Below are 144,179 nucleotides of genomic sequence, written 5' to 3' on the forward strand. Positions count from 1 at the left end.
AAATCATTAAAAGCGTTAACAAAGGAACAGGATACGGAATGGAAAACAAAGAAACAAAACTTCTCTGTTACGGCGACGATGCAATATTGACATCCGAAAATGAAGATAGCTTGCAAAAACTGGTCCACAGATTTAACATAAGAGCAAAAGAATTTAATATGACAATATCATCTCAGAAAACTAGAACAGTAGTAATCAGCAAAGGACCAACCAGATGTAAAATAGAAATTAGTAGCATCAGTATTAAACAAGTAATGCAAATAAAATGCCTTGGAATTACACTGTCCAGCTATGAAGACCTGGACAAAGAAATAAGAGATCAAGTACAAAAAACAAATAGACTGACAGGATACTTTAATAACATTATATGGCGAAACAGACCTTATAACACTAAGATAAAGTCAAGAATGTATAAAACCAGTATAAGACGAATAATGACATATGCCTCAGGAACAAGACCCGACACAGCCACAACACAAAGGCTGCTGAAAACGGCAGAGATGAGAGTACTGAGAAGAATCACAGAAAATACGCTGAGAGATCGAAAGAGGAGTGATGACAATTAAAGAAAATGTAACGTACATTGTACAAGTGAATTGACACGAAATATAAAAAAAATCTGAAGTAGCCTAAGCAGAATAGGGTAGACTCGTGTAATCAAAATAGCAAGAGATATGTCACCAATCGGCAGAATAAATGTCGGACGACCGCATAAAAGATGTGGGGACAACCTTCCATAGAGGTATTATTCCGCCAATGAACAAGCAGAATTGCTTATAAACAGGAAGAAGAAGAAGAAGAAGAATACATTATCTGCTGGGAGTAGAAGAGCAGATATTGGTATATTTACACTCTGATTAAAACCGTTCTGGTCATATATTTTTTTTATTTTTGTTTATTTACAGTTTCAAGAGAAATTGAATTAGTCCTCTTACGTAATTTTGATATTTGTTTATCTATAGTTGCTGAGTTATTCCACGTACGTAATTTTTAAATAATTTAAGTTAAGTTATTAGTTTTAGATTTAACTTTTAGTTAGCGTAATATATAGCAAGAGATTTATTCTAATATGTTTCTCTTTGTAGGGTTTTTTTAATTTTATTTCATTGCATTCCATTTTATTCTTACGTTTTTCTTTATGGTTACATACTTCGCCATTGAGTTCCTTCACTTAATGAACTTGAAAAGACACCACTCGATACCTCCACTAGTTTTATTGTAACTGTTTTGTAAATTTTTAATGTTCACTACCTCTCTACCAATTTTAGTTTTAATTGTAAGTAGTACCCAGTGAGTTTTTTGTTTTTCAGTTTCTATTCTTTGATGTTCTACAGAGCTTATGCCTGAGCTCACGTGACGCTTACTACTAGCGATTAATTGTGTAGGCAAGAAGCCCTATTTGCTTTTGCGTAGCTACTTATTGTGTAGGTTATTCTAGTGTGTGTTATTTATTGTTATATTTGTTTATTTTATTTTAATATTAAATATTTCATATTTATTTACGCGCTTAATTTATTTTTCGTTTACTTATTATTAATATACAGTATAATGCAAAAGTATGGAATAAATTGATAATTTCAGAAACAGATGACTTTTAAAAAAATCGTAAAACACGTCAATTTGAATTTTTAAATGACCATTAATTTCTATATGTGGGACATTAATTCATGAATATAATGACGTAATCGACGATTTTTTTAAACACAAACTGAGGTCACGGGACACCTCATGTGAAATATCTTCTAATCGCCTTTGTAACGATATATGTATTACTTAAATATTTATTTCTACAGTGTTTACCAAAATTATTTACTTAATTAAGTAAAATGGTAAAGTAAACTAAATTACGTTACGAAAGAATTTACTGTTCATCTGTCTCATTGCATCATTGCTGAAGGTCATCAGTTTCAATATTTTTTATAATTTTATTGTATATTACTAAATATTTATTAATTGCATCAGTAAATCAACAGTTTTGGTTAATCTTGTAAAAATAAATATTTAAATAAATGCATCGTTGCAAAGGCGATTGAGAACCTTCAAGTGAGAAATCTCGTGACATCCATCGGTTTGTATTTTAAAAAATCGTCGATTTCAACATTACGCCAACAATGATAACATAATGTTCAACAAATATAAATATGATAATTGATGGCCATTTAAAAATTAATGTTATCGTCTTTTAAGATTTTTTTAAAATCGTCTATTTCTGAAATAATGAACTTATTCCATACTTTTACATCATGTTGTATAATATTTATAAGTGAGATGTCGTTTTATTTCCACAGTTTGGAGTTTGAAGTTCTCTAGCAGTAGTCTAGTGTAATCCGAAAACAGTTATACCAAAGTAGCGTCCGCGCTTGCGCGGCGAGTTGTTGCACCCTTTTATAGTATATATTTATCTAATGTTAATGTACCTGTACTAATAGCGGCCAAGCACCGAAATCTAGACATAGCAGTTAACAATCTGTAAACCGCGTTGGAGGAAATCGAGGAATGTAGTATCAGATGGAAAATGGCCATAAACTCAGAACGAAACCCAGGCTGTGCTATGTAAAAAGAAATTTCAGTAACCAGAAAAATAACTTAGTATATAGAACAATCCCATCGAGTGAAAGAGCCAGGCAAAATACCTAGTAGTCATCATGGATAAAGGACTTACATTCAAAAGGCACGTAGGGGCCACAGTGCAAAAAGCCAACATGGCTAGAGCATCCATTAGAGGACTTAGGTAGAAACTTAGGACAAAATCAGATTAATAAACGGTATTATTCTTTAGATACTTACATATGCATCTCTTGCATGAAGACACACCTGTAACAATACAAAAAAGAGGATTTAAGCAGTTTACAACAGCTGCCTAAACGAAGCTATCAACATCCCAAGATATGAAGTAGAACGCTTTATATTCAGGGAACTACAACATGTCAGGGTGATTGAAATAATGAAGGATAGAGTAAAGACAAAATTCGCAGAACTAAAAATCCACCCTACTCCCATACTGCAAGAGATCATGAGATAAGATGCTTTTCACCGTTGGAAACATAAAAGGCCTAAACAACAAATATCAGAATAAATAAAGGAATAAAGGAACCAAATAAAAGCTAAGTCAAACAAAATAAAAAGTAGTAAGATAAAATAAAATAAATACTAATTATTCGATAAACACTGCAAATCGCCGTAAGGGGTAAGGACCAAAAGAACAACAATAGGACCTTCACATAGACATCCTACAAAAAAAATGAACAAAAAATATAAAAAACGACCTAGGCCAACAAAAAAAAATTAAAAAACTAACAAAAACTCAACGAAACCCAACCAAAAAAATAAACAGAAAACGCGGGCAAGTAGGGCCCAAACACTTAGGGCACAAAACAAGTACCAAGGACGTAGTCCGAAGCGGAGAGTTGCAGCCCAAGTATGCAATTTTAGATTCACGGACAAGTCACTAGAGGATTACAGGAACAAAGCGCTTACGCTGTCCTGAATTTGAATCTGTTAGGGAACCATGTTGGAGACATGATATTATTCAAGACTCCCACATGAAGAGCATTTGGATAATAGTTTTGCCCTATCGCGCATTAGAGTGCTAAAGGGGGGAAAGGGATGGTCTGGAGCATTTGAGCGGGGTGAAGTAACTCCAGTTTTACTCGAGTTAATACACTTCGCTCCAATGAATTGTTACACTCGAACGTAATAATTCCTAGGGCGAAATATGTCTCACAGCCTGGGTTTAATTAAATTGCTTGCTTGCTTGTTAGCTGTACTAATGGCCACAATTGTCAAGGTACTTCATGTATATAAATATTAAAATAATAAATTATAAGATTTTGTATTTTATTTAAATAAGTAAATTTAAATTTTATTGTTTAAATTTTTAGTTCAGTAATTTATAATATTATAACATTATACCATATCTATTTATGGTTTGGTCATTGTAGCGATGATTGATACATTAGTACGAATGTACCGATGTTAAAATTTCAAAAATTTAAGAGGCTTAGTGAACAAACAAAATTAATTTCAACTTCGAGAATTGAATCTAAATTTAAATAATTAGTGAGTGAATTCATGAAACTAACGTTTTGGGTTGGAACTGTACCCGCAAGAGTTAACAATCTCCGCAACATCGGGACCGAAATGAAAATTTGAAGACGATTTGCATACACTGAAAATATATCATAAAATAACGAAAACATTGAGGTCCAGCGACAAAGCTTATCTTGTATTCAGAGAAGGGACGTCAAAACCATAAGAGAGTAACGAGCTGACAGAAAAAAATTCTCGCAGGTGGCAACATGCGAAGAAGAAGATGATGACAGGCCCCAGTCATCCACCCCAAGTGTCTCAGCTGCAATAGATTTATATAATAACTTCACAGCGAGCCTAAACGACCCCATGATAAATTTACCAACCTCCGATGACGACTCCTCTTATTCGCCCGAGTCCGAGGACGAAAAAAACAGCGAAGATGATATGGACGCAGCCATCCCCGACGAAGCTTTGAACGCTGAGTCGGACGCACCGCTGAACGCTCAGTCGGACGACCATCTGAACGTCGAGTCGGACGTACCATTGAACGCCGTAGCCCCGCCCCTAGACGACAATAACGTCGAGATGGAAGCACCATCTAAACAGCTGAAGAGACAGCGTGCCCCAGAAGTAGACGAAGACGAAGAAGAAAGAAAAAAAGCAAAAGAAATGGAAGCCATAGAAAGAGCAAAGGAACTAAGTAGGTCAGTCAATGCACTGACCGAACAGATGAAAGAGATGAAAAGAGAAATGCGTGCCAGGGAAGAGAAACTTCTTAGCCAGCTAAACGAGCTAAGAAAAGAAAATCAGGAGAAAGATCGGGAGGTCAAGAGACTCACCGACAAGATATTCGAGTTAATGGACGCATTAACTCAGCAACGCAACGAGGCAAAACTCGTTAAAGAAAAAGCAGAGGCAATCCAAGAACCACCTAAAGAAAAACCAGCCAAGTCGAATTCGGTGAAAAAAACGAATTCGAAAAAAGTAACTCAAAAAGAAGTTACAGTGATACCAATCACCACTAGTGACGACGCTATGGAACTGGAAGCTGAAGACGAATGGCACTCCACCTGCAACACCGAGTGGAAAACAGTCGAAACAAAAAAACCAAGACAAAGCGCTGCGGAAAAGCAAACCCAGCTGATCCAAAAGCGAAACGAAGAGGCAATGTCAAAAACAATAAAATCAAGGCAGGAGAACAGACAAACTCCTGAAAATAAAAAAGAATCAACGACAAAGGAGTCGCAACCTCCTACCAAAAAAGTTGATGCAAAGAAAAAGGAGGCGCAAACTCCTACCAAAAATGTTGGCAACATGGAGTCACAACCTCCAACCAAAAAAGTTGAAGGAAAAGCGACCCCAGAGATCACACCCGAAGTGGTCTCCACTCCAAAACAACAGAAACCACCGGCGATAATTTTAAAATCAGTCGGAGAACACCAAAAGATACTGCAGCAAGCAGCATCCATGAAGATTATCTCGGCAAACAAATTTGCCAGATCTGGAAGGTCTATAGTCATCCAGACTAAGACCAGGGAGGATTACCTGAAAATGGTAAGACTTCTAGAGTCTTACACACCAAAGATCGATTTTATCGCGTATCCTATTGATACCGATAAAATGAAGAGAGTCATCATTAGAGGACTATCGGCAAAAACCGATACGAATCTAATTTTAAATGAAATAATAAGCAAAGGAGTGGAGGCCACCAAGGTTGTAAATATGATCTCCAGAAAACCGGACAAGAAACCTCTTCCAATGTTTTTAGTCACAATAAAAGCAGAAGAGGACACCAAAATCAAAAACATATCTGACCTATGTTATATGAGGATCAGCATTGAAGACGAGATGAAGTCAAGACAGGAAACAATCCAATGTTTCAACTGCCAAGGCTTCTACCACAGTTCCAAATCTTGCCACTGTGGATCTAGATGTGTAAAGTGCGGAGGAAATCACCTTAGTAGCGAATGCGAAAAGGATAGAGAAACAGACCCAAAATGCGCTAACTGCGAGCAAGCGCATACAGCAAACTACCGCGGATGCCCAAGAGCTCCAAAGAAGAAAGCCGCCCCACAACAACAAAGGGCAAGGCCAATCAGCGCAAACAATACCAACAAAGGAGTCAGCTACGCTCAGGCTACCAAACAGCCTGAAAGCGTACCCACTGAAAACACTGCCACAAACGAAGCAGCAGCACTAATAGCAAAATTCAACGCCGATCTAAATGCTAAAATGGCACATGTCACCAGCATGCTAGATCAAGTTCAACAAGTAATGACAGCCATAGGAAACATAGGTCAGAAATGTTAGTACACCAAACGGAAGATCTTCGCATTGGGTCATGGAACTCCGGCGGATTATCCAAAAAAATCAACCTTCTGGACGAAATGATAAATAGATTAGAGCTCGATATCGTAGCCCTACAAGAAACCAAATTAGTGGAAAGGAAGAAAACAAAATTTCCCGGCTACGATATCTACAGGACGGATCACAGAGCACTATCAGGTGGAACAGCCATAATTGTGAAAAAAGAAATCGAACACGAACACATCCCAACACCAGATGGACTGGTCACAATGGAAGCCACACTCATAAGAATAAAAGCGAACAACGACTCATTAAAAATAGTGTCTGCATATGTCAGACCAAATGAACCGATCCTAGATGAAGACTTGAGCCTAATATTAAACTCAGAAGAGCCAACAATAATAATAGGAGACCTTAATGCGAGATCTCCCAATTGGCACGACAGGACGACCAATAATAACGGACGACGACTATGCAACCACTTGGAAAATAGACCAAATACGTACGTGATCGGACCAACTGAACCGACATGCTTTCACGGACAACTTCCCACTCATCTAGACATTGCAATCCTACACAACGTGGGTCAACAATATGAGATACACTCTCTTAACGAAGGCGATTCAACACATAACTTAATCGTACTGACCCTGGGCGCAATAGAAACAAACTATTTGCAGCCCCACAACAGGAAAAAGACTAGTTGGCCTAACTACAGAAGAATTGTGAGCGAGAACATCGGTAATATCCCCACAATCAACAACATAACAGAATTAGAGGACAGTGTAATAAAACTAGAGGAAACAATTAACAATGCTATCGATGCCAGCTCCAAAACCGAAACAATAACCAGACAAAAAGGAAGATTTAGGGATATAAGCACAGAACTTAAAAACCTAATCAAACAGAAAAACCGTAAAAGAAGAAGAGCCTACCGCACAAGAACGGTAGAAGACAAAAGGATTGCAAATGAGCTAGACAGGGAAGTGAAAAAACAACTTCAAAATCATCGAAATGAAAGCTGGGACTCCTATATCGAAGAGCTAAATCCAAACAAATCTGCGTTCTGGAAACTATCAAAAATTCTACGTAAAGACAAAAAACCCATACCCCCTCTACACGGAGTAAACGGGATTGTCTACACAGAAATAGAAAAAGCAGAAGTCCTAAAAGACGAAATAGAAAGGGCGTGTAGAAACAACGAACACCCCAACGAAGATATAGACTTCGAAGAAGAGGTAGAGAGGACAGCAAGAAGACTAAAAAGGACAAAAGGCAGAATAGGGATACTTCATACATCTCCCGAAGAAATAAAAGAACTTATAAAGCAGACCAATGCCAAAAAAGCCCCTGGTCCAGACAACATCACAAACAGGGCGCTGAAAAACCTACCAAAAAAAGCTATTGTCTATAATATTACCAACATCATAAACAATATGCTGAAGCTAAGATATTTTCCAGACAGATGGAAGGAAGCTCACATAATCATGATTGCAAAGCCAGGGAAAAATGGCACATTTCCTCAAAATTACAGACCAATCAGCCTACTGTCATCTATAAGCAAGATTGCGGAAAGAGTAATTCTAAAAAGATTGAATGAAGAATCTCAAGCATTACACACCATTCCAGAAGCTCAATTCGGTTTCAGAAGTGAACACTCCTGTGAACTACAGGCATTAAGACTCACAGAATTTATAACCAAAGGTTTCAACGAAAAGGCCTACACAGCAACCGCATTTCTGGACGTCAGTAAAGCATTTGACAGAGTCTGGCACGAAGGACTCATCTATAAAATGAACTCATTGGGATACAGCGAGGCGATGACATGTCTCCTTGCGTCATACCTTGCTAACAGAAGGTTCCGAATTCGTATAGGGGCAACCCTGTCTGAAGTCGGAACCCTGGAAGCGGGTGTGCCTCAGGGTGCTGTGTTATCACCATACCTGTACACCATCTATACAGCCGACACGCCAACAGAACCCGGATCTCTGTTAAGTCTTTACGCAGACGATACAGCAATAGCGGTTAGCTGGAGAAACCCGGATCATGCAGCTAATCATCTGCAAAGAGCACTAAATAGATTTCAACGATGGTGCATAAAATGGAAAATAGCCTTAAACCCAGACAAAACTCAGGCTGTAATGTTTAGTCATAGAAAAAGTGTACCAAACCGAGAAATCACGATAGACAACACCCCAGTTGAATGGACCAACCAGGCAAGATACCTAGGAGTGTTACTCGATAAGAAGCTAACATTCACAGAACATATCAACCAACAGGTATATAAAGCCAAAGCGCTGAAAAGTCAGCTCTCAACGCTCATAGGAAGAAGAAGCAAACTTAGATTTAAAACCAAAATCAGGGTTGCAAACAGCATCATCATGCCAGTCCTAAGGTACGCCTCGGCAGCTTGGGGACATACCTGCAAGTCAAACAGGATGAAGATTCAGAGATCTCAGAACCAAATCATTCGAGATGCACTAAAAATACCAAAATACGTACCTTTAAGGTACGTATTCAGAGACTCAGGACAAACCAGGATACTACGGACGCTTGACGAAAGAGCCTACGATATATTCAACGGACTTACAAACCACCCTAGTAGGATGCTAAGAGAGCTGACAAACTACAACGAAAACATCAGGACGGTACACAGAAGACCAAAACAGCAAATTGCAAGATATAGGGAGAACCCAAACGAATAATCAAAGGATGCAATGGTGCATAGTCGTCATAACCTCAAGATCAAGATAAATAGGAGACCAACCAAAAAAAACACTCTGGCGAGAGGGTACGCTTTTCTTTTAGGTTTTTAGGTTTTTTAGGTAGAATTAAGTCCAATATACACCGGGGTGAGTGAGAGCAGTATACACTTGGGAATGCTCACCCCAACACACGCACACAAATAGGATAAGGAAAAAAAGGAAAGAATTGGGACCCAGGCATATTATAGTTCCGAAGCTCCAAGGAAGTCCACAAAAAAAAAAAAAAAATAAAAACAAAAAAACAAAAAACAAAAAAAATATATAAAACGGTCTCACTATTTGAATCACTCGGATTCATCCAGTACTTAAACATTTGTCACTTTTTCGTAAATTCACTTCAATGACCAAATATGGAGGGCCCATCAGGCCCCACATATACCGTTACAACGGACTAGGCCCCTAAGGCGGATCAGATGAACACTGATATTCTCGCGAAATCCGAGCACTGAGGTCTTGTGCGGCATACAAGGGCTCAGTGGCCGGACCCCACTCGGATGCTCGGCCGGCGAGGAGAACAAAATTTATTTTGCCAAATCGGCGGCCGAGTGACCGAGCACACACTCTTTTCCGGACATAGAGTCGTCAGCCACGGCTGGGGGCTCTATGGTCGGAACACACGCTTTTTTCTTTTGTTTTAGGGACTCAAGTCCCGAAGTCATGATAGAGTAACTTCAATAGAGTCAGTAATGTAAATAGGGAGAAAAGCCTAGATGTGGCTACCCCTACAGTTAGGTGGCATAACCACAGTAATTAAAAACAGAGGGTGTTCCATTACCCAGGACACCTTAAGTAACTTTCAAATCACTAAGATCATAAGCCTCCTCACGTAAGTCACACGATGAGGAGGGGTGGAGGAAAAACCTGGGGGTCAGATAGGTACCACTTCGACTAGCGAGGTGAGACCGGTTTGATCTTCGGACATGTGGATCCCATTCTTAGATTGGTATACACATGTTCCTAGGGGCAGGGTTGATCACTGCGTATGTGTGTGTGTGTACCTGTACTAATAGCGGCCAAGCACCGAAATCTAGACATAGCAGTTAACAATCTGTAAACCGCGTTGGAGGAAATCGAGGAATGTAGTATCAGATGGAAAATGGCCATAAACTCAGAACGAAACCCAGGCTGTGCTATGTAAAAAGAAATTTCAGTAACCAGAAGAACAACTTAGTATATAGAACAATCCCATCGAGTGAAAGAGCCAGGCAAAATACCTAGTAGTCATCATGGATAAAGGACTTACATTCAAAAGGCACGTAGGGGCCACAGTGCAAAAAGCCAACATGGCTAGAGCATCCATTAGAGGACTTAGGTAGAAACTTAGGACAAAATCAGATTAATAAACGGTATTATTCTTTAGATACTTACATATGCATCTCTTGCATGAAGACACACCTGTAACAATACAAAAAAGAGGATTTAAGCAGTTTACAACAGCTGCCTAAACGAAGCTATCAACATCCCAAGATATGAAGTAGAACGCTTTATATTCAGGGAACTACAACATGTCAGGGTGATTGAAATAATGAAGGATAGAGTAAAGACAAAATTCGCAGAACTAAAAATCCACCCTACTCCCATACTGCAAGAGATCATGAGATAAGATGCTTTTCACCGTTGGAAACATAAAAGGCCTAAACAACAAATATCAGAATAAATAAAGGAATAAAGGAACCAAATAAAAGCTAAGTCAAACAAAATAAAAAGTAGTAAGATAAAATAAAATAAATACTAATTATTCGATAAACACTGCAAATCGCCGTAAGGGGTAAGGACCAAAAGAACAACAATAGGACCTTCACATAGACATCCTACAAAAAAAATGAACAAAAAATATAAAAAACGACCTAGGCCAACAAAAAAAAATTAAAAAACTAACAAAAACTCAACGAAACCCAACCAAAAAAATAAACAGAAAACGCGGGCAAGTAGGGCCCAAACACTTAGGGCACAAAACAAGTACCAAGGACGTAGTCCGAAGCGGAGAGTTGCAGCCCAAGTATGCAATTTTAGATTCACGGACAAGTCACTAGAGGATTACAGGAACAAAGCGCTTACGCTGTCCTGAATTTGAATCTGTTAGGGAACCATGTTGGAGACATGATATTATTCAAGACTCCCACATGAAGAGCATTTGGATAATAGTTTTGCCCTATCGCGCATTAGAGTGCTAAAGGGGGGAAAGAGATGGTCTGGAGCATTTGAGCGGGGTGAAGTAACTCCAGTTTTACTCGAGTTAATACACTTCGCTCCAATGAATTGTTACACTCGAACGTAATAATTCCTAGGGCGAAATATGTCTCACAGCCTGGGTTTAATTAAATTGCTTGCTTGCTTGTTAGCTGTACTAATGGCCACAATTGTCAAGGTACTTCATGTATATAAATATTAAAATAATAAATTATAAGATTTTGTATTTTATTTAAATAAGTAAATTTAAATTTTATTGTTTAAATTTTTAGTTCAGTAATTTATAATATTATAACATTATACCATATCTATTTATGGTTTGGTCATTGTAGCGATGATTGATACATTAGTACGAATGTACCGATGTTAAAATTTCAAAAATTTAAGAGGCTTAGTGAACAAACAAAATTAATTTCAACTTCGAGAATTGAATCTAAATTTAAATAATTAGTGAGTGAATTCATGAAACTAACGTTTTGGGTTGGAACTGTACCCGCAAGAGTTAACAATCTCCGCAACATCGGGACCGAAATGAAAATTTGAAGACGATTTGCATACACTGAAAATATATCATAAAATAACGAAAACATTGAGGTCCAGCGACAAAGCTTATCTTGTATTCAGAGAAGGGACGTCAAAACCATAAGAGAGTAACGAGCTGACAGAAAAAAATTCGTTTTTGTAGAAGTAAAGTCCAAATAAAAAATAATTAAGTTTCACAGATAAATTTAATAATTATGACTTTTTTTTTCGAAATTTTTTATTGATGTGTTGCAAAGTCTATCTTCTGTTTGGCGAATAACAACGGGCGCAATATTTTGAGCATTGTGAATTATAAATGTCCTTTCTCCTGGCTTTCTCGACAATAAAGTAACACGAAAATTGCGTTTACATAACTTACGCACAACTTTCGATTTCGTATTCAAGATCCCTTCATTTACTAAAGCATATCGAAGTTTCAATTTTCCGAATTCCCCGAAGAGTTTAACACAAAAATCGCATTACATAAGATATGTTTGGATATTTTTAAAGGAACAAGACGAATATAGCAAAGTTTCACGTCTTTCTTGGCTCAACGAACCAAAAGCATATTTAAATATCCCTAAGGACGTGTCATATTTTGCTTGGAATCAGTAAGAGCAGGATAATATGCTTTGGGAGCCCTTTATATCAATGATGTATTCGAATAAGTGAAAAAGTTTTCGAGATAGAAATTTTGTATTTTTGTACCATGCAAATCGTATTACTGGCTTATTCGAATGGTATTTATATATTGATAGGACGAAAGCATAAAGTATATCTGAATCTGACGACCAGTCAGGTGGAATAAACCGACCAGAGGATGAGAAGTTTATAATTTTCCTTCCATTTTCTGTGTACTGAAAATATAAAATTACAATCTGCCATTATAAAAGCTTCAAACTATCTCAAATGCTTTGTCTTATAGATTTAACGTATTGACTGTATTTGTTGATTTTATATTTTATGAGTTAATAATTTTATGGAGTTTTAGTTCAACCATATAAGAGTGTTAATGTTTGTAATAACTAAATTTTATTTTATGTAAAAACAAAACCGTGCAATTCAGTCACCTAGCTCTATCTTGTAGTAAAAGACTTAATCTCATTGGGATTTAGAGTATTTTAAGTTAATTGTGCTTTATAAATCTCTTGTGGGATCAAAAATCGACTAAGGTTAAATTACCTACTCATCCACAATCAAAACAATATTAAAGCCACTTTACCACATAGTAATGACTTTGGAATTCCCCGTGATGCGTTCATCGAGTACCAAGAACTATCCTTACAACATAGACGTACACTCCTCACTCTTACTCATGCCATATCTATGGCAGCAAATTAAAATTGTCCCCTATCTCGAAATTTATGTACATAGAAGGATCAAACTCCTCACAGCAAAACCTTATTACCAGGGGGTAGGGATGACGGTTTTTGACAAAACACCGGTTTTCGGTTATACCGGTTTTTTTGGCTAACGGTTTAACCTGACGGTTATAACCGGCCAAAAAAAACCGGTTTTTCCCAAAAACCGGTTTTCGGTTTTTTTAATCCAATAGTTACAAAGTTACATTTACAATGCACTTTAGTTTACGATACTTCATTCGACTCGATATCAATATGATCAAAATTAGTACTATCGAAAGAACATCAATATTAATATAAATAAAACACAATTTTTAATAAAACCATTTTATTCTATTAATTATTATATTTATTTATTATTTTATTATTAATATATATTTAGTGATTATTATTAAATATAGTATAGCGTAAGATTAATATATACATATTGCAATAATATACAATAAAAGAATATGAAGTAATATTTTAAGTAAAAAAGTATAGGTTAGAAGGTTACACATAGGTTATATTATATGAAATGGATTTAGCATTATGTTGGCCAGTATTTTTCATAAAGCCTATTGAGAAAAACTAGTTCATATATATGTTGGTCGGTAAAGCGGCTTCTCTCATCTGACATAATATCATTCAATGATGACACCAGTCTCTCTGATGCCACCGAACTTCCAACCAACGACATGTATTTTTTAGCTATAAAAGCCAAGCCTGGCATACAGGTTCTGTTCTGATTCCAGAATGAAAACGGATCACTTGGCAGCAAAGGCCGCTGCAGATATAGAGTCAGTTCATTTGAAAAAGAACTCTGAATCTGTGTGTCCTAAAAACTTGAACTGAAACCACTGTTCACCAACTCCAGATCGTGTGAACACCAAAGAGGGTTTGATTTTAAACTCACTTTGGCTTCTTCATTCTGAAAGGAGCAGGAAGGAGAAAGTTTTCCGATTTCGGTAAGGTACGTCCTAACTTCCGAGCCTAAATTGGATGTGACTGTCTCCGCTTTATACGGATTCAGATATAGTTTTTTGAACCTCGGGTCCGTGATTATAGCATGGCAAAGCAGGGGACTTCGTTAAAGCTTAGTGTCCCTCTATTGAAGGCTAGGTATAAGCTTTTGGCATAACTTTTGAGCTGTACTAAGGTTTGGCTTGAGGTTTTTTAAAAATCTTTCAATAATAGACACAAGGGGGATAACAAGGCTAGCAGTAATGTACTGGGAACTCGAGATCTCCTTTGTGGCCTCATCGAAAGGCGATAAAATGCTTACAATTTCAGTGATTAGTTTTATATCTGAACCAGAAATCATCCTTGGTGCTTTTTTAATCGAGGGATCTGCCAATATTGCAGCTATATATTGGGACATTAGTGTGAATCTTTTAAGCATATGGTAGACAGAATTCCATCTGGTTGTAGTCAGATGCAGAGAGCAGTAAACCAAAATTATTATACTACTGCTCAACAGAGAGCGCTAAAATAATTCAGGTTCTATTGTCAATGAATATAATGACAGTAGAATATAATATGCAATTATTGTATTTAATTAATGATCGAAATTTAATTTACCATTTAAAAATATAATACTCTAAAATACCCACCAATTTTCCTCTCCTCCCAAACCCAAAAAATTCCCCACCCCAACCATTTCAACTTATAAAAAATTTCCCAGAGTCTTTCAAATGGGATTTAAAAAAAAAAGAATATCACCATAAATATTTTACTTAAAAATAAATTGAATAATGCAATTTATCTTTTATTTTTACTACCATCAAAAAAAATATTATGTATTACTTTTAACACGTTTGTATATTTGTATAATAGGTACATTTTAACTCATTTAATACTTCCTGTATGAATGTATCGTTTTGAAAACGTAGGGAAATCCTTGGAGATTCATATTCGTAATCGGTAATTCGATATTTATAGTCAGAACATTATTTTTGGTAATCAGAAACAGCCATTCACCCACTTTCAATGTCAAGAGTCAAGTGTGAAAAATAGATGATGTACCAGATCACTTCTTATGTAAATATTATGATTACAAATGCTTTTTCAAGGAAATAATAAAACTTAATTGTTTCTTGCTGATGAGAGTTTGCACTTTCAGTTTGCTTCTGTATTTATTATATAAAATAAAATTTGAATTATGGTTTTGTTTGGAATAATTACTTGAAAATAATAATAATCACCGTAAAAACCTAATAACCGGTTTTTACTTTAAAAATAAAAAAAAACCATTTATAACCGGGATAAAAAAACAACCGATAAAACCGGTTATTGCAAAGTAAAAAAACCGGTTTTCGGTTAAAACCGGTAGGTTTTTCCCATCCCTACCACAGGGTGAGGATAGCACAGCTACCTAGATATTAGTTTCTTAATCGTTCTTTTAATAAATCTTGACCATCCTCTCCTCTGGATAGTAAAAGCACCCGAAACTTTATCTTTTCTTACTTAATTCAAAAAGTATAATACTTTCATTACTTTAATTAAAAGCACAATAAACAACTTCTTCGAAACACGTAAAAGTTTTATTACTTTCTTCACAGGCGCATCTAAATCTATTGATGGTGTACATTCAGCTATAATTTTCTCAACATTAATTCTTATGTTCAAACTTCCCTCAAAACAACCATCTTCACGGCAAAACTTTATGCCCCATACCAAGCTCTAAAATATTTAGGTACCTTTAACGTTCCACGAGCTCTTATTCTGTTAGCTCTATCGTAGCCATGCCACATCTATATCTCAAACACCACATAGAAAAGAAAAAAATCCCAACTTCTAATTACCCAGGACATAAATAAGCTAATAAAATTTGTGTTGTATAGACCATTACACATCGGCATTAAGGGTAATGAAGCAACAGATATCAGTTCGCGGAGTGCAGCAGTAAGTAAGGATGATAAAATGGTAAGTGAACTCACCATATGACATCAACAATGACAATCGTAGCTAAGTCAAAAGTTTTGTGCGTATAGAGACAAGAGATTCGGCAAATTTATTAAACTATGTATATATATATATATATATATATATATATATATATATATATATATATATATATATATATATATTGATACGATTGGGGTTTATAGAAAATAATTTATAAGTTATATACTACATAATATTAGATATTAAAAGTATTTGGCTATTTTAATAAGTTATATACTAGAAAATGTTATAAAAATATATTTATGTGAGGGCATTTTTAATAAATTAGCATATAATAATTGTAAAAAGTTGTATTTTAATGTTGTAAATATATTTAAGTGAGCCATGTGCATAGGCAACCAACTATACAGTAAGTGACAGACAGAAATTAATCATTTTTATGAATTTAAGTGGGGTTATAATAATAATGTTAGTTTAAAATGTTTAATTTATATAATTTAAAGATTTAAATGTTTATTCTGATCTGAAAAGCCTAAATGTAAACAAAATTATCAATAGAACATTAACGAATTCTCCAGAATGCAGAATTTAACCTTTGTTTATGTTGGAACATTCTGGAATAATGAATATGTCGGTGGATCGAACAGATACTTTTTTCGAGAACATCCATATAGAAGAAATAGAACTAAATCGAACATGATCTCTTACCAGATGGTTCTGGAACATCTAAAAAGATATAAATACCCGTGATTTGGATTCAAGATGACAGTTTTAGTAAGTCCGTCAGGCAGTTTAGTAAGAAATATGAAAGTTAGTTGGAGTCAGTGAATCAGTTACAAATAGTCCAATTGTTTAATATAGTGAGTTAAATGAAGATTAATATGAATAATAGTGAATGTTAATTTAAAGATAGTTTATTTTAAATTTACATTGGCTAGGTTTGATATATATTTGTGTTTCATAATAGTTATAATAAAGATAGTTTAAAAAAGTACTTACAAACTAATTCTTTGAGAACCGCGATAAAAACCCTATATATTATATTATTAAAAATACTCATTGCTCATCATTCAAACAAACAACACATCATAACAATTTGGCGCCCAACGTGGGGCTCTCTATTTAAAAGAATTAGTTTGGGAAGATAAGTGCTCTCATATAATTAAATTAATTTTCATAAAAAAAAAAAATTATAGATTTTATTTTTAATTATATTTGAACAAGTAAAGTCTCAAAATGTCTCAAGGAAAGAAAGGTACAAGAAGCAAAAAGAATGAAGAAGATGTGGAAGTAGAAACACAACCTATACAAGAGGAGAGTTTAGTTCAAGTTCCACAAGATACTGCAGAAATGAATCCAGAAAGAGAGGAAAATGTCAATATGGCAGCTTTGATGTCATTAATGATGCAGATGAACAAGACAATGGAAGAGAATTCAAAAGAAATCAAAGAAGACATAAAAAAATTGGAAGCGAATTCAAAAGAAGTCAAAGAAGACATGAAAAAAATAGAACAAAAAATGGAACACAATTCACAAGAAGTCAAAGAAGACATGAAAAAAATGGAACAGAAATTGGAAGAGAATTATAGAAAATTAGAAAAGAAAATAGAAGATAATAATAATAAAATTGTAAAACAAATGGATAAAAAACTTGAAGCTGCAGAGAAAAAAGTAGCAAATGAAATAAAAAGTATACGGAATGACTACAAGAAAAGGATAGACAATGAGAGGACAGAAGTAAAGAGGATTATTCAAGATAATAAGATAGATATAGAACAGAAAATAGAGTTGCAGAAATGTAACTTAGAAGTAAAAATTAACGAAGACAGGAGAAATGCAGAAGAAAAATTAGACGATATACAACAAAATATCCAAATAAATAGTAATCAAATAAGAAATGTGGAACAGAGAATAGATGATATTTCACAAATGAGAGACATAGGGAGACCTTACTTAAATTTAACAAATGAGACTGGGATTAAATTCACTGGTAATATAAAAAATTTGCATCCTAGAGTATACATAAATAGTTTAAAACATAAATTAAGATTCGTGAATAATATTAATGATATTAAAGATTATATTAGAATGACATTAAATGACAATGCAGCAATTTGGTTTGCTAGTATTGACAATGATTTAGATAATTTTCAAACATTTGAAAATAAATTTTTAAATTATTATTGGGGTGAATTAGAGCAAGCAAAGTTTAGAGAAATTCTATATTTTGGAAAGTATAATCACAATTTAAAATCAAATATGGTAGATTATGCATTGAAACTGATAACAGTTGCAAAATATTTAGAACCACCACTTAGAAAGGATGAAACAGTCTTAAATGTATCTAGACATTTTGATGCTGATGTTGTGCAAACAGTAACTGCACAAAATATTCGAACAATAGATAGTTTTATTAATTTTATTCAAAGAATACAAAGAGGCAATATGACAAGTAATAATAACAACAGAAAAAACAATAATAACTTTCAATATAATAAAAATGATAATCAACAATATAGACAATCATATAATAATTATAGATATGGTAATAATTTACAAAATTTTAAAAATATTAACAGTAATTATAATAGACAACATTTTAATAACAGTACTAATAATAATAGACAAGATTTTAATAATAGAAGAAATACAGAGCGACCTAACTATAACAGACAGGTAAATTGTGTTCGAAGGAATAGAAGCTGCGAAGACAGGGAACGAATTAGTACAAGGCAGGAAAATGTGAGTAGAAGTCATAGTAGGGAAGGACATAGGACATCAGATCCAAGTGGTCAGATACAATCTGACAATTCTGATACAATCTGACAATAATCAAAATTTTGTTCAGTAAACTTTCTGAATTACAAGTTAGGCCATTGCTATTATGAAAAACCTTCTGAATTTATTTCTTTAGAGGAAGATAAAATTATTGAATCTATTAATTTAATTTATATAAATGCTTTGGCCAAAAATAAAATGATTAATATTATGATAGATACTGGTTCAGAAAGTACTTTAGTCTCGGAGAATTTTATTGTTAATACATTAAAACTATCAGATATAATAAAGATTCCAAAAATTAAAATTGTTGGTGCAAATAATAGGAAGTTGGGTGAAATTGATAAACTAGCCAATTTTAAAATTAATATTCTTAATAAAGAAATTAATATGCAAGGATTTATTGTCAAGGATTTATGTGTTGATATATTAATGGGAAATGATGAATTGGAAAAGAAGAAAGTAAAGATAGATTTTGAAGAAAAAATGGTAACTTTGGAAGGGCAAATAATTAAATTTATGCAGAAAGATGAGGTGGAAGAAGGAATAAGAGTTGATAGGATATTATTAAAAGAAAATAATGATGTTTATGAAGAAGAAATGTATTTTGATGATAGGGAAATGTCCCAAAAGAATGTAAAGAATAATTGTAGTGAATATTTAAGGAATGGAAATTTTAAGCAGATGGATGCCTACGAGGTGGAGTGCGTAAAATTGGAAGCAAGGAATAATGAGTACATAATGAAGAATAATGTTATTTGTAAAGAAGAAGATATGATGAAAGTTTTAAATTGCCCTGAAGAATATAAATCAATAGTCGTTTCTATATTGCAGCAACACAAGGGACTTGTCAATAAAGAAAATAGAATTGCACAAAATTATATCCATAGTATAAAAGTTAAAGAAGAAAAAGATTTTAAAACAAAATCATACCCAATACCATATAAATACAAAGAAGAAGTAAACAAAACAATTAATAATATGTTAGAAGATGGAATACTAGGAAGAATTACAGGAATGTCATTTTTCACTAAAATCGATTTACAGCATAGTTTTTGGTTAATACCTCTAGAAAGAAAAAGTAGACAGTATACAGGATTTCAGATAGATGGAGTAGTATATCAATTCAAAGTAGTACCATTTGGACTTCAATTATCTTGCAGTGTTCTATGTAGATGTCTTCATGATATTTTGGATCAATATGAACATTTTGTAATTCACTACATTGGTGATATATTAATTTTTTCTAAAACGGCTGAAGATCATGAGAAACACCTAAAAATTATAATAAACAGATTAGATAAAGTTGGACTAAAAATAAATCAAGAAAAATGTACATTTTTTCAAAAAGAAGTAATATATTATAAACTTAACACTAATTATAAAAACACTAACAGCTTACTGATATATCCATTTTATTCAATAGACTTGATTTGTTAAATAGATGGTAGATTTCATTATTTTGAATCAATTTGACATCATACTTGTTGTCTTGTACATATGGAAATTATTTTGTACCCTAAAAATCATAATTTGGGATTAGATAATAAATAGATTCTATAAATAATTTGCTAAAAATGTCTTTCTAATATAATAAAGTGTAAAACTTACCAATTCATATGGATGAAAGCCTGTTGAATGGAAATAATTCCTAGATTTTGTTTATAAATAAACATAACACAATAATAGATGATTAGATTATATATGTTTATTTTCTCATATTAATGCCTCCATTGTTATATTTGACATGACAGTTTGACATAGACAGCGAACAGAGGTATACTTAATAGAACAAATTTTAAATAAGAAATTAAATTAGTGGACAAGAAAATTAATATTTAAAAAAATAATAAGTAAATTATTTATTTTAAATATTATTTTGGGGTATTGATACGATTGGGGTTTATAGAAAATAATTTATAAGTTATATACTACATAATATTAGATATTAAAAGTATTTGGCTATTTTAATAAGTTATATACTAGAAAATTTTATAAAAATATATTTATGTGAGGGCATTTTTAATAAATTAGCATATAATAATTGTAAAAAGTTGTATTTAAATGTTATAAATATATTTAAGTGAGCCATGTGCATAGGCAACCAACTATACAGTAAGTGACAGACAGAAATTAATCATTTTTATGAATTTAAGTGGGGTTATAATAATAATGTTAGTTTAAAATGTTTAATTTATATAATTTAATGATTTAAATGTTTATTCTGATCTGAAAAGCCTAAATGTAAACAAAATTATCAATAGAACATTAACGAATTCTCCAGAATGCAGAATTTGACCTTTGTTTATGTTGGAACATTCTGGAATAATAATTATGTCGGTGGATCGAACAGATACTTTTTTCGAGAACATCCATATAGAAGAAATAGAACTAAATCGAACATGATCTCTTACCAGATGGTTCTGGAACATCTAAAAAGATATAAATACCCGTGATTTGGATTCAAGATGACAGTTTTAGTAAGTCAGTCAGGCAGTTTAGTAAGAAATATGAAAGTTAGTTGGAGTCAGTGAATCAGTTACAAATAGTCCAATTGTTTAATATAGTGAGTTAAATGAAGATTAAAAATTATGCATATATTTTAATGCACATTTATAATTATACACAAATAATTATTGAAGATTAAAAAAGTATATTAGAAGAATATTGGATGGATATTGGAAGAAATTAAAATTATATTATGATTGGAGATTAGTATAAATCAACTTATAATAATTGGATATTGGTATATTGAAAAGAAGAATAAATATAAATGCTGTTTGCAGGTTTGCTTGGTGGTTTATAAATGCTGGTGAAGAAAAATATATCTTAAATTGGTAGAAGCTGATAATTGGAAAAAGTAATTTCACAAAAACAAGGATAACCAAAGTACGAAGACATTCAGTGGTGATTAGAATCTATATAGTGGAAAACAGTTCATTTAGGCATTCAGTGAAAGAAAGGTACAAAATTTTGTTAATATAATTTAGTTAATGTCATAACAATTTCAATTTTGAAGATAGTTTGTTTAAATTTTACATTGTCTATAGAATTTAATTAGTTTTATAAGAGTATCAATTTAAAGATAGTTTATTTTAAATTTACATTGGCTAGGTTTGATATATATGTGTGTTTCATAATAGTTATAATAAAGATAGTTTAAAAAAGTACTTACAAACTAATTCTTTGAGAACCGCGATAAAAACCCTATATATTATATTACTAAAAATACTCATTGCTCATCATTCAAACAAACAACACATCATAACAATATATATATATATATATATATATATATATATATATATATATATATATATATATATATATATATATATTTATTTCGATCTATCTAAAATGATATAAAAACTTGGTATTTAATACTGACACCTGCGCCACAAACAGAGTTTAGACCTCTTTCTTGATTGTGTTCCACAATCTGATGTACTAGTTGCTATAGATCATGGAGACATTATGCAAACAATACCTTTAAGGTATTTTTATTTAAAAATAATCATTAGCCTATCTTAATTCATTAATATCCCAAATTGAATTTTTATCAAAACGAAATCCAAACAGAATAAAATAAAGAAAGGTTGTTTTTAATAGCAATGTGCAAAATTTACATTTTTCTTCTTTTTAACTCTTTTTTATTGACGTATGATGTATCATACGCTAGGCGATGAATGACACAATATTTCATGAAACATTATTTATTTTAAAATTTTGCCAACGTGTGATAGTCGACAAAATATTGTTCAGGATGAAGTCTTACATTACATTTAACGCATCGATGTTTGGTACACTTGCCACATTTGCCGCACGTTGTTTTTTAATTTTGTCCACAAAATGACCCACATTATAAAAAAATTCATCAGCAACATGTTTTAAAGATTTTGTACGTACTCCACATGGCGATGGAATATCTGCAGCTGTCAGCAGGGCTTCCACAATTCACCTGTAAAAATCGAATAAAGAAATTGCCTCAATGTTGCAGTAAAGAAGAAACATGTTAACTATTGCCCCATTTACGGAAAATCTAAATATAGCCCAATACCAATTTTAAATCGAATCCGAATCCTATATAAACCTTTTAGCTTATAGAATAAGTCTACACCACCCTTTCTCTTTCTCTTTCTCTTTCTCTTTCTCTTTCTCTTTCTCAAGAATCGAACAAGCAAGGAAAACATTCATGAGCATGAAAACACTTTTTACAAGATCAGACCTTAGTCTACAGCTTAGAATCCGAATGATCAGATGTTACGTTTTTTCTGTCTTACTGTATGGCTGTAAAAGTTGGACAATGGACTCTGAAATAGAAAAAAAAAATAGATGCCTTTGAGATGTATATATAAAGACGAATGTTGAGGATTCCATGGGTACAAAGAGTTACTAATGTTGAGGTACTTCGTCGCATGTGTAATCAAAAAGAATTACTAAGAATAATCAAAGAGAGGAAAATGCAATACTTGGCTGAAAGACCTGAGGAGATGGTTCGACCGCTCATCTGCAGAGATCTTTCGCGCAGCAGTTTCCAAAACTACAATTGCCATTTGGATCGCCAACCTTCGAAAGGAGACGGCGGAATGAGAAGAGGACCCTTTCTCTTGTTAAACATTTGCAAAATGTTTGGTTAAGAGACCGTTGTAATTTTTCTTTCTTTTCTGGACCATCTGTTACAGTTTCCTATAGTAAATATTTCTGGAGTTTTTTCATGTCTTTTCTTATTGTACCAATACAGTGTATCTTTTGAGTGTATCTCAACCTTAGTGATTTTGAAGTACTTTTACTTGAGATATGGACTTTTACTTGGTACTTAGATGAGGAAGTTGTTTAAAAATATCATGCCACCAAAATCTCATTTTCAAAAAAAATTCAGATATGCTCTTTTTGCTTAGGAGGGCAGTATAAGATAGTCCATGAATTTTTTTTTAAATAATCTAAACATATCAATTTGCTTCAAATTTTATTGCTTCCATTCATTTAGTATATGGGGTTCATATTATTTTTGAAAATATCATTTATATAACAGCTGTAATATCCATGCTTTGAGAGTACCTCTGCCAATACTTTAAAAAGTGTAATTCAACTGGACTTTCTCGTCACTTCCGGCATCATCTCTTTTAGAATCATTTCTGTCATTTGGATAATGCAACGTGAGTTGATCTTCGTTACACTGGTCAATTTCCTGAGCCAAATTATCGTCATGTTTTCAACTTTTATATATTTTTAACCATTCCTCTGCACCTTTGGGATTATTAGGATCATATTTTTTCGTCGTTTTTTTTTTAAACAGAAATAATATTGATTTAACTCTTCTTCGATAATTTCTTTTAAATACATATTAAATAAGATAGGCGATAATATGCAGCTTTGTCTTCCATTTCTCTTTATTTCTATTTCATCTCCTCGTTTACTCTGGCTACTTGATTCTAGTAAAATTCGGTTATAATTCCTGTGTCATTATTAACAAAATTCTTTCATTGGAGTAAATGTAGGTATATACTAAAGGTTAGCGATAAAATAAAAAATGTTTTCTTTTATTAACTATTCATAAAGGAATCATAATGAAATAAATAGTGGAATCTAGAAGATAAGTCCAAAAGCGATATGTTTCGAGGAACAAGAAGACGATAACAACTGTTCTGTATAAATTGCTAATTTAATGACAGGTAGATAATTGGTCACAAATACAAAATTGTTTGCCTACACAGTCCATAATTATCCAGTTTTTCTTCTTTAGTTTCTATTCAATTCAAGAAAAAAAGTTTATAATTCTTATTCATTGAGTAGATATATTTACTTATTCCTTTTTTATAATTTTCAAAATAAAAATGCCTAGATGAAGGTCTTTCCTATGGGTTGTATGCGTTTTTTATGAGTTATTTCATATATTGTGATTTAGTTTTGATATCTTCAAAACTATCCGCAAAAATTATATTTACAGTTTTTTTTTACGATACAATCTGTAAAATTGTAATAAAGTTTATACGTTTAAAAATTTCCATCACGAAATAATACGACGATCTGTATAGAAATTGGCGAATCAAGCGAAGTGTACATTTGGTATGTTTTATAAAGAGAATATTGGATTTGGTATGTATGATGTATACAGACCAAAATTGCTTTTTCATTTCTCATATAACTGACAGAGGGCCGCGTTAGTGTCATAAAATCTGTAACCGATATAAGAATTTTTATTAAAGCCAAAATACATTTTTCCTTTCGGCTCTACCCTATATCTCCGGGCAGTGGGGGAAATTGGCGATATTTAGACAAAAGAATTGGACACGTTTATATTGTATTTGTATATATATGTATATATATATATATATATATATATATATATATATATATATATATATATATATATATATGTTTCACGTAAAACTTATTGAGGTCGCTGGTTAATATTTAATTTAAAATAACGAAAATTGCAATATGTGTTAATGGATATGTAAAATAAAAGATTGTAATTCAAATAACAATTGGTAGATTTAATAATCTATTGTCAATTCTATATAGATAGATAGATAGATCTTTATTTAAATAGAAAAACCTAATATACAAACAATATAAAGAAAATACACTATACATTTTTTATATATTGTTTAAGTAACAATTTGAAATTATTGAGACTAGTACCTTTTTTTACAGATGTAGTTAATTAATTACATTTAAGGAAACTTTTAAAAAAGCGCTAATTCTATTATATTATAAGTATCTATTGGGGTTCTCTACGAGATTTACTTACCTTTTATGAATGCGGCCGATATTTAGATGGATGGACAGCGGCGTCTGTGACTGGTGCACCGGTTATGGTAGGTTGGACGCGCAATTAACGATGTTACGAATCTTGGCTGGTTTAGATGCTCTCGCGACGACTATTTTTTATAGTTGGTATAGAGTGCCGATCATACGAAAGAAAATACGCATATACAAAATTCGACTAGGGTGGTTCCTTTGTTCTTAGGAGCCCCGTGCATAGCAATAAATTAAGCTTAAAATGTCATTCCACTAATGAATTCTTTAGGTCAGCTGTAAACAAGGTCAGGATAGCCTTGATGATTTCCAATCTCCGATAGGAGTGGCACAAGAAGAAGAAGAAGAAAATATAATTTTAAACTTTTTACACAAAGGACGGGTACGTTTCCTTAAGGAGTCTGAAGTGTTTTGGGTTAGTAAATAGTTTCCCAAAAACATGTTGTTTTTCAGACAAGTGAATTCTCAGAACTTGACAATAATGAATCAGCCAATTTGAGTGTGAAAATTTAAAAGATGTGGAACTAAAGCTTCGAAGGCATCAAAATTACCACCATGTTAGCGATTTTGACAGGATTAGAATCATTGCGTATAGAGATATGGGTTTGTCGTATCGCGAAATTGGCCATCGTGTTAATTGACACAACAAAGGTAGAGGGACCCGAAGAAGACCAACTGGTCAACCGAGGCGCACCACGAGCGTTAAGATTGGCGCTTTAGATACTGGCTCTGCGAGACCGTTTTGCTACTACGCGTCAAATTGCTGACCAATGGTTTGGAGTAGTAGGTAGACTTATTAGTCTGCGTACACTACACCGTCGTATTTAAGAATTTGGTGGAAGAATGGCGTCATGTAGCATTCAGCGATGAATCACGATTCATCGCTGAATGCAATATGACGGCAATATGACAGCTGCGCGTTATGTTGATGACATCTTACAAACCTTCTTCTTCAGGTTCCTTCTCCTATCGGAGGATGGAAATCATCATCGCTATTTTAATTTTATTGGCCGCGCTTCTGAATTATTCTAATGAGCTGCAACCGAACCACTCTCTCAAATTTCTTACAAACCACTACTGTCTTATCTCGACGGCCGTCGAGACGTCCTTTTTTAGCAAGACAACGCGCGTACCCATATTGCTCAAACTATGTACTTTCTAAAAGAAGCTGTCGTTACTGTTTTGCCGTGGCTGCCCCGTGCGATATGATGGGAAGGAGACTGTCCACTTTGCACCATCCTCCACAGACTCTGGTACAGTTAATACATGAAGTTCAAGTTGCTTGGAATAAGGTGTCATGCTTGGAATTATTTTGTCAATGCCTAGAAGTATACAGGAATGTATTCAGTTACGAGGTCGCCAAACGCATTATGATTTATTTTTTTTTATTACTTGTTAATAAAAATTCTTAACAACGTTATCGTTTCATTTTTGATGTAAATCTACCATGTTGCCAAAAAATTAAGTTCAAGAAATTATTCCTTCTAGGTATAACACTTCTAATGTCACTGGGTATATATATATATATATATATATATATATATATATATATATATATATATATATATATATATATATATATATATATATATATATATATATATATTAAATATGCATATGTAAGTTGTTCGAAAATTTGAAGGCTCGACTTTTATTAAAAAGAGTGTACATATATTAGTGTTTTAATCACTAGGCTTTTGACCGCAACCTCAATGAATCTTTGGAAGTTTTCACTTTCTACTGTTACATGAAATTTATGTCTCTCCCTCACTTGTTATAATACTAGCTGTTACTCCCTTTACATTTCTTACAGTTTTTCCTCATATTCACTGGGGACTCTTATCTTATTTATATGCTCGCCACAAAAGCTCTTGAGGAACTCTTTGATAAATGCTTCCTATTTTTTCCATCTTAATAATGAAAATTACATTTTTTATTGATCTACCTTGCATAAATCCAAATTTATTTTCGAATATTTTACTTTTTTCACGAGTTTAATTGATCTTTCCTATATTTTCAGGGTGTTTTAGGTAATTGTATTGTCATAGAGGTGTGCATTGTTAAACATCCTATTTGTTTTTATAAATAGGCACTTGCTTCTTTAATTGTCTGGCATTTTTGTTTTACTTTCATCATTCGATTAAACAAACCTTTTATTTAACTTGTTTTCATCGTTCCTCAAGCTATCTATAGAGACCATATATGGGGCAACTGCTTATGACATAAGTTACCTGATATTATCTCCAGAATTAGGTCTAGTTCCAAAGCCTACTTCTCCATATACTGCTTTATCTCCACTGTTGGATTGACCCATATTTGAATCAAAATATTGTAATTTCTTTTTTGTTAAAATATTTGAAGTATGTCTTTTGAAGTGAATACTTCTTATCGCTTGTTTGCATATGCCCGAAATCCTAAAATAATAAATCCTAAATAAATAAAATGAAACAATTAAATTATAAAAACAAATAAAATTAAATAATACAAAATTAATTTAAATTAAATTAAATAAAATTAAATAAAATTAAATATAATTAAATAAAATTAAATAAAATTTTATAAAATCAAATAAAATTAAATAAAATTAAAAAAATTAAAAAAAAAATTAAATAAAATTAAATAAATTGAAATAAAATAAAATTAAACTAAATAGAACTAAATAAAGTAGATACTATTTTATTTGAAATAAGCCACAATTTAAAGTTAAAATAAGTTTATTGACGTTTCAATTTCCAGTTCGGAAATCGTTTTTAAAAATATTAACAAATTCAATAATAAGCCGACTTAAAATTTCATTAACCTACATATAGTAATAACACGATAAAGAAAGTATTCACTTCTATCGGTACTGTACAGTACAAGTGTCGCGCACTTTCTTTTTTAATTGATAATAGAAAACTCTTTGTTTATTTTTGTCCAGATCATTAGTTCCTACTATGTCCTGTTGAATTTATCAGTCAATAATTATACCAACTTCATTCCTAATATTAGTTTTTTATTAGTTTTCGCTCTTTGTCCTTTCCACCTCCCATTTAAACGCACCTACAAACTCTATACTCTTATCTGTAAGATTTTAAAGATTCCAAGACTTAATTTCTAGATTCCTATCTTAATTTTTTTAGCTTATTAAGGTGTTTCCCTAAGATGGTCCTCCGCAAGGAATACGAGACGACGCTTTATTTTCTTCCGCAACTTTTTAACTCAAGTGAAGTTATTATTGCAATTTCACTTTTATATTGAATAAATTCTTATTATTCTTTATATAAAAACAACTAATCTGCTATGCAGATGACGCAATACTACTCTCCCAAAGTGAAGATGATTTATAACGTAGGCTGCACTAATTCAATATAACCGCCAGAAAATTTAACACGTTAATTTCCCCAAAAAAAGACAACATACGTGGTTATAACAGCAAGTTTACCAAGATGTAATTTGGAGCTGGAAGCTCGGATAATAGAACAAGTGATGGAGTTTAAATATCTAGGCAATACCCTACCTAATTACGGAAAACTCGAAACATAAGTAAAAGAACAAGTGTAAAGAATATGGAGAAACAAAAATATTGGGAAAGAAATGAAAGGCAAAATTTACAAAACAGTCATCAGACCTAATGTTGGTAAAAATCAAAGTCCCATAAGTCCAATTTTATGAAATTTTGAGATATCTGTGGTTTAGACTTGTTCCGTGTACTACTAACGAATTGTTATATATCAAATATTCATATGTCCTCTAATTTTATACTAAAATCTGTATTGAAAATGTCATTTTATTTCAAAATCAAGTAAGTCCAAGTGCAGTTTCTAATCAAACGTCCATATGTCCATCGCATCCAATCAGAATCAAGAAGTGCATTATCAGAGAGTGTGCGAGTCTGCGCATTTACCGTCGCTTTGACCGTTACACTATTTTCAGTGGTTGGTTTAGTGGCTAATCGTATCGTTTTTATTAAGTTTTTATTAAATTTTGAGGTGAAAATGGAAAACAAATTAGTTATAGTGGATCCACAACATGCAAAGAAGAGAAATAGGAATAAATCCAAAGAAAAACATTCTCTCAATATGAAAAAAATGTAATTAAAATCCTGTGTTTTAAAGCTAACCTCAAAAATAAACAGAGCCGTACTAGTTTAATATTATATTACTACAAATTAAATGAAACGTAAATTAAATATCTAATTTTGAGTTGAGTTTAGAAAAAAAATAAACTACTTAGTTTTTATTTTAAATCGAAATATCAAAATATAAGAAATTTTGGGGTACAAGTTTTTGAAATATTTTGAGAGTTGAAATTTTTGACGTTATATTTTTTAAATGTATTAATTTTTTTCAAATCCTAAGGAAACTTATAAGTATTTTTGAAAAATTTAAACGCAGAATGAAATATTACATGATTGCTGAGGGCCGAATGTCCCTGAAAACTTCTATAATGATTATTTTATTTTAATAGGTTACAGGAGTGACAATAAAAGAAAATTTAGTGTGATTTTTAATTAGAAATATTTCATTCAAAAAAAACTTTTTATTCAGTCTAAGGGACTTTCGGCCCTCGGTAATAACGTAATCTTTCATTCTGCCTTTAAATTTTTTAAAAATATTTATTAGTTTCCTTAGGATTCGAAAAAAAATGAATACCTACATTTAAAATACCTTGAAAATTTTGACAGGCGACATTTTGCGCCTTTCCTCTTAATAATTAATATCTCAACTTCATAATTTTATTATGTTTTAGATATTCTGCTCCGAGCCTACCGATGAAACCACGATGCGGACACAATTCAATTAAATTGCAATGTGCAAATTTAAATTCCAATGATGTGTTCTTTTTTCACAACAAATTGTATAATACTGTGTCAAAAATTGAACAAGATAATTTTATTCTCAAAAACATTTTGGTCACAGCTACAAAGAGGTGTCGACCAAGGAATAATACTAGAAACACGAGAGCATTCACTATTAATTATTTTATTTCGCGAAATGTAAATATTGTTAAAGTTCCTGTATGTAGTTCTGCATTTTTGGGTATTTTAAAGATAAAGAGCTCTCGTGTACAGGGTGTTGCAAGAAGACATTTTAATACGGGTTCGATGGCCAAAGAAAATCGTGGAGGAGATAGGAAAAAATTACTTTATTCATCAAGGTGAGAAGCTGTGGAAAACTTCATCATCGGTTTTAAACCACTAGAAATGCATTACTGTCGTTATACAATAAAAGTACAGACAATATCTATATTCTGATTTGAATATAAGAAAGTTATTAAAAATGTATAATGAACAAGCTCCAGCAGACCTGGTAGTGAAAGAAGGCACGTTTCGTAACGTTTTCAATAGTCGCTTCAATATTGGTTTTGGTAGTATACGACAGGATGTTTGCTCAACATGCAACTTGGCGAGACAATAAAAGCAGAACAATCAAAAACGAAAAAACAGGAGCTTATAACACAACACCGCATTCATAAATTAAGGGCTAAAGTATTTTATCGTTTGCTAGGAGAAGAAAATGACAATACAATAACAGTGTCATTCGATTGCCAAAAAGATCTTCCACTCCCAAAAATTCCCGATCAGGACACAGACTATTCTCGTCAATTATACCTTTATAATTTTACAGTTGTTATAGGCTCATATCATTCTCCACTAAATATTTAAACGGTAAGATCTTATATTTTGACAGAAAATGAGTCGGGTAAGGGTCAAATGAGATTTGTTCTAGCGTATATCACTGCCTAAGTACCATGAATTTAGAAGGTAAAACGGAGCTGTTTGCAGATGGTTGCGGAGGACAAAATAAAAATTCAATGATTATCTGCACGGTAATGAAATGGCTCAGTACTATAAAAAGTGGTATAACCAAGGTTCACTATATTTTTCCAGTAACTGGGCATTCATTCCTACCTTCGGACCGCATATTTGCCCTTACAGAAAAACAAATCAGAAAAATAGAAAAAATTGTAGATCCTTAACAATATATAGACATAATGCGACTATATATCGGTTAATCGTAGATATTTCTGTTTATGACTGGAAAGAGCAGTGCAAAGAGTTTATAAAATCAACACAAGCCTGGCATTTTCAAATTAAAAAATGTAAAAGAATTATAATAGCGTATAGCTACAATAGCGTATAACAGTAAGAGGCAAAATATCATATAGGAACGACGTGGGTAAGGAAAAAACACTTCTGAAGCCTGGAAAACGTTTAACTTAGATAAAACTGCAGCAGTTAACACATGAAAACACTGATAATGCCAGTAAAATAAAAGATGTCAAAACTTTGCTTACGAAACACTACGAGGACCAATGGCAAAATTTTGTAGAAATAAAATTCTATAAGAATATACTGTTTACTAATAACACCTCAGATCAATCTGGAAATGAAATTGGTTGTGAAAATAATGCACAAGATTTCATAGATATAGGAGATGCAGAAATCGAAGAAGTATTAGATTTTGTTTAAAATCTATATCATCTTTTTTATATTTTCTTTATTTTATTAAGTTGGTATATATATATTGGTGTTTATAATTTAAAAAATATATTTCTTTTTTCTTTATTATTTCATATTGTGTTTAATTTTTTTAACATTCTTCTCTATTAATAAAGATTATTTTTAACAAACATGACTTTTAATCCTTAATTCACTTCTGTTAACAATATAAAATATTTTAAATTAAATTCCAATAAGTCCAAGTAATATGTATTTCAAACATTAATAAGTCCATTCGCGGCAGAAACACGACCTGACACAGAGAGGACGAAAAGGATGTTAGAAACAGCAGAGATAAAAACACGACATAGATAAAAGTTGGAGAACATTAAGGACTGGGTAAGAAATTGAAGAGTAGAGTGGAAGTATGATATAAGCCAAATGATAATAAATAGGGTAAAGGACGGCAAGAGACGGTTCCCCAATAGGAAGACGATTAGTGAAAAGACCACGAAAATGTTGGAACGACAATTTACTGGACACACATTGAAAAGGAGAAAACAGAGTCATGTCTACATAAAAAGAATACAAAGAAGACAAACAAGCATTATTAAAAGAAGAAGGTAAAAATATGAACCCTGCTGTTTATAAAAAAAAGCTTGTTTATTTGGAAACGCCCAGTGACAGCTATATATAAAGCCCGAAACACAGGCAATAGTTACGTATAAACGCCGTAAAACTATTGACAGTGCTAGTTTTACCGTATGTCGCCAAGTAAATTTTCAAAAAGTTTTATGCATAAAGTGTTTTGTATCATATAGTTGCTCCATCCAGTGGTAAGTGGTAAGTAAGTACTGCTTGAATAGTTTAACATAGGCTTTGTCTTTATTGTTTTGCTAATAAAATATCTACCTATATAAACTGGTTTAAAAATTTATCACTTTTTTTTTCAAAATAAATTCATATCATATTTGGCATGAAAGGTAAAAGTCAGATTGGAGCAGCTGAACGAGGATCAATATTGACAATAATATGTTCGATGAGTACTGATGACAGATTTATATCGCCTATGCCTATATTTCTCCGTAAAAACATGTCCGGTAGTTTTATGAAGAATGGACCACTTGATTCAGTAGAGTAATGCCGCCTCTCCGACTGGATCCAAAGCAACTTTATTCATGACTGGTTTTTACACTTATTAAGCCATTTGCATGAGCCCCAGTGTTATTGTTACTGGATGGACACTATACCACAACACACAACATTTGGATTACGGATTACAGTAAAGCTGTTCGCCTTTTTATGAGTCAAAATGATCGAAGGCTAGGACCCTATAATATCGCAGAGCTATTCAATCAGTTATATGTTTAGTTTCAAACATGATCTATGGCAATAAATGGTTTTTCTGAGACCGGAATATTTCCTTGCAATTAAAGAATTTTCACAGATGTTAATTTCATTTTAGCTGGACTGCAAGAGGAGCCATTAACTGCCTCGGATTGAGACGAGATTCATATACCAGCTGATTTTACTTTACCTCCCGTTTTAATGTGTATAACACCAGAAGTGATATTGCTCCGGTTTCTAAACCAAAAAAAAGTGTCCAATAGAGGTCGCAAAGCTTCTTTCGCAAGTCTTATGACCAGTATACCTTACAAAAATAAATTAAAGAAATGTACGAAAAAACGAAAAGTTACAAAATTAAATTCTCATCTTGACCAAGGGCAAATTCCTACACCTTGCACTTCTAGTTTGTAAGTTGGATTAGCCAAAAAATCTCTTAACAAAAGCGGACAAAAGAGAAGATCAAAAGCAAAAGAAAAATCAGAACCGTCTGAAGAAGGAAGCGACGGCGTTGTTTCTAGTTTATTTAGTGGTTCAGACAATTGTTTCAACCCAATTCATAAGATGATGCAATTTGTATTTTCTGCCAAATAAAAATAATTCTCCGATGATACAAAAGGTGAACTATGGATTCACCGCATCATGTGCGAAATATGAGGTTATTGTAATTGCGCATACTGGTGAAAAGATAGTTTCTTTTGTGATTTTTGTCGATATTTACATGAATTATTAGTTGTAAAACCCTATACTTTTAATGTTTTTTGACCTTAGTTTAAATCTATATCTTTTTGATGATAGTATAGATCAACTTTCAGAGGGTACATATTACTATCACTTTTTCCAGCTAGCCAAAAATAAACTTTTTCAGATATTTGTCAGCCTATAATATACAGGATAGTAACGACTATCCTGTCAGCATATGTATTTATGCTACAATTTGAAGGAACGTATTTTATATTTGTCCAGTTTTCTTATTGACTTGGTTTCAAAGTTTAAATGGTATTAATTTGTCAAAAACGTTTTTGTTATCAACGAAATTGTCGTTGAAATGATTATTACAAGAATTAAAACTCCAAATTTAAAAATATACTTAAACCATTTCAGGTTTCCCCCATATTACCCCAACAATATTTCGAAAAAAAAAGTGATTTATTTACCTTCGGTCCATCCTAACGCTTAAAATGACTTGAAATCAATAGATATAAGAAGTTCATAAATTAGACAGAAAAGCTTCTAGTGAATAAAGTGAATAAATTCTATAAGTTATTGTTATTATCGAAGCGAACATGCTGCTTAGGTCCATTTATCCGTTAATAATGGTTTTGGGCCGACAGATGGTGTACGCGCGAGGGCGCAAACTTATGTAGTTTGAATAGACAGAAGCGGGTGCATGGATATTGTCTTACATCGGTTGTTCCACGATAGGTAATGGTAATGGGTAGTCAATAACGAAGAAGTTCTCTGAATTGAAAGTATTTCCGTTTTATTGCTTAATCTCAGCTTTTTATTTAAGCTACCTATGAAACTAGTTAACTTAAGAAACTTGAGATTATTCTACAGAAAGGAATTCTAATGCCTTTTAGATTATAGAGAGGGTATTAAACCGATTCTATCGGTGTATTTTTTATTAGATAAATGTTTTATACCAAACATAGTACTGATATATTTATAACAGTTAATTAAAATCAGAGATAGTGTTTGGCGGTCAGACTAGTTGGAAGAGTGTAGTGTCGCTCCGAAATTAAATTCCAATTTTGGGTGGTTTCGAGTGTAATCTGCATGGAAATTAGTGTAAAGTGTATTTAAAAAGGACCTTTATGTAAGTAAATAATCAGTTATCTGATTTTGAACTGTATTAAATTAATAGTTAGTTTTAATTGCCCTACGGATAAAAGTGAAACTTCTGAGTATTCGAAACGAGTTGAGCTTTTTGCGCTGGACAAGTGATTAAGAACGATAAACAATAATAATTATCAACAAAAACAATAGGTCTGTTATTTAGGTTTCGGTAAAACTATACAGAATTATCAAAGCTGAATTTATTTGTTGTTTTGATATTGATTGTATTTTTGTATTTACAAGCGGTAGAAGTCGAAACTTGTTAGGATCGAGAATAATTGCTAAGATTTAACTGTAGAGGTAGGCGCGGCGCTTGTCGAGATCCGTAACCGTTACTTATAATATTGATATTTATAAATACTTTAATTATTTGAATAAGAAGAAAGATGGCGGATGGTAAGGTTGATGAAGATGGTAAAAGAAAAAGCAAAGAGGCAATAGACAGATTTAGCACGAGCAGAAAAGTGAGCCGAACAAAAGACAGGTCGAAACCAACAACGAATGAAACCAACATCCAGAACGAAATGATGGAACTAATGTGACAAATAGCAAGCGATAATAAAAAGAAAAATAAGGTCGTGGAAGATATAAAAAATACAATGGGTAATATGATTGAGGAACTAAAAGAAATTAGGAAGGATAATAATGAATACAAATTGCAAATGAAAGAAATAATAAGAGGAAATAAAAATCTAAAGAAAGAAATGACAACGATGAAACAAAAATAGATAAAATAGAAGTAGCCTTGGAAGCATGTCAGAAAGAAAAAAAGAAAAAGAACCTAATAACAAGAGGCTTACCAATAGACACAATAGAAGCAGAGCAACAAGAGAACTTCATAGAAATAAAAACGGGAGTAAAATCAGAAATAAATACGGTACAAAAGATAAATGAAACAATGTGTGTTATCGAATGTAAAAAATTCGAAGATAAAATGAAAATACTGAAAGCCAAGGGTAAACTAATAAACTATAAGCAACATAGAGTATATATAGAATGTGACCTATCATTAAAAGAGATAGAGATACAAAGAAATCTTAGGAAGATAGCAGCAGCAGATGAAAAGACTAATGGGAAAAGGACAAAAATTGGATATGGTTTCATAGTTATTGACGGTATTAAGTGGAAATTGAATCAAAAAACAAGCCGGATAGAAAAAATAACATACAATACAGAACCAACTGGTTTAAAAAAGTAGCTGAAGAAAACACAATGACGGACCGAGAAACAAAACAGGCACAGAACAGGGCCATGAGCAGATCTAAAAATAATAACACAAACGGAAGTAAAAACAAATTGAAGTACAACTTAAACACAGAAAAGAACAAAACAATTTGGAAAATGGCATCATGGAATGTGAGAGGTATAAATGGGAAGGAAATAGAACTAAGGGAAGAAATTAGAGATAAGAACATTCAAATAATAGCTATAACAGAGACAAAGAAAAAAGGAAAAGGATCAATAATATTAGAAAACGGAATGTTACTAATATACAGTAGAGTGGAAGAAACGAAGAGAGCTCAGGCAGGAGTAGCGTGCATGATGAAGAAGGAGAGTATCAACAAAATAAAAAATTGGATATATTACAACGAACGTATTCTAAGAGTAGACATAGATATGGATACAGAGGAAACCAATACAAACCTAATCATATGCTATGGACCAGATGAAGACGCAACAAAAAACGAAAAGAATGAATTCCGGGACAAATTATAAGAAGTGATAAATGATTTTACAGAGAAAATTGTGATCACAGGAGACTTGAACAGTAGAGTGGGGAATTAAACAGAAAAATGGAACAATGTGATCGGACCTTATGGGGAGGAAAAACTAAACAAAAATGAAAAATTACTACTCGAATTCTGTCTAGACAATAACCTGGTGAATATGAATACACACTTCCAACATAAAAGGATGCACAAGGATTACAAGAGAAGTCAAATCAAGAGACGAACAATCAATTATAGACTATACTATAGTGCAAAAAACAGAGAAGAACTGGATAAGAGACGTAAGGGTAAAAATAAGTTATGAAATTGGTAGTGAGCACTATCTACTAGAAACCACATTCAAAAGCAAAAGCAAAAGAAAAATAAAAAGAAATGAAAACATAAACAGAAAACACAAAGAAATATTAAAAATTTATAAACTAAGGGAAGAAACAACGAGAATAAGATACTCAGAAGGACTAGAGAAAGAGATGGACAATGAACATGAAATAACAGAAACAATAGAAGAAGAATGGGAAAAATTTAAAAATGACATGATAAAAACAGCTAAATCAATATGTGGAACTACAAGAAATAACAACAGAGGGAAACGAACATCTTGGTGGAACGATGAAGTAAAAAGCGGAATAAAAGAAAAGAAGAAATTATGGAAAGAATACATCCAAGACAAAACACAACAAAAATATGAAAATTATAAGACAAAAAGAACAAAAGTTAAAGAGATAGTTAAAGAAAGAAAAAAAGAAAAGTTGGGAAAAATTCGGGGAAAAATGGAAGAAAACAGCACAGAAAACGTAAAATTATTTTATAGAACACTGAAAAACCTAAGAAGCAACAAAGAAACGAAACTGAAACAAATAATGAACAAGAAAGGAACAATAATAAACGACGATAAGACAATAATGGAAAGATGGAGGAAACATTTTCAGCTGATACTGAATGGAAATCAAGCGAATACAATGGAGAAGAAAAGCCACAATAAGAGAGTATCCATGAGAAACACAGAAAATCCAGAAACTATAGAAAAATAAGAACTGGAAGAAACAATAAGAAAGATAAAGATTGGAAACGCACCAGAAAGCAATGAAGTAGCACCAGAAATGATGAAATATATAGGAGTAAAAGCAAAAGAAAAATTGTTATACATATATATGTAACCTAATATGGAAGAGAAAAGTAATACCCACAGAGAATAGACAAATGCAGTAATTATACCTATATACAAGAAAGGAAACACAAGAGACTGTAGGAACTATAGAGGTATATTACTACTATGTGTAGCAGCAAAAGTATACAAAACCATAATAGAAAGGAAAATGAGAAAAGAAATAGAACATAAATTAGAGGATCTACAAAGTGGATTCAGGAAAGGACACAACACGCAAGACCATATATTCACCATGCAACAAGTAATAGAAAAAGCCCTAAAGAAAAATAAAGAAATATATCTGAGCTTTATAGACATGGAAAAAGCATTCGACTCAGTCAAAAGAAAAGATATATGGGAAAGCCTAAAGAAGAAACAAGTAAGTGAAGAACTGATAGAAGGAACAAAGAGTATATACATGAAAACAACAAATACAGTAAGAACGTTAAATATACAGTCAGAACCATTTGAAACAACCCAAGGAGTTAGACAAGGGATAAGTCTCAGCCCAGTACTATTCATAAATGTAATAGATGAGATAGTAAAAGAATGTAAGAAAACATTCAATAAATACTGCATCGGTTGGAACAGAATGCAAATGATAAATGCTGAGATGTGTATATTTGCAGACGATATAGTATTAATTGCGGAAACTGCAGAAAAACTGAAATACAACTTAGAGAAATGAAACCTAGAAGCAAGCAAATACAACTTAAACGTAAACGTAAAAGAGAAGACTCAGATAATGAAAATATCACGGAAACAAGGGACGAAAGATCAAATAGAAGTAATGATAGACCAACAAAAAATAATACAGACAAATTCATACAAACACTTAGGAACAGTAATCAATAACAAAGGAGACATCGAGGATGATCTTAACAACAGAATGGAAAACACAGGGAAACTATTCCAAGCACACAATAGAGGATTCCTTAATAACAAAGAAATACCAACAAAGACCAAGATGACAATATACAAAACAATATATAGACCTACAGTGACATATGGAGCAGGAAATTAGATATTAAACAAAAGACATAAGAGCAGAATTCAGGCAACAGAGATGAAATACCTCAGAAGAACGATAGGAGTAAAAAGAACTGATAGAATCAAAAATGAAGAAATAAGAGAAAGACTCAAAATCAAACCGATACTCGTGTCAATCAAAGAGAAAAAATTGGCATGGTTCGGACGTCTAACTCGGATGGACAATAATAGACAAGTAAAAAGAGTGTGTGACGCCAAACCAATAGGGAAGAACAGAAGAGGAATACCCATTAAAGAATGGAACAGTGACATCTCGCAGATACTGCAGAGTAAGGGTAAGACTTAACAGGAAGCAACATAGATGGCATCCAATAGGAAGGAATGGAGAAAGTTCGGTAATTTAATAAATTATATTTTAAACGGCCCAACACCAAAAGGTACAAATGGGTCTACTGATTAAGTAAAGTAATTGAAATCAATTTATTTTAAAATATTTAATATTAGTTTCGTTTTTATGCATTTTGTCAGGGACATACGGATAATAGGTGAGGTGTTCATATACAGTGTATCCAGTTAAGTAGGGATCATATGGGAAACTTTTTTAATATTAATTTAACGAAAAAGTAATATATATTTAGGGATTCTACAGTATTCACTGCCTTCCCTCGCTCAACCGTTTCCATCTCTCTTTGTTGCTTAATTCTTCATCGTTTAGGCCTCTCTTACTCGTTGCTAAATTTCGTTAAGAAATCACTAATTACAAATTTTCCTGAATATCAAATTAGGGATATTTGCCGAAAAATATATGATTTTTATAAAACAAAAAGTGTTGTGTTACTGCTAAACGATTAAATATTAAAATTATGGAAGAGTTAGATATCCACATGTCAGAAACTTTATTAAGGATAGTTCTTAACAAATGCAATTTAAATGGAGAAAAACACAAAATAATCGTAAAATTTTGGGTGGAAAAAATGGAAATAAGAACTTTAACAGTAAAATATTTAAGGCAGATAAAATATATTAGAAGGCAAAACAGACCAATCGTTTATTCAGATAAAACATACCACCTAAATCAGTAATAGTTTGTGATAATACTAGTTATTACAATGTACAGAAAAATCGAGCGCCTAATTCCAATTGTTTGAAGAATGAAATGATTAAATGGTTGACACAACACAATATACGGTGTGCCGAGAATACGGCCACACCGCTTTACGGTTACCACCGTATCACTCAGACCCAATCGAATTAATTTGGGCAACGGTTAAGAATAATGTCAGTCAAAGAAATGTCACGTTTAAACTTAAGGACATAAGAAAATTAGTAGAAGAAGAATTTAATAAAATCGGTATTGAAAAATGGAAAAAACTGTAAAAAAAAATTATTTATAAAGATAGAAGATGGATTTTTTGAAAGAGAAATACAGTAGCTGTGAGTCTTCTTCTCACGTAAACATATGAATATTATTAGTGTGGTATAATGTTATTACTTATAAATAATTTAGGTTGTTATACTTTTAAAGATGATTATAGGCTTTTAAGTTGTAATATAGTTAACTAAAATATATATAACTCTGTATTAGTTTATCTAAATAGTATTTGAAAATATGATTTCGGTATTTTTTTTTTTATAAAAATACCACACAACAGCTGAGTAACCTTTCTGTTTAGTTACAAAATATTCCTATTTTCAAATGAATGATTAAAATAAGTAGGGTTGAAGTTATTTTATTCTAGATTATTACCGACCCATTTATTTTTTGTCTCAAAATATACACGCCACTGTTTCACAATGTTCTAAGTAAACTATGTACCAAATTGTATCTATTGGTAGGCGTGCTCGATATATCATAAATGCGCGCCCTTATTTCTTCATATTTAGCGAGTACTGTAACTCTTTTATTATTAATTTTACGAAAAAAACTTTTTCTACATAAAAAGGTCTGCATAGTCTAAAACCTAACATGTTACCATTAGATACCAAATTTTATCAATATTATACAAGGTATGTCAAAAAATATGAATGTCTATTATTAAAATACGACAGTGATGGGCTATTCTTGCCAATATGTAAAACAACGCATTTTTCAATGTTAAGCGGAAGTAACCATTCTAAGGACCATTTGAATATTGCATCAAGATCGTGTTAAAGAACATGTTGGTTAATAGTTGGATTCACATTATAATTTCGTATCATCGGCGTAAATGAAAACCTTACTGGATACAATGAGCAGAAGATCACTAGTGTAGACACAAAAACGTAACGGTCCACGTACTGATCATTGTGGGACTCCAGCCTTGACTGGCTTATCTAGTGAGTGGTCTTTCCCGATACGAACCCTGAAGTATCTGTTGTGTTTGTTGGGCGCCATGTTGCCGAGAGAGGGCATTTGGGCCTGTAGGACCCATCGCCGGCTCTGGGGACTTCTTCCTGTCCTCGGAATTAGACCGGGTGTTGACCATCTTTGCTTGTTACTGATGAAATGGTTTAATACTGCTACTGGTATAAAATAACGGTTACCGTGACAAGTATCTGTTATAGGTAACAGTTCCAAGGAGCAGTTACGAAATAATAGATCAAAGATAAAAAACAGAACAGGTAAAATAGTCTAAGTATTCCTTGACTTACGAAAGGAATAACTAAGTAAACAAGAAAAAAATAAAATGGTATAAAAGTACAATACAAAGAAAATGTTTCTAAGTGATTCTTGACTTACAGAAGAAACAACTTAGAATGAAAAGTAAAATACACAAGATAAAAAAATAGAAAAGTGCAGAAATAGTCCAGAAGAATATTCCACAATATTCCAGAATATGCAGAAAAGTGTCTCTTGACTTACGGAAGAAACAACTTAAAGTGAAAACAAACAAGAGCATCAAATATGGAAAAATAGGAATACAAATATTTATAAGTGTTTCTTGACTTACGGAAGAAACGACTTACAAATACGAAAAATCAAATACAGAAAAGATGTGGAAATATTGCTAAGTGTTTCTTGACTTACGGAAGAAACAACTTAGCATAAATAGAAAATGAAAAAGACAAATGTATTAAGTATTTTCTTAACTTAAGGAAGAAAATATCTTAGATAAAATATCGAAAATAATAATGCAACAATGATTATGAAAATATTTCCAAGTGTTCTTTTGACTTACCGGAAAAGAACGGCTTGGACGCACAATTAAAATAACAAGTCAAATATTCAGAGAAATATTTCTAAGAGTTCTTTGACTTACCGGAAAGAACTACTTAGACAAAGTACAAATCAAAATATAAAATAGAAAAAGCAAGATAAATATTTCTAAGTGTTCTTAACTTACGGAAGAACAACTTAGACACAAAATATAAGAAAAATAAACAATCAAAATAATCAAATAAAATATCAAACAATCAGTACATGAACAAATATAGATTAATGTAATATTCTAACCTGAAAAGGTCTGAATATACAATAATGCTAAAATAAAAAAATGGTATATAGGAAATCAGAAAATAAAACAATAACTTAGTTGGAACAATAATAGCACCGACTAAGTCTACAGTAAAAGAGGCAAGCTCGACTGATCGATGAGAGAAAATCTACCTGCTTTTATGTAAAACAAATCCTTTGTTTTACGTAGCAAAAGTGGAGTTTCTCTGCATCGAGTCAATTAGAAATTTGTATTTGGCCAAACTTGGAATTCCCAAGTATTTTCACCGATATCCAAATTCCTTGATGCATCCGGCACGGCTGTCAGCTCCCGGCTGACATGCCTCCGGAGGACATGATAAAGACATGCTGTTGGTGAGGGTGACATTTTCTTGAAGAAGAAACTCAGACATAGCTTCCGAAATAATCAATTCCATGACCTTGCTGACAATAGGACCCAGGCTAATTGGACGATAATTATTGCAATCAAGTTTATTTCCTTTTTTAAATATTTGAGTAACCAAAGCCAATTTCCAGAACGAGAGAAGAGAACCTTGATTAAAAGAAGCATTCATTATTAGAGATATAGGGATGGCTACAAATTCTGCACATTCTTTGAGGAAAAAGGAAGTGAGTCCGTCTAATCCAGGTAATGAATTATTGCGTAGTTTCCATAAATGATGTTTAATTGCATCCTGTGTGAAAGATATATTGTCAAGAGTTTTAGACAAACCTGGGTACATTATTTGAGCAATGGTATCATTAGGTTCATCTGCAAAAACCTGAGAAAAGAATAAAAATAAACATTCCGAAGATTCGTTATTCGAGGAACATTAAGACCCATCAGCTTTTTGAAGAAATAGTATGGACACTTTAGAAGATAAAGATGTGCGAATGTACCGATAAACTGTTTTTATTATTACCACTTGCAATGATAGTTTCTTCAAATTCTGTTCTTAACTTTAGCAAAGAGTTATCATATTAAAATTTTTAATTAATAAAACTGATATTGAGTATCGGTTATTAAAAAAAATTGTATTTTTTTAATAAAAGGATGTAATTGCATATTAAAACATTGAAAACAACTTTTTATACAGCAAATATCGCTATTGCGAAATAAACAATAATACACTTTACTCTTGAGCGAAATTTATAATTTTTGACACACTTCGTAGGATATTGATAAAATTTGATATCTAATGGTTGCATCTAAAGTTTTAGACCATGTACAACTTTTTATAAAGAATAGATCGTAAAATTAATAATCATTTCCCACATGATTCAGACACCCTGAATATAGGCATATATTTAGTTAGAATAGCGACCAATTAGATAAAAAAATCAGAAATTTGAAATCCAAGCAAAATTTATAATTATATTATTTCTCTATAGTTTATTCATTAAAATATCACATTTTAATTTAATATTCCATATACTTGTTACATTGTTTAGACATCTATCTCAATGATGAATATAATCTTCTTTTTTATTACTAAATAAAACAGACATTTTTAAACAAAATTTTATTTTGGTAATATAATTGTCAGAAATGAAAATTGTAAGTTGGCATTCCAGACAAAACTCAGGCTGTAATGTTTAGTCACAGAAGAAGTGTACCAAACCGTGAAATCACGATACGCGACACTCCAGTAGAATGGACCAACCAAGCAAGATACCTAGGAGTGCTACTCGACAAGAAACTAACATCCACGGAACATATCAACCAACAGGTATATAAAGTCAAAGCGCTGAAAAGTCAGCTCTCAACGCTCATAGGAAGAAGAAGCAAACTAAGATTCAAAACTAAAATCAGGGTTGCAAACAGCATCATCATGCCAGTCTTAACGCCTCAGCAGCATGGGGACATACCTCTAAGTCGAACAGGATGAAGATTCAGAGATCTCAAAACCAAATCATACGAGATGCCTTAAAAATACCAAAATACGTACCTCTAAGATACGTATTCGGAGACTCAGGATAAACCAGGATCTTATGGACGCTAGACGAAAGAGCATATGATATATTTAACGGATTAACAAATCACCCTAGCAGAATGCTAAGAGAGCTACAACGAAAACATCAGGACGGTACACAGAAGACCAAAACAGCAAATAGCAAGATATAGGGAGAACCCAAACGAACAATAAAGGATGTAATGGTGCATAGTCGTCAAAACCTCAAGATGAAGAAAGATACGAAACCGACCAAAAAAATCATCTCTGGCGAGAGGGTACGCTTTTTCTTTTAGGTTTTTAGGTTTTTAGGTAGATATAAGTCCAATATACACCGGGTGAGTGAGAGCAGTATACACTTGGGAATGCTCACCCCAACACACGCACACAAATAGGATTAAGGAAAAAAAAAAAGGAAAGAATTGTTGCCCAGGCATATTATAGTTCCGAAGCTCCAAGGAAGTTCACAAAAAACAAAAAAAAAAAAACAAAACAACACACAACACAAAAAAAACGGTCTTACTATCTAAATCACTTTGGATTCATCCAATACTTAAATCTTTTTTACTCTACATTTATTGTATTTCACTTTCATCATAGACCAAATGTGGAGGGCCCATCTGGCTCTACATATATACCGCTTCAACGGACTAGGCCCTTAAGGCAGATCAGGTGAATACTGATATTTTCGCGAAATCCGAGCACTGAGGTCTTGTGCGGCATACAGGGGCTCAGTGGCCGGACCCTACTCGGGTGCTCGGCCGGCGAGGAGAACAAAATTTATTTTGCCAAATCGGCGGCCGAGTGACCGAGCACACACTCTTTTCCGGACATAGAGTCGTCAGCCGAGGCTGGGGGCTCTATGGACGGAACACACGCTCTTTTTGTTTTGTGTTAGGGACTCAAGTCCCAAAGTCATGATAGAGTAACTTCAATAGAGTCAGTAATGTAAACAGGGAGAAAAGCCTAGATGTGGCTACCCCTACAGTTAGGTGGCATAACCACAGTCATTAAAAACAGAGGGCGTTCCATTACCCAGGACATCTTAAGTAACTTTTAGATCATAAGCCTCCTCACGTAAGTCACACGATGAGGAGGGGTGGAGGATAAACCTGGGGGTCAGATAGGTACCACTTCGACTAGCGAGGTGTGACCGGTTTGATCTTCGGACATGTGGATCCCATTCTTAGATTGGTATACACATGTTCCTATGGGCAGGGTTGATCACTGCGTGTGTGTGTGTGTAAGTTGGCATTCATGACATTGAGGCTTATTTGTAATTGGTCGCTATTCTAACTTATTTATAAATTTAATTATTTTTGTTAAAAAAGTTTTCACAATTACTAAATTTAGAGAAACATTCATTAGATACTTTTTAAGATAGTCTTTAAGATATTTAGCAGTTTAGATTTACTAACAAAACTAATTTTATATCATGAGTTAAAATTTATTTTTCTAGTTGCACTTTGTAAGATTTTTTGTATTTTTTTTAGAAGCTCTTAATAAGGATTGTAAACACAATTGAAAGCTTGACCTAAAGAATAGTTTACCAATAGCCCTTTTATTGACTCCAACCCATAAAAAAACATATATATATGTATATATATATATATATATATATATATATATATATATATATATATATGTATATATATATATATATATATATATATATATATATATATATATATATATATATATGTATATATATATATATATATATATATTTTCAATGGATGATGTTTAATTACAATTAGGGTAAAAATATTACGGGGTAGTATTGTTTTTTTTTTCAAGAAAAAAAAATAGGAATCAACGTTGTTTTCGTCAGAACTCCATGAGTTCATATACCAGACAGTTTTACAAATATTCATTTTAATGCATTTTTCGGGTGCTTTAAAAAATATACTATAAATTTTTTTTTGCAAAATCGACCGATTCTCTGTAATTATGTGTTGCATTTTTAAAATTTTTCATTAAATACATAATTTTTGTACGTTGAATGAGTAATAACTCGGTTTTGATAGGTTTACCGTAAAAATAAAACAACAACTTTACTTTTTTATAAACTCCATTTTGTTTCTTTCCAGTTTTTTTATTAAAATATAAAGTTGTTAAATTTTTAATTACGATATTTTAGTCCAGAATATAACGGTAAAAATAATAGACCTCTGAAATTTATATGCTTTGATTTGTTTGGAATTTTTGACAGTAGTTAAAAAATACCGTAAAGATCAAAATTTACCCTACTGTAATATGTACTTTTATGTTTATAAACGGTTTTTCGCGAGTAACTCCAAAACATTTAAATTTATCGGGAAAACTGTTTGGACAAACAATGAAGCTTATAAAACACGCCAAAAACATGTTTTTTAACGTGTAGTTTGTAAACTTTTAGTCACTAATATCTAGAACTCCGGAAATATGTAAAATGTATATTAAGTGCATATTTGCGTATTTTGGATAAATTGTATAAGTTCATATGCATTTATTAAAAGTGCATATTTTTAGGTATATCACAATATAGACAAATATCTGAGAATGCAAGTAATGCAATTTAGAGAGATAGGTAACAATATCCCTCGGAAATACCCCTTATTAGTATTAGCATAATATGACAATATGAACAGTAAAATCCGATAAGCCGGTTGCAGGCTTTAAATAAAATCATAAATCAATATGGTTTTTCTTGAAAGCTTAACAAATAACAAATTACCAGAATTTGTATTAGCAAAAGGCAAAATGCAATTGTCGCTCTGTCCGTATCAGTCAGTAAATCAGTATCAGTGGATCAGTGAGTTCAACTCGAGCGGTCGAACAGTACGGACGTGTTCAAGAGAGAAGCGTGCTTAGGTGGGGGCAACTGACCTACTGTCAACGGAGCTTTTCAGCTCCCGGTGAGTAAGACACCGAGTGTGGCATAGGCACTTGTCCTACATAAGAGCGAAAAGCGGATGCGAGTTTATTTTTAGTTAAACCGTCGGGGAGCTGCCTTTATAGGCTCCTCGCGGAGGCTATTGATAGCTTCGTGTTAGCGAAAAATACAGGATCACCTCAGTGTGTCGTCAGGGAAGACACTGTAAGGCCTTGACATTTGACAAGGTCCGACAGAAACGGCCCCTGCTCCTGAGGTGTGAGAAACAGGAAGATGGCCCTGAATACAGGGAGTAAACTACCACGAGGTCCCTGGGACGGCACTCAGTAAGACGTAGTGACAGCGGTCAGTCGGTGGAAAAAAACAGAGTCGACTAAGTAGAATTTTCTTATATTTTAGGAACCATTTGTTCACTGCCTTACGGCAATATGAGTGATATACTCTCCCCCCTCCCCCAGAAAGTGTTGTCACGTAGGTTGACGACATTGAAATCCTGATATCTTCTGACGATGACTCCTATATGCCCGAGTCGGAGGAAGAAAACAAGAGCGAAATTAACACCGATGACGAAGTAAATACGATGGAAGCGATCGACGAAGAGCTGAGCCCAGCCGCAGAATCGCACGAAGCCCCGCCCCCAACTAAAGTAGAAACACCCCCGTCGTGGACATCGTCTCCAAAAACAAAGCCGAGCCCGAAATCGCCAAGAAAATGAGGGGCTAAGGCCCAAAGAAGACTCTCTGGAAGACGAGGAAGTAAAGAAAAAGGCCGGAGAAATGGCGGAAAGGGAAAAGGCCAATGAGCTTTTAAAGTCGGTCAATGTACTGACGGAGTAAAGCCGAATCTGCGAGGAAAAGGCAAACAAACAAATCCAAGACTTTCTCGCTCAGATGACTGAGCTGAGAAACGAAAACAAAAAAAAGGACAAAGAGATCCAAAAGCTAGTGCAGCACATGATGGCACTAACCTCCGCCAAAGAAAAAGAACAAACAATAATGGAAATCGACCCGTGGAAAGCCTACATCGAAAACGAAAACGACGTCGTAAAGCTAGTGGAATTAGGACTCGGTTCACCTCCCCCCGCAAACCAACCGGAAGCAAAGGCAAGCCTAAAGAGCTGGAAACAATCACATCAACCAAAGAACCTGCAGGTTAGACACAAGTCCAAAACAAAAAAGGGAAAAAGACAGGCATCACTACTGAGAAATCAGACTGTAGTGTGAAAACAAAAATAAGCGTCGCCGAAAAGCAGACGCAGATAATAAATCAGCGTAAAGAAAACGAATTCAACAAGGCTGCGAAAGAGGCTTATGAAAGAAGCAAGAAAAAGAAAACTGCCCAAAATAACTTGAGCAAAAATAGCCAAGTGGAAAAGGAAAACACCGTACAAAAAGACTCACCGCAAACAAGCGAGGAGCCAATAGTAAAAGAGCCGAAACCACCGGCGATAAGCCTCAAAACTGTAGGAGAACAGTTTTGAGGATTATCGCCGAACAGATCGATTGTAATTAACACAAAAACCAGAAAAGATTATCTAGGAATGGTACACATCCTAGCAGAACATACTCCAAAAGTTGAATTCATCGCATATCCTATAGATAACGATAAACTAAAAAGAGTTATTATAAAAGGGCTATCTGCTACCACTAGCACAGTAGCAATCAAAGATGAACTATTCAATAAAGGAATAGAAGTAACAAGGGTGATCAATATGATCTCCAAAAAAGCCGATAAGAAAGTACTGCCACATTTCATCGTCACCCTCAAAGAGGAAGACGTTGCACAAATTAAAAAAATATCTGATATTTGCTACATAAGTATCTATGTGGAGGATGAATTTAGAATTACAAAAGACCACCCTGCAGTGTGGTAACTGTCAAGGGTTCTATCACAGCTCTAAGGCTTATCATTGCGTTTTCAGATGTGTCAAATGCGGGGAAGACCACATCAGTAATGACTGCGAGAAAAGCAGGGAAACCGACCCTAAATGTGCACTCTGTGGTAAAGCGTACACAGCAAATTACAGAGGATGCTCTAAGGCCCCCAAAAGGAAAACACCTGCCCCAACAAGAGCAGTAGGAAGACCCATAAATAGGGCTCCAATCAACAAAGGAGTCAGTTACGCACAGGCAGCGAAAAAATCCGCTGAAACCACCACAGGAGCTCCAGCACAACCACAAGAAGTGTCGGTACAGGACGCAGCTACCCTCATCGCAAACTCCCATACAGAGTACAACAACAAAATGATGGAAATGATACCCATGATGGAAAAAGCAACAAAAATGATGACTGCATTTGGAAAAGCCGTCCGAAAATGTTAGCAAACCAAACCGAAGATCTACGCATTGGGTCATGGAATTCCGGCGGAATATTCAAAAAGATCAACCTTCTGGATGACCTAATAAACAGATTAGAGCTCGATATAGTAGCCCTTCAAGAAACCAAATTAGTGGAAAGGAAAAAAACAAAATTTTCAGGCTACGATATCTATAGAACGGATCATAGAGCATTATCAAGAGGAACAGCTATATTAGTCAAAAAGGAACTCGAACATGAGCACATCCCAACACCAGACGGACTGGTGACAATGGAAGCCACAATTATTCGACTTAAGGCCAACAACGAAACACTAAAAATAGTGTCAGCTTACGTTAGACCACATGATCCGATTTTTAACGAAGATTTGACCCTAATACTGAACTCAGAAGAGCCAACTATAATTATAGGAGACCTTAATGCTAGATCTCCCAATTGGTTTGACAGGATGACCAACCGAAACGAAAGATATCTCTGCAACCATCTCGAGAACAGACCGAATACATATGTCATCGGACCAAGAGAACCGACATGTTTCCACGGAGAACTCCCTACGTATCTCGACATCGCAATCCTACACAACGTGGGTCAACAATATGAGATACACTCTCTAAACGAAGATGATTCGACACATAATCTAATCGTCCTGACCCTGGGCGCAATAGAAATGAACTATTTGCATCCCACAACAGAAAGAAGACAAGTTGGCCAAACTTCAGAAGAATTGTGAGCGAGAACATCGGTAACATCCTAACAATTAATAATATTACGGAACTAGAAGATAGTGTAACAAAACTAGAACAAGCAATAAACAACGCTATCGATGCCTGCTCCAAAACGGAAACAATCACAAGACAAAAAGGAAGATTTAGGGATATAAGTATAGAACTCCAAAACCTAATCAAAGAGAAAAACCGGAAAAGAAGAAGAGCTTACCGCACAAGAACGGTAGAGGACAAAAGGATTGCAAATGAGCTAGACAAAGAAGTGAAAAAACAATTTCAAAATTATAGAAATGAAAGCTGGGACTCCTATATCGAAGAGCTAAATCCTAACAAATCCGCCTTCTGGAAGTTATCTAAAATCCTCCGAAAGGACAAGAAACCCATGCCTCCCCTACACGGAGTAAACGGGATTGTCCACACGGAAATCCACACGGAAAGCCGAATGTCATGAAGGGCGAACTAGAAAGGGCGTGTAGAAACAACAAACACCCCAACGATGACATAGACTTTGAAGAAGAGGTAGAAAGAGCAGCGAGAAGACTTAGAAGGAAAAAGGGCAGAATAGGTATTACACATACATCTCCCGAAGAAATAAAGAACTTACAAAAATGACAAATGCCAAAAAAGCCCCAGGACCCGACATCATCACAAATAGGGCGCTGAAAAATCTACCAACAAAAGCTATTGTTTATATCACCAACATAATAAACAATATGCTAAAACTACGATATTTCCCAGATAAGTGGAAAGAAGCACACGTAATAATGATTGCAAAACCTGGTAAAAACGGCACATTTCCGCAAAATTACAGACCTATCAGCTTATTATCATCTATAAGCAAGATAGCGGAAAGAGTCATACTAAAAAACTCAATGAAGAATCCCAAATACTAGGAACCATACCAGAGGCTCAATTCGGGTTCAGAAGCGAACACTCCTGTGAATTACAGGTACTAAGACTTACGGAGTTTATCACTAAATAATTCAATGAAAAAATGTACACAGCTACAGCATTTCTGGACGTCAGCAAAGCCTTCGACAGAGTCTGGCACCATGGACTCATCTATAACATGAATGAATTTGGTTACAGTGAGGCGATGACATGCCTTCTTGCGTCATATCTAGCCAACAGAAGGTTCTGAGTTCGAATAGGGGCAACCCTGTCCGAAGTCGGGACCCTGGAGGCGGGTGTGCCTCAGGTAGCGGTGCTATCGCCGTAGCTGTACACCATCTATACGGCCGACACGCCAAAAGAGCCAGGCTCTCTGTTGAGTCTTTAAACGACACAGCAATAGCTGTTAGCTGGAGAAACCTGGATCATGCAGCTAATCATCTGCAAAGAGCACTGAACAGATTCCAAAGATGGTACACAAAATGAAAAATAGCCCTAAATCCAGACAAAACACAGGCTGTAATGTTAAGAGAGCTGACTAACTACAATGAAAACACAAGGACGGTACACAGAAGACCAAAACAACAGATAGCTCGATATAAGGAGAACCCGAACGAATAAATAAAGAATGAGATGGTTGCAAAAAGAACGAACAAAGAAATGCAGTCAATCAGAAAACACACCAGAAAAACTCTGGCGAGACGGTACGCTTCTTTTTTAGGTTTTTAGGTAATTATAAGTCCAATATACACCGGGGTTTGTGAGAGCAGTATACACTTGGAAATGCAAACCCCAATACACGCACACAAATAGGATTAAGGAAAAAAGGAAAGAATTGCTGCCCAGGGATTTTATAGTCCCGAAGCACCAAGTAAGTCCACCAAAAAAAAAATAGTGTTTTCTGATTAAATAACGTAAATTCACATTGATATTTTCAACCCTTTCATTTAATCGTATTAACGTAGATAAGGCAGATCGAGTGAAAGATCTACTCGCGAAATCCAAGCACTGAGGTCTTGTGCGGCATACATGGGCTTACTGGCCGGACCCCTATCGAGTGCTCAGCCGGCGAGGAGAACAAAATTTATTTTGCCAAATCGGCGGCTGAGAGGCCGAGCACACACTCTTTTCCGGACATAGAGTCATCAGCTCAGGCTGGCGGTTCTATGGTCGGAAAACACACGCTCTTTTTTTTTTTTTTTTAGGGACTCAAGTCCCGACGTAAAGCTTAGAGTAAAATCAATAGAGTCAGTAAAGTATAGAGATAAAAGCCTAGATGTGGCTACCCCTACAGTTAGGTGGCATAACCACATTCACTTAAAACCGAAGGTGTCCTATTACCCAGGGCATCTTAAGTAAATTTCAGATCATAAGCCTCCTCACGTAAGTCACACGATGAGGAGGGGTGAAGGAAAAGCCTGGGGGTCAGATAGGTATTACTTCGACTAGCGAAGTGTGACCAGTTTGATCTTCGGACATGTGGATCCCATTCTTACATTGGTATACACATGTTCCTAGGGGCAGGGTTGATCACTGCGTGTGTGTGTGTCGCTCTGTCCGTAGTTACAGTTAGTTCAGATTGGTGTATTCTTTGGTTTAGTAGTGTTGTTGTAAGTTGTGTTTAAGTGTTTATTAAAAGTGTTTTAAAATACCAAAAAAAAGTGTAAGTAAATTGATTCTTCCGAAAAAGTGGATTAATAGTAAAACATAGCTCAAAATCATTGATGACAACCATATATTTGGCACGGTTTTATGATGTTAATTTAATTTTTAGATATTTTTCTAAAAAGATAAGCTAAATATAATTGTACTTTAAAATGTAAGTTTTAGAATAAAAGTGTCATTCATTATGAAAAACTGATTTATTTTAATACACTGATTTTAAAATTATTTTTAGCAAAGGTGTAAACGTGGTTTTGACACTGACTTTTCCGTCATGAAATACATTATTTTTTACGATAAAAATATGACATTTTACTAAAACCTCTGATATTTTTGAATAATCATTCTACGATCAAAACTCAAAAAATGGTTTATATAGGGGATACTTAGAGAAACAATTTTTATAAAATTGTAGCATTTAGTGTAGTTAATTTATGTTTTTTGTCCGTTTAAAATTGACTAAGGAAATCGTCCTTTGTCTTAATATCTTGTATATAACATTTTAATAGAGGTGAATACCAATTAAATTAGTACTACAAGCGTATCGGTTAATTTTTTTAATTTCAATTTTCAGATTGTGTGTGAAAAAAGTTTCAAGTTGATCAACACTTGGGCATAAAAGCCTCAAGATTCGGTTTAACAGTTCATAACAACAAATAAAACGAAAGTTTATTACCAACAAAATTTTAGTAAGGATCTATGCAATTAGCTGATTGGCTGCAATATTCCAATTGCAAAATTCGATAGTCCATTATTCCAACAATTTTTAAAAAAGTACTGCAATAATAATGTTGTACAAGTTCCTTCTCCTACGACTTTATGAAAAAGATAAGTAGATTCCAGCATGCAATTAACTGTTGAAGCGATTAAAAACTGCAATTGGGAATAATCCAATACGGATATCTGTTGACATAAAGACTAATGGTAAAGGACGGTACATTGCTAATTTGGTTATAGGAAGTTTAAATGGGAATGAGTGTAGCGCCAGATATTTAGTTTTCGTTAAGGAGTTGCAAAAAACGAATAATGTAACTACTTGTAGATTTGTAAATGAATGTCTGAGTAACTTTTTTTTACCTCAACGGATACCAACTGAAAAAATTTTGTGATTTTTAAGTGATGCTGCAGTGTATATGATCAAAGCTGGACATCATTTAAAAATATCTTTTCCAAACTTGATACACATTACCTGTTTAGCACATGCTTTAAATAGAATGGCAGAAACTGTAAGAACAGAGTTTCCAATGGTCAATACCCTTGTATCATATAAATATCAATATAAATGTTAGATTTAACATAAAACATATAACATAAAACTCATTGTGTCCAAGTAAGAGATGTAGTGCATTCAAGTCCTTCCCCCTTTTTTTAAATTTAATATCTGTTTCGTCCCCCTTTTAAGTGTGTTCTGTGTGTTTTCTGTGTGTCTTAAATTGTCCTTAATTTTTAACTTTAAATACTTGACTTTACAATAATTTGCCATATATTTAAATAGAACTTTATCAAAAAAATTTGATAATTACAAATTGAAAGAATTGCACACCCACACAATTTGTACATCTAATCTCATTCATTGTCTTACGACTGTCACCTTCATAAAATAAAATCTCAATAAATAACAAACATTTCATAAATATAGCTCTAGAATAAATATAAATAACTTTTAAATAACTCAATGGTATAAAACATTACTTTCATCTAACAAACAATCACATTACACCTATCTTTACTTCATTGGATAAAATATGTCTCCTCAAGAACTTCCCCGTTTACTGTCAAACAATTACAATAGCAAACTTAAGTTCTCCAATCAACAACACAGGATAGTTTAAACCATGTTCTTTCAACCATCAATTAATAAAGTACCGGCATGTAAGTAATGTTTTATTTATTTGTTCTTTTATTAATTTATTACAATTTAATAGACTATTTTACCAATTTGTGGGTCTTACCTTTTCTGCTTAAGCATTTTATATATTTTGATAAACCACAGACATGTACTATTTGCATAATTACTGTAATTTATATCATCTATCTTTGTTTATCTTTATTAGACAACACCCTAATATGGGTTTATTATATCAGCATTTATTTAACTTTGTATCGAGACCTGAAGATGCTTTGCATATTGTAGAAAGCGAAACCGGTCGTCTGAATAGTTAAATTAAATTGATTGTAAGTCTAATTTATTATTTCTTTTACCTTTTTACAATACATTTAATATGCATAAAAACGTTAAACAAGCAGCTGGTCTTCAGAAATACAACACAGCTAGCAAACTACGAGATCAACAAAAGAATATAATCATAAATAAAAATCAAGAAATTTGCATATAGACCACATACATAAAAAAACTCTTTGATGATAATAGTTCCGAAGAAACTCCATCCTGCATAACATATGTAATGACCCCTTACCAACTTACCAGTAACACAAATATTTAATAACATATATTTGAGCAGAGTAATACAAAAACGTGGCTGTCAATGGTTATTGATCTACAAAAAAAACAATATCCGTATCCTGCAATAATTTCCTGACCTTTGAGGAGCCATATTTTAAAGTTGTTTCTAAAAATCATACATCAAAGGATATATAGACTATGCGAAGAAAAAATTAGCAGTAGACAATTTGCATACAAGTGCTATTTCCATGATGTAGAGGTGTGAATTGCGATATTTTAGCATGCTCTATTGATTTCCACAAAGCGTTCGAGACAGTAAAACACGACAAGCTGATGAAGATAACTTAACAAATATTGGAATAAACACCGGTGATCTAAGAATTATCAGCAATGTTTACTGGATTTTCACTAAACAGTATGGACTGACAGACATGGAATCTCACAGATGCTACCTGTATGAAAATTAAGGCTTTCGAAATGTGACTTCATCGTCGAATCCTAAAGATATCTCTTACCAACCATGTTACTAACCAGGACGTTTTATTAACAACATACAAACCAAAGGATGTGTTAACCAAAATAAAAATAGCAAAAATTGAATACATCGATCATATCATGAGAAACAGAAAAAAATGTCGGTTGCTGCAATTAATTTTACAACAAAAAGTAGGAGGAAAACGAAGACTAAGAAGGCAAAGTTTTTTCTGGCTTGCCATTCTGTCCATCCATGCGGATGGCCAGAACAGTCGACAACATCCGAAACATACAGGCACTACAAGAATAACTGTGAAATTTAGTGGAAAACTGACATTTATTTTTTAATAAAATTTAATCAACGTCGCGTCGTTAGACCTAGAACCACAAGGTGAAATTGGTGGAACAATTTTCACAAGGTGGGGTGACCGGCGACCCAAAAATATTTTTTAAAATAAAAGACATTTAAATGTTTTTTAAAATTATTTGTCAAAAAATTTACTAAATGATTTGATTTCTAATTAGAAAATGTATTTATAGGTAACAATTAGTAATGCGAAAAAAGTAAGTAATCGTTACAAAGTAACAGTTACTTTTCAAATATCTAAGTAGAGATGGTGCAAACACTCCTGACCACGGCGCAGTAGACGAAATTTGGTTTACAATAGAACCTTTCTGTCTTTACATGAATTTTCACTCCGCCTTCGCGCAGCTCCATGGTCAGGAGTGTTTGCATTATCTCTAACGATGATTAAATTGAAAAAAGACTAGTTATTCGTTACTTCAGGTTTTCGTTACATTTTTCTGTAGTATATCCTGAGTCAGTGTGTAACTGAACAGTCAGCGGAACGGAAACTATAGCTAAAGTAACTAAAATAATCGATATATGAGTTCGTTGATGGTCATACGTCAGAGGTGAGATTTTGTTTAGATACTTATCTGTTATTGTTGTGAAAGTTATTTTATAGCAGTTAGAACAATAATTGTTTAATTACGGATTTATTAAGTCAAAAAAGAAGAGCTATCTGGATACAACTTGCTATCACTTCGAATGATAAGGCGAAATGCAATTTTGCAATGGTATATATTCTTATAAAGGCGGAAATGTATCAAATTTAAGAAAACATCTTAAAAATAAACAACCAACAATGGTTCTGGAGGAACCACTCGAAAAAAGAAGCAGTCATCCTGAAAACACTAATGCTTTTAACATGGAAGTAATGCAAACATGTAATTTTTATTTTACTTGCACAATTTAATTAAATACATATATATTTAATTTAGGTCCATCTATATCAATTGCAACATCAAGGTTGGAACAAAATAAAGTAACACCATCGATGTACACTGAAGAGGAGAAGCATCTAAGACCTGTAAGTGTTGAAAAAAATTCGATTTCTAAAAAACAAAAACAGTCAAGTTTGCAAGGATATGTATCACGACCAATTTCATTATCGCGCCAACAAAAAATTAGCGATTTATTATTAAATATGATAGTAAACGATCTCCAACCTTTTTCAGTTGTCGAGAACCGGGGTTTTCGTAAACTTTTATATGAACTTGAACCATCTTATGTTGTACCACACGGATCAATATTTAGCAGATCTTTAATGCCAGCTAAATATGAAAGAAAAGTTCTCGAAGTTAAAGCTCTCCTCAAAACTGCTGAATATATCACATTAAGTACCGACAGTTGGACTTCTATTAATACAGAAGGATATGTAGCAGTTACAGCACATTTTATAACAACTGATTGGCAGTATTATGGGTGTTTACTCTCATATTTTAAATATCATGGGAGGCATACTGCTGAAAATATAGCTCGTGAATTACGGCAAGTTGCAAACGAATGGAGTATTTCTGACATAGTATATGATGCTGTAACTACCGACAATGCTGCAAATATTATAGCGGCAGTAAAAACAACTGGTTGGGTGCATATTAATTGTTTTGCGCACACTATCAATCTGATCGTTAGGAATGGATTGGTGCACATAGATTAGCTGCAAAATAGAGTTAAAAAAATAGTCGAACATTTTCATAGAAGTTCTCAAACCACCAATAAATTTTTTGAAACTCAATCTGAAATGAATATGAAATGAACGATACGGCCCCAGAGCCTTCTAATGATACACATCAGTTACCGTTGACGGAGACGACAAGTACAGAAAGTGACGACATTATTTGGCAAGATTTTGACAATTTGGTCAAATCTTCAAATACTGTAACAAGCCCAACGGCAGTGGCTATTGCTGAACTAAAAATGTTTTTAGAAGAAGCGAATTTAGAAAGAAAACAAAATCCTCTGCTCTGGTGGAAGAAAAGGGAAAAGATATATCCATGACTTGCGGTATTAGCAAAGAAATATTTGTCAGTACTTGCTACTTCCATGTGAGCGTGTTTTTTCTAAGGCAGGCCAAGTAATTACGGAACGACGGAACCGCTTGAAATCAAAAAATGTTGAAACTATTTTATTTTTAAACTGCAATGAAAACCTATAATAATTAAAGTACATTTTAAAAGTTTTTTTATTATTGTTAGTTCTTTTATTTTTTATATTTAGAATATACTTTTTGATAATTAAAAATTTCTGCTCTTTTTGTTTATAACTCTTACACATGAAACAGGCTATCATGCCGTATCTTAAATTTTATAGTTATGAGCTTACTTCTATTATTTTAATACATATATACCTAATACTTTAGCAAAAGTAACTATATGAGACGTACCCGTTACAAACTAACGAGTCCTAACACAAAAAGTAACTAATCGTTACCAGTACTGAAAAGTAACTAAAGTTCACATCACTAGTAACAATAAGCAAAACTAATGTAGAGAGTGAGTCAAAATATAAAAGCACTTATTTTTGACAAATACTTTTGAAGATGTCAAAAGTAAAATAAAAAACAAGTTAGAAATTAAATAGTTTATTTTTATATTGTTTACAATCTACACAAATACAAAATTGGTGTTCTGTACACATATTTTTTCACAATAAACACAAATATAGCGGCCTTTTCTATCATTACTTCTTGGACAATAATAACATCGACGATTTCGTTTCTGAGGATTTACAGTGGGTATTTTGGCTAGATATCACAAATAATAACAAATAGAATCCTTTAACTTTTTCGAAAGCCGTATATTATTCATTCTTTGCTGCATATGGTCTTGCACTAATGCATCAGCTAAGGACTTCAAGAATTTCAAACGGGAAATTTTTTCGTCAGAATGTTTCAGTCTGAACAAAACTATTGTGTTTACTCCGCCTCCATCTAACATCTCATAAAAAATTCTCAGTGGCCATCTTCTTGTTTTCTTGGCAACGGTTTTTGCATGACATAGTTGATCGAAGGTATCGACGCCCCCCTTAGTACTGTTGTAGAATAGAATTATTTCTGGTTTTTTGGTAACTACATCAACTTCGTCTATCGAGTGCATAAAACTGATTAATAAAACACATTTATTTCGTTTTGAAACATGTGATAATAATAGTGTCAACTTTTGCGTAAATGTAAATGCTGAGGACGGAATTTCTGATCGCTTGGTTTCCAAATATTGTGTAGGTATTTCTCTTTTATTTTTTCTAAGCATTACAACCATTGTTAAACCCTTTTCTAATAATTTTTCAGCTAATTTACACGACGAAAACCAGTTATCCATGGTTATATTGCGATTGGTACCCTAAATGTTCTCAGTTAGCTTTAAAACAAACTGGGTAAGAATTGAACCTTTCTGCGGATCTCGCTGCTCTTTACCAATATATGACAAAGCAGAACACATATAGCTTGTCTTTTCATCGGACATCATTACAAGTTTTAAACCATACTTATCAGACTTGCTGAGAATGTACATTTTAAAAGGACACCTGCCTCTAAAGCCCAGCAGTTGCTCGTCTATTATTAGATACTAATTGTTTTGACAACATCGAATAAATATATCGCATATTTCTTTGATAGGTGCAAACTTATCTCAAGCCTTACGTTCTGCGCGAGTGGTTTTTATCGTCGAAGCGTAAACACATTAAAAGAATTCTTCTTTACCACTGGAATCACCCGCATAATGGGCTTTTTACAATTCTTCCTGCGTAAGATTACGTTTATTTGGATCCGTCGGGATGTTATATTAATATTTAGAAATAACTTACCGATAAAAACTTGTTACATTAACCACAAGGTGGAGTCAAAAATCAAATATGCTCTGCAAACACGACTAAATGTGAGCGTACATAAAAGCACACATCACCAGTTACAAGTCATGTGAAATACTGAAGGTATTGTGGGCGGCTAACTTACAGCTCATTAAAATCGCGCAGATCATCTTGTCATCGTATAGTTGGTCTTCCCATGTTTCATCTATCTATTTTTAGTCTTTATTTGGTTAATTTGCGTGTTTACCTTCTATCCTTCATTCTTCATCCTTGTCACGTAGTTATCTCCATTTTAATCTGCAAGCTTTGTCCACAACATCTGTAACTCTGGCTCTGTTTCGTAGGTCTTTGATTGTGATCTTGTCTTTTATTGTTACTCTTATCATTGAACGTTCCATTGTTCTTTGTGTTTTTCTTAGTTTTGAAGCATTGTTTTTGCTAGAAACAGTTTTCGCACCGTAGGTCATTACTAACAGATAAACTAACCCATTCGTATCCAAGGTATCCAAGGTATTTATCAACAAGTTTTACTTCGTCTTCCTGAATTTTTAAATTGTTATTGGGCACAGATTTTATCATGTATGTTGTGTTGGGGATATTTATTTTTAAATTTATTTCTCTGCAGACGTTTTACAGTTCTTCTAACGTGGTATTTATTTCGCCTATAATTCTCGTTATTTTCTTATTTGTTCATCTACACCAAATATTCTCTGCTGTCTTTATTTCTCCGAAGATTTTTTGGAGCACCTTTCCTTTCCAGATCTCCACTTTTTTTCTTTCTGCTGGTTTATAATCCACGTTTCGCTGGTGTACATAAATATTGTCTCGTAGACTCGCAGGTTAGCTGTTTTTGACACATTTTTGCTTTGAACATTGGATTTAATGATCCTATTGCTTTGCATTCCTTCATTAATCTTTTGTTTATCTCTTTTCTTTCTTTTTTCGTGTTCGTTATGGTCACTTCTAAGTATTTATATTCTGACACTATAGACAGCCTCTACTCCTTTCATTTTGATATATGTGCTATTACTTGTTATGTCTCCCCATATTTCCATATATTGCATTTTTGTTTGGTTTATTGTTTATTCGTACCGTTTCGTTTAATCTTCAAATTTCTAGAAAACTTTTTCTAAATTTTTTTTTGTTTCTGCTAATATTACATTATCCACGTACGCTATGGACGGTTTCCTGCTATTCAAGATAGTTCTGTTTGTGCTCATATTTGATTTTCTTACGATTTGTTCTAATACTAAATTACATAAATTCGTTAATAGTGGATCCCCTTGTTTTAAATCTTTATTTACTGTGAACTGTCATATTCTCATGGCCTCATCATATAGCATCGTCCAATTTATGGAGTCAAATACATAATTATTCCCAAGCGTCCGGACTATAACTACTTTAATTATGAATTAGATTTTATTAGTTTTATCACTTAATTATTTTCAACTTTATAATTCGCAAACATCCAGACACACGACCTTTATGTTACAGTCGTTTGAGAATGACATATTATGTCATATTGATTCAATATTAACGATACCGAACACAGTTGCATCAATTGCATTTTAGTATTGCCAATAAGATCCGTTGGATCGTAATAAATGGTAATAAGCTATGCGTTTGCCAACATAGATAGATATCGGAAATGAGCTGCTGTAAAGGTTTGCCTTTATTTTAATGCTCGCCATGAAATTACTGACGATATTTTATAATTTTATTTGTCCGATTGACATCGTAAGCTTTTTACTTAAATACAATATGTTGTAAATTAACAAATAATTCCAGAAAATGCCCTATAAACCTTAAAAGCAAGCAATGTTAATGTATTATTAAACTATCGATGTCGTGTAAACATATAAAAATAAACTACGAGGCATAAGTTAGGAACACGGCTAAAAATTAGGTAAACAATAATACAGCAATTATACAACTGTATAAATAAATTAATTTACTCATCTACATCATCAATTATTTCTATTTTTTTAATTTTTTAAGTTTTTTTTATTCGAAAAAATAAATAGTTAAATTAAATTAAATTCATAAGTTGTTTATTGTTTACTACTCTAGGCATCAAGGTCGAAAAATCACTTAAAAAATCTTAAAATTAGTTTTGCGCTATTTTTTTAACTGTAATATCTGGGGAAAGTCAATATAAAAGGCGTACCATCTAGATAACCTAATCAAAATTTTTATTGCATCATAGTTTTTATTACCATTTAAGCAAAAATAAAACTAATTTTTTAATTCATATTGTGAAAAAACTACGCATTTTAAATAAAAACGTTTAACAGACGACTTTTTGAAAATACTTGCTCTTTAAAATTAGGGTTTTTAAATTAAAAAATGTTTATAAAAAAGTTATTGCAAATTAAACCTAAAAAACATTTTTTAATTGTTTATAATTAATAAAATAAACAATAAAAAAAATTTAAAACACATTTTATAATGTGAGTTTTTATGTAGTAACTATATTTGCGAAAGATGGGCCCATTGGGCAAAGTAGAATTTAAACAATTCCATTTGTTTATCCCTTTTGAGAGAAAAAAGGTCATTTTCAAATGGTTGTACAGGTGTTTTTTCAATACTTAGAATGATATTTTTTGGTCTAATTGTCATATTTTCATATTTTTAAAAAAGTATATTAATTTTTAACTGTATACCTAAAAATAATTTATACAGAATGAACGTTACCAGTATATTGGCAATATCTCTAGCTTATGTCGCGCAGTATAGTTTAAAAATGTCAGCAGTATATAAACTTAGTCCATTTTAATAATAGTGATTGAAACATTTGTATTAAGTTTATAAAAACACAGCAACGAAGAGCAATATTATCATGATAAAAAATTGGGAAATTTATATAAAAAAAAATTTAAGAATCGGAAATACTTATTTTTTATTTTCTTTTTATTTTGCATCAACTCTGTGGGAAATCCCCAACGTAACGCAAACAACAAAATCTGGCGTCGAGTCGGAAGTCTTTGTACCTACATTTCCAAATTTTATTCATCACATTTCGTCGGAATACCTTTAGGTATAAAGAAAAACGAATTTCTTAAATCCCACGAAAAAGACATAAATATCCGGAGGAAAAGAATCGAAAAACAACCAGAGGTCTCTTGGGGTCCAACCAGAAGCCCTTAAATTATTAAACACGTACTCAATTCTACTGCGATTCCTTCTTTAAGGTATAACTTTCACCAATTTTGTATTATTTTACTTTTTAGTATTATCAAAGGACCTATTCAGGATTGGTTTAAGGACTGTTTGGATCGATATCTTGAATAATTGCTTAGACGATCATGGCAGCTACAATAAAAATAGGTATGTTTTGAAAAAATAATTGATTAGTTTTTTTACTTGTACTCTGCCGTCAAAATTAATTCTTTTCTAACGTTTTGTCTACTGCAGTAGCAGATATGATCAAAGGCAATGCGGAAAAGTTTTCTTTTAGAAGGCTTTTTTCTAAGTAGGACCAACCGAAATAAGGCGATATGAAATAAATGCAGTTTAGTATGCAATTACAAATTTTCTTTTTTTATAACTCAAGTTTAAAAAAGTTAGCCCAAATATGACATTTTTTTTCGCTGGAAATATTTAGTTCCTGATTTATCAACAAATACAGTGGTTCTAAGACTATTTCATTGTAGTATTTATTCCTTCTTCCAATTTGTACAACTTAACAGTTGCGTAGTGATTATAAGAAGAGAGTCTAAGAATAAAGACGCAAAAAAGTACAAATAACACCACAAAAAGGTACTTAAAGAAATAAAATTAGCAAAAGAATCCTGGCTGTTAGAGAAATGTTTAGAAATAGAGATCTTACAGAAAAAACATGATATATTCAATATGCACAGGAAGATCAAAGAAATGGCAGGAATATATAGAACAACAATGCCCACTGCACTGTTTGATAAAGATGAAAACATACTATTCAATACGCAAGAAAAACTGGACAGATCGCAGGAATATATAGCAGAACTGTTCAGTGACAACCAACACATTGAAGTATATGACAACGTCGAGAATGGACCAACAATAACAAAATCAGAAGTAAGATCTGCTATAAGTCGTCTAAAAAACAAAAGCGCCAGGAACTGATGGAATATATGCTGAGGTATTGAAATTGATAGAAGATAATCAACTTGACATTATGACAGAATTATTTAACCGTATATATGAAACACGAACTTACCAAAAGATTGGTACATGTCCATATTTATACCACTGCCAAAATAAGCAAATACTAAGAAATGTGAAGAACACGGAATCATTAGCCTCATTCCACGTACTCAAAATATTCTTAAACATTATCTATGCTCGCATATACAAGAAATTGGAGGAGGGTATTGCTGATGTACAATTTGGATTTCGCAGCGGTCTTGGAACTAGAGAAGCACTTTTTAGCATACAAGTATTGATATAACGAGCAATAGATGTTAATACAGATGTCTTTGCCTGTTTCATTGACTTCGAAAAGGCATTTGACAAAGTACAGTATGAGAGGCTTATTGAAACTTTGCGAATCGCAAACATCGATGAAAGGATATAAGAATAATAGCCAATCTCTATAGGAAACAAGTAGCCAAGATTCGAGTGGACAATAAATTATCCGATGAACTCCCAATACAAAGAGAAGTACGACAAGGTTACATACTCTTGCCTTTGCTGTTTAATGCGTACTCTGAACATCTATTTCGAGAAGCTTTGGGAGAAACGGCTGATGGCGTGATTGTTAACGGTGAAGTAATAAATAATCTAAGATATGCAGACGACACTGTCCTTGTTGCGGATAGTGCTAAAGGATAACAAAGACTGATAGATCAAGTAGTTAACATCGGTAGAAAATATGGAATGAAACTTAATAATAAGAAGACAAAAATTATGACCATTAGCAAAAACCAAGATACAGATGCAAAGTTTATAGCAGACAATGAGGTATTGGATAGAACAGAAAAAATAACATACCTAGGATGCAACATCACAGACAGCTGGGATCACTCATACGAGATTAAATGTAGGATCGAAAAAGCAAGGAGTGCCTTCCAACAGATGAAGAAAGTTCTCTGTAATTTAACCTTGAACTTACGTCTTCGACTCAAAATCCTTAATTGTTATGTGTTTTCTGTTCTTATGTATGAAGCAGAGGCATGGATACTCACTGATGCGTCTTGCAGACGGTTGCAGTCTTTCGAGATGTGGTGCTATCGTCGCATGCTCAGAATATCATATGTACATCATATAACTAACGATGCAGTATTGCAACGTTTACAAGGAGAACCTGAAGTCTTGAAATCCATTAAAAAAAGAAAGTTAGCATACTTCGGACATATAGTGAGAAATGAAAATAAATACAGAATCCTACTATTGATATTAGAACGGAAAATAGAACGAAATAGAGGACCAGTACGCCGCCGAATATCCTGGCTTAAGAATTTGAGACTGTGGGCAGGTATGACCAGCACATACCTATTTCGAACAGCTGCTGATAACATACCATGGGCCATTGTAGGCACTAGCAGAAGAAGTAGAAGTGATGGTTTTTTTCCAGTGTATATTATTAATATTCCAGGGTATCTTTTTACGCTTTTATCTCACTATCTATCCCCATTTTGGATTACACGCACCGTATTAACAATAGTTTTGTAAAAAATAGTTACTCGACTGTATTAGTTTACTAGATTGGTGATCGCCGTCGAGTTCTTTCCTCCTGTTTACTTTGAAAAACTAGTATCTCCGTATCTCAGCACGTGTAATATGTCCGAAGAATGCTAATATTTTCAGATATATAACTAGATTAGATTGAACTAGAAACTAGAGCAGTTTTTGGCTTGACACACTGCGATTTTTACAGATTTATTATGCTTCCCTTTATCATTTACAGCTTTCCATTCAGCCCTGTTCTCTTAATGAGGTTCCACGGCATTGAAAAAGTTTTTATCATATTAACCAATGCTTCTGGTTTTTCGTCTCCGAGTGCTAGATGTGTGAGACCTTGACACTGCCATTGCAGCTCGTTTTCTTCTTCTTCTATTTAGAACTGACAAGTATCCTCATCCGTCAGGCCTAGAGAACCTAACTACTTATTGATATTACAGGGTGCAGTAAGCAGTGCCAATATCACCCTGACAGTCTTTCGATTCTGGGTCAATAAGCCAGCTGTAAATTTGGCTGAATGTCCTTAATACACTCTTTAGCCTGTCTTGTAGAGGACATTCAAACAGTTTTAAAAGCCTACAATAAACCTATGTAGAAGTAATTGCTTTTAGAGCTGCTTGACTATTGGAGTAGTTCAAGTCGTTTTCCACTTACCGATCTATTAGATCCATAGCATATATATTTGTATAGCGGCAACTTCAGCCTGAAATACAGTGACATGTATTTATAAAGCTAATCGGATTTATGTCCTTGGTCTTGTTCCATATACACCAGCCCCTCTACATTCATATGAACAAATATATGAACTGAAGAGACGTTGTGAATTGTTAATCCACAAGAATTAACAATCCTTGTGTAACATCCCTGTTAAGGAAATATTATTTTCTAATACCACTTTTCAAGTACATCGATTTTTCTTATATCTTCTGTTAGTCAAAGTTAGGATGGTCCATGTTTCATTAACATAGCTAAATATTGAGAACATCAGTGTTCGTAAAGATTAATCTTGGTGATATTGTTGTGTGTGTGTGTGTTTTTACATATTTTAGTAAAGTTGGATATACCCATATGTGTACGACGTCGAAAGTAAATAAATTAAGCTTTCATCTACTATATATTCAGCAATGTTCTGAATTTATGTTCTGTTGTTTTTAATTCTATCGACAATCATTACTTTTGTCTTGTTTTTATTATTTCGTAGTCAATGTAAATCGCTAACTCTTTGTAGTTTGTCTACTTTTTTACTTTGGGCTATAAACAATGTGTCATCATTAAAGCAAAGGTTAGATATCTTGGCTCCACCTACTGAAATGTCAACTTTCCATTTATCTAGAACAAGTCTTATTATGTGTTTACTGTATAGGTTAAATAAGCTTGGGTATTTTTAATCCAGAACTACATGAGTGTCGGTCGAAAAAACCGAGCCGTGATAACTTTTAAAATGACGATGTTTGTATAATAGTGGTGGTGGTACTGACCTTCCTGGAATGCTCCAAGCAGTTTTCCCCCTTACCGACTGGCGTTATATTATGTCAGTCTTTATTTGGCCTTTGAGAGATACAATTTAATATTTTTGTAGTCGGTAAATTACTATTTAAATGGGAATAAGCCACAATTAAAGGTTAAAATACGTTTATTGACGTTTCAATTTCCACTTCGGAAATCGTTCTCAAAATACTTTTAGTATTAGGCCAAATACATATAAGAACTCTTTGATGGTAACAGGTCCGAACAATCTCCGTGATACTGTAATGATCACTTACCAATCACACCAGATGAAGTGGAAAGAACAATATCATAACTAAAAGATGGTAAAGCTCCTGGACCTGACAATGCATATGCTGAACTCATACAGCTATTTAACACCAACGGTACTCAACGACTAACAAAAATATTCAATACATATTATTTAAAGAGTATTACCAAGATTATATCTGAAGTCAACGTTTACTGCTCTACTAAAAAAACAATATCCGTATCCTGAAATGATTTCCGGCATCAGCTTAATGTGCCACATTTTAAAGGTATCTGTAAAAATCATACATCAAAGGAAATATAGACTATGCGAAGAAACAATCAGCAGTACACAATTTAATGAGACGCTCTCTTTAGCATACTCGTTCTATTCAAATGATGTAGAGACGTAAAACACGACCAGCTGATGGAGATATTAACAAATAATATTGGAAGAAACACCGTGATCTTAGAATTATTACCAATCTTTTCTGGAATTAAACATCGTCTACCCGTACAGCGGCAGGAGAATCCAATAATATCAAAATCAAACGAGGATACCGACAGGGATGTATAGTATCACCCAAGCTGTTCAACATCTGTCTGAAGAAATCATTTTCAAGAAGAAGACAAGAATATTGAAGCAGGAATTCGAATTAATGGAGAATTTATCAATAATATCAGAAACGCGCACGACAGGCGTATTCTCTTACAGTTACGAATACCACCAGGATTTATTAAACAGAATCACATAAGTAAATCAGAGATATAAAAAATTTGCTTGCAATTAATTTTACAGCAAAAAATAGCAATAAAACGAAGACTAATGAAGGCGAAGTATCTCCGGGCTGAAAAATCTACCTCTGTGGTTCAACACAACAACCACAAAGAGTAGCAATGTATATATATATATATATATATATATATATATATATATATATATATATATATATATATATATATAAGACGTGAGACAAATGCATAAATAAAACTAAATATTTTTAAAAGTAATAATCTATTTTCAAAAAATAGAAATTCCTGTTCATACCTTCTATAACGCGAAAGCAAAGGATTGTAAAATATAATTTCCACCAATTTCTAACCCTGAAATTTAGTTGGAAACTGACATTTATTTTTTGGATAAAATTCAATCAACCTCGCGTCATTTTTGATTATCAAAATTATTACTCATAGACCCATGTCAATTACTGTTACTAACTGAGATAATAATATCTCTGAAATTGACTGTTAGCCATACACAACAAACATTAAGTTAATATTAATTTAAATTAGCCTAAACTCAATTTTGTCACAAATTTATTACGACTTTCGATTTCTGTAAGTGTGGTACCTATTCAATGTTACTCGGCAATACTGCTATAGATGTAAATATAAGATGTAACATGTAGATATGTGAATTGTGATATTTATGGATACTTTTAAATCATGGCATTTGAATAATGTAGCAATTTTTTAAAATACAGATCTTGCTTTCTTGGGAATGAATGATCCAATTTTTTTCGTACCCCGGTAGGTGTATGTTTTTTCTCTTTCTATTGGTAATCCGTTCATACTGATTCTTTTAAATTGCTTTTTCTTGTTAGAAATGATCATTCATTTTATTTTCTTGCTGTTTAATGAAAGTCCATATCTCTGATTTACTTAAGTGATTCTATTCAATAAATCCTGGATATATATATATATATATATATATATATATATATATATATATATATACATATATATACATATATATATATATATATATATATATATATATATATATATATATATATATATATTGTGACGATTAGGGTTTATAGAAAATAATTTATAAGTTATATACTACATAATATTAGATATTTGGTTGTTTTAAATAAGTTATATACTAGAGAATTTAATAAAAATATATTTATGTGAGGGCATTTTTAATAAATTAGCATATAATAATTGTAAAAAAGTTGTATTTTAATATTGTAAATATATATAAGTGAGCCATGTGCTTAGGCAACCAAAAATACTCTCGGAGATTGACAGATATTTATACTCTGAAGTGACGTTTAAAAATATTTACGAATATAAAGTGGGTTATATAATATATTGTTTGAAATAAATGTGTATTTTATTAAATTAGAGTGTTAGTTACTAATTTAATTATATATTCTGATCTGAAAAGCCTAAATGTAAACAAAATTATTAATAGAAAAGAATGGAATTCTCTGGATCTCCGGAGATGGCCATGTTTGCGAAATGGTTTGTTCCAGAAAATTCAGACAAGTAGTTAATAGAACAAAATAGAACATGATATCTTACGAGATGGTTCTAGAATGTCCAAAAGATATAAATACCCGTGATTTGGATTCAAGAAGACAGTTTTTGAAAGTTTTTAGTCAGAAAAGTTTTAGATAGTGCAGTCAGAAGAGTTTTAGGCAGTTTTTGAAAGTTTTTAGTCAGAAAAGTTTTAGATAGTGCAGTCAGAAGAGTTTTAGGCAGTTTTTGAAAGTTTTTAGTCAGAAAAGTTTTAGATAGTGCAGTCAGAAGAGTTTTAGGCAGTTTTTAGAAGTTTTTAGTTAGAAGTCAAGCAGTTTATTATGAAAGTTAGTAGAAGATAGACACAATTAATTAGTGAAGTCAATTGTTCACAGTTTTAGTAAATCAGTCAAGCAGTTTTATAAGAAATATGAAAGTTAGTTGGAGATAGTCCAATTGTTTAATATAGTGAGTTAAATGAAGATTAAAAATTATGCATATAATTTAATGCACATTTATAATTATACACAAATAATTATTGAAGATAAAAAGGTATATTGGAAGAAATTAAATTATATTATGGTTGGAGATTAGTATAAATCAACTTATAATAATTGGATATTGGTATATTGAAAAGAAGAATAAATATAAATGCTGTTTGCTGGTTTGGTTGGTGGTGTATAGATGCTGGTGAAGAAAAATATATCTTAAATTGGTAGAAGCTGATAATTGAAAAAAGTAATTTCACAAAAAACAAGGATAACTGAAGTACGAAGACATTCAGTGGTGATTAGAATCTATATACTTAGTGGAAAATAGTTCATTTAGGCATTCAGTGAAAGAAAGGTACAAAATTTTGTTAATATAATTTAGTTAGTGTCATAACAATTTCAATTTTGAAGATAGTTTGTTTAAATTTTAGATTGTCTATAGAATTTAATTAGTTTTATAAGAATATCAGTTTAAAGATAGTTTATTTTAAATTTACATTGACTAGGTTAGATATATATGTGTGTTTCATAATAGTTATAATAAAGATAATTTAAAAAAGTACTTACAAGCTAATTCTTTGAGAACCGCGATAAAAACCCTATATATTATAATATTAAAAATACTCATTGCTCATCATTCAAACAAAAAACACATCATAACAATTTGGCGCCCAACGCGGTGGCTCTCTATTTAAAAGAATTAGTTTGGGAAGATAAGTGCTCTCATATAATTAAATTAATTATCAGTAGAAAGGAAAAATAATAGATTTTATTATTAATTATATTTGAACAAGTAAAGTCTCAAAATGTCTCAAGGAAAGAAAGGTACAAGAAGCAAAAAGAATGAAGAAGATGTGGAAGTAGAAACACAACCTATACAAGAGGAGAGTTTAGTTCAAGTTCCACAAGATACTGCAGAAATGAATCCAGAAAGAGAGGAAAATGTCAATATGGCAGCTTTGATGTCATTAATGATGCAGATGAACAAGACAATAGAAGAGAATTCAAAAGAAATCAAAGAAGACATAAAAAAATTGGAAGAGAATTCAAAAGAAGTCAAAGAAGACATGAAAAAAATAGAACAAAAAATGGAACAGAATTCACAAGAAGTCAAAGAAGACATGAAAAAGATGGAACAGAAATTGGAAGAGAATTATAGAAAATTAGAAAAGAAAATAGAAGATAATAATAATAAAATTGTAAAACAAATGGAAAAACAAATGGATAAAAAACTTGAAGCTGCAGAGAAAAAAGTAGCAAATGAAATAAAAAGTATACGGAATGACTACAAGAAAAGGATAGACAATGAGAGGACAGAAGTAAAGAGGATTATTCAAGATAATAAGATAGATATAGAACAGAAAATAGAGTTACAGAAATGTAACTTAGAAGTAAAAATTAACGAAGACAGGAGAAACACAGAAGAAAAATTAGACGATATACAACAAAATATCCAAATAAATTGTAATCAAATAAGAAATGTGGAACAGAGAATAGATGATATTTCACAAATGAGAGACATAGGGAGACCTTACTTAAATTTAACAAATGAGACTGGGATTAAATTCTCTGGTAATATAAAAAATTTGCATCCTAGAGTATACATAAATAATTAAAAACATAAATTAAGATTTGTGAATAATATTAATGATATTAAAGATTATATTAGAATGACATTAAATGACAATGCAGCAACTTGGTTTGCTAGTATTGAGAATGATTTAGATAATTTTCAAACATTTGAAAATAAATTTTTAAATTATTATTGGGGTGAATTAGAGCAAGCCAAGTTTAGAGAAATTCTATATTTTGGAAAGTATAATCAAAATTTAAAATCAAATATGGTAGATTATGCATTGAAATTGATAACAGTTGCAAAATATTTAGAACCACCACTTAGAGAGGATGAAACAGTCTTAAATGTATCTAGACATTTTGATGCTGATGTTGTGCAAACCGTAACTGTACAAAATATTCAAACAATAGATAGTTTTATTAATTTTATTCAAAGAATACAAAGAGGCAATATGACAAGTAATAATAATAACAGAAAAAACAATAATAACTTTCAATATAATAGAAATGATAATCAACAATATAGACAATCATATAATAATTATAGATATGTTGATAGTTTACAAAATTTTAATAATAATAATAGTAATCAAAATAGACAGAATTTTAATAACAATACTAGTTATAATAGACAACATTTTAATAACAGTACTAATAATAATAAACAAGAATTTAACAATAGAAGAAATACAGAGCGACCTAACTATAACAGACAGGTAAATTGTGTTCGAAGGAATAGAAGCTGCGAAGACAGGGAACGAAGTACTACAAGGCAGGAAAATGTGAGTAGAAGTCATAGTAGGGAAAGACATAGGACATCAGATCCAAGTGGTCAGATACAATCTGACAATTCTAATAATCAAAATTTTGTGCAGTAAACTTTCTGAATTACAAGTTAGGCCATTGCTATTATGAAAAACCTTCTGAATTTATTTCTTTAGATGAGTATAAAATTATTGACTCTATTAATTTAATTTATATAAATGCTTTGGCCAAAAATAAAATGATTAAAATTATGATAGATACTGGTTCAGAAAGTACTTTAGTCTCGGAGAATTTTATTTTTAATACATTAAAACTATCAGATATAATAAAGATTCCAAAAATTAAAATTATTGGTGCAAATAATAAGAAGTTGGGTGAAATTGATAAACTAGCCAATTTTAAAATTAATATTCTTAATAAAGAAATTAATATGCAAGGATTTATTGTCAAGGATTTATGTGTTGATATATTAATGGGAAATGATGAATTGGAAAAGAAGAAAGTAAAGATAGATTTTGAAGAAAAAATGGTAACTTTGGAAGGGCAAATAATTAAATTTATGCAGAAAGATGAGGTAGAAGAAGGAATAAGAGTTGATAGGATATTATTAAAAGAAAATAATGATGTTTATGAAGAAGAAATGTATTTTGATGATAGGGAAATGTCCCAAAAGAATGTAAAGAATAATTATTGTAGTGAATATTTAAGGAATGGAAATTTTAAGCAGATGGATGCCTACGAGGCGGAGTGCGTAAAATTGGAAGCAAGGAATAATGAGTACATAATGAAGAATAATGTTATTTGTAAAGAAGAAGATATGATGAAAGTTTTAAATTGCCCTGAAGAATATAAATCAATAGTCATTTCCATATTGCAGCAACACAAGGGACTTGTCAATAAAGAAAATAGAATTGCACAAAATTATATCCATAGTATAAAAGTTAAAGAAGAAAAAGATTTTAAAACAAAATCATACCCAATACCATATAAATACAGAGAAGAAGTAAACAAAACAATTAATAATATGTTAGAAGATGGGATCATTGAGAAGGCAGACACACGTTTTATTAACCCCATAGTAGTAGTACGAAAAAGATCAGGTGAAATCAGGTTATGTTTGGATGCAAGGAATATTAACAAGATTACGGAAAAGCAATTTGAAGCACCAATGAGTATAGATGGAATATTAGGAAGAATTACAGGAATGTCATTTTTCACTAAAATCGATTTACAGCATAGTTTCTGGTTAATATCTCTAGAAAGAAAAAGTAGAAAGTATACAGGATTTCAGATAGATGGAGTAGTATATCAATTCAAAGTAGTACCATTTGGACTTCAATCATCTTGCAGTGCTCTATGTAGATGTCTTCATGATATTTTGGATCAATATGAACATTTTGTAATTCACTACATTGATGATATATTAATTTTTTCTAAAACGGCTGAAGATCATGAGAAACACCTAAAAACTATAATAAATAGATTAGACAAAGTTGGACTAAAAATAAATCAAGAAAAATGTACATTTTTTCAAAAAGAAGTCATATATCTAGGTTATAAACTTAACACTAAGGGAATCGAAATGGATCCAGAACGGACACAAGTCATTCAGGAATATAAAACACCACACAATTTAAGAACTTTAAGAGGATTTATTGGAATAATTAATTATTATAAAAGGATGATACCAGATCTAAGTATAAAAGAAATTCCATTACTTGAACTACTGAGAAAAGGTGTAAAATGGAGATGGGATCAGAGAAGAGAACTAGCATTCCAAGAAATTAAAAACATTTTTCTGTCAAATTTGAAAATATACTATCCTGACTACACACAGCCATTCATATTAAGAACAAATGCATCCATAGAGAGATTATCAGGGGTATTATTACAAATACATGATGGGGTCGAATACCCAATACAATTCATTTCAAGAATTACAAAGCCACATGAAAAGGGTTACTCAGTTTCAGAATTAGAACTAGCAAGTATAATACACTGTGTCACAAAATTAAGATTTTATTTGTTGGGTAATAAATTTACTATAGAAACAGATCACCAAGCTTTAACATCTATATTAAATAACAAATATGGAAACAGTAGAATACATCGGTGGAGTCTAATACTTAGTGAATACTGCTTTGAAATCAAATACATTTCTGGAAAATCCAATATAGTGGCAGATGCTTTATCAAGGTTAGAAAATACACCACAAAAAGGGCAGCGAACAATAAAAATTGGATTAAATCAATTAGTAGAAAGTACTGGATTATATTCTAAAGAAGAAATTATAAGAGATCAGATCAATTTGAGTGAAAAACAAAAAGTCCTTAGGAAAGATGGGGTATATTATAAAATAATAAATGGCATAGAAGTATATGTAATAACTAGAACTTTAGCAAAGAAAATATTGAAAAATTTACATAACAATTATATGCATATTGGTTCAAGAAAGCTATGGATGCTATTTAGGGACAATTATTTTGCAAAGAATGACATAAGTATAGCAAAAGAAATTACTACCCAATGCCCAATATGTCAACTAAACAAAGAAAAGAAGTTAAAAAAAAAAACTTACTGATAGATCCATTTCATAGGTAGATGGTAGATTTCATTATTTTGAATCAATTTGACATCATACTTGTTGAATTTTGTATATATGGAAATTAATTTGTACCCTAAAAATCATAATTTGGGGTTAGACACAAAATTGATACTATAATTGCTATAAAAATGTCTTTCTAATATAATAAAGTAAAAAAAAACTTACCAATTTATATTGATGAAGTTATTTTGAATAGAAATAATTCCTAGATTTTGTCTATAAATAAACAGAACACCATATCTATTATATTTTTAATTAAGGTTATATTTTATTCTCTGATATCGCATCCATTGCTCCATTTGACATGACAGTTTGACCATAGAATAGCCGAACTGTGCTCCGTTGTTCTCTGTTTTGACATATACAGCGAACAGGGATGTATTTAACACACTTTAAATAATAAAAAAAAAATTGAATTATTAATTTATTAAATTTAATAAGGTATGAGAAAATTAATATTTAAAAAAATAATAAGTAAATTATTTATTTTAAATATTATTTTTGGGGTATTGTGACGATTAGGGTTTATAGAAAATAATTTATAAGTTATATACTACATAATATTAGATATTTGGTTGTTTTAAATAAGTTATATACTAGAGAATTTAATAAAAATATATTTATGTGAGGGCATTTTTAATAAATTAGCATATAATAATTGTAAAAAAGTTGTATTTTAATATTGTAAATATATATAAGTGAGCCATGTGCTTAGGCAACCAAAAATACTCTCGGAGATTGACAGATATTTATACTCTGAAGTGACGTTTAAAAATATTTACGAATATAAAGTGGGTTATATAATATATTGTTTGAAATGTGTATTTTATTAAATTAGAGTGTTAGTTACTAATTTAATTATATATTCTGATCTGAAAAGCCTAAATGTAAACAAAATTATTAATAGAAAAGAATGGAATTCTCTGGATCTCCGGAGATGGCCATGTTTGCGAAATGGTTTGTTCCAGAAAATTCAGACAAGTAGTTAATAGAACAAAATAGAACATGATATCTTACGAGATGGTTCTAGAATGTCCAAAAGATATAAATACCCGTGATTTGGATTCAAGAAGACAGTTTTTGAAAGTTTTTAGTCAGAAAAGTTTTAGATAGTGCAGTCAGAAGAGTTTTAGGCAGTTTTTGAAAGTTTTTAGTCAGAAAAGTTTTAGATAGTGCAGTCAGAAGAGTTTTAGGCAGTTTTTGAAAGTTTTTAGTCAGAAAAGTTTTAGATAGTGCAGTCAGAAGAGTTTTAGGCAGTTTTTAGAAGTTTTTAGTTAGAAGTCAAGCAGTTTATTATGAAAGTTAGTAGAAGATAGACACAATTAATTAGTGAAGTCAATTGTTCACAGTTTTAGTAAATCAGTCAAGCAGTTTTATAAGAAATATGAAAGTTAGTTGGAGATAGTCCAATTGTTTAATATAGTGAGTTAAATGAAGATTAAAAATTATGCATATAATTTAATGCACATTTATAATTATACACAAATAATTATTGAAGATAAAAAGGTATATTGGAAGAAATTAAATTATATTATGGTTGGAGATTAGTATAAATCAACTTATAATAATTGGATATTGGTATATTGAAAAGAAGAATAAATATAAATGCTGTTTGCTGGTTTGGTTGGTGGTGTATAGATGCTGGTGAAGAAAAATATATCTTAAATTGGTAGAAGCTGATAATTGAAAAAAGTAATTTCACAAAAAACAAGGATAACTGAAGTACGAAGACATTCAGTGGTGATTAGAATCTATATACTTAGTGGAAAATAGTTCATTTAGGCATTCAGTGAAAGAAAGGTACAAAATTTTGTTAATATAATTTAGTTAGTGTCATAACAATTTCAATTTTGAAGATAGTTTGTTTAAATTTTAGATTGTCTATAGAATTTAATTAGTTTTATAAGAATATCAGTTTAAAGATAGTTTATTTTAAATTTACATTGACTAGGTTAGATATATATGTGTGTTTCATAATAGTTATAATAAAGATAATTTAAAAAAGTACTTACAAGCTAATTCTTTGAGAACCGCGATAAAAACCCTATATATTATAATATTAAAAATACTCATTGCTCATCATTCAAACAAAAAACACATCATAACAATATATATAGATATGTATATATATATATATATATATATATATATATATATATATATATATATATATATATATATATATATGGAAAGCTATATTTAAGGAAAGCATTACGTCAGACGCAAGTAATAGACTAATGAAATAAAACAATGTCATATTTTTATAACTAATTAATTTGTTATAAGAATGCTTCTTTCCGTTCTTAAATCATTTATTTATGATGCAAAAACAATTGTCCAATTGGTGTTATTCGGTTTATAAATATGATATAAATATTCAATAAAAGAAGTATCAGAGTCGTTTCGTAATAAAAATACGATATACTTTAATATTGTGAGCTTCTCGAACAATCAAGGTGATAAACAGTTTGACATAAAGTTTCAAAGCTCTCGGATCAAATATTCATTCGGGTACGTGGAAATTGGTGTCCCCAGAGAGAGAAAAATTGTTCTCGAAACAATAAAAATCCGCAATGAATTTCAATCAAGCCGAACAGGAAGTATTCACCTCCTGTCCTTTGGAAAATTTCCAGCTTCAAGCTATTGGTATTACATTGGCGAGGTAATAGCAGTTTTACAGGATATTAAAAATGTTTGACCTGAAAAGTAAACGCAGTTCGTTTTAATTTTCTAACAAATATTGACGTATATTTCAAAATTCGGTAAACTATTTAGCTTGTGCAACAAAAAATATATTAAGTGTAGCTTATTTATACAACGCTAATAAGAATTTTTTTATATTAATATTATTATTCTGTTTGCAAAATGAAAAAGACAGTTAAGATTTGATTTCACGTATGTGCGTCTGTGTATTCGCTTATACGTATTTCGCCCTAAAAGAGCTCTTCGGAACGGCTATTCACAGTCGCTCTGAACGTGAAAATAAATTTCTTGTGTCTTAGGAACCAACTCTAACATGACTTCGTATGGACGCCAATAGCGACATCTGATATTAAAATCCGTAAACTAATTTTCGAAACCAAATTCAGGTTTTTGCTTTAATCTGTGTCTTCTAAGAATTGCAAGGCAAAACAAACGTTGATAAAGACGTTAATAGAGACATAAGGAATCTAAAAATTGCATTCCACAACATATCTCCTCAACTAAGCCAAAATCCTTAGCGAATTTGGTTTCTAGTACTCGTACAGAGTATATCGGAATAAATAGGAAAAAGACAGTTAAGATTTAATGTCACGTATAGTGCGTTTGTGTATCCGCTTATACGTATTTCGCCCTAAAAGGGCTCTTCAGAACGATATTCACAGTCACAGATTTAAATTCAATCGATTTTAGAAGTTAGGAGTTATGCTTATTATTTTGGGATAGAAAACATATTAGACATATAATACATGATAGACTGAACATTGCAATAGCAGCCCGTTCCCCTAGTGCGACAAACACAACTGACGCAACTCAGTCCTTGCATCTCTTTCTTATTCGGCAGGCTTATCCACCACGTGACCTAAACGACCAATGAGAAGGTCATATGGTCGATTAACCCGGCCCATCGGACAGAGATTGTTAATTTACAACACTAAAAGTCCCTATTAAGCGACCTATTAGTTTCCTTTCTACCTCTTAACCGTTATACTTGCACTTGAGACCATTAAGCGGTTTTAGCCTTTTCCCCAGTATGAAACCTTTGTACAATACAGATTAAACCTGCTTATTTCCGCATTTTATGGGTTGTAGTGTTAATTAATGTATCTAACCTACAGTACGCAGAATTGGTATAGGCATATGAACGTAAAATACACTAAAAGAAAAATTATAATTACGAAGTGTCTTTAATTTGAATATATCTACATAAATAATTATAAAAGTTGGACTTTGATGCAACCTTCTTCGTGTTTTTGAGCACTCGTGACCTAATTTACTAGCAGCATTATTTCCGGCATGGTGTTGAAAAAAATTTACTAAGACCAAGCTATTTTATATTTTTAAGAGGCAGTGGCTGTTCGGAATAATACCAGTAGTAACAAAAATAAAACAATATTATCTTTATGTTCTCTAGTGTCCCTTATTTTTACTTTAAAATGTATGTAATGGATTTGACCGTTACTTGATGGCAACTGCCCAAAAACTTACATCGGTCAAACTGGTAAAAATATTTAAAAAACGTACAACAGAACATAAAATGTCTTTCAATAATGGAAAACGGATTCTACGTACGCACTTTACTTTCTAGCCTATAATGATTTTTTAATGGCCTGTTTTATATTCTTTACATTTAAAATAAAGGCTTTATTAGAATCAATCAAAACTCACAATTTAAAAAATGCAGATATAATTCTTAATGGCCAACTTGAGACAAGTAGTTCTTTCCTCCTTAACTTTTTAGTTGAAAACTATAAATTGTATACAAAAAATACCAAAAATAATTCACTTGAGAAAAACACTGCCAAGGCAGTTTTAGTGACAATAAATTATAATACATTTTACAAGTGTTGAAAACAAAATATTCAAACTATATTCAGAGGAAAATTTAGTGAAGCCTTGGAAAATTGCGAACATGGAATGTTTTTAAATGGATAAGACCTAAACAATATCCGCTATGCAAATGACACCATTATTTTTGCAGACAGTTTAAACAGCTTCCAGCAAATAACAAACAAAGTCAATGAAGTAAGTGAAAGATTTGGACTACAACTAAACATATCAAAAACTAAATTTATGGTCATCAGCAAAAAGAAAATTCGAGACGCCCAAATGCTTGCCAAGTAAAATGTAGAATAGAGAAGGCTAGGAATGTATTCAAAAACATGGCCAAACTGTTTAAAAGCTACAACCTTCATCTGGAGATAAGAGTAAGGCTTCTACGATGTTATATCTTCTTGATATTATACTACAGAGTTGAATCCTAGACACTAACTGAAGCGATGGAGAAAAAACTTAAAGGCTTCGAGATGTGGCTATACAGAAAAATCCTAAGGATATCATGGACGGACAAGATAACCAACGAGACTGTACTATGAAGAATAGGAAAAGAAAGAGAAGTGATGTATAAGAATAAAAGGAGAAAGTTAGAATATCTCTGACACATAATGAGAAACGACACTAAATACAGATTACTGAAAATAATCCTTCAAAAAAAGTATTCGGAAAGCGAGGAATTGGGAGAAGAAGAATATCGTGGTTAAAAAACCTTACGAAATGGTTCTTCACAACAACAAATATTCTATTTAAATCATCAGTTAATAAAATGATTATAGCCAGAATGATTGCCATTATTCGAAACGAAGTGACACCAAAAGAAGAAGATTGTTAGTTAAAATACGAGTATATAAACTTGGAAATTTTTCCGTTTAACATGCAGGTTGCTGCTGTTGCGTATTGTTACATCAATAAACGATTTCATTTTCTTTAGTTTTTTGACTGTAGACTTAATCCATTAGCCGAACTAAAGTCAACAAAGTTGTTTGTTTGCTTGCTACTCTCAGGGCCAGTCTATTACTTGGAACTAGTTGGTCTATGAGTAGATTGCCGTCTCAATAAAGCTTGAATTTTTTATATTAAACTATAGTATTAGTAATATATTTAAAATAAGGAAGATTATAGGATTAAAGGAGTCCAGTTGCTTCATCCATTTTTACTACTAAGTCTTACTGTTACTTTGTTAAACTAATTTAAACAAAAACTAAACTGCTTCTTGGATTCTACATCCATATTTGCTTTTGTCAATATTGTTGACAATATACTCGTAATTTAGCTACTGACGGATTCCTGACTGAATTCATAGGGTATTATATCCATGTAGAAGTATTTTTATCCAGGTGTCCAGTTTGGACAATGTTATTTAACCTACTTGTTGTCTATATCCGTCCTTTCTTTTATTTATCACAGTAAAATTCTTTCTATTGCTCTTCGAGAATAATGTTTCTGCCAAATTTTCGATGAAGATTTTTTATATCCCTAAAATATAATAAGAATTCATCTTTATCATTCTCTAATGCTTCTGCGGTGGGTAAACCTACTGAAAATATAGTTCAATTGGACCATTTACCACCTAATTTTTCAACATTTTTAGTTTAAAAATTCTTTTTTTTAGACAGTCTTAATGCCTGATACCAATTCTACTTTCATTCATTAAAAAGCAACATCCTTTTTCATGTCTAGTTTCATGTCCAGACCATAATACTAATTACCTTTTTTTTTGACTGAGTATTTGTCAGACCCTATAAGACTTATTTTTTAATTGGCTGTTTCATCTTATCTCAGGTCGTCTAGTTATTTTATCGATCTCCTGAAGATTCCAGGTCGGTACCACCTTATACATTTCGTCTTTCTAATAGAATGTCTTTTTTCTGTAGCTTTTGTCCTTTGTTTTGCTAATCTAATATATTCCGAGGCAATATTATTCGTTTTATTGTGTATTGAATTGTAGGACAACCTAGAAAAAGGTAAAAAGATACAGTCAGAGAATATCTTAGGTAAATGGAAGTGAGACAATGGGAAAGAGTAGCATACTACCGACACAAATAAAAGGCAATAGTAAACGCAGCTAAGACATGAAGAATTGTAACACCATTGATAAAGATGCAAAATAATATTACAAGTTGGATCAATATTTATCATTGTGAGTCTATGGCTAGTTTATCAAAGAGTGTATTTATATAAATTTACATTATTAAACATGTTTTTAACTCTATAAAGATTTTAATTATCTTCTTATAATTAAACTGTTACCAAAAATATTCTATTTTTATAAATTAATAGTGGCATATAGTCGGACCAGCTCTTTAGGATTTGGTTTAAATCCGATATATACCCGGAGAGTGGGGTGGGTAAAATGTTATGACCCAATTTTATCGAATAATGCTGCGTATCAGACCATTAGCCATAACCCAGCGGAGGTGTTGTTGTCACCTATCTATGGTTGTCACCTGTCAAGAACTACACTTTATGTTTATAGTTTAAATTTTGATTCAACAGTGAAGTTAATTGTAAGAATGCTTAGAGCAAATAATATGGATTATTACAATGATTTGAATAACCCCAGCGTATATATATATACCTTAGGTGTACACTACTTTATCAACGGTAAGTTTCTAACTTAATATTATGTTACGATAAATTCTGACCCAAAACCGTAAATATATTTATTACTAATATTTTCATTCATTCACGTATTTTTTAGGTAATGCCTACCTGACACACGATGGGTCCCCCTTTGTAATAAAAACAACAATTCGAACCTTCTGGAGACAAGCCGATTTAACCATACCGGTTCTGAGAACAATTCGCCGCTCTGTCTAGAAGGCCGTAGACGATTCCAGTCTAACAGTAGTGAATATATAACAGGACTTTTTGGAGAATAGAGAACAGTTAATTCTGACACGCGCTCGCGATAAAATGTTACGTTCGCTTTTTAATAAATTATGTATATTTAGTGATAAATAAATTTAATATCAGTTATTGTGCTTTTTAATGAATTAAGATAAGAACAAGACATTATAAATTAAATAGACATTGAACTAAAATCACAACAAATGGTGGCAGAAGTGAGATCGAACATAAATTAGACTTATAATAATAATACAAGTGAATATTTGTAAATTGTGAAAATGACGACGATTTATGAGCTGACAGTGACTAATTTAAGAAGACATCTTAAAGACAGAGAATTAGCTTCTACCGGAAAAAAGGCTGAGTTAGTCCAACGACTAAAGAACGCTTTGCTAGAAGAAGGACTAGATTCAGAGACTTATATATTTGAAGATGCTGTCATCTCGTCGATTTCGAAATTACAGAACAAAGTTTCTGGTGACATCGCATCATTAGAGAACAAAGTTTCTGGCGATATTTCGAAAGTTTCTGGTGACATCGCATCATTAGAGAACAAAGTTTCCGGCGACATCGCTTCTTTGGAAGACAAAGTTTCTAACGAGATTTCTTCGCTGGAAAGCAAAGTCTCTGCTAATATCTCTTTGGAAATCTCTAAAGTAACTTCTGAGATGTCTGCCCTCGACGATAGAATGTCTTCGTTAAAAAACCAAGTTGCTGCCGATATGTCGGCCTTCGAAGAAAAGATTAAAGAGATGGAAAGGAAGATGGAGGAAACAGGGACAGCAGAGAGAGGAAACAATCCAATTACAGTGGAGATAAAAGAAGACGAGACGAAATGTAAGTTGGAGACACGGCCGAAATTTGAAGGAAGTGGAGGTTCTATTCATGTTAAAGTCCCAACTTTCGACGGAAAATCATCATCGAACAACTACATGAAACAGTTCGAATCAGCCGCAAGAGCGAATGGATGGTCTGAAAAAGAAAAGGCTGTAAACCTGACTATCGCTCTTCGAGGAGATGCCTTAGATGTGCTTCAGACCATAGCCGTAGAGGAGACCGATGATTTCGAACAACTGAAGAAGAGGTTAAATATGCGATATGGCCACGAACATTTGGAGCATGTATATCAGTCACAGCTTAAAAATCGTAGACAGAAGAAAGATGAGGCTCTTCAAGAATATGAGGTAGATATTGCCAGATTAGTACGATATGCTTATCCAACAGCGCCCGAAGACATGATGGAAAAATTGGCCGTTCAAACGTTTATTGATGGTCTTCGTGATCATGAAATGCAGAGAACACTGCGATTAGCTCGTCACAAGACGCTGGTTGATGTCCTATCCGCCGCCCTCGAATACTAGTCAGCTACGCAGGCCTCTGGCGGGTACAGTAAAGTTAGGACTGTAAAAGAGGAAGGAGATGAAGATAAACTTGACCAGCTCGTTAATATGATGAAAATTATTACATGCAAGAAAACGAAGACCATAAAATCAAGAAACTCACCATCAGGAAAACCAGAACGAGTCGGCTTTAGGGGAGCAGCTTCGACCCGGAACTTTTCCAAAGACCCTCTTATACTAATAGCTTCTTTGAAATGTCGTGAAGATAGTGTATATGTAGATGGAGAAATAAATGGTAAAAGACATACGTTGTTGGTGGATACCGGAGCGACCAGAACCATTATACGCCCGACAGTTATAAACAGCCGAAAGAAACTGTTACCAACGAGGTTGCGACTTCGGACCGCTACAGGTGAAAATGCCAACATTCTTGGAGAAATCCAGGTACAATTGGGAATTGGACCAGAACAGTTCGTCCATACTGTTATAGTTGCTGACATCGAAGAGGATGTTATATTAGGAATGGACGTAATGAATATGCATGGATTCCAATTGGATTTTAAGAATAAGGTAATCAAAGTTGGCAACAAGGAGGTATTTCTCCATCCACATAATGACAACACTGTGCAAGCAGCCATTACAGAAGATACAGTCGTGCCTGCGAGAAGCGAAACGATCATAGTAGCGCGGCTACAGGGAATGGTGGACGAAGGGAGACCTGTTATGATGGAGCCTTGGAACCACGACGATGAGGTTGGCCGTGGAATCATAATTGGAAAAGAATCGGTGACTTCGGCTAAGGAAATTCCTGTGAGACTTATCAATGTCAACGACTACCCAGTGACCATAAAGAAAGAGACAAAGGTAGGAACTTGTGTACCTGTGACATCCATAATCCGTCAGGCGACAACATCTGATAATTCCAACGACAAATTCGACCAAATGGTTGCAGTTGCAGGACAGTCTCTAAATCAGATGGAGAAAAGGAAATTAAGGGAATTTCTGCGGCAGTATCGTGATATTTTCGTACCGAAAGGAGGAAAGACGGGAAGAACTACCGTTGTTAAGCATAAAATTGATACTGGTAATGCTAAGCCAATTCGTCAAACAGCTCGACGATTACCACAGGCGAAGAGAGAGGAAGCTGAAACGATTGTTCAGGAAATGAAGAAATACGGGGTGATAGAACCTTCTACGAGCCCATGGGTCTTTCCGGTGGTCCTGGTTAAGAAGAAAGACGGAACGACGAGGTTCTGTGTGGATTACCGTTTGCTGAACAACGTTACCAAGAAAGATAGTTATCCTCTGCCTCGGATCGATGACATATTGGACACATTGGCTGGAAGTAAATTGTTTTCTACTTTAGATTTGAAGTCTGGATACTGGCAGGTAGAAATGGACCCAGTCGATAAAGAAAAGACAGCCTTCACCACAGGATCTGGATTGTGGCAATTCAACGTTATGGCATTTGGACTTTGTAATGCTCCTGCGACATTTGAGAGGCTTATGGAAAATGTGTTGAGAGGGTTATCTTGGAAAATATGCCTGGTTTATTTAGATGACATAATCGTCTTGGGGGAGACATTCGAAGATCATTTGAGGAATTTAGAAAACGTTTTGAATCGACTTAAAGCTGCCCAATTGATGCTAAACCCCAAGAAGTGCCAGCTATTTCAAGGTAAAGTCAATTATCTGGGTCTTATAGTCAGTAAAGAAGGAGTGGCCGTGGATAAGGGAAAAATCGATTCCATTAAGGAATGGCCAAAACCAACTGACAAACATCAAGTGAGAAGTTTTCTTGGACTATGTACTTACTACCGGAGGTTTATTAAGAAGTTTGCAGATATCGCTAAGCCATTAACGCGACTTACAGAGTAAGCAAGAGAATACCGCTGGGATACAGACTGCCAAAATGCCTTTGAGACCTTAAAAAAACCTCTAATAACAGCACCAATTTTAGGGTATCCACTGCCAGAAGGAGAGTTCATCTTAGATACGGATGGTAATGTGAGAATTGGAGGAGTGCTGTCTCAGATTCAAGGAGGACAGGAACGAGTCCTCGGATATTTTAGTAAAGTTCTTTCAAAACCTGAGCGGAATTATTGCGTCACGAGAAGAGAACTTCTAGCAGTAGTTAAATCAGTAGAGCACTTCTATCAATACCTCTATGGCAGAAAGTTTCTAATCCGAACCGACCATGCCGCCCTTAAGTGGTTGATGCAGTTTAAGATTCCAGAGGGTCAGATAGCCAGGTGGATCGAACGACTCCAAGAATACGATTTTAAGATTGAGCACCGGGCCGGAGTTAGCCACAGAAACGCTGATTCTCTTTCCAAAAGGCCATGCCCAGCAGAGTGTTCCCACTGCAACAAAACGGAATCCAAGGAAGCAGCAGTGCTAAGAACGACGATTGTCAACGACGACTGGACGCCTACTAAGATAAGGGCAGAACAAGAGAGAGATCCAGTTATACAGAAAATCCGAAAATGGAAAGAGGAAAACCGTCGACCACCTTGGCAGGAAATATCAAACCTATGCTCAGTAGTTAAGACGTATTGGGCCCAGTGGGACTCATTTATCATCGAAGATGGCTTGCTCAAACGAGTCCTGGAAAATGATGACGGTTCAGAGAAGAGAAGACAGTTGGTGATCCCAAACAGCAGAATAGCCGAAGTACTTCGTCAGTTACACGACAGTCCATCGGGAGGGCATTTTGGTGTAAGGAAAACCCTTCAGCGAATTCGGGAACGGTTTTATTGGATGAACAGTTCCGACGATGTAAAAGACTGGTGTAAGAAATGTACTATTTGTGCCACGAGTAACGGGCCTTACCGAAAAAGGAGAGCTCCTATGAGACAATATAATGTTGGAAGCCCGTTTGAAAGAATAGCTTTGGACATCGCTGGGCCATTTCCAGAAAGTGAAAATGGAGGCAAATACATGCTGGTAGTAATGGATTACTTCACTAAGTGGGTCGAGATTTACGAACTTCCCGACCAGAAGGCCGCCACCGTTGCAGATAAGTTGATCCAAGAATATATCAGCCGATTTGGAGTGCCTTTGGAGATACATAGTGACCAAGGCAGGAACTTCGAAAGCGATCTATTCCAAGGAATATGTGATAGACTAGGCATGAAGAAAACAAGAACTACCGCGTATCATCCGCAATCGGATGGTATGGTAGAACGAATGAATAGGACAGTTGGCAAGTATTTGACAAAGATGGTGTCCGATCATCAGCGAGACTGGGACCAATACCTTCCGTTCTTCACAATGGCCTACAGATCTGCTGTTAACGAATCAACAGGCCAGACACCAGCCAAAGTCCTATTCGGACGCGAAATGCGACTACCTTGTGATCTCGAGTTTGGATGTAAACCTGGAGAAGATGTAGCAGGTGAAGATTATGTGATCGAATTACGAAGAAGAATGGACGATGTACATGAGTTGGTCCGTTCCCACCTTCAGATCGCTAGCGACAGAATGAAGAAACGGTACGATACACACGCCGAAAAGGGTTGCTTTAAGAAGAACGACAAAGTATGGCTGTATAATCCCAAGAAGCGAAAAGGTTGTTCTCCCAAATTGCAGCAGTTTTGGGAAGGTCCATACCTCATTAGGGAGAAGATCAACGATGTCATCTACCGACTAAGCAAGATTCCGAGGGGAAAGCCGATGATAGTACACCATAACCGGTTGGCGTCTTTCGAAGGTGACCACAACGTAGATGAAGAAGTGGAAGTAACCCAAGTCCACGATGTGTTTGACCTCACGTTTGAGGAATTCATGGGTGCCTATGGAGGTACCGGTAAAGCGAGACATGGTGTTACCACTGAAGAAAAGCAAGATCTACTTGCGCTCCCCGATGACTACTCGCTGGCCCTTACCATCCCGGCCAGTATCAAAGACGCACCAGGGTTGGCATCCGTCTTTCGAAGGAAGTTTGGTCGAGTTGCAGAACTTCAATGCCAAGTGCCAGCTCCCGGTAAAACCTTGAAACTCCAAGATGCATCACGTTACCTTTTCTACCTGGTAACAAAAGACACTGCCCGTGACCAACCTACCTACCGAGATGTATGGGAAGCCTTACTTCAATTGAGAGAGCACGTACTGGAGTCCGACGTGCAAAAGTTAGCCATGCCAAAGTTGGAGTGCCGCCAATTAGATTGGAGGGTTATCCGAAATATGGTGGAAGAGATCTTTAAAGACACCGAAGTCCAGGTGTTAGTCTGTTGCAATCCGCATAGTTACTGGTGCGGAGAGAAAACCGTCCCTTGTCATTTTTATACAACTGGAAGTTGTAAAAGAGGGTCCAGTTGCCGATACCAGCATACCGTTCCGGTTCCAGTCCCGACAAGGTTCCAGGAGGAACAATCTTTTAAGAGGGGGGCAATGTTACGATAAATTCTGACCCAAAACCGTAAATATATTTATTACTAATATTTTCATTCATTCACGTATTTTTTAGGTAATGCCTACCTGACACACGATGGGTCCCCCTTTGTAATAAAAACAACAATTCGAACCTTCTGGAGACAAGCCGATTTAACCATACCGGTTCTGAGAACAATTCGCCGCTCTGTCTAGAAGGCCGTAGACGATTCCAGTCTAACAGTAGTGAATATATAACAGGACTTTTTGGAGAATGGAGAACAGTTAATTCTGAAGACGCGCTCGCGATAAAATGTTACGTTCGCTTTTTAATAAATTATGTATATTTAGTGATAAATAAATTTAATATCAGTTATTGTGCTTTTTAATGAATTAAGATAAGAACAAGACATTATAAATTAAATAGACATTGAACTAAAATCACAACAATTATATCACACGGTTTGTATTTTGTGGTAATTTATTCCTACTAAGTTTCTAACACTAACTTAACTAAATTAAATAAACCTTGTAATCTATACCCCTAATTAGTAACTAAATATCTAACTTTACTTGTGATCTAACTTAATCTAATTATACTTTAAACTACTAATTATAATTTAAGGTTACTTTTATTTCAGATATCAATAGTTTTAATTATCTAAACGTCTGGTGGAAGAGAAGGTTATTATAAATACATCAGTTGTATATAACCACAGATAAACTATTTGAATATGTGACTAGTATTATCCCAAATATGATAAGGTATACAAGATGGTTGCAGGGAAGGTAAAATGGTTTATTCTCACCAAGTTTATTATTCACTTTCCTTCTTAGGGTCTATAGCTTGGTTTTCTTTATATCCAATAACCCTACAATCAGCTTCTGGAAGTTGTAGATCCAAACGACGAACAGCTTGTATGGAAGCCAATAAAAAGTAAACACCAGATAGAAGATTTGAAGGAGACGAATATAAAATAAAAGTATAAGGTCGTTGATGTAAGGTGACCTTAATGTAAAATAATTCTCAATCAAGAATTTAATCCGCTATAAGTGCCTATTTTACAAATAGAATTGATTCCTGATCCTGTTGAGGTGAAATTGAGTTTTAAATCCAGAAATTTCCTGTATATTCAGTACCCTTGGCACATGTGAACCCAAAAATCTCAACCAACAATTCAAAGTACAACTTTTAGTTCCATGAACCAATAAATTGGCCTTTAGAAGTTGATGTCAAATAACCTGTAAGAAGAGGCTAAATGTCATGTCACTCAAGATAAGCATACCCTGCCATTAACCTAACATGTGACAGTTTTGATAAAGAAAACAATAACCTAAACAAGAACAATTTGAAAGATACATGAAGATGCTACCAGAAGAAAAATTAATTAATATTAAAAATAACCTAAATTAACTATAACTAAGTAAGTTTTTATAAAATAAATTCAAAGCCAATTTATTGTCTATTTTATTTCTAGTTTCATTGACCACATAAGGAAAATAAACAAAGGAAATATTAAACCTGTAACAAAACCATTTCTACTTCTAAAAATTTGCAGCAATTTAATTACCATGTAAACATCAAAAGCCTATTAATATGTCCCGACTTCTAGTCATTTGCTGTAATAAATATATTCAGAACATGTTATCCTTTATGCACGTCTAGTCGGCATGCAAAATTAGGGCGACCTCAGCCCATATTCATCAGCATAACGCAGCAATGCGTGTGCTTTATTACCATTTGGGAATATATTGGAGATCTCTACAAAACATCACAGGTGATGTCTGAAGGTACATTAAATGTTCTCCGAGGAATACAAATTACAAGATTATACAAAAGGTTTTCATAATAAGCATTAAAATTAATGAAAATAATTAATGAAAGAATTAGAAAGTTTAAAGAAAATTATAAAAATTTTAGGAAAAAACTTACAACTTTATGCACTCCTTGAAAGAATAAATAATAAAGAGCGTCTCTTGAGTCATTTTCGTAAAGAAATTTATACAAAAATTTACAACAAAAAACCGGAAGGAAGCTACTGATTATACCTTGGTTACTGTTCAAAGAAAAGACAAATCAAGCTTACTTTCCTAATAGTTTTGGGTGTTATCCAAAAACGTTGTTTTGCTAGTAAGTTTCTTAAATCTGGATAATAGAAACATGATTTTATTTTTTTCACCATCATATGAATAGATCTGGATTTATGGGGAAATTTGAAGAATGTGAAGTAATCTAGGAAACTTATCGTTCTGTACCTATGTACCGTACCTACTATTTTGAAGAAAAATCATTACTTTACTTCAAACACTCATCATAATACGTCCGGATGCCAATTTTCACTTCAATTGGACATTTCTAAACACGTTTATTGAAAAAACTGCCGTACTGTAAAATTTACTAAACGAGACTTAAGATGTTATGGCAAAAAGGTATCGATATGAATAAATCTGGATTTATGGGGAAATTTGAAGAATGTGAAGTAATCTAGGAAACTTATCGTTCTGTACCTATGTATAGAAAATATTAAACTTTTAAATGAAATAAAACGAATGTTTTTAATTTCCTTTCTAAAGTAATTAAAGCTTTTAAAACATAAGGGAATGTTTCTAAAGATAGTTTGAAATAATCATACACCTTCTAATTAAAATCCTTAATACATTTTCACAATGTCTTATTGGTTCTGCCACCAAATTTATATCTATTTGGTACCTTTTGGAGGTCCATTTTTAAAAATATTAGTAGGGTGCTCCGTTAACACTTCTCTAAATTCGCGTTCCTTTGTTTTTTTCTGAAGATTTTGAAGAATTAGTTGGCTTTTTAGATATATCTGCTGTATCATTTAAACTATCTTTAGATGACTCTTTGTCGTTTTCTTTTCCTTCAATGTTTTTTTTTATTATTTTTTAGATTTTGTGTTGTCTCTCTCGGTATTGGTCTTTTCCGAATGTTTGTTTAATGCAACGGCGTTTTCTTTAGATGACACATCTACTGTTTAATACGTGGAATGTTCAGTCTGCTGTTTTGATAAATTTTCAAAAGAAGAAGCTTTTGTAGGTACTATATTTTTTGTTTTAATTCTATTGAAAGGTTTGCTTTGTTTATCTACATCTAAAATATGTACTGGACTTTTTAAGATGTTGCTTTGAATATTTTTGGTTATAGTTACTTCATTTTCTTTAATTTTGGGAGCCATTCCTGCCATATCCATAGAGCGTTTTTTAATGAGGAACTTGTGATTGGAGCAACTGACTCGGTTTCACTTTTACGATTTTATTGTATATTCTTTGTTTGTGTAATAAAACAGACATTTTTCTCTGAAATCCCTACACATTTATCTCGCGATTTTCTTCGGTTATAAAGTTCTTTTTCTACTGTGGAAACTGTATAAAAGTCAGAATCATTTACTTGATTGGCATTTATTATTAGCTTCTCCACAATTTTGTCTAAGTCTTATACCGTTACGCCTTTTATGGTTTTTCGTTTTTTCTTTTGCCTGATTTTTCTGAGCTTTGTCTTTTTCGATATTTTTTAAACGTCCAGCAGAAAAAATTGGTGATTTTGATATTTGTTATATCGCCTACCCCCTCTAAAATAACTTGGTGCTTTAACTGTCTTAGTTTCACTCTTATTTAAAGATTTATTACCATTTTTGTCGAAAATGTTTAAATTTATCTCTGCGAAATATTTTCTTTAACACAAAGTGATAAAAAGTTTTTCACAGATTCATTATTACTATATTTATTTGTACTAACCAAGGATGTTACATTTTTTATTTTAGAAATCTTATTGTTAGACTTTTGCTCGGATCTGTTTTGAACCGTTTTTTTTCACTTTACTTAAATGAGACTTAAAGCATTATTCGCCATTATTGCTATGATCATACTTCCTATCTTCTTTCTTCTTTTTCGCCAGTCTGCAGCTATAAACATACTTTATAAAATAGGTTCGTAAAAAAAGTCTTACGTTGTTTGTTTAGATTTTCTAAATATTTTGAACATTTTTTAGATATAATTTTGTGAAAAGATGATTTACGGATATTTACAATCATAACTAAAGTTTTAGGATGTTTGGTTTCTTATATCATAGTGTCTTTTAATATATCCTCTATTGTGTCATCGAATGATGTTTTTAAATCACAGTTAAGCGCAAATTATTTTGATGCAGCATTTAAGTGCAAATCAGACTTTAAGATATTATTGGACTTAAAAAAGAACCATTAGTATTTTTTTCTAATGTATTCTTGTGACTTGCGTTTCTTCTCGGTTTCACAGATGTAGATGTTTGTAAAACTCGAAGAGGTTTCTTTTTTCAGCTATATCTACTACAATTCTTAATAAGTTGTCTTTGAAAAGTAGAATATTGCCTTTATTATTTGTATTTTCATTGTTAGCTTACTTGTTTTCTTTAAAAGAAACTTGGACACTATTTTTATTGTTAAACTTCTTGTCAGTTTTAATTTCTTCGTTCAAATGCTCACCAGATCTGGTATTTTCTATTTGATAATTAGTTTTTTTAATGTCTGTTATAGTTCTACTATTTCTTTTAGCTTTTTTAATACGATTAAATGTAGAATTTTGTGTAACTTGAGTTGTATTTGTATGTAAAAAAATTAATTTTGTAAAGACGTATAAAGGTAGTTATGTCGATACAGCTAGAAAGTAAAGTACCTACTAAGATTAAGATAATTGCAGGCATAGAGGAAGGTTGCAAACATTTTCTGCTTAAAATAAAATGAACTAAGAATCTTTACCAAGAAAATTCAAAAATAATGAAAAGAAAAATCCACCAATTAAGAAATGAACAGGGACAAATCATCAAAAATCGAGATTAAATTATGAAAAATGTAGAGAGTTTTATAGCCAACTATAAAAAGAACAGCAATACTTTGTCGACCAATATCAAAAATATTTGATTAGGAGTCTAAAACTTTACCGATATTACACCAAAAATTTCAACAGTCAGTGTAAGTAATGAAAAGTCATATGAGACGATAAAATAGTTGCGTATCTCTTAAAAGTGGCTGGAAAAAGATTATGGTAATATCTTACCAAACTATTATGGGAAGTCTATACATCAGTATATAGTATAGTATATACATCAATTATAGGAAGCAGTAACATCAATTCAGTGACATAACGCAGAAATTAAACTACTTCATAAAAAACGCGATACTATCGACCTCAGAAACTACTACACAACACATTACTTGCAACCGTTAGAAAGAGCTTTTTTAAAGTTATATAAATCATTTTTTTACACTTTATGTAACGTGTTGATAAAAGCTAATCCTACAAGAAAAATAAACAGAAAAGCTAAACAGTATTTAGCAGATTATTAAATGAAGCTTGGTCAAAAGAAGCAACTGTATCGAAGAAGCAATGTAATCTCCAGATTTCGGCCACCCATATTGTACCACTTAACTCTTATGTCATTCCAGGCCATGCTTTAATAAGAGCAATATAAAAAATCTAAAGACACAAGTGGAGCAGAAATTTAAGAAGATAGAAAAAAGAAACAGTAAGTAACCAAGAAAGAAGTCAAAAATAAAGCCAAAACATGAAACTAGGTATACCTGATACGAGTGGACTTTACATCTTATCATATGGTGGAAGCAAGGGCAAAGATACTCAGATGTATAAGATAATTTGCCTTCGGATACAGACAATGGAACTGCAAGGGCTAAAACAAAAAAGGGTGCTGCTGCCGATGTGGCAACGAGGGTCATTTGGCTGCTAAATGTAAGAGAGAAACGATATGCCTCAATTGTAATGTAACTGGCTACGTAGAAAACTCGAGGAGGTGTCCTAGGTTCAACCTTCTGGTTGAGAATAGGCACACTAGACTCCAGTGTGCCTATTCTCAACCAAACTATTTACCCTTGCTCTAGAAGATATTTTTAAGAAACTAGAATGGAACAATAAGGGTATCAACGTCGACGGATCATACTTAAACCATTTGCGATTCGCAGATGACATAGTTTTAATAGCCGATAATATCCAAGAACTAAATGATATGTTACAACAATTAAATGCAGTTTCAGGAGCGGTAGGCTTAAAAATGAACTACAGCAAAACAAAAATACTGAGCTGAGACCAGACAAATATAACAATACAAAATCATACCATAGAAAATGTTGAACAATATGTATATCTAGGTCATGTTATCAAACTAGGAAAACCAAATCAAGATGCTGAAATTAAAAGAAGAACACAACTGGCATGGGGCGCTTTCGGCAAATTTGCATATATCTTGAAAAATACCTCCATTCCTGTAAACTTAAAGAAAAAGGTGTATAACACATGCATACTACCAGTTTGTACTTACGGCTTGGAGACAGTAGCCCTTACCAAAAAATCTGCTAAAAAATTAGAAACAACGCAAAGAGCAATGGAACGAATCATGCTTGGAATATCACTAAGAGACAAGATTAGAAACACCGAGATAAGACGTAGAACGAAGATTAGGGATATTGTGGAAGAAATTGCAAAAATGAAATGGCGCTGGGCAGGTCACGTAGCCCGATATAATGACATCAGGTGGACACGGAGAATTCTAGAATGGAGACCAAGGACGACAACAAGAAGCATGGGAAGACCTCAAAAAAAAGGGTAGATGATATAAAAACAGTGGCAGACAAACAGTGGATTAGATTGGCGCAAGATAGAGAAAGATGGAAGCAATTGGGAGAGACCTACATTCAGGAGTGGATGGAAAATGGTTGACAAAGAAGAAGAGACTCTAGTGTATAAAGATCAAGAAACAGTCGAGTGCAAGATCTAAGATAAAGGGATGGCAAACACAAGTCGGGAGTTAAGGATACTTTCAACAAATGTGGGAATGGCTAGATTGTCGCATCATCTGGCAGAGGCTGCTGATGAGTAGACATTAGAGAAAACTGTGCGAAAATTTGGATGAGGACATCTTTGGTCAAAGATAAAGGATCACAATGAAACAGTTCCATACGCACCCCTCATACGAAATGCCACTAGACAAAAAGCTTGAGGTAACATGAGAGCTTTTTCCATCTGGCAGATGACATGGAATGTTGAGAAACGAGTGAGCTGAGCAGTCCGTTCCCCTTTTCCATAAACGAATTAGTCGATGCACTCAAGATACGTAGGTTCCCGGACTAGGCCAGATACCGCCCGAAGCGGTAAAGGGTCTAGGATGCGCAAAACCTGGGAGGCTTTTGGAGCACATGAATACATTTTTTCAGGTTGGTACTACTTCCAAAAACTAGGGAGAAATATCGCCCTATATGTCTCCTTCTATGCATCAGGTATTTGTACAAAATGATGCTGCGAGGACGAATCGATGGCACGATTGATAGTCGAGGACGCATATCCCCGAGACAATTTGGATTCTGCAAAGGGGACAAGGGGAAGAGCATAATTGTCACAATTTTGAGTATTATCGAGGCATTGCACAACATTATCGACGAACAGCGTTAGGCGGCTCTGCTGCTTTTCGATATTAGAAATGTATTTAACACTCTGCAGTGGAACGAGGTGATGCGAGCATTGTAGAAGAGGGAGTGTCCTAAATATAATATGATGAATGTGATGGCGGAATATCTTTCCGAAAGAAAGATCATGGTTGAGAAGGGCACACTCGTTGACGTAACGGCTGGAGTAACACAGGACTCGGTCTTGAGTCCGACGCTATGGAACCTGGCATATGATGAAGTCACGAACTGCGAATATGAAGAAGGTATAACCCCTTTCACGTTTATGGATGATATGGCTATGCTGATAGAAGCGCGGAAAGAGCCGGGTCACCAATTTCGGGTAAGACATACGGGCAACATCGTAAGGGACTGGGTGACAGATCACGGACTAGCACTCGCAACGTAAAATATTAAAGAAGAGTGACGCTACACCAATATGGCGGACGGGGAGATATACGGGTGGTAGCTCAGAAGGCAGCGAAGAGTGCAGCTGTGATGGGGAAGGTGATGCCTAACATTGGAGGACCCAAATCAGAAAGGAGGAGGGCCTTGCATGGTGTTGTGTAGTCAATCATCCTTTACGCGGTACTAGTCTGAAGTGAAGCAGTAGAGAAACCGACCTAAAAAGGGATCATGTCACGAGCAGACAGAACGAGCCTATTGCGAGTAGTATGCGCCTACAGTACTCTATCTGCGGTGATCTTGTAGACTATCACGGGTTGTGTTCCTCTGCATGTGTTAGCAGTAGAAAGAAGACATCTCAATGAGAGAAGAGATAATTTAACAACAGCCATAAAAAAAGAAAGTGAAAGATCAATAATAAGACGACAAGAAGAGTGAAACAATACGGAAGATGTTAACCAGTGAACCAAGATGCTGACCAAAAGCCTAAGAGACTAGGTGGACTGTGATCATAGGCGATTGTATTACTTTCTGATGCAGGTGTTCACAGGTCATGGCTTTTCTAGGGCGTATCTTCATAGATTCAAAAAGACAGATACAGATAAATGCCTATAGTGCGAATACTCCAACACCGTTTCTTACACAATGCTGGAGTCTAATAGATGGACAGTGGAGAAAAATAAAGTATATAGAAAAATAGGTATGAATCCTGTGACTGTGAGAAAGAGGATCGTAAAGATGAGAAAAGTAAGAAGGAATGGAATAAAGTTTACAATTACATCTGAACTCTAATTAAAAAGAAAGAAGAACGAGAGAAACACAAGCCGGACCAACGACAAAGATAAGTTCTAGATAAGAGAGGGGAGTGCTTCGAAAGTGTTTTCAGCTTTACCGTGGCCACTTCCGGAGTACGGTACGTGAGACAGTCAACTGCGCACAAGTAGAAGAGAGTGGTTTTAGTTGGTAGGCAGGATAACAGGAAGGCATCTGTTTGCAGCATCTCCTTCTAAGGGAAAATGGGCTCGGATGTACTCCTTTACACTGAATACCCTGAATAAGAGAAAAAAAAACAGATATGTCTGATACATCAGATGGAGAGAGTCAACCAGAACTGAATGATGATATTGTTGATGAAGTTAAAGAAGATTATAATGACATGACTACTATAATATTGGATATGGTAAAGAGTATAAATATACAAAAAAGTTGTTGACTGGATAAAGTGTGCTCGATGTCAGGTTACACGAAAGAATTGTGACATGTGTGGAAAATTCTTATTTAAATACTATTTTAGTTTATTATTTTTAAACTTTAATCAAATAAATGGCAGATATCACGCACAGTTTTTTATTAAATCTTGCCCAAGTATTTTCGCTCTCACAGCAAATGTTATATACATTGAATAATACATATACACAAAACTAAGACTAGACAAAAGACAAAAACAGTTTTAGAAGCTACATTGTGGGTGGCAATTAATATAGCAGGAGAGAGAATACATTCTCTCTCCTTTAAGACACCGTTATACTATATTAACAGACGATGTTGTTGAATTTTTAGTTTTCTTAATAAATGTGATTATAAAAATATTCAATTACTTAGAATTTTAATGTTACCCATATGTTACCTTATTTACTTATATTTATACTTCGCTACTAACTATCGCTTATTGTTCTGAAGCTATTTGCTTGTGGCATTTTAAATTAATTTATATTTAAATGGGAATAAGCCACAATTAAAGGTTAAAATACGTTTATTGACGTTTCAATTTCCACTTCGGAAATCGTTCTCGATTTTAAAAATCTTGATAAAGAGAACGATTTCCGAAGTGGAAATTGAAACGTCAATAAACGTATGTTAACCATTAATTGTGACTTATTCCCATTTAAATATAAATTAACTATCGCTTAACGTTTCACACCTAGAAATAGACATATTTTTTAATAAATAAAAGTAAAAAACGAAATTCTCTGATACGGTTTTATTCCAATAACTAACGTTTACGAAGGAAATAATAAAAAATTATTATTTAAACTGCCGCCCTATAATTATCTTTTATCCCCTCTTGTTAGGAGATGATTAATAGCTTAGTGGCATCACTCTTTGTCACACTAGAACATCTTGGTGTAATCGTTCAAACAAAAATAACTGACATTTATCAAAGATTAATACTCTGACGCTATTGGCTTTCGAACATTAATCATCAGATAAATGTCGTTCACTTTTGCGTCTGGTTTGCTTTGTTTTTCAATTTTTTATTTGCCGTCTGCTTAATTGACGGACGTTGAAATTGTTCCAGTATTGTTTTTTTTAAGATTAATACATTTTTCATAACAAATCTTGTTTTAATGGCTATTTCTGCTAAAAATTCTATATGAATCAATAATTTATTTACTTATATATATTTGTTTCTTACCAAATTAAATTGGAAGAAAAATTGTAACTGTAAATACAGATTCTTAAACATTGAGTTCCGAAACTTTTTAAAAACAGATACTCTAGTCACTCGGGCTATTCAACTTTTAACCTTGCGGATTTAACCCATTTACTTAAAATTTGGTGCAACTTATATAACGCCGATATATGCTTCCACTTCAGGTGTGGTTGTCATCCCTTCTCGGAATTGGAAATTTTTTGCTTAAAATAATCTCGGGACTCGATAGAGGATTAAATTCTAAGCAACTTTTGTGTTATAGAGTTTTATTGGAAAGTCAATACTCTTTGAGATATTTATGGTTAAAAACATCGAATTTAAATTGAAAAATGTCGCGTTTTTTAACCGTTTTCTATAAATACACTCTGGGCCAAAATTAACCAACCACCTTAAAAATAATAGTAATTTTTAATTTCTTATATCTTTTAAACCTGTTGTACGATTTAAGTGATTTTTTTAATATGTTATAGCCTCATTCCTTGATAATATCTCTGTAATAATATTGTTGCTAAACAAATAAATTTTTATTGTATACCGGGTGTACGAATCAAACTGTGTTTTTTTGTTAACGTTTGCATCACCCTGTGGAGTATTCTAGCATTTATAGAATACTGAAATTAAATCTTAACTATAGCCTCATGCTTTTCCAATATTTTGTTTTTGGATTGATTCGCTTATGTTGGATAATACAAAAGTTAGGTGCTTTAATAACTAGACAGGTTTTTTTATCAATTTTTATCTCCGCGGAAGAGAAAAAATAATCTTTTTGAAAAAAAGTTATTTGTTACAGTAAACATCCAATTAATAAAATCTTCGAAGAAAATTCAAATTAACATTTTAATATTTTGGAAATCAAAGTCTAATTGAACAAAAAAATTGGGTATCAATAATGGGTATTTCTTTCATGGGTCATCCAGTCATATATTCATATCCTGGATATCAGATTGGGGGATATTGTGCCACTCCTCTACCGCAGCTGTCTTCAGCTCTTCAAAGGATGCAAGGCTGGTACTCTTGCTCTTACCCGTCTTTTGAGGTTGTCCCAGATATACTCAATTGGGTTAGGATCGGGACTGTGTGCTGGCCATGGTAGAACTTGAATCCCGATCTCATTAAGGTACTCACGGATAGATCTTGCTGTACGCCAACGTGCATTGTCATGCATTAGTCTGAAGTTATCACCAATGAATGGTGCAAAAGGCATGACATGGTCTTGGAGAACTTCTTGCACGTATACTTGGGCATTCACACTACCTCTACCAAATACAACAAGATCAGTACGCGCTTCGTAAAAAATACCTCCCCACATCATTATTGACCCTCCTCGGTAAGCCACTGTTTCGGTTATAGCGCATGCAGCAAACCTTTCATTTTGACGACTATAGACAGGTTGGCGTCCATCTGGATTTTTTAGGGCTATTCTGCTCTCATCTAAGAACAGTATATTCTTCCATTCCGCCATAGTCCAGTTAGCATATTGTTACGATAATTATCCTGGCCTAAAATAACCGTAAATATTATGACTAATGCTGTTCTGTTTTAGAGTTTACGAGAGTATTCGATTAGCCGGCAGAAATTTACCTGAAGGGACCTTCCAGAAACGGTCGAGCCGATGTAAAAATACCCGTTTGCCTTACCGTTATAATTTCGCCGCTAATCGAGAAGGCTGTTCGATGATTCTAGCGTAAAAGCAATGGCATATATAAAGGACATTTTATTTGGAAGGAACAGTTAATTCTGAACCCGCGCTCGCGAATTTGTTACGTACGGATATAATAAATTATTGTCAGATAAGTTAATATAAATAAAGAAATAAATTAAATCCGTAAGTGTTATAAATATTGAACCTTTTAATAAATTCACAACAAATGGTGTCAGAGTGAGATCGAACATAAATTAGACTTATAATAATAATACAAGTGAATATAAAATAAATTGTGAAAATGACGACGATTTATGAGCTGACAGTGACTAATTTAAGAAGACATCTAGAAGACAGAGAATTAGCTTCTACCGGAAAAAAGGCTGAGTTAGTCCAACGACTAAAGAACGCTTTGCTAGAAGAAGGACTAGATCCAGAGACTTATATATTTGAAGACAAACATGATGCTGTCCTCTCGTCGATTTCGAAAGTTTCTGGTGATGTAGCCAAAATTTCTGGTGACATCGCATCATTAGAGAACAAAGTTTCTGACGATATTTCGAAAGTTTCTTCTGATGTAGCCAAAGTTTCCGGCGACATCGCTTCGTTGGAAGACAAAGTTTCTAACGAGATTTCTTCGCTGGAAAGCAAAGTCTCTGCTAACATCTCTTCGGAAATCTCTAAAGTCACTTCTGAGATGTCTGCCCTGGACGATAGAATATCTTCATTAAAAAACCAAGTTGCTGCCGATATGTTAGCCTTCGAAGAAAAGATATGGAAAGAGATGGAAAAGAAGATGGAGGAAACAGGGACAGCAGAGAGAGGTAACAATCCGATTACAGTGGAGATAAAAGAAGACGAGACGAAATTTAAGTTGGAGACACGGCCGAAATTTGAAGGAAGTGGAGGTTCTATTCATGTTAAAGTCCCAACTTTCGACGGAAAATCATCATGGAACAACTACATGAAACAGTTCGAATCAGCCGCAAGAGCAAATGGATGGTCTGAAAAAGAAAAGGCTGTAAACCTGACTATCGCCCTTCGAGGGGATGCCTTAGATGTGCTTCAGACCATAGCCGTAGAGGAGACCGATGATTTCGAACAACTGAAGAAGAGGTTAAATATGCGATATGGCCACGAACATTTGGAGCATGTATATCAGTCACAGCTTAAAAATCGTAGACAGAAGAAAGATGAGGCTCTTCAAGAATATGAGGTAGATATTGCCAGATTAGTACGATATGCTTATCCAACAGCTCCCGAAGACATGATGGAAAAATTGGCCGTTCAAACGTTTATTGATGGTCTTCGTGATCATGAAATGCAGAGAACACTACGATTAGCTCGTCACAAGACGCTGGTTGATGTCTTATCCGCCGCCCTCGAATACGAGTCAGCTACGCAGGCCTCTGGCGGGTACAGTAAAGTTAGGACTGTAAAAGAGGAAGGAGATGAAGATAAACTTGACCAGCTCTTTAATTTGATAAAAAGCATGACATGCAAGAAAACGAAGACCATAAAATCAAGAAACTCACCATCGGAAAAACCAGAACGAGTCGGCTTTAGGGGAGCAGCTTCGACCCGGAACTTTTCCAAAGACCCTCTTATACTAATAGCTTCTTTGAAATGTCGTGAAGATAGTGTATATGTAGATGGAGAAATAAATGGTAAAAGACATACGTTGTTGGTGGATACCGGAGCGACCAGAACCATTATACGCCCGACAGTTATAAACAGCCGAAAGAAACTGTTACCAACGAGGTTGCGACTTCGGACCGCTACAGGTGAAAATGCTAACATTCATGGAGAAATCCAGGTACAATTGGGAATTGGAGCAGAAAAGTTTGTCCATACTGTTATAGTTGCTGACATCGAAGAGAATGTTATATTAGGAATGGACGTAATGAATATGCATGGATTCCAATTGGATTTTAAGAATAAGGTAATCAAAGTTGGCAACGAGGAAGTATTTCTCCATCCACATAATGACAACACTGTGCAAGCAGCCATTAAAGAAGATACAGTCGTGCCTGCGAGAAGTGAAACGATCATAGTAGCGCGGCTACAGGGAATTGTGGACGAAGGGAGACCTGTTATGATGGAGCCTTGGAACCACGACGATGAGGTTGGCCGTGGAATCATAATTGGAAAGGAATTGGTGACTTTGGCTAAGGAAATTCCTGTGAGGCTTATCAATGTCAATGACTACCCAGTGACCATAAAGAAAGAGACAAAAGTAGGAACTTGTGTACCTGTGACATCCATAATCCGTCAGGCGACAACATCTGATAATTCCCACGACAAATTCGACCAAATGGTTGCAGTTGCAGGACAGTCTCTAAATCAGATGGAGAAAAGGAAATTAAGGAAATTTCTGCGGCAGTATCGTGATATTTTCGTACCGAAAGGAGGAAAGACGGGAAGAACTACCGTTGTTAAGCATAAAATTGATACTGGTAATGCTAAGCCAATTCGTCAAACAGCTCGACGATTACCACAGGCGAAGAGAGAGGAAGCTGAAACGATTGTTCAGGAAATGAAGAAAGACGGGGTGATAGAACCTTCTACGAGCCCATGGGTCTCTCCGGTGGTCCTGGTTAAGAAGAAAGACGGAACGACGAGGTTCTGTGTGGATTACCGTTTGCTGAACAACGTTACCAAGAAAGATAGTTATCCTCTGCCTCGGATCGATGACACATTGGACACATTGGCTGGAAGTAAATTGTTTTCTACTTTAGATTTGAAGTCTGGATACTGGCAGGTAGAAATGGACCCAGTCGATAAAGAAAAGACAGCCTTCACCACAGGATCTGGATTGTGGCAATTCAACGTTATGCCATTTGGACTTTGTAATGCTCCTGCGACATTTGAGAGGCTTATGGAAAATGTGTTGAGAGGGTTATCTTGGAAAACATGCCTGGTTTATTTAGATGTCATAATCGTCTTGGGGGAGACATTCGAAGATCATTTGAGGAATTTAGAAAACGTTTTTAATCGACTTAAAGCTGTCCAATTGATGCTAAACCCCAAGAAGTGCCAGCTATTTCAAGGTAAAGTCAATTATCTGGGTCATATAGTCAGTAAAGAAGGAGTGGCCGTGGATAAGGGAAAAATCGATTCCATTAAGGAATGGCCAAAACCAACTGACAAACATCAAGTGAGAAGTTTTCTTGGACTATGTACTTACTACCGGAGGTTTATTAAGAAGTTTGCAGATATCGCTAAGCCATTAACGCGACTTACAGAGGAAGCAAGAGAATACCGCTGGGATATAGACTGCCAAAATGCCTTTGAGACCTTGAAAAAGCATTTAATAACAGCACCAATTTTAGGGTATCCACTGCCAGAAGGAGAGTTCATCTTAGATACAGATGCAAGTAATGTGGGAATTGGAGGAGTGCTGTCTCAGATTCAAGGAGGACAGGAACGAGTCCTCGGATATTTTAGTAAAGTTCTTTCAAAACCTGAGCGGAATTATTGCGTCACGAGAAGAGAACTTCTGGCAGTAGTGAAATCAGTAGAGCACTTCTATCAATACCTCTATGGAAGGAAGTTTTTAATCCGAACCGACCATGCCGCCCTTAAGTGGTTGATGCAGTTTAAGAATCCAGAGGGTCAGATAGCCAGGTGGATCGAACGACTCCAAGAATACGATTTTAAGATTGAGCACCGAGCCGGAGTTAGCCACAGAAACGCTGATTCTCTTTCCAGACGGCCATGCCCAGCAGAGTGTCCCCACTGCAACAAAACGGAATCCAAGGAAGCAGCAGTGCTAAGAACGACGATTGTCAACGACGATTGGACGCCTACTAAGATAAGGGAAGAACAAGAGAGAGATCCAGTTATACAGAAAATCCGAAAATGGAAAGAGGAAAACCGTCGACCACCTTGGCAGGAAATATCAAACCTATGCTCAGTAGTTAAGACGTATTGGGCCCAGTGGGACTCATTTATCATCGAAGATGGCTTGCTCAAACGAGTCCTGGAAAATGATGACGGTTCAGAGAAAAGAAGACAGTTGGTGATCCCAAAGAGCAGAATAGCCGAAGTACTTCGTCAGTTACACGACAGTCCATCGGGAGGGCATTTTGGTGTAAGGAAAACCCTTCAGCGAATTCGGGAACGGTTTTATTGGATGAACAGTTCCGACGACGTAAAAGACTGGTGTAAGAAATGTACTATTTGTGCTACGAGTAACGGGCCTCACCGGAAAAGGAGAGCTCCTATGAGACAATATAATGTTGGAAGCCCGTTTGAAAGAATAGCTTTGGACATTGCAGGGCCATTTCCAGAAACTGAAAATGGGGGCAAGTACATGTTGGTAGTAATGGATTACTTCACTAAGTGGGTCGAGATTTACGCACTTCCAGACCAGAAGGCCGCCACCGTTGCAGATAAGTTGATCCAAGAATATATCAGCCGATTTGGAGTGCCTTTGGAGATCCATAGTGACCAAGGCAGGAACTTTGAAAGTGATCTATTCCAAGGAATATGTGATAGACTAGGCATGAAGAAAACAAGAACTACCGCGTATCATCCGCAATCGGATGGTATGGTAGAACGAATGAATAGGACAGTTGGCAAGTATTTGACAAAGATGGTGTCCGATCATCAGCGAGACTGGGACCAATACCTTCCGTTCTTCACAATGGCCTACAGATCTGCTGTTAACGAATCAACGGGCCAGACACCAGCCAGAGTCCTATTCGGACGCGAAATGCGACTACCTTGTGATCTAGAATTTGGGTGTCGACCTGGAGAAGATGTAGCAGGTGAAGATTATGTGATCGAATTACGAAGAAGAATGGACGATGTACATGAGTTGGTCCGTTCCCACCTTCAGATCGCTAGCGACCGAATGAAGAAACGGTACGATACACAAGCCGAAAAGGGTTGCTTTAAGAAGAACGACAAAGTATGGCTGTATAATCCCAAGAAGCGAAAAGGTTGTTCTCCCAAATTGCAGCAGTTTTGGGAAGGTCCATACCTCATCATGGAGAAGATCAACGATGTCATCTACCGAATAAGCAAGATTCCGAGGGGCAAGCCAATGATAGTACACCATAACCGGCTGGCGTCTTTCGAAGGTGACCACGACGTAGATGAAGAAGTGGAAGTAAACCAAGTCCAAGACGTGTCTGACCTCACGTTTGAGGAATTCATGGGTGCCTATGGAGGTACCGGTAAAGCAAGACATGGTGTTACCACTGAAGAAAAGCAAGATCTACTCGCGCTCCCCGATGACTACTCGCTGGCCCTTACCATCCCGGCCAGTATCAAAGACGCACCAGGGTTGGCATCCGTCTTTCGAAGGAAGTTTGGTCGAGTTGCAGAACTTCAATGCCAGGTGCCAGCTCCCGGTAAAACCTTGAAACTCCAAGATGCATCACGTTACCTTTTCTACCTGGTAACAAAAGACACTGCCCGTGACCAACCTACCTACCGAGATGTGTGGGAAGCCTTACTTCAATTGAGAGAGCACGTACTAGAGTCCGACGTGCAAAAGTTAGCCATGCCAAAGTTGGAGTGCCGCCAATTAGATTGGAGGGTTATCCGAAATATGGTGGAGGAGATCTTTAAAGACACCGAAGTCCAGGTGTTAGTCTGTTGCAATCCGCATAGTTACTGGTGCGGAGAGAAAACCGTCCCTTGTCATTTTTATACAACTGGAAGTTGTAAAAGAGGGTCCAGTTGCCGATACCAGCATACAGTTCCGGTTCCAGTCCCGACAAGGTTCCAGGAGGAACCATCTTTTAAGAGGGGGGCAATGTTACGATAATTATCCTGGCCTAAAATAACCGTAAATATTATGACTAATGCTGTTCTGTTTTAGAGTTTACGAGAGTATTCGATTAGCCGGCAGAAATTTACCTGAAAGGACCTTCCAGAAACGGTCGAGCCGATGTAAAAATACCCGTTTGCCTTACCGTTATAATTTCGCCGCTAATCGAGAAGGCTGTTCGATGATTCTAGCGTAAAAGCAATGGCATATATAAAGGACATTTTATTTGGAAGGAACAGTTAATTCTGAACCCGCGCTCGCGAATTTGTTACGTACGGATATAATAAATTATTGTCAGATAAGTTAATATAAATAAAGAAATAAATTAAATCCGTAAGTGTTATAAATATTGAACCTTTTAATAAATTCACAACAATATTCTCGCACAAAATGAAGCCTAGGCCTACGGTGTTGTGGGAGCAGCTGTGGTGCGCGAGCTGGACGAAAACCCCTCAAGTTTATTTCTGACAGTCTTCTTCTAATCGTTTGTCTAGTCATACTAACGTCTCTCACCTCAAGAAGAGAACCACGAGCTTTAGGAGCGGTGCAAAAGCGATTTCTTAATACTTTAATGACAATGAAGCAGTCATCTCGAACTGAAGTGTATAGTTTTCGGCCTTGACCTGGCCTGCAGTTGTAAGATCCTGTCTCCCGAAATTGTCTGTCGATCTTGTACCGTAGTTCTGTGTACATCGAGTATACCAGCGATATGATGTTGACTGTAACCAGCATCAACTACAGCCACTGCCCTAGCAGCATCAGTTGGAAAGAGTGGCATTTTTAAAATCACAAAAATAAATAAGCACTAAAATTTCAACCAAATTTAATTTCCAAGTAAATTAACAAAACAGCAATTGACAATGTACGTCATCTACATATGAGCGTATTATTTGTTATAATCTCATGGTCATCAATACAATGTTTTATATAATTTTGTTTTTTGGTATATCAAGTCCTTCAGTATTTCACATTTTTATATTTAAAATTTCTGGCTGATAGTTTTGGTAAAAAAACCAACTACTGTTTGTTTTGGTTCAGTGAAATCAAACTCTTCATTATTTTTACCTTCTGTACCTTTTTTACGCTCGTCACTTTTTTACCAAGTGTATTGGAGTATTTATAAGAATTGGCCAAATTAACTACTTAATGGTAGGTAGGAGACGAAATTAATTTAGAAGGTGTACAGAAATATATTACAAAAAACGATTGGTCATTTTATTTACGATAAAAAGGATCGGATATTTTATTCCTTATTCTAACAAAGATCTTTAGAGCGAGTATAGCGGCAGGTTTAAGGTAGGTGTAAGTACATAAAATTAAAGCATATATTTTTTTCTTTAAATATCGAATATTAAATATATAAAAATGTATTTGATACGCCCTTTAGCGATTAAGAGAGACAAGAGAAAAAATAATAATCTTAGGCGATTGGAATTCAAGAGTAGGTAAGAACATTAACAGAGGATTAAGATGCATTGAACAATATGGGGAAGAAACATTAAATAGAAATGAAATTAAAATGCTGGAATTCTGCCAAACCAATGACCTGATAATAGGAAACACATTCAGTAAACAAACCATTAACGATAAATATACATTTGTGGCTGAAGAGAGAAATGCGAAAAGCTTAATCGACTATACATACAGTCTATACGACAAAACCTGTCTGTAATAATATTGTTGCTAAACAAATAAATTTTTATTGTATACCGGGTGTACGAATCAAACTATGTTTTTTTGTTAAAGTTTGCATCACCCTGTGGAGTATTCTAGCATTTATAGAATACTGAAATTAAATCTTAACTATAGCCTCATGCTTTTCCAATATTTTGTTTTTGGATTGATTCGCTTATGTTGGATAATACAAAAGTTAGGTGCTTTAATAACTAGACATGTTTTTTTATCAATTTTTATCTCCGCGGAAGAGAAAAAATAATCTTTTTGAAAAAAAGTTATTTGTTACAGTAAACATCCAATTAATAAAATCTTCGAAGAAAATTCAAATTAACATTTTAATATTTTGGAAATCAAAGTCTAATTGAACAAAAAAATTGGGTATCAATAATGGGTATTTCTTTCATGGGTCATCCAGTCATATATTCATATCCTGGATATCAGATTGGGGGATATTGTGCCACTCCTCTACCGCAGCTGTCTTCAGCTCTTCAAAGGATGCAAGGCTGGTACTCTTGCTCTTACCCGTCTTTTGAGGTTGTCCCAGATATACTCAATTGGGTTAGGATCGGGACTGTGTGCTGGCCATGGTAGAACTTGAATCACGATCTCATTAAGGTACTCACGGATAGATCTTGCTGTACGCCAACGTGCATTGTCATGCATTAGTCTGAAGTTATCACCAATGAATGGTGCAAAAGGCATGACATGGTCTTGGAGAACTTCTTGCACGTATACTTGGGCATTCACACTACCTCTACCAAATACAACAAGATCAGTACGCGCTTCGTAAAAAATACCTCCCCACATCATTATTGACCCTCCTCGGTAAGCCACTGTTTCGGTTATAGCGCATGCAGCAAACCTTTCATTTTGACGACTATAGACAGGTTGGCGTCCATCTGGATTTTTTAGGGCTATTCTGCTCTCATCTAAGAACAGTATATTCTTCCATTCCGCCATAGTCCAGTTAGCATATTCTCGCACAAAATGAACCTAGGCCTACGGTGTTGTGGGAGCAGCTGTGGTGCGCGAGCTGGACGAAAACCCCTTAAGTTTATTTCTGACAGTCTTCTTCTAATCGTTTGTCTAGTCATACTAACGTCTCTCACCTCAAGAAGAGAATGACGAGCTTTAGGAGCGGTGCAAAAGCGATTTCTTAATACTTTAATGACAATGAAGCAGTCATCTCGAACTGAAGTGTATAGTTTTCGGCCTTGACCTGGCCTGCAGTTGTACGATCCTGTCTCCCGAAATTGTCTGTTGATCTTGTACCGTAGTTCTGTGTACATCGAGTATACCAGCGATATGATGTTGACTGTAACCAGCATCAACTACAGCCACTGCCCTAGCAGCATCAGTTGGAAAGAGTGGCATTTTTAAAATCACAAAAATAAATAAGCACTAAAATTTTAACTTAAACGATATTCGCTCACAATGATATAAAATTACAATTTTAATTGTTAATTTTAATAACAAATTTAATTTAAATTACAAATTGTTCAAGAATTGTTATTAACACGAAAACAGATTTGTAACAATGTCGTACAACGACTATATGTCAAAAATCCTTCAATGGCACAAATTTAGAAAACAATCTGTCACAGGTAATGTAAACAAAACAATAATAAAGGTTTTGGGGTTAATTTTGCTGGTGAGTTAAGTCGTCGGTATTGATGAAAAATATAGCTAGTTGTTAAATTACCTTACTTTTGTATTATCCAACATAAGCAAATGAATCAAAAACCAAAATTTTGAGAAAACATGAGGCTATAGTTAGGTTTTAATTTCAATATTTTATAAGTACTAGAATATTTCACACAGTGATGCAAACTTTAAGAAAAAAAAAGTTTAATTCGTACACCCGGTATACGATGAAAATTTACCTATTTAGCAACCATGGTATAATAAAGATATTGCCAAGGAATAATGCTATAATATATTAAAAAAATCACTTAAATTTGACAAGAGGTTTAGGAGATATGACATCAAAAAGTGCCCATTTTTAAGGTGGCCGGTTAATTTTGGTCCAGAGTGCAACTTAAAAAATATGTCTTTGATCAAAAAAGTACGCAAAAAAATTAAACCTTATAAAAGAAAAATGATATCAATATTCAAAGTTATTCTAGATACAACAGAATGCGAGATATAATCGGTGAAAAAAGACATTTTTTGCGAATATATGGATCAATGTATTCAACGTTAAATTGTCAGAAATGGGGTTGATTTTTTGGGGGTCACGGTATAAAAGTTTTTATAGTCCATGAAAATGCCTCAAAAAAAAGCAGTACACAAAGTCATGTACCTGTAAACTAAGTGAAAGCTCGTTAAAGATCGACTTTTCGAATAATTTAAAGAAAAAAAGCCTTATTAATATATGATTTGTTAGAATGAGAATGATAAATGAATTTCTTCTATCCCATTACATAATGTGGAGAGCAATTTTTTCAAACAGTGCCACTTAAAAAACTTGCAATTTGTACAATCTTAGCAGTGGCCGAATCGTCTAAATCGGTTTCTCAAAATATAACGAGCTTACTGCTGAGAATGTTTAATTTTTTTTTATTCGTGGATAGGATGTGAAATATGTCAATACATTAAACTCTCACCTTTGAATTTAAGCTCATGTTGGGGTTCTATTTACAAAACTTGCTCTGACTTGGACATTATTTAACAGTATACTTAACTTAATAACCACCATAATCAAAATAATCGTTTTCCTTCTACACTGCATTTAATTTTAGTATTCTTTATTAGATCCAGGAGTTTGACTGGTTTAAAATGTATTATTAAAAAAAAAAGTTATATTAAATTGTATCATCTATTTTGAAAATTTTTAAAAAGTTGTTCTTTTTTCAAAATTACATAAAAACAATAATATATATGTAAAAAAGTGTAGATTTTTTTTCAACAAATATTGTAATAATTTCATGTTCAGTATAACACAAAAATTACCATGTAAAATATATTTATTTTCTACGCATGAAATTAGATAATCATGTTTAACATGGAAAGAACATGTGCAGTTTCTTCGACAATCTACACAAAATGGACTAAATCTGTTAAGAAGTATAGCTCACAAGCAATGGGGCGCGAACTTTCAAAAATTAATGACTTTATACAGATCCTTAATTCGCTAAAAAACTTTATTATGACGCAGCTGCGTACAACTCGGCAAAAACTTTAATACTAAAAATTCTCGATACAGTTCATAATTCTGCAAGTAGGATAGCATTGGAGCCACATTGGACAAGCCCTATTAAGATTATGAACTGTAAATATGGGGAGTCTTCACTTCAACTTAGAAGGGAATATTTGTCTTTCGTATGCTACAAGGGTGGCGGTAAATCCAACCATTCCTGTTTTCAGAAACCCTTTTGCTGACAGATTTTTCTCGACGTTTCAGTCAAGAAGAAGGTTATATCCACCATTATATCATCGTATTAGCATGATTCTAAATAACCTAGACATCACTGTACCTCCTGTATACGCACTTACAAATTCTGATAATCCTCCACCATGGACAATATCTCTCCCAAAGTGCGATATCAGTCTTACATCATTCAAAAAATCTGAAACTTTATCACAACTCTTTAAAACCAAAGCCTTAGAGGAATTAAAAAGTCATTACAAGTCCATACACATTTATACTGGTGCGACAAAATCGGAAAATGGAATGGGTGCTGCGTTTGTAACAACCAAGGAAGAACAATCATTTCAACTCCCTAAATAATTCACTATATTCTCTGCTGGACTATTTGCCATTCTTCAGGCAACAAAATTTGTCAATGAAAATAACATTGTTAATAGCCGAATAATTAGTGATTTATTGAGTTCATTATCCTCATTAATTAAACGATTTTTAGGTCGAATGTGTGAGGAATTCCATATTCTAGAAATATTGGCGTCTTAATGTTTAATTCATGTTTGGAACTAACTTTCATCGATGTTAGCAAAAAAGGTTTACGATAAATATGTTTTTTATCAAATAGTCTGAGAGCTCGTAGATTTATATTCGAATGGGATCCGCCGGTGTCAATCAAAACGCGCAGATGTGTTTTGGGTGTGACGAAGCAGGGCAACCCAGGGAAACTTTCTATATTATGTAGGTCTATACAGGGGGTGGATGCTCGTCTAACGAGATGGCTTGAAAATCCTAATGATTTTCATTAAGCAAATCGGGCTCTTGTTCGGATTCAGAATTTTCGAAATCGTTTTCAAAATATTGGATATTATTTGAATGTATATTAAAATTGTGACTTTTATTAGTGGTAGTTTTCATTGCCTGATGGTTTCTGGTTGTGGCAGTTTGAACACCGCTCATTGGAGAGGCAAAATTTGGTTGAAGTCGAGGAGCTTTATATTTGTTTATTCTTTGTTGGACATTTTTCGGGGCATTGTTTTCTTGATAGTTTCGTTGGAAAGATTGATTTTGTTCGTAAGGACCGAAGTTTTGTCTTTGAGAAAAATTGTAGTTCTGGTGTGTGGTGAAACGAAGGTCTCACATAGTTTGAGTGCGTGGGTTGAAAGTTTGTGGATCTTAGATTATTTTAAGGTTGATACCGTTTATTTTTCATTGGGGTCTTTTTGTTTTGTTGGCTCTTCAGGAAGTTCATGTATTGTTGCTGATTTTTGTGGTTATCATATGCAATACACTTTTGAAGGGTTTCATCTAGGGAATTTCGTTCAAAATGCGATAATTATTCGCAATAAGGCTCATTTATTCCAGTGCAGAATGTGTGAAGGGCAATGTTTTTAAAATATGGGGTCTTAAAAGTTACTGTTGCGAGATTTTCGTTTAGGGTGATGTGTTGGAGTAAGCCGTTCAGATTTGTAATTATTCTTTGATGATAAGTGTCGTAGGATTCACTATGTTCTCCCTTAATTCGAGATACGATGTGGGAATTTAAAATAAACTCTTGAGATGGATTTAAGTCTTGGGTGCCTAAGAAAACTATTAAATTATCTACTGCTTTGATAAAGATGGAGAGGTTGTCTCCAGAAGAGAATTCGGGCACATTTTAGCAAAGGCTAGCAAGATCGCTATTGGTCATCGGCATTTTGGAACGTAATTTAGATGCAGGCTTTAATTTAGAGGTTTGTAGATTTCTTTTCATTTTCAAATTTAAATTATCGAATAGTAAACTTAAATTTTCGATACTTTTTGGGAAATATCATTCAATATACTCATAAACTATATGCAAACTAATAAAATATAAATTCAAATATATGTAAAAATTCGTAGAAGTAAAAATGTTTCAAATAATATAAATAAATTCAATGTAACTGTTTAAAAAATTCAATAAATATAACAAATGCTCCTAAACAATGGTAAAGAAAGAAAAAACTTACGCAAGGATGATCGTGATTGATTTCCAATACATTTTTCTGTTTTACCAGGTTCTTCAGTATTTCATCGAACTATTCTAGATCAGTAAACGACTAAGTTTCTGTATGAAATATCCTGTGGTTCGCAGCGCTAGAAATGTTTCTTCTACGCCCAAAAAAAATCTTTCTTTCGAAAATTAAAAGTTACAATTTTGAAAATAGAAATACTACATTTAAAGATTTAAAATTAACTATTGAAACATAATAATTACAATAAGAATAAAAATAAAAATATTAATTTCTTCCTTTTTATAACTTCGGACATCGATTCTGCTGAGTCTTAATAGTAGGGGAGCTTATGGCTACATTTCTATATAATATATATATATATATATATATATATATATATATATATATATATAATATATATATATATATATATATATATATATATATATATATATATATATATATATATATATATATATATATATATATATAAATCACTTTATTAATGTCAATGTCCATTTTTACGTTTTGAATATTGACAAAGGCAAAAGTTGATTTTTGCCGAAAGGTTGATTTCTATGGAAAATAAAATCTAGTTCCACATCTAATATAATTTATTAAACCTAAATCCAAGAAAAACTAATTTTATATATATATATATATAAAATAACTATACACCCCAGCGTGGGATTAAACCGCGAATGCTTTCTAGATCCTATTTCTTGGGTGGATCAGTCCCTTTGTTTATATTATCTTCTTGACAATATCTCTCCATTTTTCCTGTCTCTAGTTTTTTCTCTCCATTCTCTGACTCCTGTCTTCTGGAGGTCTTCTTCAACTTCTTGCAGCCACTTTGATCTTCTCCTTCTCTTTCTTCCTCCTGGATTCCATTCCATCACTGCGTATGATACTGCCTCCTGCTCGCCAAATATGACCTAACCATCTAACTCTGCGTTGCTTTATTTTAGTCACAATGTCTTCCTGAAGTTCTTTCTTAATATCTGCGTTTCGATATTTATTTTGCTCTGTTTTGATTGGTCCTAGTATGGTTCTCATAATCTTTCTCTCTGTTATTCTTAAATCTTCTTCATGTATTTTAACCATCGTCATTGTTTCTCCTGCATATAATAATGTTGGCCTAATTATGGTGTTCATGTTGATGTTCATTATGTTCATCTTATTTTTTTATTTTTTAGTTAGCGTTTCCCTTTTAAATAATCTTTTGTTTGCAAAATAAGCTTTATTCGCTGCTAATATTTTTTCTTTTATTTCGGACTTTCTTTCTCCGGATTTGCTTATTGTAACTCCTAGGTATTTGAAGTATTTTTATATATATTTTTACTTATATATATATATTTTTTTATTTATATATTTACTTCTTTAAACTCAGAACTTCCGATTTTGATTTTTTCTTTCATAGGCTTTTTCTCTAATCTTAATATTTTTGTCTCTTCTTGATTAAATCTAAGTCTCATTACCTCCCCTTTCTCTCTTATTTCTTTTAGCATTTTTTTTAAATTTATGTTATTAATTATCTAAATAATTTAGAAAGCTGAAAAAAATTACCAGCTTTCCACAAGGTTTAACAAAATTAAGACTGGAACACATTGCACAGCATTTTGTATTGAAATCACTAGTTAGATATGTTAAACATAAAACAAACTAATAAAAATTTATTTGCATTTAAAGAACTTGCATCGGTTACGAAAAATTGGCAAACCCCCGAGTTAGATTGTCCTATCTGCACTGAATAGATAAACTAAGAAATCAATAAGCTCAACTTCTTGGTACTTATGCGTCATAAACTGGACCATACTTAAAGTATCCATTAAGAAATCACCAATAAGAAAAACAGACTAAGAAATCAATAAGCTCAACTTCTTGGTACTTATGCGTCATAAACTGGACCATACTTAAAGTTACCATTAAGAAATCACCAATAAGAAAAACAGACAGGAAATGCTACGGAATTACAAACAGTTTTTAAAATATAGAGGTAAATTTTTGTGATGCCATAAATAAACCAGACGAATATTATATTAAGAGATATCTGACGTCAACAAAGACTGTCTATGTTCACAATCTAAAGAACAAGTAGACAAGAAGGAAACTTCCCATAACCTAGATATAGGATGCCATGGAACATTTATTTGAGCCATAATACCTACGAGGAATAAAAAATTTAAAATCGCCATGACAAAAAAGAAATAACATAATATATAAGCTAACTGGATAATTTGGCGGACATGGCGAATTTTTTCTATACAGCAGAACACTCAGCTTCAGCGTGTAGTCAATGTGCATATAATCAGGTTGATAAGAGTCGTAACTACTTGGTAAGAATAATATTGGGATATCTACAATTCATCTTCGTTACTAAATTTACCCTTTAATTAACGTAAGTCAAATATTAGCAAAGAAATCATATTACAGGTGGAACTGAAGAAGCAGACAACAGACCCAAATTACCCAATGTTCGTTTAATTAACGCAGCCAGCACAACTTAAGTTCTATAAAGGTTTTATAAACAGCACAGAGTAAATTAAAAGCTTTGTTCAGATTCGTCCTTAACAATTATGAAATGAGTGCTCTATACTTGACGCCATGTGACGCTAACGACGAGCAAGAAGAAGGTTAGGAATGATCGTACTTCACCTGAATTGATCTGAATAAATTAAACACGGCACAATATTAGTCAAAAAGAACTTAAAAATATGTGTTACAGAGAATGACAGATTTGTCTGGGCGAAGGTACAGAATAACAGTGCATTTTTAACTACCGGAATCTGGAAGAAAATGTCGCGATTACAAACTTCTCACTGGCCATTAAAAGAGCCATTTACATAGTAAATTATTAAAAATACTTATCCACATAATTTAGAAGCAAGCTTTAGTACATTTAGTAAACAATACATAGGTGTTTAAATTGAATAGAAATGTTAGTATTAATATATAATACTTAGAGTCACGTATATAGACAGCAAACTGTTGATTACAATTCAACGAAGGTAATATGGTACATAATCTCCAATAACCAAGTGATATATCGTTACATATTCAGCCCAATTATGATGTACGTAATTATTAATTTGATGTTGTACGTTTGAGTGACTCCTCGTCATTACGCTCTAAGCTAAAATTTGCATTATATATATAATTTATATTAAATTTGCAATTAACCTTTTGTCCAATCTACTATAAAGTGATATAAACAAAAATAATGCAACAGCGCGTTAATGACTATAAGTATTATTTTTAAACGAGACAAATTACTACATATATTATCTCTTAAAGCTGATTTTATATTGCAGACCTAACAGTATTCAAGTAAATTTGTAACCTCGGAAACCTTTTTTGGATGGTGCTAGAAAGGTCACCAATGGAGACACTGCGAAAGGCAGCCAGATGGTTGGTGGAGAGCAAGTCGTGGGTTCTAAACTAGCTTTTGGAACCGGGAATGGGTCCAACGGACGAAATAAGTAAAGATAGGATAAGAGATATTAGAAAAGATACAGAAATAAACAAAAATATAGATGGGTAAAATTACTAAAGAAACGATGAGATAGAAACAGGGCCACTCAATTTTTTGGGGTTTAAGGAGAAAATTAAGAAACCTTAGAAAAGAAAAGAGATAAGGAAAGATATTTAGGTTCAGAGGCTAAACCCAAGAAAAGATATTAACAGTTAATTAATAAATAAATTTGGTCAACACAATATATAAACAAATAATAAGCATATTAGGTGGACTTCGTCCACCTACTTACCTACGAAACTTAATCGGCCTGATCTTTCTACTGGTCAAAGGTATAGTAATATTTAAAGGTAAAAAGCAAATATTCAGAGTTATGGTTATATCAGGAAACTTGTTAGGAGTCGACAAATAAAATACATACATAAAACAAAAACAATATATTCAACAACACAATGATGTCGGTAGCTGAATGTACATACAAGTAATAAAAATACGCAGTAATATAAATAATAAGTACCTTTACAAATACAACAATATAATAATGCACCGGTTCAATTATCAGCGAAGAGAGCCTGATAGTGAGTAAGAAAAAAATTCAACCAAAGTTGATTAAAGAAGGTCCCTCTTTGCTGTTTAATGGGCATATCTCGAGACACTGGGTTAAAAATGTATAACAATTATAGCAAATAACAAAAATTAATCAAATCTTAATTTACAAGAATACAAAAAAGATACCGAAATAAAAATGTAACCAAACCGCACTTGGTTAAGTTGATTATCTATCTCGCACGGTTATTTAATGATTGAGAACTAAATGTTCGTAATTATTATTTATTGAAATTTCTTAGTAGCTGATGGAAAGTTCGTAAGAAAATATTGAATGTTTTTTAAATTGAATGCAAAAATCAGTAGTTACTCTCAACTACAGGTGAAGACATGGATGAACTTAGATTCGCCCAGATGATTAAAAAAAATATGATACCATACCATATTATTCGACCAGATAAGTGGAGATACTAAGATTATGGTAACTTACAGTTATTCCTGATGACTGCTGCACTAATTTACTGAAGTTAATTTACTTTACTATAATACTTTACTTGTATCAAGCACTGAAGTTAATTAAAATTAAAGGTACTCTACACCAATATTTAATCTAATATTATTTTAGATCAAAAAACTCAAATATACAAGTGTATACACACTTAGAAAAAAAATGCACAGAGAAGGTAACCAGAGACGAAAATATGAGCGAGCGTCTTTACTCAAAGATCGCCCGACCAAAAGTAACTTGGTTCCTCAAAAATTTTACCAAATTACCCAAAAAAAGGTGAGGGTATCTCCCATTTAAAAATGATAGGACAGTATCCATTTCTAAGAAGGAAAAGTTCTAACGACTCGGAAAGTTCGAGGTAAATAACGGTACCAGCAATTGGACATGAAAAAATTAAAATCCTTTGGATTAGGTTATTATAGAAATAAAACATTACTACGTGCCCCGACGATATTTATCAAATTTATCATAACGGAACCCGGCCTTAAAGCCGGAAGGAATTAACCGAGGATTACCTAAACCGTCGTTTTTAATAAGTCGGTTATTCCATATTTTGAGGTAGCCGATAGTTTCAATAAAAATTTTGCCTCTGTTAAACCGACCATGAGCGTATCAGAATGGGGGTAAAAGAATTAACAATAATTTAATATCTTAATCACAAAAAAATGTTACAAATTAACAAAACAGCAATTGACAATATACGTCATCTACATATGAGCGTCTTATTTGATATAATCTTATGGTCATCAATATAATGTTTTATATAATTTTGATTTTTGGTATATCAAGTCCTTCCGTATTTCACATTTTTATATTTAAACTTTCTGGCTGATAGTTTTGGTAAAAAAACAAGTGTTTGTTTTGGTTCAGTGTAATTGAACTCTTCATTATTTTTACCTTCTGTACCTTTTTTACGCTCGTCACTTTTTTACCAAGTGTATCGGAGCATTTATAAGAACTGACCAAATTAACTACAAAATAAAAGGTAGGAGATGAAATCAATTTAGAAGGTGTATACAAATATATTACAAAAAACGATTGATCATTTTATTTACGATAAAAAGGATTGAACATTTTAATCCTCATTCTAACAAAGATCTTTAGAGCGAGTATAGCGGAAGGTTATACGAGTGTATCAAAGACTTGGACAACTGTAAAGTAGATGTAAGTACATAAATTGTAGCATGTTTTTTTTTCTTTAAATATCGAATATTAAATATATAAAAATGTATTTGATACGCCCCTGGTAGATGACGGCGACAGCGACTTAAAACTGTTTACTTCTAAATGTTTTTGATAAATCATTTGAAAACAAAAATTAGCAACGGAGTTGTCGAATTTAATCTCGCCTAATTGCATTTTAATTTAAATAAGTTCCCACAATTTAAAATTCAAATACCAAGTACTTTAGTGACGCATTTCGTATCCAAAGAGTCGCACAAAAGGAATCCGATTGGCCACAATTTTAGATCTGGTACAACAATGTACGATTCTGACATAGCTGACGGTCAAGGGGAAGCATCAGTATCAGTGGAGAGCAATTTATAGTCTGAGTTGATAAGGTTCGTTTTCAAAAGTTTTTGAAAAAACCGGCAAAGATTTAATTAATTTTATGTGTGTGGTATGAAGATGGCGATTTAAGCTTAAAATGGAATGTGGCACAACATTTGCAATGTGAGTTAATCACCATTTGTTGAGAGCTGTATCCTGTGTGATACAGCTCCCAACAACAACAACATGATTTGATAACAGTGTCCTGGGACTAAGTAAGCGGACATGGTTTTAAGTAGACAAATTTAGGTTTGAAGGATCACATATTGTTTTCATCCAGAATAAGCTGAAGTCCAGTTATGGTATTTGGTTTGATTTCTCCCAGGATTTGTCCAGCCTCCATTTTTTGTCTTCCAAAAGTCAGATTTTAATTGTTTAAAGTCTATGAGGCAATTTTTTTTTAAATCAAAGGCAACAATCTTTTTTAATAATTTAAAAAGAAATAACTAGCCAGTGAAGCTCGTAGTTTTGTTAAATATTTTTTAAAAAAACATTTATTGTTTATACACTAAAATTTGCTCTCATAATAATTTTAAGTTTTTTGTATTAGCTAATTGTCATATTTTAGTTTTCTTTTAAATAAAATTAACCTTTGGTAATTAATTAATAATTCAGAAAAGTCTGGTAGTTCATTTCGACATATGAGAGTTAGTACACCTTTTCTACCATTTGTTACATAACCATAGTAATTGTAAGAACTTACGTTCAGAAGACGATACGACAGCAATGGGATTCAAATTTAATGCGATTTTCCTCGGAAAGTATTTCTAATATAAATATTTTCTAAGCCTTATTATATATTACTAAGACTTTAAAATCTGCCCTTGAGTACTTTAAAAAGAAAAATCAGAAATCAACAGTTATTGATGTGAGCTTAAAGTAAATTGCTTATTCATAAGGGAGGTGTCAGAAAATTATCAGAATTTTCTTTTAGACAATGTATTATTTAAAAAGCCTTAGTCAATTTACTACAATAGTGCCCAAATAATTGGAAACTTACTTACTAAAAGGATTATATTTTAGAAATGGAAAACACACTATTCGGTATGACAAAGAAAAACATTCGTAAAATGGCCTAAGAGCTTGTAAAGAGGAACTTAATGAACACAGGTTTTCTAAAAATAAAATGTCAGGTGAAACGTACTAGTTAAGAGATTTTCCAAAAAGATATCATATCAGTTGTCAGAGCGAGAGGCTTCAATAAAGAGGCAGTTGTAGAGGGAGTCGTTTTTTCTCTTTTGGGCGAAATACAAAATAAAAATAACATTAATCCTATAAGAATATATAATATGAATAAATCTGGTATCCAGATATTTTCCAAAATTTTGGTATATAAAGGGCGAGAACAGGTTGATTTCCTAACAAGCGGTAAAAGGGGGCAAAATATCGCCGCTGTTCTCTGTGCAAAAACTGTAATATTGTAATCTCTTTTCTAGGTCTATTGATTTCTACAGCAATAAAAATCCCTTGAAAATTAAGGAATTAATTTTTATGTTTAGGTTTCCCATTTGGAACGCTTTTTTTTTACAACGAATCTTAACATGAAATCTGATACCTTCATTCTGTTCTTAAAACATGTCCAACAACATACACAATGCTTAGTTGAAAATAGGATCCTTTTATTGTTTGATGAGCATTGAAGTCACAAGTCGAAGGCGAAGTGCCGAAGCCAAAGAATACCCTAGAGAAAATGGCATTATAATCCTGTCATTTCCACCACATTGCACGCACGAGATGCAGTCATTGGATATAGCAGTATTTTTACTCCTATTGGTGTGTTTTAATAAGGAAGTTATTTTACGGCTTAAAACAAACCCTGGAAAATCGTAAAACTCTGTATTACATGGTTAAATTTTTTGGAAAATCGTATCGTAGATCTGCACATTTAATAATCAGTGTAGTGGATTCGAGACAGATGGCATCTATCCTTTTAATCGGAATGAACGATGCACATGTGGACTGGTATATGTGGGAACCACAAAAAAAACACAAACACAAGGATAAACAAACATAAAAGCCATTGTCGTTTAGGACATATCAACAAATCTGCCGTTGCCGAACACGCTTTGGGAAGCTGAGAACATCGGATACTGTTTGAAGAAACGCAGACGCTGGATAAAACATAAGATACCACGGTTATATCGAGAAGCGGTGGAACTATATAAGCATCCAAATAATTTTGACCGGATAAAAGAAGGACTAAAAAGTAACAAAACATGGATACCAATATTAAAATCTACAAACACCCTTCCCGCAAATCACGAAAAAAGAAAAGCTACAAACGACACGCCCCCTCACGCCGAAACAAGAGGAGGGAAGGCAAGTAGAAAATATAAATATGGCCTCCGTAACACAACGCGATGTCAAGTGACTAGTAAGTTCGACTCCAGCAGTCGAACACAGCAGACGTGCCGAAGAGCGACTAGCGACACCGCCGAGGAGCTGCAGCGACCAAGTCCGAGCCGAACTTATCAGTTCGTGCCGTGTATGTAAGCACGGTAGCGGAGACTTGGCGTTAACAGCGCCTAGGCCTGAAAAAGAGAGGCAAAATCCTACGTCACAACTAGGTTAGCCGGGGAGATTTGTTTTTTAAATCAGATCTTCACGGAGGCCAAAATTGAGGCGTAGGAAAGCGAAAAAGCATACGGGCTTGCCCGTCGGGATATTCTCTGTGCCTCCGTTGGGATGACACTGTGGGATATAGTTGTTTAGAACTCTATATCTGGCAGACACGGCCCCAGGGTCAGAGAATTGAGAAACTCAAGAGGATCCCCGCTTTAGTTCTGTCTAAAGCGTGAGCTACCGCGAAAGGGGTCACTGGGTGGCACCCAGAAACCGTGCTGGCAACGGGCCAGACGGATGACAAAAAAGCCCTCATTCACATTCAGATATCCGTCCCCCAAAATGGATCGCTCTCGATCCCCGCCTGACAGAAAGGCACCCCCCAGTCCCACCCCATATGGTTACAGTGAGAGGAAACTCCACTGTAACATCTACGACGCACTACCCCCCATGGATGATGACAGCGCAAACTACGAAATATTCAAGGAACTGCCGATAGAAGACGAAAAACAAGAAAACGAAGGGGAATTCAAACGTCCCAAAAACAAGAAGAAGAGGACAAAAGACAGAGCGGAGGGAAACCGCGAAGAACCACAAACTACCGACGACGATACGCCAAAAAGGCTAACGCAAAAAAGGACAAGACAGAGAAGTAGCGAGGACGACAAGTCCGAACTACTTGCATTAAGGACATTATTAAAAGAAAAAGATGCAGAAATTGCATCTTTAAGGAAAAAGATACAAGAGCTCCAAGACACAATGGTAGCCTCTCAAAAGTCCATCATCGAACACATGGACAAGAAGTTCAACCAACTGAACTCAAAAAATCCCGAGGAAAACCTGGCAAACCAGGCACAGAAATATAAACAAGAAGACAACCTGAAAAATCAGGCAAAACCGGAGGAAAACCCTAAAACTCAGGGCAAAAAGAAGCAAAAAACCACAGGAGCCATTCCAAAGAATACTCAAGCCGAAGCTACGGGAACAATCCCAAAAAATACACAAAAAGAAGAAAAAATAACAAAAGGAAGAAAAGAAGATTTCCCACCCCTCACCCCTCCGAAACAACATCAGGAAGGTGAAGCTAAAGCTGATCGGCGTCCTCCGTCTCCGTCACAGATGGACATTGAAGTTGCTCCCAAGAAAACTTGGGCAAAACCACCTGTAATCAAATTACAGAGTGTGAGATACACAGGTGCAATACTAAGTATTGCACAAAAACAACAAATCATCACAGCGAACAAGCTGTCGAGAAGTGGAAGAGAAACACTCATCCAAGCAAAGAACCCCGAGGACTATCGCAAAATGGTGAAAATCATTGAAAAATTCAATGAAGAAAATCCAATTCAATGGATTGCATTCCCATTAGAAGAAGACATCAAACCAAGGATGGTTTTGAGAGGGTTACCTCCAACTACGAACACGACTGAAATGTTCGAGGCCATCAGAGATGAGTATGATATAGAAGTCGTGTCGATTAAGAACATGACTTCAAGAAAAAGCGACAGAAGACACTTACCAATGTTTGTCATGACGGTGGAGAGGGAGGACACCGAAAAGCTAAAAGGCATCACTAACCTGATGCACATGAAAATTAAAATAGAGGATTTACGCAAAGCAACAGGGCCCACACAGTGCTTCAACTGCCAGGGCTACCATCACGCGCAGAGAGCGTGCTTTAAAGCACCCCGCTGCGTAAAATGCGGAGAGGAACACTCCAGCAAAAGCTGCCAATTGCCCAAAGATCAAAAGGCAAAATGTGCAAATTGCCAAGGACAGCACCCAGCAAATTTCAGGGGATGCCCAAGATGCCCTACATGGGGACGTCAACAGCAGCTCCAACAAAGACAGAACGCAACGGCGCAAAGAAGGCCACAAATCACTCCCGGCGGCCCATCATACGCCCAGGCAGCAACAACAAAAGTACAAGATAAGGAAAACACCATCACGGCCTAGTTAACTCTGTGAAAGAGTTACTAACTAGAGTAGTCAACGAGGCGATAGCAGATATAAAGCTAGCACTGAACTAGTGCAAGCAAATAGGGGATACTTGAGGATAGGCTCCTGGAATCCAGGAGGCATAAGGACCAACCAGAATATACTGGACGAACTGGTCAATAGATACGAAATGGATGTCGTTGCAATACAAGAAACAAAACTTACAAACAACATAAGTATAAAATTCCCAGGATACGACATATATAGGAACGACAACACAGCAAGATCAGGTGGCACAGCAATCTTAGTGAAAAAAGGCATAGAACACATCAGAATAATAACACCGCAACTAAATACTATGCAAGCAACAACAGTAAGAATACAAATGAGGCAAGGAGAAGTCAACATTACCTCCGCCTACGTGAGACCACAAGATCTACTGATCGACGACGACCTGAACACGTTCTTAAATAACGAACCCTCAATAATAATAGGAGACCTAAACGCAAGATCCCCTAATTGGAACGACAGAGCTACGAACAGAAATGGAAGACTATTAAATACCTACATCGAAAATAATGAAGACATTATGGCAATGGGCCCAACAGACCCTACTCACTATCCAGGAAACGGACTTCCCACACACATAGATATAGTAGTAGCAAAAAATCTAGGACTACAAACAGAATTACAAACATTAAACGAAGGCACAACCGACCACAATCCCATCCTATTAGAACTAGGTACGTGGGAGGAAGAAAGCACAATCAGAAGAATTAAAAAGAAAACAAAATGGACAAACTTTAAGAGACTCGTGAGCACTGGAATAAATATAGTTCCAGTGATAGAAACCCCACGAGAAATAGAAGACAAAGTCCTAGAGTTGGAAAACATCATCCAACAAGCGCTCAGAAACAGCACCACAGAAGAGGAAGTAGAAATGCATTCTGGAAGATTGAAGGATATACCACAAGCAATAAAAGACTTGATAAGGGAAAAGAACAGAGCAAAGCAGACAGCAAGAAGGACAAGGAATCAGGCAGACAAAAACAGATCAAACAGACTAAACAGAGAGGTCAAAACAGCACTACAACAACACCGTAGTGAAAGCTGGGAAAATCACCTAAGAGATATGGAGGAACAAGGACCACACATGCAAAACCTCTGGAGACTCCAGAGGATTTTGAGAACCGACAGAAAACCAATCCCCCCACTACACGGGGAAAATGGAATCGTATACACCATAGAGGAAAAAGCAGAGGTAATGAGGAGTACTCTCGAGAGAGTGTACATTAAATTACCACCCAGACGAAGACATCGACTTCATAGAAGAAGTCGAAAGACAAAGAGAAAGACCTGATAATCCAAACGAAATTATCCCTCATACAACACCAGAGGAGATAAACGAACTGATCAAAAACAGCTCGCCGAAAAAAGCACCCGGACCTGACCAAATCACTAATAGGGCACTAAAATACCTACCAGCGAGAGCTATAGTATACTTAACTAACATCATTAATGCAATGCTAAGATTCAAGAAATTCCCGAACAGATGGAAAGAGGCCCATGTCATAATGTTACCAAAGCCCGGAAAAGACAGCACATTCCCGCAAAATTACAGGCCAATAAGCTTACTACCTGCAATCAGTAAGATTGTAGAGAGAATCATACTCAGCAGATTACAAGCGGAAACAGATAGATTAAAAATAATACCTGAAGCCCAATTCGGCTTCAGATCAGAACACTCCAGTGAGCTACAAGTGCTCAGACTAACAGAGTACATAGCAGCTGGATTCAATGATAAACAATACACAGGAGCAGCCTTCCTTGACGTAAGCAAAGCATTCGACAGAGTCTGGCATAAAGGACTAATATACAAAATGAGAAGATACGGGTACAGTGGAGCAATGACAAGGCTGATCTCGTCGTACTTGAGCAACCGACGTTTCAGAGTCCGGATAGGACAAGTCCTATCCGAACTCGGGAACCCGGAGGCTGGAGTGCCACAGGGAGCGGTACTGTCACCCCTACTGTACTCAATATACACAGCAGACATACCTAGAACACCAGGTACACTATTAAGCCTATATGCCGACGACACAGCGATAGCGGCCAAACATAGAAACATAGACACTGCGGTGAATAACCTCCAAACAGCACTAGACGACATAGAAGAATGGAGTTTAAAATGGAAAATAGCAATAAACTCCGAAAAGACACAGGCTGTACTTTTCAAAAAGCGGCATCAGCAACCAGAAGAACAGGTAACTGTGCAAGACAATCCCATTGAGTGGAAAAGCGAAGCCAAATACCTCGGAGTAATTATGGATAAAGGACTAACATTCAACAAACACGTAGAAGCCACAGTACAAAAGGCAAACATGGCAAGAGCTTCTGTAAGAGGACTAACAGGGAGGAAAAGTAAACTCAGACTAAAAACTAAGATAAGACTAATAAACAGCATAATACTGCCCATACTGACATATGCATCCCTCGCCTGGGGACATGTATGCAAAACATCAAAAAAGAAAATACAAGCGGCTCACAACAACAGCCTTAGAGAAGCAGTCAACGTACTAAGATACGTTGCAGAAAGATTCCTCTTCAGAGAATTGCAACAAATCAGAGTGACAGACACGATGAAAGAAAAAGCCAGGACAAAGTTTGCAGATATAGAGAACCACCCCAACTACATACTTAGAGAGATGATGAGGTATGACGCTTTCCACAGATGGAAGCACAAAAGACCAAAACAACAAATAGTAGAATAAAATAAAAAGTACTAGAGAGAAAATAATACCAGAGAGAAAAAATAAAATACTAGAGAGAAAACAAAAACACCAGAGAGAAAACACCTCAAAAATAACAACAACGCACACAGAAGACAGTTCGTAGCTCAAAACACCAAAGACTATCGCAAAGCACAGAGTGGGCCCAGTTGCCTATAGACGATAAAGTCTATATTGTTTATATATATATATATATATATATATATATATATATATATATATATATATATATATATATATTTTCAATGTTATAGTATGGACTTTACACTAATTCTGATTTTTTGTTTCAGGGCCACCTACAAAAAAAATTATAAAAAACACAAAAAACCGGCCTCGGCCACCAAAAAAATTAAAAAATACTAACAAAAGCCGGCGTAAGCCACCAAAAAAATTAACAAAAACCCCAAAACCCGGGCACGTAGGGCCCAACCCCTTGAGCACCAAGTCGCCGAACTGAGCCTAGGCTCAGAGCGGAGACTTGAGGCCCAAGTAAGCAATTTTAGTTCGCGGATAAGCCACATCATGATAACAGGATCATAGCGACAATGCGCTGTCCTGAGTTTTGCAACCGGTTAGGAAACCATGTTGGGGTTCTATTACCCAGGACCTCCACATGAAGAGCATTTGGCTGATAGTTGTGCCCCTATCGCGCATCAGAGTGCTATAGGGGGGAAAGGGATGGTCTAGAGCATTGGAGCGCGGTGGGGTGACTCCTGTATATACTCGAGTTAACACACCTCGCTCCAATGAATTGTTACACCCGAACGTAATTCTTAGGGGTGAACATGTCTCATAGGCTGGGTTTAATCAAATTGCTTGCTTGCTTGAACGCGATGTCAGTTTCAGGTTACAAGCGGAGCAGTAACATCTCCAGAAGATGCCAACCCCTAGTGTTGGCGAAACTTCGAGAACTAATCTCAGAAGACAGCGGCCTAACAGCCCGAACAAACAGTTTAACAAGGTAAACGATGGCCGTGAAAGCCTAACGCATTTTATGTACATTATGCCATGGCAAGAACCGATAAAATAACACCTGATAAAATGTTAAGACGAAATACAACGATTTCATGAAGAAAAAAGGTGAAAGGAAATGTAACCATATTAAAAAAGGATTTATGGAAAAGAAATGAATATTTTAATATCATAAGACTGATTCTTAAGTACAAATTTATAGTTTTCAACAGGTGGTACATCTATTTAATTTCATTCAAATACAATAGAAGCTATACTAGCGATTTCATTTTATTTTGATGTCGTCTTAAGTGAGTTGTAATACCAAACAAGGTCAGAATTTTCATCTCCTTTTACGATTTATGCCAATTTTCCAGGTCTATTATTGATTTCCTTCAACAACATTACTCTGGTGACCAATAATTCTACTCCACATTCTTCTGCATACCTTGCAGGTGAAAACGTGTCTCTAATATGAATAAAATATGAACCGGGAATCCGTTTATACGACGTTTGTGCAAAATAAAATACTCCAATAAAATAACAAAAAATCTAATGTTATTCTCCTTATATGGAATTTTAGAAAGATTAGATTTAAAAACATAAATAGTCTCGTGGTGAAAATTTAGATTTTGTTAAATATTTGTCGATTATTGGACTAAATGTAAATTTAGCAATTTTTCTGATATATTTGAATGATTTTATTTAATACATTGGGAAAAAAGTTTAAATGCTATACTCGGTTTATAAAAATACTTTATCTATAAGACGTATTTAAAGTTGTTACAAATTATGTTTGAACGTGATCGACGAAAATAGTATTAACACTTTGACTGCCACACCAAATTCACCATAAGGGTCCTGTGCGCCACACTAATTTTTTTATGAAAATGTATTTAAAATTGTTTATCAACATACCTTAAATACATTGCTTAAATAATTAAATTATATTTTTTATAGTTTGACTAGTGTACGAAAAATATACACGTGGCCTGAAAAAGCATTTTTTTTGTTCTACGCCGCGTATATAAGTACGGATACACGGTCTAGACTTGTCGTATCTTGTCTAAAACCGTAGCGTGACGTTGGCTTGTATTTGTTAGTTTAACTCTAAACGTTACATCGTGCAGTTCATTTATTCCTAAAGGTAGTTTTTCTTGTACAAGTCTATAAAATGTCATCATATGAGAGAGAACAGGCCCGGCTTCATGCATTATGGGATGAAATATCAGATATGAGTAATGATAATGATGATCCATTTGGGAATAAGTCTGAAGAAGAGCCTGACTACGAAACAGAGAGTTCACGGAACAGCAGTGACATACCAACTAAAAGACCTCGGATAACGACTAGGGTAAGTGTGAATATAGTTCAATAAATAAATATAGGGCCGTAACTGATAGATTATATACTTATACATATTTGACAATGAAATAATAGTTATTAATGTTATAAGTACATATATCATGTTGTAATTATTTTATTATATTCCAATGAGCTTGCGAGAGAGGGTAGAAAATTACAAGGGCAATAAGGTCATGTTTATGTACGAATTACACAAGATGTTACATACGACTACATTTAAATGCAAATTTATATATTCTATTGACATGCTGTTACATTTTTTTTTGTTTCAGATAGCCATGAGTCAGATAATCAAGATTCTTCATGTTCTTCTTCATCTTCAAGATTCAGGGAAAGAAGGCAATTCAGGGGCTGATTAAGGATTAGTATTTGGCGATATGAGAAATTTTAATTTTAAGGAAAATATAGGATTTACAGAAGAAGTCCTGAACATGAAAAATGAATTGAATTGAATTGAAATGAAAGCTTACTTCAGACTTTTTGTAGATGAAAAAATTATTATTATTATTCTCAAACAAACCAACATATACGCAAATCAGGTAATTGTGAATAACATCGTTGAAGAAACCATCGGTCCATCTTTAAGACTTTTGGGGCTGCTGATTTGGATGGGTCTGGACCATAAACTTAAACTGGCTGATTATTGAAGAAATTCGACTTTTTACTGCTCAAAACTGCAGGATATATGTCTCGAAATAGATTGGAAATTTTGTTGAGTATGTGGAACTTCGCAAATAATGATTTATGTCAAGCAGAAGACAGACTGTACAAAGTTCAGTTCCTGGTAACTTTATGTGAATATGTAAAAGGAAAGAAACATAAATTTGGAATCAAATTAATGGCATGCCTGGGCAACTAAAGAAGTATTTGAACTTATGGACGAATGTCTCAATAAAGGAATGACATTGTACACTGACAACTGGTACACCGGCGTAGAGCTAGTTGAAAAGTTACAAAGCAGACAAACGCATCTAGTAGGAACACTACGAAAAAATCGGAAAAATATTTCAAAAGAAGTACTGGTAAGCAAACTGAAGAAGGGTGAAATTTTAGGAAGAGAGAGAAACAGCATTATCATTTTTAAATAGAAAGATAAGCGCGATGTCCTGATGCTTATCACCAAACATAAATTGAATTTTATTGATGTTCCGGGTAGAATTGAGGTTAAAAAGAGGCCGAAAGCTATTATTGTGACTTATAATAATGCAAAAAGTTTCATTAGTGTATTCGACCAATTGTCGTCTTATTCTTCCTCTATTAGACGGAGCATTGCATGGTACAGAAAGATGGCAGTTGAACTACTTACTGGAACAAGCATAGTAAATGCTCATTATTTATATAATAAGATCAAAACTGTACCAGAAAGTTATACTCCCCACAACACACCGTCAGAACATAAATTTATTCAAGCTGGTAAAAAAAGTCGAAGCGTAATTTGTTACCAACGAAATAAAAATGACCATCGACGACAGTATGCAATACATAAAACTTAGCAAGTTACCACTAAATGCCAAGTCTGTGACCAAAAATTTCTCTGCTTAGAATGTTTTTTTGATAAGCACAAAATTTTGCCAAAATAGTCATTTGAGTATAATTTAAAATATGTGTTATTATTTTATTTTATAGTGTATTATTGTATCTATTGTATCTATTATTATTCACAATAAACACTTTTACATCAAAACTAATTAGCGTTTAAGGTATAAAAAATCTGCTATAATTCAACTACTAATAAAAAAAAATGACGAAGTATTTTTTTCCCAGAATACAATCATTTTTAATTTGCCCCAGGCCACGCTAAGTTAAATCCTATTAGAAATACACGTAAAGTGTGCTCTTGTGGAATACACATGGCCAAACGATCTTTACTGACTCTGTATAATATGTAAATATACACGTGGCGGTTTGAATTCAGCCACTGTGTATATTCAGGTATACACAGTCAAAGTGTTAAAGGATGTAAAGTCAAATAGACCGCAACATCTTCTACAGATGAAATAAATAAATTATAGAAAAACCTCTAATTAATAATATTTAATTTTAAAGTTTTCAGATCAATGGAAGCGTGGAATAAATATAAAACTTATTAGAAGTAATAAACGAAGTAAAAATGACAACAACAGAAATCATACGATTTCCTATCTAGCGAAACTGATATTATACAGATAATTTCATCAAAGGAGTAAACAAAGCGTTACGCAAAGATATTGCGGGTTAATAGACCGGTATATATTTCACAAGAAGCTGTGAGAATAATAACTGAAGAAATCGAAATAACAGAGAAAGATATACCTAAAGTCCTAAAGAAAGCCAACGGAATAAAGCACCAGGTCCTGGGAGCCTAATTTTTTTTTGTTGCATAGACTTTCGTCATTCAGCCAGTCTCGAAAGGTTATAATATAATTGCGTAAGAAAGTATATACACATAAGTACAGATTATTACTCTCAGACAAATGCACAGCGATATCCCTAAAACGAAATAAACGAATAATTAATAGAAGAACACGTCGAAGGAAAATACAAGGACACTCGCTTTTCGTAGCCTAAAATTGAAACTGATAAAATATCGCAAAGAGCACACGGATAGTATCTTTTATACGAGTGTTGTTTAATAAAATTGATACAGGAGAGGAGATTCCTGATGATTGAAATCTATTATACAAAAATGTCCTTCATTTCCAAAAAAGGTAATAAAAAATCAAAAAATAACTGTAGAGGTATCAGTGTAATGCCTCCAGTAGCAATAATCTTGTCTACCTTATATCCATCCTTGTTATATTGTCGCAAATGAAGTCAGTTCCTATAAAGCTGTTAAATAAATAAATATAACGGGATTTTTGACATTGTTTGTGATTCTCATGAATTCAATAAAATTTATCACTTTTATTGACCGCTCACTATGCAATTTTCATTATTAGAGCCTAATTCTCAAAACATACAGCATGAAATTGTTATTTTAAGTTTTGGCCACAATGCCTATAAAATTCTAAATTTAAAATTTCAAATAATCTGAAACAAACTCCTTCGTTTCGATTGCGCACCAGTTCAGGCGGTATCTATTTAACAAACGATTTTTGGGTGCAAAGCGTATAATCGCAGTTTTTTTGCACAAATCGCTCCAAAATGTCACTAAAATGATAATTTTAGTACGCGTAAATTGTAAAATGAGAGCTTAACTTTTTATTTAATAAAATAAATTAAATAAAAATTCAAATTCAAAAAAATTCAATATTTTTTCTAACTTTTTTGCATATATCTCAAGAACTATTAGCTTTAAAATAATTTTGTATAGAAAATAACAGTTTTTTAATTTAATTTAGTTATTATAAGAGAATGCCAGTTTTAAATCTTAACAATCATTACTATTATTGAAAATATACTAAAAAATACAAAAAAAAAACAGTTAAAAGGTTTTTAACGCGACGGCCTGCCATATCTTTAGCCATAGCCTGGTTATCCTGTCAACTATTTGATGAACGGACTACTTTTAATTGCCATTTTAACCAACTTGTAGAGGTATGTAACCAGTATACACTTGTACCAAATTAGATCCTTATTTTTTTATTGTAAATTGCAATCAACTTTGACCAATAATTATACCTAACTCCGGGACTAACAAACCGATCATCTTATTTGTTCTTAATTTTGAAGTTCTTTTAAAACACCTTTAAGATCCATTTTGAAAGTTAACCCATTAGCGCCTAGCGTAATCATATATGATCACACATAACAATACTCAAGATTTTTTTTTTTTTGGCAACACTGTGATAATTTTAACCTCGGCTAATAATGCGTTGCTAATGCCTTAGTGTGCAAGTTGCATTGGATTGTTTTCAGAAGTATTATATGTAGTGGTGAATTTTATGGTTAACAATTTGAAAAATGATAAATCATATGAACAGGCTAGGCGTATTTTTTTTTGTCTGGTAATCTTATAATATCAATCTATTTTTATTGTTTTAGTGGTATTACTTTAGAGTGGTATTACTACTTTGCAATAAGACAAATGCTTGAAAAGTATTGGGAATATAATCACGACGTGCATCAGATTTTTATAGACTTGAAACAGGCTTATGATTCAATTAATCGTGCTCCATTATGGAAGGCAATGATAGAGCTCGGCGTACCCAAGAAACTAGCTGCGGTAACACAAATGTAAGTAACTCTTTTGCACAAGTTAAAATAGGGGGAAAATATCAAATGCTTTAAAAATGCTGCGTAAATTCTGGACTGAGACAGAGAGATCCGTTGTCCCCATTGTTGTTTAACCTGGCCTTAGAATATGTCATGCCAAAAATATATCGAAAAATCAAACCAGACATAACTGCTCCGGGAGCAAAAATCATACTCGCCTTTGCCGATGACGTAGACGCAGTAGCACAATCAACATTAGAAATTAAGGATATTTTCTCGAGATTTAAAGGTTTATTCAAGTCATTAAACATCGGTCTAAAAATAAATGAAGAGAAAACCAAGTATGGTCGTCTCAAAACAAGAACGACGGCGAAAGGGGCAAAACAATACTATAAATGATCACAACTTCGAAATGGTTAAAGAATTTAAATATCTAGGAGCAACAATCACAAATGACAACAAATTAGAGCGAGAAGTTGAAACGAGAATAATGGCAGGAAACAGATCTTTCTTTGCAATGCAACAGATCTAATGAAGTCAAAACTTCTTTCACGAGAAACAAAAATCCGGATATATAAGACCATAATACGACCAGCAGTCGCGTATGGAAGCGAAACATGGATGCTAACAAAAAAAGAGAAATGAATAAATTGCTGGCGTGGGAACGTAAAATTCTTCGAATGATATATGGCCCTTGCAGAGACAGCGTGACAAACGAATGGAGGGGCAGATACAATAACGAGCTAGAGTCTCTATTCGGAAAAGAAAATCTAGTCAGATATATAAAGGCCAATAGACTCAGATGTGCAGGGCATGTGATACGCAGTAACGACAATCGCCTTATAAACAATGTGTTTTGGGAAAGACCAGAGGGAAGAAGGTCTGTAGGGCGGCCTAGTAAAAGGTGGAAAGATGCAGTCAAAGAGAAAGTTAAGATCTAGAGAAAATGGGAGTGCGACAATTACTTGCACAGGACCGACAAACTTGGAAGGCAATAGTAGCGAAAAGACTCGCGAAGAGTTGTAGCGCCATTGATGATGATGATGATGATGATGGTATTACTTTGGAAGAAACATTATCTATGATTGAAAAGGACGACGATCAAGATTTGATACTAACTGACGATGACTCTGTTGATGAGAAAGGAAAACTAGTTGATAACCTAACTGGTAGACAATTACGTTCAGGTACAGAGGTTGTGATGAATTTATATGATGAGAGTCAGGATCAGTTAGAATATAAGCGTAATGAACAGCAAATAAATGACTCGGTTCATGAAGTAGTTAAAACCATAGAGAATTCTATCAAAAAATCTACCAAGAATGTTTATCTAGAGACTGAATGGATAACAGGTGATATATTACCAAACTTGTCCGATTTTCCTTCTCCTTATTTATTTAATTATAACAATATGCTTTTCAATTATTTAAAAAAAATTGAATAAATGTCATAAACTGGAAGAAAAATTCAGTTGTGGCCGCTGCATCTACTACTTATGGTGTTCAAACAATTACATATGTCCAGCGTTATTCTCGAGAACAGAAAAAAATTCACGTCTATCACTATTTACTTACTACAACAAGCATATGGGCAGTACAGATAAAATGGACCAAAATATTTCATGTTATACAATATCTATTCATGGTGAAAAGTGGTGGTGGCCAATATTTAGATGGTTTTTGGATGCATTCATTCATAACGCCTGGGTGTTAAAAAGAGAATCTGGTTGTGATATGCCTCAACTAGCTTTTAGAAGAAGCATCGTTCAGATTATTTTGCAGAAATGTTGCTTCGAGAGGTGCTGGTCGTCTGTGGTTTTAAAGTTGCACTAGATAGCAAAGTTTGCACAGAGATAAGACTTGATGAAAGAAATCGTTTGGTAGAGCATTGTAAAAGAAGACGGTGGATTGGACTGCAAAAAAACTGTTCGAACACAATGTAAAAAGTCTAATGTCGGACTCTGTATCAATTGTTTCGAAACTTTTCATAAAATGTGAATCAAAAATAATTTTTTATCAAAAAGAGTATTTTTATATCTGGTATACGCCTAGCGTGATCATATGAACACGGGGTCCTGTAAGGACCCCCTTTCAAAAAATAAAAAAAATATAAAATAAAGTTTATATGAATATACATATAACTTTAAAATAAAAGAGATTTTATACAAATATTTAAGAAAAAAATAATTCAGGCCCTAGTTGGTTAAAAGCGATGAAGGTATTTAAATTGTTTATAAACCTAAAAGTGAAACAATTTTTAAAAAGATTCCCTAGGCTCTTCTGATTTACTGATTGTAATGTGTTAAAATGAGTTTAAAATACTAAATGCTCTTATATATGTAAAAAAATTTTGGAAGTATTTAAAGGTTGCAGTTTTTGACTTAGATAATTTAGAAAATTATTCATTTAAAATACATTAGATTGCAAATTTTTTTTGCAAAAACTATTAAATTGATTTGAACAAAATTGGGAGAGGATTAAACATATTAAAGAGTTTTCGGATTAAACATATTACAGAGTTTTCTTTCTCGTGATATAAAGATCCTAAGATTGATATAAAATAAACTCTAAAAAAACGGTTTTTTTTTTAACTTTTATAGTATTTTTTAGTTCTTTGTATTTTTTCAATAATAAAAATAATTGTTAATATTTGAAACTAGCATTACCTTATGTAAAATTTAATTACAAAACTTTAATGTTTAATACAGAATAATTCTAAAACTAATAGTTTTTGAGAAGAAAAGAAAAAAAATATAGATTTTGTGATTTCTTTATATCTCGTTTCATAAAAAGTTAAGCCCACGTTTTACAACTCACGTATAGTAAAATTATTATTTGTATTATTACTTTGTAGCGATTTATGCCAAAAACTGCGATTATATGCTTCTCACCCAACTCAAAATAGATACCGCCTGAACTAACGTACGTTTTTCAAAACTACTTCAGCTACAAATTCTACCTATTGCCGTCTTGGAAAAAGCATTTAAAGTGATGTGAAATTTTAAATTCAGCATTTTTAAAGCATATTTCAAATGCCCCATTTTACTGCCAAAACTTAAAATTTAAGGGATGTGATAAAGGGATATCGAATTTGTACCGTCGAGTTGATACAAGTATTATTTAAAAAAATTAGTTCGAGCACGTAACTGACATTTAAAATTTTTACTAACGTAACTAAACACAATTTATTTTTTCTAGCTTAAAAAAAAAGAAAAAAATATATATGGCTGCAAGAATGTTTTTTTTAGTGCACAGACTATTTATAAAAAATAAAGGATACTATTTTAGATTATTACAATAATAGAACTATCACTGATTTCCTTGAGGTCTGCATTGACCTCTTTTTTTATCTGTTTTTTTAAAGTTCCGATTGAAATATTAAAAACTAAATGGATCCTACCTTATACTTTTTGTTTTTGTTTACAATCTTTTTCGGGGAGCAATTCTGTTTCTCTTTTTCTGTTTTTCTTTTATTTTCCTGCAATAGTAGAAAGTTTCTTTGTTTCTTTTAAGCTGCACTGGTAACATTTTATAAATAGTGTCTCAAAAGGAACAGGGTTTCTGAACAACATAAATATAAAGGCCTGAACGGTGGCATGTAACCAAGAAGAGAAGGTCGAGTATATCTAAATATTCAGTGATTACAAATCTTTGTCAACCCAGATAACAAATATCTACACTAAATTGATTATTTATTAAATAATTATCTGGATGAGTTTTGGGTTTCTATAATCCTCAAAGAGATTCTAGAATCCTCATGAAATTCAAATTAAAAGGGATCAAAAATTGACACTCGACAGGTAGCAATTTATACCTAAAGCTACTTCATGAGTGATTTCATTTGATTTCGGTCTTAAATAGGGCTCGATAATACCGAATATCGAGGACACTATAATAGTTTCATGTTACTAATTAGTGTGCACAGAAAAATTATGACTACTAATAAAATTAATAATAATTAATTAATGTTTTATCAATTTTATACTTCAGATAGACACATTAAAGAAAATGAATTGTAATAAGCTAATGTTAAAAACCATTCGTAGTTCCGTAACTACGTTTAACCCGTAACGTTATCTCAGCTTCGTTGCTTGTTGGAAATAATTTTTTCTATGGCACAATTAATCTTATGTTATGTCTAGCAGAATCTAAAATATCACATTGGCTTACAGTCTAATTAACAGGTAACGATCACCTATTTCTTTATCTTTTCTTTTTATAAACCAATCTGTTTTTGACTGATTTTGTTGATTTCTATATATAATACGTCAGCTTTTCGAAGGATGTATGTACATTTTTTTCGAAAAACAAATCTATCTGCCATATACATTTCTCTTCCATATCGTATGTGCTATCAACATAAATATAAGTTTCTCAATACTAAATTGTGTTATTCAAGAAACTGAACTGGCGACAAGCACATTTGTATTTGTTTTTGCAATGAAACTTTTCTAACGTTATATACTCTGAGCAGGTAGTTTTGACAGTTAAGAATAATCGTCCAAGAAAATTGAATATAAAGTACTGAAGTTAATAAAAATATTTTTCTAACTTTATTATAAATTCCTCCCGGATATTAGTTTACATCAGGAGATTGCTTTTGATAAAGACATGACGTAATTTTCAGACGATAACGTTCACCAACAAAATCAAGAATATTCATAAATAAATGTTGATAACTTACAGTTGAATTAATATGTATAAACTTACAATAAAGGATATCGTAACTATTATTTTCCAAATTATTTAACATATTTACAACCAGGAGTTGCTTTATCTACTCGCGTATTGCAATTCAAAGTATCAGGTATATTCTGAATTTTAAACTTTTAAACACGTTTAATTTTTATAAAAATTAATGGGAAAGTCCCAGTAGTTGGCAGTATACCATAGTTTAAAAACTTATATTAAACTTATTTTATTAAATAAATCTAATGTGCAGCTTATCACTGTCTATCGTACTCCAGATTATGATTTAGACAAATTCTTTACCATTATGGCTAAAGCTCTTATGTTCATAAACCTCTTATAAGTACGGGTGACTTTAATGTCCATGTTAATGAAACAGATATCAAAACTTTAAAACTCTGTAATTTTTTTAGATCTTACAATATTACAAAAAAAGTTAAATTTAATACTCGAGGTAATAGATGTCTTGATAATGTTTTCACAAATATTGATGATACTACAAAACCTGTGGATCTCACTCACACATCTGACCACAGAGGTATTTCCTTTCAGATAGCTTACTCATCCACAAATTGTGCAACCAGAGTTTGTTATAGACCTATCACAGATGAAGGACTATTCAATCTGAACCAGATTTTGCTAAATTGCAACTTAAATTTTGTATACAATGATAATTTGGATATTAATTTAAAATTTAAAATGCTAATTGACGTGTTATTAAATTCCATAAACATTTTTTTTCCTGAAAAATAGAAACTGCTGAATAAAAACAATCCAGGTAAAAAAGTAAACTGGTTCAATGACACTTTGAGAAAAATGCGTGAGAGACTTCAATTTATTATAGCAATAAATAGAAACGATCCCATTGCTGCACCTAGAAGTACCATTATCAAACTTAGAAAAGAGTCCAGGGAAGCCATCAAGCTTGCAAAAATTTATAAATATGCTTGCATAAATTAATGGTAAAAAACATAAAAATGATTTCTTCGCTGATAATTCTAAATTCAATGCAGATAGTTTTAATAGCCACTTCTGCTCAACTGATGAGAAAGTAATAAATAAACTCCTCAAGGTTCCTCAGCTAACTCTTGATGACTATTTAAAGTGTATACCACAAAAAATATCCCGTGTTTTAGCTTTCAGCCAGTGAACTTTAGTGAAGTTGACTTAGCTATTACAGAAATAAAAAATAGTAACAGCAAAGATTCTGTTGGGTTAAACACAAAAATTATTAAAACAATTAAAGATATAATTGTTCAACCTCTAACAACTTTAATAAATCAATCAATAAAAAGTTTTCAAAACTGCAAAGGTAGTACCTCTGTTTAAGAATAAAGGCTCTATTGATGATTATACCAATTATCGACTTATTTCTTTGTTGCCCATTTTATCAAAACTTTATGAACGAATTTTAAAAAATCAAATTATTTTACATTTTGAATCTAATAAACTGTTTGCCATAAACCAGTATGGATTCCGAAAAAATAAAACAACAACTTTAGCTATTAATCATTTCACTAGTAATGTTTTGGAAGGGTTTGAAAAATATCTTGATACTCTTGCATCATTTTTAGATCTTACTAAGGCTTTCGATTGTGTCACACATAGTATTCTGCTTAGAAAACTTCCTTATTATAATTTTCATAGTGATGCTATTTAACTAATTGATTCAGATCTATCAAATCGTGATCAATATGTTCACTTCAATCAGTGTGATTCTCAAAAACAATCTCTGTTGTTTGGTGTCCCACAAGGCTCGGTTTTGGGTCCAGTATTATTTCTTATTTATATTAATGATCTAGTGTACTCTCAAAATGAAACAGTTAACACTGTTTTATTTGCTGATGACACTACTTTCTATGCAAGCTATCACCCTTCTGAATTCGACATCCTTGATTACCAAACATCTGAAAAAAAGTTATTCAATTGGTTTTTAACTAACCGTCTCTCTTTGAACAACTCTAAATCACAAAGTGTTAATTTTACTCTAAGAAATAACACTTGTGTTGAAAACGTTGCTCTACCACAATGTGTAACTGGAGCGAAGTTTCTGGGGATATATTTGGATGCAGGATTAACCTGGGAACAACATATAGTTAATCTATCGAAAAATCTTTCCCGACAACTTTTCTTCTTTAGGAGCCTTGTACAGGTGACTTCCAAGGAAAAGTTTTTAACAGCCTATCATAGTAATTTTCATTCTCATCTGACATATGCTATTCTTTCCTGGGGTCACTCTTGTCATATTGATAAAGTGTTTGCACAACAAAAAAAGTGTGTTCATATTATCTCTGGGCTCTGTTATAGAGCAGACTGTAGAAACTCCTTTAGAGCTTTACAAGTATTGACTTTACCTTGTGTATACATTATGCAGTGTCTGTTGCATATTAAACAAAATCTTAGTCAATACAATGCGCATGTAGATTTTCACAAGTATCCCACCAGATTTAACAATAATCTTATATCAGAATTTAGCCGTCTTGGGAGATCCAGAAATGGTTCAAGGTATTTAGCCATAAAATTCTATAACTTAGTGCCAGCTAGAATAAAAGCTCTTAATTTTTATCAGTTTAAGGCGAAAATTTAAAGAGTATAAAAAGAGTTACCTTATAGTGAATGCCTTTTTTACATATGAGGAGTATTTTACCTCTGATTTTAATTTGTTGTAATTGTTGTAAGTATATTTTAAAACACTGTATCTATGTTTTGTGTTTATATTTATGTGTTTATTAACTATATTCACATATTCTATCTTTGACTTGTAAAAAATACTTTTGTATTGATTTATTACCAATAAACCATCTATCTATCTATCTATACAGAAGTAATACACTTTAAATTTGTATCTTGGTATAAAACATTTAATTTAAAACTTTTGAAAAGTGTCGTTCAAAATTTACAGGTGCATAACGTGACGTTTTCGATCTAGTTCAGATCATCCTCAGTGCCTTCTTTTTGTACTTAAAGCTAACAATAAAATAGTAGCGGTGACATAAATATATGGTTTTACATGTTTAAAAATTTAAATTCTACCCTAGGTCGATGACAATGGATAAAGATTTTAATACTTAAAAAGCAACATGTTTCTTTGCTCGACTTGAACACATGGTCCTTGTCAGTTAAAACGACACACACAACTGGCCGAGGTGACAGGAAGTATAATTCAAGAAGACAGCATTAACATGACGAGGTATGGGTATGATCAGAAACTAATGTAATTTTTTATGAATACGAAATTTTTTTAATAATACCTAATATCTTATTTGTAAAAGCCTTTAGTTGAAATTAAATTTATTTAAATGGTCGTATTTATTCCCTTAAATCTGAAAATCTCTATTATTGAAGAAACAAGTGGGTTATTAAATTAGTAAAAATGATATTTGAGGTTGAATCTATAAGTAGTATGAAAATTGATTAAGTTAGAAAATGAAAGGAGGTGATGTTGTACTGTACACATAATAGTGTAAAAAATGATATAGAAAGTACCTAGTATATACTAAAAGATTAAGCTGAAATCCAATAAAATTTAAGGTAAAAATTGATTGGGTATTAGTGGTTGCCTAATGTCGGTAAGAGATCCTGGTATGTAAACATCTGTAAGTTTACAAAATTAAATAAAAGGAAAAGGAGGAAAACCGTCAAACTACCCTAAATCGAACTTTAACTCCCATACACCGACAACAAATTCCTTAATTCGAATCATCATTTTAATAATTTTATTGTCTTTAAACCTTATTTCCTTTTTTGCTTCTGGTTTCCTTCTTTTCCAACCATCAAACTAGCATCTGATATGTTACTACTTCCTTACTAATCACACACTAACACATACCTCAATTTGTCCGCCCTCATTTTATTCCTTTTGTATTCATCATATCCCTCCCACTTTTACCATTTTATCCCTCCGCAGTTTCTTGTTTCTCATCCTCCTGTCAGTCCTTTTACGACTCACTTTGTCACATATTCTTTTCTCATGTCTCTTACTTCATGAGTCACCTTACTAGTCTTGCTTGAATTGTTCTTCATCATCAATCGTCACCCATCCATTCGACACTTTCAGTATGTTGACTCCATTACCACCTATGCTATACATTTCACTTAACCAACTCAGACAAGTAGTCAATCTAATCTCCTCACAGATAACTCAACACACAGTCTCTTTTCATTCATTTCATTCATTCTCTAATAGACATTCACACACATATCATTTTGTCTGGTTGTCCATTCATATATTTTAATTATCTAACTTTGTTCCTGCCGTTCACAACAACATAGTATTCAATTCCTTTTGTCTGTCTCATGTTATTCAACCAACATTTTAAATTTCCTCCTTTCTAATATTGATATTATCATTCATTTATTTCAGCTTCATTTATATTCATTAAAACATACCTCACTACAGGGTAACACTATATTGATACTAACAAAAACTACAATATAATAATAGCTAGAATACTATATTCTGTTATCATACCATCACATACATTTTCTTAATAGGCATATTCATTTTACAATTTTCAGAGATAGATATCAATTTTCTAAACTTACAGATGTTTACACGTCATTAGGCAACCACCATTACCCAATCAATTTTTACCTTCAATTTCATTGGATTTCAGCTTAATCTTTTAGTATAATTATACTACTTTCTACATAATTTCTTACACTGTTATGTGTACAGTACAATATCACCTCCTTTCATTTTCTAACTTATCAATTTTCATACTACTTATGATGTGATAGAGTCAACCCCAAATATCATTTCCACTAATTTAATAACTTACTTGTTTTTCAATAATACAGATTTGCAGATTTAAGACCATAAATACTATCATTTAAATAAATTTAATTTCAACTAAAGGCTTTTACTACATTTTAGGTATTATTACAAAAATTTTATGTTTATAAAAAATTACATTAGTTTCTGATCATACTCATACCTCGTCTTGTTAATGCTGTCTTCTTGAATTATACTTCCTATTACCTCAGCCAGTTGGTCTGTGTCATTTTAACTGCCAAGAACCACGTGTTCAAGTCGAGCAAAGAAACATGTTGCTCTTTAAGTATTAAAATCTTTATCCATTGTCATCGACCTAGGGTCGCATTAGAATTTAAATTTTCAAACATGTAAAACCATATATTCATGTCACCGGTACTATTTTAGTGTTAGCTCCAAGTACAAAAAGGAGGCACTGAGGATGATCTAAACTATATCGAAAACGTTACGTTATGCACCTGTAAATTTTGGACGACACTCTTAAAAAGTTTCAAATTAAATATTTTATACCAAGATACAAATTTAAAGTGCTTTACTTGTGTATAAGTGTTTAGTTTTTATTTTTCTTGCCATCTTGTGACATACACTACAGGCTCACTAAATGTCTTACATGGAACTGAGTGTTCTAGCTCGCTATGCCGTACTGCTGGCTATAGAGTCAATTTAATAATTTTGAGAAATGCCGGTATGTTTGTATCTGACAAAATAGTTATCTAACTGCAAAATATAACAAACTTCTTATACTACTATGCAACGGTCTCATACGTATATTCACATAGTCCAATCAATGAATGTGAAATTCAGCGTAGATGTAAAATTTTCTGAGCTTGCACCGATTTACACCAAAATATGGCTATAGGTTCTATTTCACCTAAACTTTAAAATTGACCCTGCGCCGTAAAGTGATTTTACCTAGCTTAGAGGGAGTCCGCCCCTTTGGGAGGGGGGTAAGTTTTTTTTATTAAATATAACACCGGGAATGAATACTTTATCGAATTTTAAGCAACTTTGGTCCTATATATCTTTTTCTTAAAGTCAATACGTTTTGCAAGTGAAAATGTTAATTTTTTTAACAAAAAAAGAAAACACTTTAAAACAAATTACTCAAAAAGTATTATGTTACTTATAAAATATGTAGCTTAAAAAAATACAAAAATAATAGTGGGTATATAGTGCCTGTAGCCCCAATACAAGTGGAGAACAAGCTTATTATTGAAAATTGGTTTTTCTACGTCAAACGCCAAAATTGAAAGTGTCGGCGTGAAATATGTATAAAGAAACTTTTTTAGTAATTGCAATATCTGTATTTTGAGATAGTTCCAAAGAATGTCCGTATTTTAGTCAGCGACTAAAAACGTGAATCTCTTCCTTATTAAAAAAATCGTTACCCCTTTACAATTCACTTTATTAAAGTAATTCCAGTATCGTGTAGAAGCTTGGCTGGCATAAAATTCTCAGTTTTAAGAGAAAAAAAATAAGTTTGAGGTGAGAGGAGAATTTTTGTATTTTTACAAATTTCTTTTTTTTCAAATAAACCAAAAACTATTTGATACGCAAAATTTTACAAAATACAATCTATATCTAATAGTTTTTGATGTATTTGAAAAAAAAGGACTTTTTTGCAAAATGACAAAAGAGTTCTTCAAGTGACTTCAAGGTAAATTTTTTTTAAAACTGAGCATTTTAAACCAGCCAATGATTAACGATTATTCTTAGTTAAGGTGGTAATTAGGGAGTGATTTTCACGTTCTTTTTTTTTTCGCTAAAAATTACGGAAAAACCTTATTTATGCTATAATTTCCTTGTTAGACACTTTTATAAAAAATAAAAATAAAAGTTTTTTTATGCACTACAACAAAGGTTTATGAGTTTGCTATGTAACATGATTTGGTTTTGTAATGTTTCACGTTGAAATATTTAACTTTTAGGGAACAACATTTAACACAAAAATAAAGGGAAGTCTTAATATAGTGTGCCCATGCTTCTCAGCAGTACTTTCTAGGGTCTATAATTTGTTAAATTGCTTCGTGTGTAGAACTTTAATACACTAAGGTTTTGTATAAAAA

The sequence above is a fragment of the Diabrotica undecimpunctata genome, chromosome 1, assembly GCF_040954645.1.
Source record: "Diabrotica undecimpunctata isolate CICGRU chromosome 1, icDiaUnde3, whole genome shotgun sequence".
Taxonomy (NCBI): Eukaryota; Metazoa; Arthropoda; class Insecta; order Coleoptera; family Chrysomelidae; genus Diabrotica; species Diabrotica undecimpunctata.